The sequence below is a fragment of the Podarcis cretensis genome (assembly GCF_951804945.1).
Source record: "Podarcis cretensis genome assembly, chromosome: 10".
Classification (NCBI taxonomy): Eukaryota; Metazoa; Chordata; class Lepidosauria; order Squamata; family Lacertidae; genus Podarcis; species Podarcis cretensis.
Genome location: NC_137179.1, coordinates 4,997,868 through 5,106,364, shown reverse-complemented (window position 1 = coordinate 5,106,364; position 108,497 = coordinate 4,997,868). Strand labels below are relative to the sequence as shown.

At 45.9% G+C, this 108,497-nt stretch overlaps 1 protein-coding gene and 1 pseudogene across 4 annotated transcripts; one reads left to right on the top strand and one right to left on the bottom strand.

Annotated features, from left to right (window-relative positions):
• Positions 1-5,406: 5,406 nt before the first annotated feature.
• AHCYL2 (adenosylhomocysteinase like 2) lies at positions 5,407-106,754 on the bottom strand. Of its 2 annotated transcripts, XM_079992603.1 has the most exons (17): positions 106,293-106,754; positions 43,230-43,338; positions 39,358-39,501; positions 37,404-37,504; positions 34,158-34,260; positions 33,169-33,263; positions 27,265-27,371; positions 26,357-26,473; positions 23,485-23,548; positions 20,702-20,790; positions 18,350-18,420; positions 17,994-18,088; positions 14,405-14,503; positions 13,769-13,837; positions 11,848-11,926; positions 10,350-10,470; positions 5,407-9,317 (listed from the first exon to the last, which is right to left on the bottom strand). In XM_079992603.1, the coding sequence occupies exons 1-17, from the start codon at positions 106,689-106,691 to the stop codon at positions 9,311-9,313; spliced, it is 1,869 nt and encodes a 622-aa protein (XP_079848729.1). In that variant the 5' UTR covers positions 106,692-106,754; the 3' UTR covers positions 5,407-9,310. The 2 variants fall into 2 exon arrangements, with proteins under 2 accessions (XP_079848729.1, XP_079848730.1); XM_079992604.1 differs by lacking the exons at positions 43,230-43,338; positions 106,293-106,754 and adding an exon at positions 40,178-40,427.
• Positions 52,441-65,527, top strand: LOC307225069 (solute carrier family 2, facilitated glucose transporter member 5 pseudogene; annotated as a pseudogene). Of its 2 annotated transcripts, none has more exons than XR_013843875.1 (2): positions 52,441-54,270; positions 63,996-65,521. The product of XR_013843875.1 is annotated as a solute carrier family 2, facilitated glucose transporter member 5 pseudogene (transcript). The 2 variants fall into 2 exon arrangements; XR_013843874.1 differs by lacking the exon at positions 52,441-54,270 and adding an exon at positions 55,475-58,725 and having other exon boundaries at positions 63,996-65,527.
• Positions 106,755-108,497: the final 1,743 nt, after the last annotated feature.

Here is a 108,497-nt window from a genome sequence, read left to right as displayed (position 1 = left end):
CAAGGGGCATCTAGTCCAAACCCCTGAAGTGTAGGAATATCAGCTAAAGAATCACCTGAGCTCGGCTGATGGGAACTGCATGGAGCTTTCCACTAAAGCAGGCACCCTCAAACTACAGTTCCCATCATCCCTGACCACTGGTCCTGTTAGCTAGGGATGATGGGAGTTGTAGTCCCAAAACATGTGGAGAGAGGGCCGCGTTTGGGGGCTGCCTGCACTAAAGGTCCTGGCCCATCAGTCCCTGTGGGTTTTCCTTGGCGCTTGCAACAGATTCCTCCAGCCTCCAGCAATGGAGTCCTAGTCCTTGAGAGAATCAAGCCTGAGGACGTGATCCTTGGAAGTTTGCCCTTGAGATCTAGCGATAATAGCCCAACCTGGAGCCCTTGATAAGAGGCCACTGAAGCAGAGAAAGCAAAGGAAGCGTTCTCGCCCTTCTCTTGGGCAAGGAGCTGAAGGACATCTGTGGTTTGCTCAACTTCAGCAGTTAAAACCAAATCTGTAAGTGGGTCTTATCCACAAGCCTTGAGAGTCAAGGCGGTTTAGGCTCTGGATCCACATCTAGGCAGCACTTCTTTTCATCCCATGGGGGAGCCACCAAGGGGCAGCCCCAATACCTGTCTGTAGCACAACTCGCAGGCCAGTTCTCCTGCTATGCCCCGCGGAGGACCTTAATAGCAACACCCTCGAGGTCCCAGGCCCTAAGGAAGTTAGATTAGCCTTAGCCAGAGCCAGGGCCTTTTCAGTACTGGCCCTGGCCTGGTGGAACGCTCTGTCTCAGGAGACCAGGGCACTGCAGGATCTGATTTCTTTCCGCAGGGCCTGTAAGAATTGTTCTGCCTGGCTTTTGGCTTGGAATCAACTTGGTCCCCTCCCCCTCTTTCCTTTTTCCTTTCTCCTTCTGCGATGGAACTCCTATTTGGGGACTTCCCTGGCTTTTTTCTGGCCCACGTAGGACCAGTCTGGATAGTTAGCCTTGGTGAAGACTTGACGTTTTCATCTCCAAAAAAGATTTTGAGTTTCTGCTGAAATGAGGCTGCATTTTAATGTTGTATTTTAATCTTGTTTTTTAAGTTGTATTTCAATCAATTGTTTTATATCTGGTGTTAGCCGCCCTGAGCTGGGTCTTGGCTGGGGAGGGCGGGGTATAAATAAAATTTATTTTATTTTTATTTTTATTATTAATTCTCTCACACACCCTAGCCTACCTCTTAGGATTGTTGTTGGGAACAAGAGCAAGGATGCCCCTTTAAAAACTCCTTGGCGTTAGGCTAGATATATACTGCCCACAAAACAAACAAGATTTTATTTTTACAATTTATCTATCAAGTAGCTCCTAAAAACAGGAGTGAGAAACCTTCTTCAGTCTCAGGGTCTCATTCCCAAGGAAGTATAAACCTTCTGCAGCCCACATGCTTGTGGGACGTGGGGCAGCGGAAACGAGAGCTGATCTTTGTGTAGCTCAGCCTTGTTTCATAAAATCATAGAATTGTAGAGTCGGAAGGGACCACCAGGGGTCATCTAGTCCAACCCCCTGGAATGCAGGAATCTCAAGCACCCATGACAGATGCCACCCAACATCTGCTTAAAAATCTCCAAGGAAGCAGAGTCTGCCACCTCCCGAGGGAGACAGTTCCACCATCAAACACTTACTGTCAGAAAGTTCTTCATGTTTAGTCGGAATCTCCTTGATTGCAAATTGTATACATTGGTTTGAGTTCTATCCTACAGAGCAGAAGAAATCAAGCTTGCTCCATCCGCCATGTGACAGTCCTTGAGATGTCTGAAGATGAATATATTGAATATGAGGCTTGGGAGAAATTGTGGAATGAGGGTCTAAAATTTACGGCGTGTGCCACCTTGAAAGCAGTCACGAAATTAAAAGACAACTGCTCCTTGGGAGAAAAGCAATGGCAAACCTAGACAGCATCTTAAAAAGCAGAGACATCACCTTGCCAACAAAGGTCCATCTAGTTAAAGCTCTGGTTTTCCCAGTAGTGATGTATGGAAGTGAGAGCTGGACCATAAAGAAGGCTGATCACCGAAGAATGGATGCTTTTGAATTCTGGTGCTGGAGGAGACTCTTGAGAGTCCCATGGACTGCAAGAAGATCCAACCTCTCCATTCTGAAGGAAATCAGCCCTGAGCGCTCACTGGAAGGACAGATCCTGAAGCTGAGGCTCCAATACTTTGGCCACCTCATGAGAAGAGAAGACTCCCTGGAAAAGACCCTGATGTTGGGAAAGATGGAGGGCACAAGGAGAAGGGGACGACGGAGGACGAGATGGTGGGACAGTGTTCTCGAAGCTACCAGCATGAATTTGACCAAACTGCGGGAGGCAGTGGAAGACAGGAGTGCCTGGCGTGCTCTGGTCCAGGGGGTCACGAAGAGTCGGACACGACTAAACGACTAAACAACCACCACCTTGAAGGAGAATGTAATGCAAATGATGTACCTCTGGTACTTAACACCTGTCAAGCTAGCAAAGATGTATAGAATGAGCAGTAAAGTATATTGGAAATGTGAAATGAAAGATGGAGATTTTTTCCACATGTGGTGGACATGTGAGAAAATGAAACAATTTTGGGAAATGATTTATAACGAGCTGAAAAAGTTATTTAAATGTACCCTCCCCCCAAAAAACCAGCATTTTTGCTAGGCTTGATAGGTGAAGAAATAGGAAAAGTAGACCAGAGATTATTCATGTATGCCACAACGGCTGCTAGAATTTTGGCAGCACAAAAATGGAAGACACAGGAATTACCCACATTGGAGGAATGGCAGACAAAAATGGTAGAAGATGTGGAATTAGCAAAACTGACTTACAGGATCCGTAACTAAGAGGAAACAAAGTTCAGAAGAGAGTGGAGTAAATTTGTGGAATATATAAGTAATAATCACAGAAGTTTAAAGACTGTAGCAGGATTAAAATAAATCTAATGATGTTTATGGGATGTTATTAAGAAACTGCGGAAAGAAAAGTGGAAATTGAAAACCTGTTGAAGGGAGGGAGGGAAGTCTGCGCTCGGCAGAGCGATGAAAAAATAAGTGGGTATAAGATTATGGAATCTCATTGTATTTGGTTTGTTTGACTTACGTTAAAGAAACCTCAATAAAAATGCATTCATTTTTTTAAAAAAAGAGATATCTGAAGATGGCTCTCATATCTCCTGTTTTCCAGGCTAAACATACCCAGTTCCTTCAACCATTCCTCATCAGGCTAGCTTTCCAGGCCCTTGATCACCTATGCTGCCCCTCTACACACCTTCCACCTTCTTGATATCCTCTTTAAATTGTGGTGCCCAGAACTGGACACTGTATTCTAGGTGTGGTCTGACCAAGGAGCAGTAATATACCGTATTTTTCGCTCTATAAGACGCACCAGACCATAAGATGATCTAGTTCTTGGAGGAGGAAAACAAGAGGAAAAAAATTCTGAATCTCAGAAGCCAGAACAGCAAGAGGGATCGCTGCGCAGCGAAAGCAGCAATCCCTCTTGCTGTTCTGGCTTCTGGGATAGCTGCGCAGCCTGCATTCGCTCCATAAGACGCACACACATTTCCCCTTACTTTTTAGGAGGGAAAAAGTGAGTCTTGTAGAGCAAAAAATACAGTAGATCTCTTCCCTTGATCTGCACACCGGAGCTCTGTTTGTACAGCTTCTCCATCTTGGGGGAAGCAAGAGGGATGATTACAGTTCAAGGACAATTCCCCCTTGGGCAAAAGAACAGGAGGTGGTGGAGCAGGATCTGTGAGGGGCGTGGCCTGGAGAAAGGGGCGTGGCCAGCAGAGCACCCCGGCAGCTTGAAATAGGCTTACAGAACCCCCATTCTGTTTCTCACCCCCAACACAAAGCTTGACAGAAGCCTTAAGCGGAGCTGACGAGATGCTAAAGTTCCAAGATGGAAAAACGTTTCAAGTCGCCATCGACCTGCAGCCTCTCTTCACTAGGGAAGCCGCAAAGCGTTGAGCAAACCTCAGCCGGCCTCCCGTGCTGAATTATTCAAACCCCTTCCATTACTTACCCAGATAAGTAGCTGCAGCGAGAGATGAGCTGATGCCACAGCTTATTAAAACTTTGCTGACTCCGAGGACATGCGAAGACTGACCCTCTTTGTTGTTCTTGGTGGGCGCTGCCTCTTCCAGTGCTGCAAGTTGGGAGAAGGTCGCGCAGGTTTTTCAGAGATTCAGGTGATGCCGCTAAGCGGAGGTGGGGAACCGGCAGCCCTTCGGATGCCCTTGGACGGCCGCTGCTTCCCTATCCCACCCCAGACTTCAAAGCCTCTTATCTCCCCAAGTTCCCATTAGCTAAGCTGCAGAACCTGGGCAGCAGGTGTGATCAGCTTGCAGCAGACCTTTTCTAAGGGCAATTTGCACACACGGAGCAGCAATAAGCCTACAAGGCTTTGCTCACAGGCACAATTAAGATTGGTTCCAGCAATCAGGAGTTGGAAAGAGGGAGGAATCCCACGCAGTTTAAGAGCCAAAACATTCCCCACTCCCATAACACAGGGACATTCAATAATAATAATAATAATAATAATAATAATAATAATAATAATAATAATTTATTTATACCCCACCCATCTGGCTGGGCTTCCCCAGCTACTCTGGGTGGCTTCCAACAAAGTATTAAAATACAGTGGTCTGTTAAACATTAAAAGCTTCCCTAAACAGGGCTGTTTTAAGATGTCTTCTAAAAGTCTGGTAGTTGTTCTCTTTGACATCTGGTGGGAGAGAGCTCCACAGGGCGGGCGCCACCACCGAGAAGGCCCTGTGCCTGGTTCCCTGTAACTTGGCTTCTTGCAGGGAGGGAACTGCCAGAAGACCCTCGGAGCTGGACCTCAGTGTCTGGACAGAATGATGGGGGTGGAGACGCTCCTTCAGATATACTGGACCGAGGCCGTTTAGGGCTTTAAAGGTCAGCACCAATACTTTGAATGGTGCTCGGAAACGTACTGGGAGCCAATGTAGGTCTTTCAAGACCGGTGTTAAGTGGTCTCGGCGGCCAGTCTTGTCACTAGTCTGGCTGCCGCGTTCTGGATTAGTTGTAGTTTCCGGGTCACCTTCAAAGGTAGCCCCACATAGAGCGCATTGCAGTAGTCCAAGCGAGAGATAACCAGAGCATGCACCACTCTGGCCAGACAGTCTGCGAAACTGTGAAACCATTCCCGCCCCCCACTACCCCAGGGTGGGTTCAGGATCAAAGGTGACCCATAGGGTGTGATTCTGCAATTGTTTTGCAAAATTCAACACATGCACTTCGCTGCTTCCTTTTCCTTCATTCTCACCTAACTGCCTGGGGATCCTGAATGTCCTTTGCATCTGGGACTTGGGAGGCCCCCCCTTATTTCTGTCCCGATCCTCACGGGGAACCTGACACACTGCCAAAAACTTTTGAAAGACTCATTTGGATTTTACAATATTTTATTTATTTTTGAGATTACAGAGTCCTTATTGCTGATCTAATACAATCACTCAGACATTAATATTTAAAACATCCTTTTTCGAAAATATTATAATCTCATAAGTTTTTTTATTTTTTAAACTTCCTTATTGGAGAATTATGACATGATTTTTGGTTTCCTGGTTTCAGATATTCGGATCGCAATTCGCCGTTTTTCCTTATGACGCGTTTTGTTTTGCTGGTGTCTCCTACCTGTCTTTTTTAAATAGTCTTTGAAATGTTACATTAGAAAATAAGACATTTATTACACTTGCTTAAGATTTAGAGATGATCACAGAAGTATGGCGATTCCAGACTGATTGGGAAATGCTGAGCAAGCAAAATAGCTTTACAGACAAATAAAAAAAATAAAACGAAAATAAGCAGAACACAGAGGGAGGTTTATTTATTTTTAAGAAAAAAAATTCAGAGGAGATAAAACTCTTTCTGTGGGACATTTCTGTTTGTTCCCTCCCGCCATTCTCTACATCAAAGATAAAAATGATTTAGCGCAAACCAATTTACAAATGAGGACAGTACCATCACATGATCTAGCTAGTGACAGACCCTGAACAGGTGACCCCCTTCTCCCCACCCCTTTCAAGTCACACACTTTTGGAGTCAGAACGGTTGTCTCTTGCCTGGAGAAGTGGGAGGGTATATCATGCCTGGTAGGTGAGACACTGGATGGGTGAGAGGGACTTGGACCGACTCTACGAGCATCGGTCTGCCTGACGACTGGAGCCATATTTCTTGTAGCGGGTTCAACGCTGCTCCATCTAAGAGGACAAGACAGGCCTTGCCAGACTAAGTCAAGGATCTGGGCCTTTGGGGGGGCAGCAAACTAAGGCGGCCTTGCGCTTCGTGATACAGTGGTGCCTCGCAAGACGAAAAGAATCCGTTCCGCGAGTCTCTTCGTCTAGCGGTTTTTTCGTCTTGCGAAGCAAGCCCATTAGCGGATTAGCGGATTAGCGCTATTAGCGGCTTTTAGCGGCTTATCAGCTTAGCGGATCAACTGATAAGCGGCTTAGCGGCTTAGAAAAAGGGGGGGGAAGGGGGAAAAAGTCGGAAAAACTCGCAAGACATTTTGTCTTGCGAAGCAAGCCCATAGGGAAATTCGTTTTGCGAAGCGCCTCCAAAACGGAAAACCCTTTCGTCTAGCGGGTTTTCAGTCTTGCGAGGCACCACTGTATTCCGAAGTCCATGTGGAAGAGCATTCAACTCAAGAGTCAGGAGAAGCAGGGAGGTGAATTCACACAGCCATTTCCCCCACTGCAGGCCACAGAATCGGCCCTTCCACCATTCTCTATGCAGAAGTGAATGCAGCCCCCAGCGTGAGATGGTGGCCCGAATCCTGAATCTTTCCCAATTTCCTTGCCACTTGCCAATTGCTCCCCAAGTGTCCTGGGGGTCTGGGCAGGCAGCATGTCCCTGGCAGTTCCTCCTCAAGGACTCAGGCACCACACATACCGGACAGAGCAGGTGCAAACTATACTCAAGAGAAGCAAAAAAAAATGTGTTTTGTTTCTTGAAAAGTTAAGAACGAACCCAGTTTGTATTAAAAGCAAAAAAACTGCCCAACAGCCGCTTCCTATATAGCTCATCACTGGTATTACAAAACGCACGACCAGATTTTTAAGAGATGAAGACTCACAGTCAGACTCTTCACATAGCCATGCCCTCCAGAAACATCACAGCCAGACTAACCTTTGCTACTGAAAACATGAAGGATGTACAGAGACTGGGCAGATTTCCACAGAAAGCCAGACAGGCACCCACAACTATTTCTGCAACTCTCTGCACCCCATTTTCTCTTTTCTTTTCTTCTCCTCCACTCCCCCCCCACGGCAAAAGCTTAAGTCTTAAATTAACAAAAGCTTTGCTCCTTGCTCTGCCCCACCTTCTCCTGACTCCACCGGAAGACTTTTTCTTTTTCCATTTTCAAGCTAGGAAATTTGCTCTGCTGTTGCTCTGACACACTCAGGTAGCAGATCAGATGCACAAGCTAAGTTCTTTCAGCAAAAGGTAAGCAATCCCTAAATCCAGGTCTTTCGTGATCCCATCCGAAGGTGGGATTCAGCCCCCCTTTCCTGGTGAAATGAATAAAATGTATTCGAAGGGGTACGGGTCCCTGGCTGCAACTGTGCCAATTTGGAGTGTTAATAATCGTAGAAAAAGAAAAATTTATGGCTGCAGTGCCAGAATAATACTAGCATGGAGAGACACAAAAGGAAAAAACAACTGCAAGAGGAATATTGGTCTGGATGCAGTCTGAGGTTGTCTTGCCTGAATCTGAGGACACCAGAAGTGCCTGGCTCCTGGATTACTCCAAAGCCAGTATCCTGTTTCCACCAGATGCCCCCGGGAGAAGCGCCAGGCAGGACCTGAGCGCAACTGCGCTCTTTTCATAGGATACCGTGAAGCCTGGGGCAGTCCAATGGAAAGGCAAAATCAGTTTGGGTGGGGTTTCCCTTTAGAGCAGAATTGGGACACAACGGGAACGACCCAGCAGGAGAATCCCCGCACAAGGCGCTTTCAAAATGGATCGCGGGAGACATGCAAGACCAAGGCAGCTCAAAGCTCATCCATTTCAATGTGCCTCGCCCAGGAAATGTTCCCGCTGGCTCAGGCCCAGCATCAATGACAAATTCACCCCTGGTTCACTTCACGCTAACAGAACCTACTCTGGTCCTGCAAGGAACTGGAAAGCAGATTTGAGTTTGTGCAAACGAATGCCCAGGTCACATTTGCAGGATGTTGACGGCGCCTGTTTAAAAAGCAACAGCTGCCCAACTGGGGGTGGGAGAGACTTGGGACGTTTCCTAAAACCAAATACAGGTGGATCTCAAAGTCTATTCTCAGCAAGGACTACAATCCCTTGGCACAGAGAAAAGGATCGTGGGACGAGAAGGGTTCTCGCTAGCAGGCCTGCCAGCGTTCTGCTGCCCTGTTCCGCAGGGGCCGACACAAGTTGCTTGGCTGCTTTGCGTCAGGATGAGCACGTAATGCCCCAACACCACAAGTCCTGCAAGAATGAAGCTTTGGTAGGCATAGGGAGGGAGGGAGCTCGTCGCGACTTGCATATAAAACCTGCAAGGCTATTGCAGAAGCACAACAATGATCTTATGCAAAAAAAGGGTGCCTGCTCCACAGACCCCAGCAAGGTAGGTGGGGGAGGGGAGAGAGGAGGGGGCAACATTTGCCTGGCCTGCTCTCCAGAAGCTGCCCCTCCCCTTTGCACAAGCAGCTAAATTCAGAACAAGGTTTCCCCCGCAATGAGGTTGCAAGTGTCTTAGCAGCATGTGGAGCGGACTTGCGAGGCTTCCACGTTAAAGCAAATCTGCAGTCACTTTCCCAACTGCCATGGCAAAAACACAAGAGAAACAGAGAGAGAGAGAGAGAAGCGAAGGAAACCTGGAGTGATGGCCCCCCCCCCCCGCTCTCTCACGCCTATCCAACTTTGGCTGCTCTCTTCCAGCCCCCTTTGTTAATTTGTACACTGGATTAGACATAACAGTGATAACAAGATTGCTTGAAGCTGACATAATCTGCGGTAAAATTCATTTGGCCAGACAATCTCTCTTCTTCCCCCAGCCCCCAACTACAGCTTTCCACTCCCCACCCCCCAAAAAAACACCCCCCAAAGTCCATCATCTCACAGTCCCATGGCAGTTTAAAAAACACCATTGGCAGAGGCCGCATTTACAGTATTCTAGTTTAATAAATAAATAACCTAACACACTGTGTACTACGGCAGCAAGCCTGGTTCTATGTTCAGAAGCTTGTACTGGTTTGTCCTGCACGGTAGCCGAGAGAGGTCTTGAGGTTTTTGCTCCTCCTCTTCCTTCCAGCTACAGCCACAGGAAATTAATACCTGTTAAAAAAAAATAAATCACAAAACAACTGGATTATAACCCCAAAGCATTCACTTTCTCTTTCCTTCAAGAGATGGGGGTGGGGTGGGGGTTGAGGAGAATGGGCTCTTATAATTTGCTCTTGTAACATCTGAACTCTTTTCTCATCTCCTAATTCCCGCTGCACTCTAAATCAGAACAAACACTTTCGGATGAGTGTAGGAGGTTTCGCCCTGTAGGTAAGTGAATGCATTTCATTCAGTTGAACGGTGCTAGTAAAGCAGTTGCAAGTTCTTGGGAGCAGGAAGTTGCAGTGAAGCCCACCAAGCTCCAATTATGTTCCTCTTGGGACACAGGCTTCTATCCTCACCCCAAACAAGGAGACGGCTCTGGAAGCTACTGAATTCTTGGATCTAGCAGAATCAGGGGTGCAATAAATGAGGGACTCAGCTGTCCTTACAATGGTACCTCTGGTTACGAACTTAATTCATTCTGGGGGTCCGTTCTTAACCTAAACCATTCTTAACTTGAGGTTCCTCTTTAGCTAATGGAGCCTCCTGCTGCCGCCGCCACGCAATTTCTGTTCTCATCCTGGGGCAAAGTTCTTAACCCGAGGTACTACTTTTGGATTAGCAGGGTCTGTAACCCAAAGTGTTTGTAACCTGAGGTGTTTGTAACCCGAGGTACCACTGTACTGTTAAACTAGGCTTTTGTAGCTGGGAGGGGGGGGGCATTGATCACTGGACCTAGTTCTGTTTCCTTCATGCTGCTAAGAGACTGCAGACTGTAATCTTTAACTGTAGACTGAGTCTATAATCTTCAGCCAAAACGCCTGCCATAACTGAGGATCTGGTACGTGCTCACACTGACACGAGGTGGAGAAATATAAAGGCCTCATTGTGCCTTTATGGTCTCCTCACTACCGGCCCTACAGCCCAATGAGCACAGACTCTGAAACAACCCCAAGATCTCCAGCATATAGGACATTATAGGGGGGGGGGGCGCAGGGGCAGGGAGATTTCCTGATTTTTATTTTAACAAAAGGAAAGTACCTGTAGTAGTTTGGTTTGAAAGGCCCGTGTTTATTTAGACCCAAGTATTTCGCTTGATCATCCGAAAGCTCCGTCAGGTGTGCGTCAAATGTTGGGAGATGAAGACTTGCCACGTACTCATCTGAAAAGGGAAAAGCAGCCCTGGTTAAGTCCATGTGGCTGCAGGAAGGCCCCAAACGTCCCACAATGCAAGTGGGTGGGATGGAAACAGGAAGTTCAGCAGCAAAAAACAACAACCCAAAACACTCAGGACTGCCTCGGCAGTTACTAGCCATAATCAGAAGAGCAACCAAGAGAAAACGGACCCCTCATTCCTAGATGGCTGGGATGAGGGATATGGCTGGGACTTTTTAGATGCCAGAAATGATAGAGGAGCTGAAAGGCCACAGGCTCCCTATCCCTGACCCAATAGCAGTGGACTCGTAATCTGGGGAACCGGGTTTGCTTCCCCGCTCCTCCACATGCAGCTGCTGGGTGACCTTGGGCCAGTCACACTTCTCTGAAGTCTCTCAGCCCCACTCACCTCACAGAGTGTTTGTTGCGGCGGAGGAAGGGAAAGGAGAGTGTCAGCCGCTTTGAGACTCCTTCGGGTAGTGATAAAGCGGGATATCAAATCTAAACTCCTCTTCTTCTTCTTCTTCTTCTTCTTCTTCTTCTTCTTCTTCTTCTTCTTCTTCTTTTACCACTCATTTCTTCAGAGACTGCAGACTTCCTTCCCCAGCCTCATCTCAAAGGACTCGTGCCCTCCCCCAAGACCTGGCCAGTGGGGGTAGAGTCAGTCAGAGGGGCTGAGGTTTGCAGCCTTTGTTGCCAGGTTACAAACGGCAGGCAAGCTGCAATGAGACCCTGAAGCTGAGCTGTACATGACACTGACTGCCGCCGTCCGCTGAGCCCTTGGCGCTGGGCCTGGCTCCCTCCACATCGGACTGTATGGCCAGTTCATTCCTCCAAGGGCTACCAGCCTCCAGCTTCCTTTGGAGGACAGCGAGGTGATCTCTATTGCCACATAACACCGGTTCTGAGAGATCTGCATTGGCTCCCAGTCCGTTTCCAAGCACAATTCAAAGTGTTGGCGCTGACCTTTAAAGCCCTGAATGGCCTTGGTCCTGTATACCTGAAGGAGCGTCTCCACCCCCATCATTCTGCCCGGACACTGAGGTCCAGCACCGAGGGCCTTCTGGCGGTTCCCTCCCTGCGAGAAGCAAAGCTACAGGGAACCAGGCAGAGGGCCTTCTCGGTGGTGGCACCCGCCCTGTGGAACAGCCTCCCATCAGATGTCAAAGAGATAAACAACCACCTGACATTTAGAAGACATCTGAAGGCAGCCCTGTTCGGGGAAGTTTTTAATGTGTGACATTTTAATGTATTTTTAAGCTTTGTTGGAAGCCGCCCAGAGTGGCTGGGGAAACTCAGACAGAGTCCCAGTGCTAACCTTCCACCTGCAGGAAGCAGGTAAGCAGGAGGTACCTTAGGGTGGAGTGTGATGGCTGAAGCTTACCCATTTTTTTAGGCAGCAGGTAGACGTCCTGCTTGTAGCGTCCTTCTGGGGCGTTGTAGAGCTCTATCAAGGCCAGAGCCTGACAAACAAAATGAAAAGAGAGACCGGGTTAAGCTGGATCTCTGGCCACAGAACAGATCTACCCAACAATGGCTGCTCAAGTCGCCTGGAAAACCTGGTGGAGAGAACTAGAAGGGACCAGAAACACCACCAGCCCAGGATTCTGTTCCATGGCAGCTCAGCAGCACCAAACTGTTTCCATTCCTGATCCTTCCCTGCACAGGAACCAACTCTTCACCCCCCAATAAAATATATGAGGGGGCTGCCCCCCAAGTTGATGAACATTGCCATGCAAATGGTGTGTTCATGTGCTGTGCCTTGTGATCAAATAGGTGGGGTAGGGCTTACCTGCGCCCCCCCCCCCAATATTTTATTCAAATCGGCACCCCTGCTTCCCGTAAGATGGACACTGAAGGACAGGAGTCGGGGAAGAAGGCACTTCAACTGTTTCACACAAAGCCAGCCAGATCACAGGTTAAAATCAGGAAGGATGGCCCAGTGCTAAAACGAGCAGCTGTTCTGACTGTGGGTGAATGAGGCATCCCTTGTTCGCTCCAGACACAGCTATCAGCTAAACACACTGAATACGAAAGGAATCCAACCTCTGCTTTCTCACCCCGAGGAATTTTGCTGGGTCACAGATCTGCTCCACTCAGTATCATCTTGAACTGCAGGAGTCCTTGATAGCCCAGTGCAAGAGAACAGGGTGAGTGGGGGCAGAGCGTAGATATTTCAAAATGCGGGGGTGGGGGGTGGGGGTGGAACAGCAAGAACCCCTTGTCTAGAATGAGTCACAACTGAGGAATGGCAACAGAACTCCTGAAATACCCTTTGAAGGGAGTTCATCTATGACCTAGCACTGTATACTCACTTAAACATTCTTTAAGTACAGTGGTGCCTGGCAAGACGAAATTAATTCGTTCCGCGAGCTGCTTCGTCTTGCGATTTTTTCGTCTTGCGGAGCGCGGATTCCCCAGGTATTAACGGCTTTAAGAAAAAGGAAGCAAACTCGCAAGACGTTTTCGTCTTGCGAAGCAAGCCCATAGGGAAATTCGTCTTGCGAAGCACCTCGAAAAACGGAAAACCCTTTCATCTAGCAAGTTTTTCGTCTTGCGAGGCATTCGTCTTGCGGAGCACCACTGTATCAATGACTTCCCTTCTTCTCTTTCATTTTGCATACTATAAATCCCTGCATATTTTACATAAACCAAACCATTCGGTATTCCATTATGCGTGAATTCAGTTTCTTGCTGCTGAAGGTGCGAGGCAGGGATGGGGAATCTGGGGTCCTCCATATGTTGTGGGGCTCAAACTCCCATCACCCGTGATCTCTGGCCACACTTGCTATGAGACCATGGGTAGGCAAACTAAGGCCCGGGGGCCAGATCTGGCACAATCGCCTTCTAAATCCGGCCTGCGGACAGTCTGGGAATCAGTGTGTTTTTACATGAGTAGAATGTGTCCTTTTATTTAAAATGCATCTCTGGGTTATTTGCGGGGCATGGGAATTCGTTCATTCCTCCCCCCCCCAAAAAAAATATATAGTCCAGCCCCCCACAAGGTCTGAGGGACAGTGGAGCGGCCCCCTGCTGAAAAAGTTTGCTGACCCCTGTATGAGACCCTCATGCAAGGCACCCTCACTCAGTGCCCTTCCCCTTGAACTCCAGGAGTTGAGGGGTGCAAAACACAAAGCTGTTGCTTGGGCTGCCTTTCCGGGTGCCAAACACACACTGAGAAGGGCGTCTGACCTTTTTCGGGGGAAACCCCTGTGTCACCATTATGAAAAAGAACTGAAATAAACGGCCTCTTGGCTGATCCAGTATGTTAGTTTATTGAAAACTGCCCCACAAATCCCACTCACCTGGGTAGTCGCTGTTATTGACAGCACAAAGGTTGGAACTGTGGAGCAGCTCAGGTTCAGCAAGCGCCCCTGAAAGACAAAAATGCATCATTCCTGCATCCAACGCTGGGGTCTTGACAGGCAAGTTGCTCCTGACCTGCAGGGGCTGCCAGCAATTCAGCTCCACCGCCAAACAGCAACAGGGGGAAGCAGCAGGAGCCCCCTCAAAAGGAAGTGAACTTGGACGGCTCTGTCTTTGACTCAGCAAGGCTGTTAGCTCTTGGGGGAAGCTTCTAAAGCAGCGGTTCTCAACCTGTGGGTCCCCAGATGTTGTTGGACTACAACTCCCATCATCCCTGAGCACTGGGGACCAAAGGTTGAGAAAGGCTGTTCTAAACGGTCAGCACTGGGAGGTACCTCCAGATGTGCACTAGAGAACCCCAGGTCAAGATGAAGGAGGAGCTCATCTTCTGAACCACAACTGTACACACAGGGAGCTCCCAGCACCCACCCAGCTTCTGTATATGACACCCAGCCTTCTTCAACAGCACGGTGCCCTCCAGATGTTTAGGACTACAAGACAAGGGCACAAGTAAACAGCAAAGCTATTCCACCCTGTTTGGAAGGCCCTCCAGTGTTCCACAGTGGCTCCCTTACCTCTGCCAGCAGCACTATCCTCTTCCCGTCAGGCCAAATCACATGGTCTACCTGAGACCTCACCCGCTCCCACGTCAGCTCCGGGGTACGCAAGCTGGCCTGGAAGACAACATTCGAAAAGTCTGAAGCAGAAAGGGCCTTCGGAGTCAGCAGAAATGGTCACTGCACAAAGTCTCACTGCACGGAGTAACTTGTCATCGGCTGAGCGAGATCTAAGGTCTGCAGGGAGTGGGCATTGCAGGACAACGCACGCCTTACACTTCGGCGGCCCCAATTCACCAGTTCAGCACCGCCAGAGGCAGGAAGTAAGAACTGCTCTGCTGAATCAGACCACGGATTTGTCCAGTGCAGCCTCCCCCTTCTTCCATCTTTAAAGCAACTGCTCTTGTGGCAACAGATCCCGTAAAACAGTTAGTGAAAAACCACCTTCAGCCTGCCTGTCTTGAAACTCCTGGCACTGAGCTCCATGGGATGACCTGGGTCGTTCTAGCATTGTGAGGGGATAGAAAAAAGTCCTGGGCTTTCTCTATCCCGTACTTACGTCTACAAGTCTCTGATATTACCCCTCTCTTAATCACCTTTGCTCTAGAGAATCCAAATGATTTTGCATAAATGAATTGTGACTCACTTCACCCCCATAGTTCAGCCCGAACACTGAGGTCCAGCGCCAAGGGTCTTCTGGCAGTTCCCTCATTGCGAGAAGTGAGGTTACAGGGAACCAGACAGAGGGCCTTCTCGGTGGTGGCGCCCACCCTGTGGAACGCCCTCCCTTCAGATGTGAAGAAAATAAGCAGCTATCTTATCTTTAAAAGACATCTGAAGGCAGCCCTGTTTAGGGAAGTTTTTAATATTTAATGCTGTATTGTTTTTAACACTCAATTGGGAGCTGCCCAGAGTGGCTGGGGAAACTCAGCCAGATGGGCGGGGTCCAAATAATAATAAATTATTATTATTATTATTATTAGTGTCACGAATTGTTAGGAGCTGACTATTGTGCTGATTACTGAAATTACTCTGAAGTTGTTTTCATCATCACTATTGTTGTTGTTGTTGTTGTTGTTGTTGTTGTTGTTGTTGTTGTTGTTATTAAACCCAATTGTTATGTCTTTATAAAGCCCCAATTGTTATGCCACATTGCTATCCACCATGAATGCACTCTGGAGTGCAGAAATGGCAGAAAATGGGTATATAAATATACCTGACTTTCTTTTGGGAGGGCAGGCAGTGGGGAAAAACCAGCCCAGAAAAAGGGCACTCCACCCCACTTTTCTGCAACATTTCTGAATGCAAGCCAGCAGCACAGGCCAGTCCCCCGCTAGCAGTGAGATCATCTGATGGAATGAGCGCTTCAGTGGGTGTGTCTGGGGCAATAATATTTTGGGAAGCGCCCATTAGAAAACCAAACCAAACCGTGATTCCAGGCATTGCAGTGGATTGCAGTTGCTGCGGTGTGGTGGAATGCTGTAAGGGCAAGTGAGGAAGGAAAATGTCGCCTACAATCCTGTCCCCTAAATTAGAGAGGTGCATGGGCACATCCTGACTCTGAAAAGGACGATGACAAAACCAGGAGCCCTGTCAGAGGAAGCCTTGTCAGAGGGCTCCGATTACCCAGCTTCTCCACTGACACACAGAGAGGCCTGGGCTGAAGGAACGTCAGTGTTTAGCAGCTGTTTACTGCAGGGGTTGCTTAGCAGCTAAATACAAGCTGGCATGCCAGCAGATGTCCTGACAGATGAGTGAGCTCCACTGCTTATCTCCCTGCCCTCCCCCCACCAAAAAAAACTTGGACAAGGCTGGTGTTTGCCTGGTTCCAAAAGAACAAATGTCAGCCCTCCCTATTGTGCTGTTTTGGAAAGCCAGAAGGGGTAAAGCTGTTCAGCACTCCCATCTGCCCCTACCGGTGAGACGAAGGGTCGAAAAAGCACTCAATGAGAGCCTGGAAGAAGCATGGACAAGCGTCCTCTAAGGGGTGCTTCACAATGAGCATTATGAACGACCCACTTTGCTGGTTTAAAGGCTGACGTTTACTTTTTATTATAGCAGCCGAGCAGTGCAGCCACAGCAGCCCTCCACAAACCGTGGGCCCTCCAGAGGCTTCGGGGTCCAGCTCCTACCAGCCCCAGCCATCACGGCCAATTGTCAGGGGTGGTGAGGATTTTACAGAGGGCACCAGCTTGGGGAAGACTAACTAATAGCCGTGGCTTAGGGCCCTTGTATCTACAGGACCGCCTCTCCTGGTCTGCCCCACAGGGGACCTTAAGGTCCATGAACAACCATAGTTTAGAGGTCCCAGGCCCTAAAGAAGTCAGATTATCCTCCACCAGGGCCAGGGCCTTCTCAGTGATGGCTCCGACCTGGTGGAATGCTCTGTCCCATGAGACTAGGGCCCTGCAGGATTCAAATTCCTTCCATCGGGCCTGTAAGACAGAGCTATTCCGCCTGGCCTTTAATTTGAATTCAGCCTGATCTTCTATTTCCCTTCTCTTCCCTCCCCTTCCCCTTTTATGAAGATTACTCGCTCTGAGACCCCACAGCTAATTCTCCCCTGGCCTCCTCGCTGGCCCAAGTAGGACTAATTCAGCCAGCCAGTCCTGGTGATTATCTAATGCTTATTAGATGGATTTCCCCTAAATTGATTTCTGAACTTTGAATTTTATTGTTATTCATGTTTTTATACTGTATTTTATGCTGCTTTTACAATTAAGTGTTTTAAATTTGTTGTTAGCTGCCCTAAGCCCGGTTTTTGAACCGGGAAGGGCGGGGTATAAATAAATAAATAAATAAATTATTATTATTATTATTATTATTATTATTATTATTATTATTTCTGTCCAGGCCCAGGATACAAGTTCACACACAGCCATTAAACTCCCTAGGTGAAGGTTGTGTAGCCTCTCTCTCTCAGCCTAACCTAATTCACAGGGTTGCCAAGAAGAAGGGGGAAAACCTGGTACTCTGAGCTCCTTGGACAGAATGAATATGTAATAAAACCAGGCATAAAGTTCTGTTCATTATTAAGCCAACCCATGTGTTTTTCTAGTTCAGAAGATGACACGCCCTCAGGAGGATAACCCCCACACAAGTGTTTCTTTGGAGCAGAACACAGGTATCTAGAAATATCTACTGGCAGGCTGGCAATCTTTCAGGCTTCACAGAGCTCAGAGAGCCAGTGTGGTGTAGTGGTTAGGAGCGGTGGACTCGTAATCTGGGGAACCGGGTTTGCTTCCCCGCTCCTCCACATGCAGCTGCTGGGTGACCTTGGGCCAGTCACACTTCTCTGAAGTCTCTCAGCCCCACTCACCTCACAGAGTGTTTGTTGTGGGGGAGGAAGGGAAAGGAGACTGTTAGCCGCTTTGAGACTCCTTCGGGTAGTGATAAAGCGGGATATCAAATCCAAACTCCTCCTCTTCTTCTATTGCCTATAGAAAAGCTGCTCTAGCACTCCCCTGAATTTGGATCCAGCTCTGCTAGAAAAGACCCAGAACACTTCTTCGTTTCCCATAATGCACTGCATTGCAGGTAGAGCAGGGAAGACCATCCCTAAAGCCCTTTACTAGAGACTGGGGAAAAAAGAAAGCCCAGCTCTTACCACGTCAATTTCAGTGTTGGAATGCCCCATGTTACAAACAATGCAACTGTTCTTCATTCTGTCAAGATGTTCTCTGGTCACTACGTTTTTGTTACCTACAAACACACACAGAAAGAAACAAGATTTACAGTATGGAGTGCTTGCTCTAAACCCCACCCTGGCTTTCTAAGAATGACTAGCACACACTGGGAGCATCTTCTTGCACAAACCCTGGTTGAAATGGAAGGAGCTGGGCCCAGCCTACCCTTCTGGGACACGGCCGGCTATGGATTTCCTTCTACCGTTCCATTAGGAAGACTGCGAAGGGGATCGCGCTACCATTTCCACAACGAAACCCCACTGAAACGCAAGCGTACCTGTGCAAGTGATAACAATGTCGACTTGCCGAATCACTTCGTTGAGTTTCACAAGGCGGAAGCCGTCCATGCTGTGAGATATAAGCAGAGAGAGACACCCCTAAAACCGAAGCCCAGCAGAAAACACCCCCACCTGAAAACCGGCCTGTGGAACACCCTCCCATCAGATGTCAGAGAGCTAAAACAACTATCTGACGTTTAGAAGACATCTGAAGGCAGCCTTGTTGAGGGAAGTTTTTAATGACTGATGTTTTATTGTATTTTTTAATCTTTGTTGTGAAGCTCCTGATCTGCTGAAGAAAACCTATTCCAGAACAGCAGTTCCACTTTGGAAACCAAACTCCCATTGTGTGAGCTTTCGGAGGCAGCAGCCAATTTGGTTGGATGGGTGAAGTCGACTAACAAAATGGCAGTTCTACATGGGTACCAATGCAGGGCGTGAGTGGTGCCAGAATGAGGTCAGGGAGCCCCTTCCAGCCCAAATGCCTGCATCCCATCATGGACAGCCTTCTGAGAAGTCACGTTCCAGCGGTGGGTGGGGCTTTGCAAGAGGAAGTGGGGCACGAGGCCAAAGTGGGCGGAGCAACTGGTGTGCCCCTTGGTATACAGCTGGCTGCATGGAGTCAGGGGCTTCGATGCCAGCCCCACACCTCTCCATCTTCCATCCAGGCAAGGAAGAGGCACGGTTGCAGTTCAAGAGCACGTTCCAGCCAGGCAAAAGCGCTTAAGGAGGATGTGGAGCAGGGCCTGCGGGAGATGTGGCCTGTGTGGCCTGGTCAGTGCCACAGGGGCCACATAACTAGGGGCCTGGAAGCTCGCAGTCCAACCTGGGTGGGGTCTGAGATTCCCAATCCCAGTGGCTAGGAGGATAAACCAAGTTAACAAGGCGACCTTGCCCCAAAAACAAAACAAAAAACCATCGCACTCTGACAGCTGTCAAATGCAGCAGGTGATTTTCTTAACAAACTTAATGGTATTTCCCTCTGGATTTTAACGAGGACTCTGGCTGGTTCTTTATGTCAGTTGTAATTGCTGCCCTGTTTGCGCTCACTCCGGAAAATATTTAGAAGATGTCCTGCGCTGATGTTGAGCACTCCAGCACCACCCAGGATAAGGGTGGCAGGGAGAGAGTGGCAATTCCCTTTAGAGAAGGGGGTGGCAACCTAAGGCCCGGGGGCCGGATGTAGTCCAATTGCCTCCTCAATCCGGCCCGTGGACAGCCCAGGAATCAGCATGTTTTTACATGAGTAGAATGTGTCCTTTTATTCCAAATGCGGATGATGAAGTCAGTGCTGTGTGTTATTTCCAGCAAAGGTATTATTGGTCATTTATTTCTGTTCTCTCCCCTCCCCTTAAAAAGCTCAGCGGCTTTGGGGCATCCCCCCCCAAAAAAGCAAAGCAACTTTTGCTACCCCCAAAACTTTGGACAGCAGCTCCCCCCCCCCCCCACAAAAGAAGCTCCACTCTCGGCACTTTGCGATAAATACTGTATTTTTCGCTCTATAGGATGCACCGGACCATAGGAGAGGGAGAACAGGAAGAAAAAAATTCTCCCCCTCTCTGCTCAGCGCCCCTTCAGCAAAGCGGCAGGAGAAACGGAGCCCCTTCCATTTCTCCCCCCGCTTCGCTGAAGGGGCGCTGCGCAGAGAGGGAAAACTGTGCAGTGCCTCTCCAGCTAAGCGAAGCCTGGAGAGCAAGAGGGATCTGTGTGCACAGACCCCTCTCGCTCTCCCGGCTTCAGGCGGCTATCCGCAAGCCTTCAGAGCACAGTGGGAACTCCTGCTGTGCTCCGAAGGCTTGTGGATAGTGCCTGAAGCCTCCAGAGCACAGGGGGAGTTCCCGCTGCGCTCCGGGGGCTTCAGGCAGCTTCAGTGAAAGCAATGCAAAGCCTCCGGAGCGGTGGGGGGAGCTTTCCCTCTGCGCTTCGGAGGCTTCGCGTTGCTATCGCTGAAGCCAAGGAGCCTGCATTCACTCCATAAGACACGCACACATTTCCCCTTAATTTTTGAAGGGGGAAAAGTGCATCTTATAGAGTGAAAAATACGGTAAGTGGGTTTTGGTTTGCAGTTTGGGCACTCAGTCTCTAAAAGGTTTGCCACCACTGCTTTAGAGTTACAAACTCCTTCAAAAACTGGAAACTTTGGGTGCCTCCTAGCAGCTTCGCTCTGATCCATGTGGCTCTCTTAACTCCCCCCCCCGCCCCACCCTTCCAAAGTTGGCATGCTGTTGCATGGATGGCAATAGGAAGGGCCAGCGGGATTCCGTAAAGCAAGGGATTGAATCCTGTGCCAAGCCCACACCACAGGCTGACTGAAGACCCTGCCCACATTCCTCTGCAGCTTCAGCTCTTACCAGGCTTGCAGGGCACAAATGGGGTCGATCTCTGTCACGTACACAATGGAGCCCATGGCCTTCAGTGCGGCACAGCAGCCCTTGCCCACCTGCAGCGGGAGAGCAGAACGTCAGGAAAGAGGCACAGAGGACTCAACGCTGCAAGAGCTGGGGAAAAATAACAATGCAGCTCTACATTTCTGGGTCCTGTGGCGGGAGAAGCCCAAGGGAGGAGGGTCGGAAGATGTACTTTCAGCGCAATTAACCCAACAGCACCAAGCATTTGTGGGTGGGGAGCTTAAGCACACGGTAACTAGACACTACGCCCAAGTGGGCATCCGCATGCAACGATGGAAAAATGCTTCTGCCCAAAAGAGGGGAAAGCCCAGGAGTGTCTAGTTACAATAAAAGCATGTCCAGTTATATACAGTGGTACCTCTGGTTGCGAACGGGATCCGTTCCGGAGACCCGTTCGCAACCTGAAAAGAGCGCAACCCGAAGCACCATATCTGCGCATGTGCATGGCGCAATTTGGCATTTGTGCGCATGCATGAAGCACAATTTAGTACTTCTGCGCATGCGCAAGTGGTGAAACCTGGAAGTAACCCTTTCTGGTACTTCAGGGTTGCCGCGGGACAAAATCTGAAAAGACGTAACCTGGAGAGTCCGTAATGTGAGGTATGACTGTACAAGAACCCAAGCAAACAAGATGTTTTCCTGTAGGACAGGTAAGAACTATTCAAATTGGGGTATTTTATCTCACACAGAACCCTGGACTTCCCAAGATGAACAACGGTTCCACAACCCTGCAGAGCAGCAAGAGTGGCTTTCAAAGGGAATTTCTGCATGGGGGCTGTAGGAAAGGGTTGCCCCTTGGGAGCTGCTTATTCCATGAACCTGAAGTCAATGGACAAGCAGATGCTGCAAATTACATGTAAAAGGTAAAGGTAAAGGTACCCCTGCCCGTACGGGCCAGTCGTGACCAACTCTGGGGTTGCACGCCCATCTCGCTTAAGAGGCCGGGGGCCAGCGCTGTCCGGACACACTTCCGGGTCACGTGGCCAGCGTGATGAAGCTGCTCTGGCGAGCCTGCACCAGCGCAGCACACGGAAACGCCGTTTACCTTCCCGCTATAAAGCGGTACCTATTTATCTACTTGCACTTAAGGGTGCTTTCGAACTGCTAGGTGGGCAGGAGCTGGGACCGAACGATGGGAGCTCACCCCGCCGCGGGGATTCGAACCACCGACCATACGATCGGCAAGTCCTAGGCACTGAGGTTTTACCCACAGCGCCACTCGCGTCCCTGCAAATTACATGTAGGTTGTGCAAAAAACAAAAACATGGACATGTGAAATCTTCTTTTTCCTCCTGGGATTACAGAAGTTTCCTGTGCAGACGTGCCAGTTCAGTGAGTGTGCCATTGCTCCCCCGTAATCAGTTCTGTCCAGTAACAGCTGATCAGTGTTGGTGTTTCAGTCTCCTGTGTTATCTTCACTTCCCATCCACCCCGCAGAGAATGCAAAGGCGTTTGGCTGACCCGAGGACCCTTGTCTGTGCAATGCAAGATGGAGACATGCAGCCACCTTGTGCTCTCAGAGATCAGAGGCCACCACTAAGCCAGCCTGGTGCTTGCTCTGCAGGTGCCTCAAAATGCACACAGGCCAGTTCTGCGCCCTGACACCAACATCCCATACGTTAAGTCCTTAACAACTTGAATAAAGAAGAAAAGCAGGGGTGGCACGAATGCTATGGGATGCACTTCCCGAAATATGAAAGGCTTAATCTGTGTCCCCCATTACTATGTTGTTGTAATGGGGTTGTTTTATTGCATGCTTTAACTGTGGATGTTTATATTTTAATGCTCGTGTAATTGGTTTCTAGGGACGCGGGTGGCGCTGTGGGTTAAACCACAGAGACTAGGACTTGCCGATCAGAAGGTCAGCGGTTTGAATTCCCACGACGGGTGAGCTCCCGTTGCTCGGTCCCTGCTCCTGCCAACCTAGCAGTTTGAAAGCACGTCAAAGTGCAAGTAGATAAATAGGTACCACTCCGGGGGGAAGGTAAACGGCATTTCCGTGCGCTGCTCTGGTTCGCCAGAAGCGGCTTAGTCCTGCTGGCCACATGACCCGGAAGCTGTACGCCGGCTCCCTCGGCCAATAAAGCGAGATGAGCGCCGCAACCCCAGAGTCGTCCGCGACTGGACCTAATGGTCAGGGGTCCCCTTTACCTTTACCTTAATTGGTTCCTATTCTTGCAAACCGTTTAGAAGCCTATTTTGGCACCAAGTGGCATATAAAACAACACCACCATGGGGGTTTAAAAAATGCTTCTGGGAAGTACCAGGACTCTAGTGCATCTCCAGTGGAAGGGAGCCCCACAGTTCTGGGTTCAGCCACTCAGAATGCCTGTCAGCATGGGACTCTCCAGGAAGGCCCTTCATTCATCTTGAAAGAGATTAAAAAATGACTGAGGGAAGAAAGCAACTTCCATGACAGCTTTCTGTATCACACAGTCATGCAAAAAGCCACAGGAAGCCTGCAGGAAGAACCCACAAGATAACCTGACACCCGACCCAGCTGGAGTGTAAAAATAATGCAGAGTGCAAGGCTTGTCTTGACACTGGGCTAAAACTGTTGTTTGCTGCAAGTTTCCAGGGGTCCAACAGAAAATGCCCTTAGATATCCAGAGGGAAGTCTTAGAGAAATGATCCCTAGAACTTGAGAAGGAACTATGATGCCACCCACAACCTTGACCTAGAACACAAGCACAGCTTGTTCCAAGGGGGAAACATCCGAGTCTTACCTCTCCGTAGCCACAGACTACGACTTGCTTTCCTCCAAACATCATATCGGTTGTCCTTTTAAGGCTGAGGAAAAACGAGAGGGTTGCAAAGTTAATCTTGAGAAATTCTGTTATGTGCGGGATTTCAGGCTCAAGGGGACAGCGGTTTTGGATTTGTGAATAATGGCCCTTGTGTGTATTGCTCAACAGTGATGCAACATCAGTGAAATGAACTAGGAGCTATACAAATTACAGAGCAGTACCACTCTTGCCAAGGGGACTTGCAATGTAGGGACCACATGTGTAGGCTACTGCAATCATGTGCGAAGACACTTTGTACACATGCAAAGAGGCTGCACCACATCCTTTGGGAGCCCTGGAAGCATAACCACTGTACATTATCTGCACATGGGGATTCCTGCAAATTCTTACACACGCAGCCTATTTCACAGGTATCTGGGAATCTGCAAAGCGATCCTGTGGTTTGAGAAGGAAGCCAGCAACAGGTGAAAGATTAGAAATTATCAATGAATGACAGGGAGCGGGGTGGGAGAGAGTCTATCAGTGATAAAGGTAACAACAAGCAAAACAGTAAAAGCCAGGCTGTCTCTTGCGAAGCAGCTAAATGTGGGGGCTCAATGTAACGGCAGACCCTGCGTATCTAAGCATATCAACAGCAACCAACTGCCTTTAGGAAGATTTTAATTCCTTCCTATTCTTTTAAAGCTGCTTTTTCTTTAGTTTATAATTCTTTGCTTCTGCGTGTCCCTTTCAAGCCTCCAAACGGATACCCTTAGATGCTGAGAACCGTTGGCCCTTGCGATATCCCAGCTTTTGCCGGGGGCTCTGTTGGGAAGCACAAAGCGGTGGTTCCCAGGTGAAGGAAGCCATGCTGTTCTGCACATGGAAACTCTCCCTCTTAGCATATCTCCTTCCCTACTTGGCATCTCTGCAACTGTGCCCTACATTGTAGTCTATTTTTAGCAGGTAAGTAAAATAGGTTAGCAGTGTAGGGAGTGTGGAACTTCAATTTTCCACTGAATATAGACGGCAGTCTCGAGGGATTGGAGTGCAGTTCTGCTCCTGTTTCTCGTGGCCCATTTTATAAGGCCCAAGCTAGCTGCCTAGCTGATTTAAATATTTCAGCTGCTTCCATACGATTCTGCCAAGCAGCAGAAACAAGAGCGAGCCAATGATAATGTCCTCTGCTGGTATCAAATTTGCATGAAAGCATATTAGTAGAATCAGGAAGTAGCAATTTGCCTGCATTTCAATAAATGGAGAAGCCAATGCACAAATTGGGGGTCGGGGCTTTAAGGGCAACTTTCCGCAGCATGCCCACTACGGCCTTGTTCTCACTGAGGGAGGTCAAGCTGCGCCTGAGGTGTATCACATGACTGAATGCCAGAAAAACCCGATTCACCACACAGGGAAAGCCAGCGCAGGGAGAAAGCCAGATTAGAACCCTTCTCCCTCAGATGCTGATTTTCCATGTGCAGGGAGCTGTTATGTTCAGTCATGTGTTCCCCCACCTGGCACTCTGAAACGGTAAAATCTTTGGCAAAGGCGGCCATCCTCAGTGAGAGTCAGGCCCACCCATGTCTCGCAGTGAACATCAATGTTACCAGCAGGGAGAGATGTGTTCAAACAGACTGGGGTATGCACTGAGAAACGGCAGCTGGCTGCAAATCCACCTCAAACATTGAGACGGCCGTGCCTGTTGTGCACAATGCAAAGCAGCCCTGAAGCAGAGAGACAGGCCTAAAGAAGGCCGATAGAATTCACAGCCAGTCACAGGGCCTATGGGCATCGACTCCACGGGCCTCTAAGCCCATGTCAAGTAGGATTGTAGGAGAGCCCAAAAGATGCTCTAAATCCCACCTCCCTTTTGTATGCATCTGATCATGCAACAGCTTCCTTGCCACGGACACCTAATGCCTCTGGGAAATGAAAATATGGGTTTGGGGAAACATTGCTAAATGTAGCTCATGGGATGAATTGCCTATAGTGTTCCTTTAGCAAGAGGAAGAGAACAGGACAACAAGCTAGATGCCTTTGTTTCATGGTAGGGCAGTGGGCGGGGGGTGAGGGAGAAAGGGATAACACCCCCCCACACTTTTCTTCTTGTAGTTATCAACTTGGATGAACATAGCAACGTAAGAGATGGAAAAGAACATGCCAGGTCGAGTTGTCTTGTAATAAAAGCTTCAACCCACCAGGCTACGGAATGAGAACTGCAATTACCACGTCAGCAACACCCTGCTCTTAATTCCCTCTTAGTCTTCTGGGTTTAGGCGCTAGCGGCCAGCTTATTCCTGAAGCTACTGAGGAGTTTGGTGCCTCTGTGACATTTAGGGCGGGAAAGCTCCGCCACGTGGTGTCTGTTCCTTTGCCATTCTCCCACAGTGAAGCGTTCTTGTGACGGGATTTGTACCGAACATCGAGAGAGGCCTTTTTAAAAAAACAAAACAATGCACTATATCTGGAATAAACAAACCCAAACTGCACCCGTCTCCTGGCAAGGCTATGCGGTTTGGAAACATGGAAATCACATTCACTGGAAAGCTTCAGCATAGGAGAATGGGAGTTACCACCCCAGCTTTTTTCCTGCCATAAAAGTGAGGTGCTTTATCTATTTATAAAAATATTTGTGTACTGCTGTTCATAGACAGTATCACAGCAACCATACAGATCCACAATAAAAGCCATGTAAAAACTGAAAACCAGAGATTAACTATTGCAGAAATATATTTTCTTAATTGCCTGTGTGAGCTCTGTGGCAGCTATTTTGGACGGTTGGGCATAGTTACACCTTTGCAGCTGCTTCTCTGCAGACCCTTGTGAGAAGACCTCATTCTCCTCTCCGTGTTCATTTAAACAGAAAGATACGTACCCATCTAAAATGGATTCCCGGCAGCAATAGAGGTTGTCAAACTTCTGCTTGGTGACAGAGTCGTTGACATTCATAGCTGGGACGCACAGCTTGCCTGCCTTTGATAGCTGATATAATCTAGGGTGAGAGGGCAGGGGAAAGAATGAAAGGACAAAAGCCAAGGTTTCCTCCAATATCCCCGGATGCTCTCCTGCCTTCTGTTGACCTACACAATTGACTGACCAGGACCGGGTGAACCTAGTTAAGGGTTTATTGTGAAATCAGCGCTGCTCATGCCTGAAAGGGTTTTTTTGTTTTTTGCAAGGTCCACATGATGCTATCATTAAAATGCCAGCCCATCCGTTTTTTACACTTAATCCAGATTTCCCCTTGATGTGGAAAGTCTGATAAGTAAAAGTTACTTTTTAATGCATCTGCCCTCGCAACACTTTCTGAGTTTTGTTTGGGAGGCAGTGTATGTGTGATTCAAACTGTTGGGTTTTTGAAGATGGGGAAGTCGGGTCCAAATTCTCTTTCAGTTATGAAACGTACAAGGTGACCACAAGCTATTACAGTGGTACCTCAGGTTACATACGCTTCAGGTTACAGACTCCACTAGCCCGGAAGTAGTACCTCGGGTTAAGAACTTTACTTCAGGATGAGAAGAGAAATCGTGCTCCGGTGGCGCGGCAGCAGCAGGAGGCCCCATTAGCTAAAGTGGTGCTTCAGGTTAAGAAACGAATTAAGTACTTAACCCGAGGTACCACTGTATTGCCATGGGTTACTGGCATGTCAAGGTGCTGCTCTGAATTCCTTTGGAGGACAGACCAAAGAGTAATAAAATTAAGGAAGCTGTTTCTCTCCAAACAGGGGCACCAGTGGAATAGGATAAAGCTCCCACCTAACCCAAAACACACGAGAGTTGTTACCTGTGGACCCCTGTGACACTCTCCTCTACAATCCCCTTGATCTTCTTAAACATGTTGGGGTACTTCTTGTAGATCCAGTGTGTGAGATCCCCACCATCGTCTAAGATCTGAAACACCAAACGTGTTATTACTACCACATTCCATTGCTACAGACCCAGCAGTTGGCATTCTGCACATGTGGTGGGTAAAAGGTTTTCCCCACTGGCGGATGTAGATATTCTTTGGAGAGAGTAAGGAAAGGCATATTATCGAAGGTGACATTGCTCTGTACATCTCAGAGTCCGACAGTGATCTGCCAGCAGGATTCGGCTGGCATGCATGTCTTTGGTATGGGAAAGCTAAAATGTAGAAGAGCTTTTTTGAATCATGTGATCAGGAAGAATTTGTATAGCATCTGGGAGAAATATAAGAACCTGATGGAAAGGGAAATACTCCTAGGGCTGCTGCCAATGGAAGCTATTACAATCAAGATAATCAATATGGAGAGACAGTGGGTGACTTATAGAGACGTACTGGACTTCTCAAGGAAGAAATAAGGAGCCAAGTAACAGATCTGTTACAGTACCACCAATTGTATGGTATGTTTAAACCAGTGCTGTCCAAACTTTTTTCAAAGAGGGCCAGATTTGATGAAGTGAAGGGCCATGAGGGCCGACCAAAGGGCCAAACAAAGTTGGTGACCTTTTTTTAGGATTGAAGTTGTTAAGCTTTTTTATGATTTAAATTTTAAATTGTTGAGGTTTTTTTAGGATTTCCCCCAGGAAATAAACTGCCACAGGGCCAGATTAAACCGACCTGTGGGCAGGATTACGCCCCCGAAACAGACTTTGGACATGCCTGGTTTAAACTATAAAAGAGAAATTGACTTCTGGATCATAAAGTTCACAATTTGAAAGAGATTTATTAGTGAATAATGAAGAACTATTGTATAAGCTATTATTGGAGTGGGGAACAAAAGATGAACTGGTAAAAGCATCAATGACTCGCTGGGCAACAGACAAAGGGCATAAAATAGAATTTGACCTCTGGGAGAAACTGTGGAAGAAAAGATTTGAAATTTGCTGCATGCTACACTTTGAAAGAGAATTATATGAAAATGATTCATGGATGGTATTTAACACCGAGTAGAATAGCTAAAATGTATAAATTTGAATCTAATCTGTGCTGGAAATGTAAGGAAACAGAAGGAACTTTTTTCTTATGTGGCGGGCATGCAAAAAAAGTTAAAAGAATATTGGGAAATGAGATATAATGAGATGAAAAAATTGTTTAAAACACCCCCCCCCAAAAAAAAAAAAAACCAAGAGGCATTCCTGTTAGGATAGTTCAGAAGCAGGTACCCAGGTGTCAGAACAACTTATTTATGTATGCAATGACAGTGGCTCGGATTTTGTTAGCCAGAAAATGGAGGTTTAATGAGGTCCCCATTTAGGAGGATTGCAGCTTAAGATAGAAAATGCAGAGTTAGCAGGTCTAAGAAGTGGAATAATAGAGCAAGAAGAACAGGTATTTAAAGAGGAATGGAAAATAATTGTGGAAAATAATTGTACACATTGACAATGCTGGCAGTATTAAGGTAAATTCAACAGTAAAACATATTTAAAAGGGTGCAAAATGGGGGGGGGGAGACTGATTTAGATGGATTTACAAGAATATGCAGGAATTATGGGTAAATTAAAAGCACCTTGGAAGGGGAAGGAGGGAAGTCGTTGAATGGCTGGGTATAATGAAAGATGTTAATGTGGAAATGTAAAACCTGAAAAGTTCAATAAAAATTATTTTGACATGTTGACATCCAGATTATGTCAAAAGAGACAGAAATTCCGGTACCTCAAATGACAAGTACCTTGGAACTGCTGGTCATAGAATGAAGCCAGAGGCTATCAATGGTTACTAACCATGAAGGCTATGTTCTCTACTATCAAGGCACTGAGCTGGGAATTGCAGGTGGCTGGGTGATTTAGCAATATATCATCCAAAACCAATTTGAAGTCCTTATTGGGGGGGGGGGAGTAGAGACATCACCTTGCCGACAAAGGTCCATATAGTAAAAGCTCTGGTTTTCCCAGTAGTGATGTATGGAAGTGAAAGCTGGACCATCAAGAAGGCTGATCACTGAAGAATGGATGCTTTTGAATTCTGGTGCTGGAGGAGACTCTTGAGAGTCCCATGGACTGCAAGAAGATCCAACCTATCCATTCTTAAGGAAATCAGCCCTGAGGGCTCACTGGAAGGACAGATCCTGAAGCTGAGGCTTCAATACTTTGGCCACCGGATGAGAAGAGAAGACTCACTGGAAAAGACCCTGGTGTTGGGAAAGATGGAGGGCACAAGGAGAAGGGGAGGACAGAGGACGAGGTGGTTGGACAGTGTTCTCGAAGCGACCAACATGAGCTTGACCAAACTGCGGGAGGCAGTGGAAGACAGAAGTGCCTGGCGTGCTCTGGTCCAGGGGGTAACGAAGAGGCGGACACGACTAAACGACTAAACAACAACAACAACAACAACAACAACAACAACATTGTGATATCAGTTTCAGAATTTTTGACCCGGCAATATATCATGAAACATGGTGTGTGTGTTTGTGTGTGTGAGTGTGTGTGTGTGTGAAAAACCATGAAGCCAGCCAACGTTTCTCTTGATTCTACAGCCCCTGTTAACACTGCTGGCTCAGCTTTCTCCTGCCTCATGCATGGGGCAGCAAACCACAAGAACAGGCACCGGCAAAAATCACGATGTCCGGAAAACTGTGAAGCCAGCTAATGCCTCTACATAGCTCCATCCTTATTTCAGACATCGTGATATATCAGTGTGTTTAGTTGGTGATATATCACGATGTTGAAAACCAGGCAAGGGAGAGAGCAGCAGCCGCTGGTTCCCAGTCCTTTGCTCAAAGCACACCCCCTTCAAAATCATCCGATTAGTGGCCTGGGGAGACTTTTGCAATACAATGCTCATTCCTCTTTCCCAATCAGGGGTTGTGCTTGTTAATCTTCACTTAATTAAGAAGCTTGCATAATCTTTTTTTCTCTCCCTCCTCCTTTATGTGCACAAATAGGCCAGAACTGCAAAAACTGGCAAGCTTCCCTGGCACCCTTATGAAGAGAAAGAACAAAGACTGCAGCCAAAACATGCCTGGTTCCTGTGGAGAAGAACGGGGTGCCCTTTTGCCTACACAAAGCACCAACTGGGCCCCATTCTGGTTGCCTCTTTCATTGCAATTCCAACTGATCCTTCCAATATTTATTGGTTTGGTTCACTTACATACCCCTCTTAATTTGGAAAAACTCAGAGCAGTTCACAAACCAAATCGTCAGGTGCCTAACCAGATAAAATCATCAAATCGTCAGGTTTTTTTCCTTCTCATAAATTTTTATTATTTTCTTTACATATTCTTTCTTATCATACTTTAAACAACATATACACCTTTTTGCTCTGCCAAGCTTGTGACTTCCCTCTCTTCAGATGGCATCCTTTATTAAATCCACTCGCCTATTTTATCTTTTCGTCTCTTCTGTACATTGTAGGAGTTATTTCAGTCCTGCTAGTGTTTTTAAGTTTTTACAACTGTCCTTTAAATGTTCAATAAATTTACTCCAAACCATCAAATCATCTTGAACCTGAAAGCAGCTGCAAGTTAAAACAATGCCACAGGACTTTTACTGTCGCACCAGAACAGTCTAGAAATGCACACACATTCTGAAATAACCCAACAAAGGGGAAGGCATTAAGAACAAAATATTCAGCAACCCCAAAAGCAAGCAAGCAAGCAGGAGACAATAGTACAGTGGTGCCTCGCAAGACGAAAAGAATCCGTTCCGCGATTCTCTTCGTCTAGCGGTTTTTTCGTCTTGCGAAGCAAGCCCATTGATGGCTTAGCGGATTAGCGCTATTAGCGGCTTAGCGGCTTTTAGCGGCTTAGAAAAGGGGGGGGGGAGGAAAAAAAAGTCGAAAAAATTCGCAAGACAAATTCGTTTTGCGAAGCACCTCCAAAACGGAAAACCCTTTCGTCTAGCGGGTTTTTTGTCTTGCGAGGCATTCGTCTTGCGGGGCAGCACTGTATTATGACACTATTCCCCTATTCCCCCACCCGCCAGCCTAACTCTCCCCCAGAATCACAGTTACCCCAATAACAACTGGTTCTCACCCAGCAGCACTGGGACTGGCAGAACCCCAACTCTTCTACCCAGAGGAATCCCCTTGCCCAAGAACACTTATGTGTAGAGAGCAGTGGTGGTGAAGAGTAACTCTGAACTGGGGCTTTTCTCTTTTCTCTTTTTATTTTTTATTGATACAGCAAGAAAAGAAAAAAAGAGAAAACACAAATACCAAATTACACACAGGGATAACATAGACACCGAATTTTCTTAACAAACAGTAAGACATAAATTGGTCTTAACACTAAAGACCCAACCTCCCGTCTATTCCATATTTCGATTTTATATAACTTATTGCCAATACACACTTTTATCATAATTAAACTTTTTCCTTAATATATCTTAATTCTTATATCTGCCTTGCAACTATTACTGAAGTTCCTCGAATTGGGGCTTTTCTCCTTGAAGGCTGCCCCTTTGGGGAAAATAAACCCTTGGTTCCCTTTGCACCAATTATAGCTACACAACCTGGCACATTTTCCAGATCAACATCCTTTTCGTGTCATCCCTGCACTTTCCCTTCACAGGTAACGCCTGCTCTCTGGCTCAGCGGCCAGCCCAGTGCTCAGTACCCAGATGGAGATTCAAAGCTTCTTCAGGGGCAGCAAATGGTTTGCAGAATCACCCACCATGTTTTGGGCACTGGTCCGCCCAGACACACTTCATGCATCTGGCATCAAGTTGCAACCTCCCAGCACTGCAGCTATCTGCCATCCCTCACAAAGGCAGGCAAGGTAAGCTCTGCGGTGCTGCCACCTTCTGGTTCAAAACACACACATTCCTCCGTCACAGTTTGGAGTGAAACACAAGAACGGAAACTAGCCACAAACTGGGATGCTTTCACCAGTTCTGCAAACAGTGTGGGAACACAGGCAGGCAACCCAAAGCATATACAGTGGCACCTCGGGTTACATACGCTTCAAGTTACATATGCTTCAGGTTACAGACTCCGCTAACCCAGAAATATTACCTCGGGTTAAGAACTTTGCTTCAGGATGAGAACAGAAATTGTGCTCCGGCGGCGCGGCAGCAGCAGCAGGAGGCCCCATTAGCTAAAGTGGTGCTTCAGGTTAAGAACAGTTTCAGGTTAAGAACGGACCTCCAGAACGAATTAAGTACTTAACCCTAGGTACCACTGTACCCTTATTTATTGTTTGCCTATAGAATGAAGGCAAACTCAGAAGTTGAGAGAAGGACCATTATACCTTCCAGCACCAACAGAAACCAGAGAAATAAACTTTCACCGATCCTGAGGGAGTTGAAACATGCCTGGCTCATGCACCAGCATGAATGTGATACACCAACTATCTCTGCCCTGAGTTTTCAGCAGTGCATGAAAACTGTAAATAAATAATAATAATAATAATAATAATAATAATAATTTATTTATACCCCGCCCTCCCCAGCCAAGACCAGGCTCAGGGTGGCTAACACCAGGTATAAAAACAACTGATTAAAATACAACTTAAAAACAAGATTAAAAGACAACATTAAAATGCAGCCTCAGTAGAAACTCAAATCAAAAACTTTTTGGGGATGAAAACGTCAAATCTTCACCAAGGCCAACTATCCAGACTGGTCCTACCCAGAAAAAAGCCAGGGAAGTCCCCAGATAGATGGACCAAGAGTCAAAGGCTAATAATAAAAGATTGACACAATGGAGCTCCCTTTGTTGCTAACTGCCCAAATGCTGTTCTAGGGACCAGAACCGGATTTCATGAACTCTGCCGACGGTTCTAGGACTCACCATATTTGGCTGCCACCCTTCAACATTGACGCAGCGATCAATGCACCACCAGAAGTCGTCCTCAGATTCTCCCTTCCAGGCAAAAACGGAGAATCCTGCACGAGAGATAAAGAGGGCACGCACTTCAGATGGCAACAGGCAGCTCATAGCATGGGAAGCTACACATGAAGAAAGGTCACCTTAGAGCAGTAGTCCACTAAATGTTACTCAGAGTAGACCAAGTGAAATTAAGGGACCTACCCTAGTTGTGTCCATTTATTTCAATGGGTCTACTCTGAGTAAAACTTAGTGGAATGCCACCCTTAGCACCAATGGCTCTTGTTTTAATCTTTTGTATGTTTTTACCGGAAGTCGGAAGTGCTTCTTAAACTCCCCCACCCTCGAAATCACTTCCAGCCATACCTTTAATGCCGTATTTTTCACTCTATGGGACGCACTTTTTCCCCTCCAAAAATTAAGCGGAAATGTGTGTGCGTCCTATGGAGCGAATGCAGGCTCCTTGGCTTCAGTGAAAGCAACGTGAAGCCTCCGAAGCGCAGAGGGCGCACTCCCTCCGTGCTCCGGAGGCTTCGCGTTGCTTTCGCTGAAGCCAGGAGAGCGAGAGGGCTTGGTGCGTACCGACCCTTCTCCTTCTCCAGGCTTCAGGGATAGCCGCCTGAAGCCTTTGGAGTGCAGCAGGAACTTGTGCTGCGCTCCAAAGGCTTCGGGTTCCTTTTGCGGAAGCCGGGAGAGCAAGACTCTCCCGGCTTCAGCAGAGAGGGAGAGCTGCGCAGGGCCCCTTCAGCGAAGCGAGAGGAGAAATGGAAGGGGCTCCGTTTCTCCTGCTGCTTCACTGAAGGGGCGCTGAGCAGAGAGGGGGAGATTTTTTTTCCCCTGTTCTCCCCCTCCTATGGTCCGGTGCGTCCTATGGTCTGGTGCGTCCTATAGAGCGCCAAATACTGTGTTTTTTAGAGATCCCGGCTAGAATTCTGACGCAGCCAAATACCTACCACTCTCAGCCAGGGCAGCAGCTACTTCATTGAGGGTGGAGTAGATGTTGCAGGCAGCCCACCGGCACTGAGCACCCAAGGCACCAAGGGTTTCCATGAGAACCTGTAACGAGCAAAATCGGCGGTGGGTGGGTCTGGGATTTGCCATGCCTGCACAAATCTTCACGCAAAAAGTAAATGCCACATCCAGTAATATTCAGTAACACAGAGAATTTCTACCTATTATGTTCCCTTTTAAAAGCAGCAAACTACATGCACACCCCAGGATATATTTAAAGTATCATTAGTACGGTTTTTACTTCCTCAACCTGAAAGTACAAAAAACAACACATAGAAAGCCATACTTTGATAACTTCTAGCCAGTAATGCAATTCTCTCCAAAAGTTTAGAATCCCGACCCCGGTTTTGCTTCAGCTCCTTACTTTTCTGTCGAAAAAGTCTAACCACTCATATACTTCATGTGAATTATTTGAAGAGCAACTGTAATCAACAAATTACGCTAGTAGGATTACAAGACGTTTTGTAAGGAGAAATATACGAAGTGTTACAAAGTAGGAAAAGATAGAGATATTGGTTATGAGTTTGAAATGTAATAGGGAAAATAAGAAATGCATACTAAGAGATTAGGTTGGAAAATTTTCAGACAGGACTGATGGAAGTCAAAAAATTGAATAAAATGCAAAAGTATGTTTAATCACTGTGGGAAATGGTATGTTAAAAAACTACAGTGGTACCTCGGGTTACATATGCTTCAAGGTTACAGACTCTGCTAACCCAGAAATAGTGCTTCAGGTTCAGAACTTTGCTTCAGGATGAGAACAGAAATCGTGCTTGGGCGGCGCAGCAGCAGCAGGAGGCCCCATTAGCTAAAGTGGTGCTTCAGGTTAAGAACAGTTTTAGGTTAAGTACAGACCTCCGGAACGAATTAAGTACTTAACCCGAGGTATCACTGTAATAACAATTTATATAAAAGAAAAAAGAAAAAGAAAAAGTCTAACCCCCTCTTCTCATTACACATACTACAGCACTTTGCCAGGTACTGAAGCAACACCCCCATAAGCCCTCCATGCCCCATCACACGTCCAAAATTCTGGCTGGAAGAGCAGGCGATGAAATCAGCAGGGGAGAATGGCAGAGAGCAAGTCCAAGAAACAGCCTTAACAACCAGGGGTTGGATAACTTGGCTGAAGCAGCTAGAACAACGAGCCACGACTCAAGACAATTACCAGCCCCAGAGGATAATTGGGGCGGTGGGGAGGAAGATTTGAACTCTCAGCAGCATTCTTCATCCCAAATGCTCCCTAACAATCTGGAAGCAGTTGGAGGATGGATGGCAGCTAACAGATTGAGGTTGAATCCTGACAAAACAGAAGTAGTGTTTTTGGGGGACAGGAGGATGGCAGTGTGGGGGACTCCCTGGTCCTGAATGGGGTAACTGTGCCCCTGAAGGACCAGGTGCGCAGCCTCGGAGTCATTCTGGACTCACAGCTGTCCATGGAGGCACAGGTTAATTCTATGTCCAGGGCAGCTGTTTATCAGCTCCATCTGATACACAGGATGAGACCCCACCTGCCCGCAGCCTGTCTTGCCAGAGTGGTGCATGCTCTGGTTATCTCCCGCTTGGACTACTGCAATGCACTCTATGTGGGGCGACCTTTGAAGGTGACCCGGAAACTACAACCAATCCAGAATGTGGCAGCTAGACTGGTGACTGGGAGCGGCCGCCGAGACCACATAACAATGGTCTTGAAAGACCTACACTGGCTCCCAGTATATTTCCGAGCATAATTCAAAGTGTTGGTGCTGACCTTTAAAGCCCTAAACGGCCTCAGCCCAGTATACCTGAAGGAGCGTCTCCAACCCCATCGTTCAGCCCGGACACTGAGGTCCAGCACCGAGGGTCTTCTGGCAGTTCCCTCACTCCGAGAAGCCAAGATACAGAGAATCAGGCAGAGGGCCTTCTCGGTAGTGGCACCCGCCCTGTGGAACGCCCTCCCACCAGATGTCAAAGAGAAAAATAACTACCAAATTTTAGAAGACATCTGAAGGCAGCCCTGTTCAGTTTCTGTTAATTGATTCTCATGACAACTTACAGATTCTGGCTTCACACAATTAACTCAAGGCAGTGTCAATTTACTCTTGGCAGAAAGCCAAGGTCTGCTTGACCTAGAAACTACTCACTCCGATTGGTTAACGACCAGCACTCAACTCTGTTATCTAGGAATGCTAGTACGTTTGGGGTGTGGCGTGTTAGGAGTAGGAGTGCTGTGTAAGGTTAAGAGAGAGAGAGAGAAAGAAAGGATTTATTTTACTTTGTTTTGTATGCAGAAACTCTGCTGGTTTCTTTTCCTTTTAATAAATCCTGTAAATAGTTATTCTGAGTCTAGCTGACTAGTCATTTCCACCTCAACTAGCTTCTTCGCTGTGCAGGAAAACTCTGCTACGTTTGGGCTAAAGCCATTAGAGCTATGCCTGACACTTCAAAGTTCCAAGAGCTTTTAATGTTTAATAGGTTATTGTATTTTAGTGTTTTGTTGGAAGCTGCCCAGAGTGGCTGGGGAAATCCAGGCAGATGGGCGAGGTATTATTATTATTATTATTATTATTATTATTATTATTACAAGCTAACCTCCACATTCCCTCAAGCATGGACTTTTTAACGTGGGGGGGGGGAGCACATGTGAGTACGTGGCTTCAGGTTTCAGCAAACTCCACCTGTAGGCTTACCTGGAAGCAGCAGCAACAGGTGGCCATTTCAACTTCCCGCATGTACTGTCAGTCCCCTGGGGCACCATGGGAAATTAAAACAGCATTTCGCACAGGCTCATCTGCATGGCATGGGATGCACAGAGCAGGCACCAATGGGGCTGGGCACTGGGTATCCAAGTAGTTGCCAAAAGGTACCATGTGCCAGTGCTGGCCTGGGGTGAGGAAAAAGGTCTGAAAGCTCAGCTACCAGAGAAATGTAAGCCCCCCTTAGAAACTGAGAGGCAGGGGATAAAATCAACCAAGTAAGAGGTGCCAGTTTCCTGAATAGAACAGTGTGAATTTCCAAAAGTGAAACATAGCCTCTGAAGGCTGGGTTTCAGAAGGCATCCAAAAACTTCCTGGAGAAATCGTGGCATTTGAGCTGCCTATTCTTCCCTCAATGCCACCATGTGGGATATCAGATATTTGAGCCAAGGTGTCATACTAGGCTTGTCACATGTGCTGGATGCCAACCACGGCTTGGACGGAAGAGCTTACAGCAGTCTGGGCTGTGATGTGCGTGCAGCCCACAATCTTGGCTCCAGCCAGCGGCTTCTCTCCCTGAGCTCGTTTCCTCAAGGCCATGAGCGCAGGCATTTCTAGGAAGGAAGAGGAAAAGAAATGACACACACGAAAATGGGCACAGATGCTCAAAACCCAAAAGCCAAGTAAATGTCAAGCAGGTGACAGCAAACATTTCCCCATATCGCCTTCAGCATCAAAAAGATTATCGCTTTAAAACAAAGCACTGCAAAGTAACCCAGGGGTGGGGTGGGGAATAATCTGCAAGGACAAGTCCCAGAAATGGTGTGAACGTTCAAGGACTCGCCCGCTTCCCACGTTAATTAGACAAGAAACAGTGGAATTCCAGGTCTGGAAGAAGCCCAATAAATTTTCCTGGTTCAACACCCTGCCCTGAAGCAGGGCATGCGTGGCCTAAAAGCTTCCCCAAGAAATGGTTCTCCAACAAAGGAGATTTCACCCTCTCCCCAGGCAACTTCTTCCAAGGCTAAGCTCATTCTTAGAATGCAGCCATGCTAACTTCCACCTCAATGTGGGAAAAGAGACTGTCAGGCAACAATAGGGTTCACTTGGATCTGCAGAACCACAGCTTTGTTTTGCTTGCACTGTGGTGAGAACCTTGGAATTAAAACTTAAAAGGTGACTTGGTTTGGCTGTTTTGTAACCCTAAATGGGTCTTCCATCACCAAACAGCTCAGCTGTTTGAAGAGATGGAACTTAAAATGATGGCAAACCAATGAACGCTTTCTTGAGTTTTGTTTCATCTCAGAAAGAAACAATGGTACTGGTTATTAGGTTGGATGACAGAGTGTTCAGATAAGAGGCCTTCCACATCTACAGTGACCGGAAGTGATACTATGAGATTTGCTTAGTGGCCCATGCCAGCAAGAGCTATGAATTCCAAATGATCAAGAGCATTTGAAACAGCCTTACTTATCGAGTCAAGGTTTAAGGGCAAACAACACATTGCACTGCCAAATTTCATGACATTCATTTGCTAATACAGCACAACGCCCACTGTGTATGTATCCTCCCCATGCCCTTTCTCCCCTGCTAACGCCTCCTTCATTCCTCCTAACCCGGTGGATTATTTACAGTCTCTGGATCTGGCTGGAATAAAACAGGCTGAAGAAGGCAGGGGCATTTGCTGGGAATGGCTAAGCCTTCCAGTTCATTGGTCCTCCCCGATGTTAGGACTATATTTGCTTTGTAACACCTAATTCTAATTTACAAAGTTCCATTAAAATGATATTGAAGTCAAATGCCTGTGCTGTTTTTTGAGACAACAATAGCAATTTGTCATTCTTCTGATTTCATCTATATTCAATGATTTATATGGAACAGGAGCAATTTGCGGGCGGGTGGGGATTCTGGGGAGAGCTGAACTGAACTGTATGCCTTACATTTCATTAGTGGTGCACCATGTGAGGGACGCAGGTGGCGCTGTGGGTTAAAGCCTCAGCGCCTAGGGCTTGCCGATCGAAAGGTCGGCGGTTCGAATCCCCGCGGCGGGGTGCGCTCCCGTCGTTCGGTCCCAGCGCCTGCCAACCTAGCAGTTCGAAAGCACCTCCGGGTGCAAGTAGATAAATAGGGACCGCTTACCAGCGGGAAGGTAAACGGCGTTTCCGTGTGCGGCTCTGGCTCGCCAGAGCAGCGATGTCACGCTGGCCACGTGACCCGGAAGTGTCTCCGGACAGCGCTGGCCCCTGGCCTCTTAAGTGAGATGGGCGCACAACCCCAGAGTCTGTCAAGACTGGCCCGTACGGGCAGGGGTACCTTTACCTTTACCTTTATGTGCTCCCCAGGACAGATTCGAAGAGTCAGATCTTACTGCCACATACGTGTGCCAGAAAAGGTGTCTACCCAAATGGCAGCAAGACCAAGATCTCTTGATCTAATGAAGTTACCCAGAACGGCATATCTCTCTTACCTTGCTCGGCAATTTCTATTTCCCGGCGCCCAAATTCAGCCTGCTTGATATTTTTCACGCAGAAGTCACTGCTGCCTTTGGTGTTCTTCTGCTGCTTGTCCCGCGGGGAGGTCTCATCATCAGAGCTGTCTGTGTAGGAGGCAGCTGGAAGAAGATGCAGACATTTTATTATTATTATTCTTTTCTACCCCGCCCATCTGGCTGGGTTTCCCCAGCCACTCTGGGTGGCTTTCAACAGAACATTAAAAACAAAATAAAACTTCAAACATTAAAAACTTCCCTAAACAGGGCTCCCTTCAGATGTCTTCTCAAAGTTGGATAGCTGTTTATTTCCTTGACATCTGACGGGAGGACGTTCCACAGGGAGGGCACCACTACCGAGAAGGCCCTCTGCCTGCTTCCCTGTGACCTCACTTCTTGCAGTGAGGGAACCACCAGAAGGCCCTCGGAGCTGGACCTCAGTCTCCGGGCTGAACGATGGGGGTGGAGACTCTCAGAGAAGAGCAACATTCACAAGATCACAATCAAAGCTGAACATGCATTTGTCTCAGACCTCAAGTAAGTGACTACATGTGCGTCTTTTCCTTTGGTGACAATTTTGGATCCTACAGCACTGTATGAAAACATTTAAGCCAGATTGTAGAAAGGATTCAAGATGCATTGGGATCCTTCCATTACAAGGATTTGATCACCATTTCTGCAGGTCAATAATTAAGACCTGTGTATCCGAGGTTATCCATGCTTAAGAGCCTCACTGCAAAATCTCTGCATGGTTCCTTTCACAGCCCTCATGTGCTCTGATGCCCACTTTCTCACTCACAATGCTCCAACGGCTTCTGCTTGGACCGACACCGACTTGGCCTCCTTGGTATTGAAAATGTTGGCAACTTGGACACCTCAGGTATTTCATCATTGTAAGAGTCACATGAGAAGACCCTTGGGACATCCATGGTAGCAGCACGTAACCTCTCCTCTCAGCAGAAAAGGGTCATACATGGGCATGTATGTGAATGTACAGGGTCATATCTGAGACTCAGCCTCCTGGATCTCTTTGTAGCTAGGGCAAAGTCGTGCTCAGGGGCTGGAGATGAGTCATAAATGGTCATTGTGACCTCAGGTTCCAAAGGCAGGATGGAATCATATTGGCTCTCATGGCCAGACCCATTGGTTCCCTGCACTACTGCTGTATCACAGTTGCAAACCAATGGAATATAGGCCAAGTAGTCAAGGCGGCTTTGGAAAAAGCTCTCAAGGCAGACACCACCCTGTCAGCAGATATCTGCAATGTCTGGAGATATCACCCTGCCTCTCTCTCTCTAGTTCCCTAGTTTCAAGATTGTCCCACCCTAGTAGTTTTCTCATTTGAACCCTGCAAAGCAACTCCTGGCACACATATATTCTCAAATCTGCAATGAGACAAAATGGTGCAGATGCTAATGGGCATATGCATCCTTAAAAACTAATGAAAGTTATAGCAGACTTGCTGGATCAGACCAAAGGTGTGTCTAGATGAGCATCCTGTTTGCTGCAACAACTAGGGACACTCACAATCAGCTCATGACAGCAACTGGAGTTCCCTGGCAGAGTGCCTCTTAACAAGAAATAAGATTCCTACAAGATTCCTACAAGAAAGAAGATTCCACCTAAACATTAGGAAGAACTTCCTGGCAGTAAGAGCTGTTTGACAGTGGAATTTGCTGCCAAGGAGTGTGGTGGAGTCTCCTTCTTCGGAGGTCTTTAAGCAGAGGCTTGACAACCATATGTCAGGAGTGCTCTCATGGTGTTTCCTGCTTGGCAGGGGGTTGGACTCGATGGCCCTTGGGGTCTCTTCCAACTCTATGATTCTATGATTCTACATAGGTTACATCTCACCAACATGATTAATCTGCACGGGCAGACCTATCCTCATTCCATGCATTTGCTGAATCCTCTGCAAAGCTTTCTAAGATGGTGCCCTTACCACACTGACTGACAATTAGTTTCCAGGCCCAATTCAAAGTGCTATAAGCCTTAAGCGACTCAGAACCACAAGAAATTGATTGATTGCCTGCCATGGATGTGATTGCTCTCCACCTGAAGGAACCGGCACGAAGCCTGGAAGCCCAGTTAGCCTCAGTGGCTAGAAACACATTTTATTAGCTGTACTTGGTATTAGCACCATCATCTTCATCATCATCATTATTATTATTAATTGTATTTATATACTGCCCTATACGTGGAGGTCTCAGGGCAGTTCACATAAAAAGATTACAATATATAAAATAAAAATAAAAGCAATAACCCAATAATACCTCCCTTCCCCAAAAAGAGCCACATTTTTAAAAGGTATGGGATGTTGATCAGGTCAACCAAAGGCCTGGTTAAAAAGAAACATTTCTGGCTGGTGCTTAAAGGTATATAATGAAGGCGCCAGGCAAGCTTTGCTGGGCATTCCACAGACGGGGAGCCACTGCAGAGAAGACGCGTTCTCATGTTGCCACCATCCGGACCTCTCGAGAAGGAGGCACACAAAGGAGATATCAGGGTCTGGGTAGGTTCATGTGGAAAGAGGCAGTCCTTGAGGTATTCTGGTCCTGAGCCATTTAAGGCTTTATGGGTCAAAACTAACACTTTGAATTGGGCCCGGAAACTAATCGGTAGCCAGTGCAGTCGGACCAGTACAGGTCTTGATTATTACAATGCACTCAATGTGGGGTCCCTTGACCCCAGAAATTGCAGTTAGTGTCAGCACAATACACCCTCTGCTCAGAGAACTAAGAGGGTTGCCAATTTGTTACTGGGTCAAATTCAAGGCATTGCTACTGGAAGGCAAAGCCCTTAACTGCTTTGGATCAGTTGATCTGCAGGGTCACCTTACCCCACATGTGCCCACTTGATGGATGTGTGAAACTTACTTGTAATTTTCATTTTGAAGTTGTAAAAAACTGAACTTTTCTATGCTAGCACCTACACATTAGAATACCCTGCTGTTGACATTAGGCCGGCAGATGCATTCACTGTACGTTTTCTGGCATCCACTTAAAACATTTTTGTTTAGACAAGCTTATACAGCAGCGTTTCTCAAATTTGGGTCCCCAGCTGTTGTTGGACTACAACTCCCATCATCCCTGACCACTGGTCCCAAAATACACAAAGCTGTTGACATGTTTTTCTTTTCTACAGTTAATTTTATTTTTCCTTAAATGGTTGATTGCTTTTAACTGTTTTTCCTGATAGTTTGAATATTTCATGTAAACCATTTAGAGGTTTTATTACAATCAGGCGGTATGCACATTTTGTTAAATAAATAAATACTGTCTGAATCCTAGCAAGGTGGGAGTCTTGGTAGGAGGGTGGTTTGTGTATCCAGGAAACTGATGTATGACCTGCCCCATACGGGTCACAGTGTCTCTGAAATAGCAGGTGTATATGCGAAATGTGAACATGTTAGTGGGCTGGCTAATCTGGAATTTATTGGTTTGAGCTGCTTTGATTAGTTTGCTGGAGAATCAGCAAGTGCTGATTTGTTTTGGAATAGTTAATAAATGAGTTGTTTATACTTTTCTGAATATTACTCATTCTTAAGCACTAGTTGTGAATGTGGTGTCTTTCCTAGAAGAGCTAAACAATTCATAACAAATGAAAACCAAGTAAAAATGGAAGAGCAGGCTGCCGGTAATTCATTCCGAAAGCCCACGCTGACCAGAACAAAGTCAGGACGCTAGTGTCTTGTATTAATCCCTGTCTTCATCTTCTGTTTTTGAGGATGTTAGAACATTTGGCTTTGGCTACACAGGAGCTGTTGTGCTGAAGCAGAGGGAACACAGACATGCAGATGCCCACTCAAAATCTGAAACTGCCTCCAAGAAGAGCTTAGGAGAAACAGTACATACCAGAGCTGTAGCTATCCGTTGACGACTGAGAGATGGATCGGGACAATGAACGGCGGCCAATCTTTGTGGGGCGCTTGTTGAATTCTTGCTTTTGGTCCGCAAACTGGATCTGTCAAGAGAGAAGCCCAGATTGAGCAAAGGGAGGTAAATTTAAAAGGCCAACAAATGCAATCGTTCTGCTGAAGTTAAGGAATAGTTGCCTGTATCAGTAGTTAGACTGGGTTGCAATTTCTTCAGCATTAACCTTCTTTAGTGGACTTGTTGGTGTGGCTGCTTCAGCCCCAGGCAACACACAGCGTTTTAACCTATTACTTCCCTTCCAATCACAACTGCCTTCCATTTTCAATGCACAGGCACACAGGAGTCTCATTCTAATCCAAATGTTTCTCCTTCCATTAAAACCCTTGTTAAGAGTTTCTTGCCATCACAGACATTTGCTATGATCCCAGTCATGCCAGAAGTCTGATACTTGCACCAAACTGTGTTGACATTTCTCTCCATTCCTGCACAGGTCTACTATCTAAAAAAGGTGGCAATTAGCAGGGTTTCTTATGCTTAGAAATTCAAAATACTTTTCAAGCTTTGCCTGCAGGGAACTTGGGAAGGGATTTTTTTAAAAAGTTAACCACAGTTCCAGACAATCTGAGGAGTGGAGCAAAGACTGCCCAGGGGCGTCCTCTACAGATGGACAGGGTGTTAGGACCTGTGTGACATTGGTATGGCCCAAAAGTATGGTATTTAGTTGCAGGGTGGGAGTAAAAGAAAATGGCCAGGAGACAAGTGGCTGGAGATGAGGGGCCTTGCAGGTGTGGAGTCCACTCACAGCGGACAGAAACTACTGTTCTGCTCAAAGTGTTCCTGGCACTCTAAATCAAACCCCTCTCTCCGTGCCAGGTGGTACGAAGCTACATGGTAGGGACTCAAAACAGTTTTGTGCTACAGATATTCACTATGAAGACAGCAAAGACACCAAAATCAAGTATTTTCAGAAACCAAGGCTGTTTCGGTTAAACCTAAGCTTCCAAACCACAAATGATTTCCGAAGAGTCAGAAGCTCAAACACACACACTTTCCAGTAGACTGCTGCCACACCAACACCTGAAAATTATTTGGGGGAGAACCTCCAATATTATCACGGAACAAAACATGTCATGACCCAGTGGTGACAAGGGTGGACGTCAGTTTTAAAAACATGAACCATGGGTCCAATTTAGAAATAAAGTTGTTTAAAAGGAGGGAGAACTGAAAATGGCAGAAAGCATGCAATATAGCAAAATATACGCCCCAGATAAAAAGTCCTTTCTTTCACTGTCTATAAAGATGGTGCCAGACAAGACCTTCTTTGGCTTCAGAACCGAGGTGGTGGCACCCTAAATTTGGAACGTCCTTTCCAGGATTGTTTTGGTGGCACAAGCTTTTTTAATTATGTTTTTACCACTGTTTTAAATCTTGGTTGGCTTTGGTTTTAAAGCATATTCCTGCCTTTTTAATGTTGTTGTTTTGTTACATTTTTACTTGGTTTTAATTTGTTATGAATTGTTAGCTGTTCCGGGAACCTCTGGGGGGGTTCGAACAACAGGAGAGAACGGGGACAGTCACACATTACTTAGGCTCTGAGCAGGCGCAAGGAGGCATGTGCTACATTACCATTGGTGTCCGAAGAAAGTTGCCGACACGCCCAAGAACCAACAACTGAACTAAGGACCCATTAAGTGTCTTTTTAAACCCTTCTGTATATAATCCACAAAATGGTTGTGCCAATAACACACAAGGACTGAAAAAAACTAGTGTAATCACAGAAGGCAGGGCAAATCTCATGCAAATGTAGGAAAGTAAGGCCCTCATTCAACATAGGCAACGGAGAGCGCACATTTGACACCCACGTGAAACGGGATTCCTCGACAGGAAATTGAATGCCACCTGTTACAATCAAATAGGCTGCTTGAGACTGAAGGGGGGAATAGAGCAGGATGGGCTAAGTAAATTCTGTTTTTAGAAATCAAACAGATTTCTATCAAATGAGTAAAAGAGTGGCAAAACACACACAAAAGCAAGCATTTATACCACTCTGCTCACTCCTGCGCCCTTTTGACCAAAGGAAAACCTCCTCCCTGTCGAAGTCACAATAATGGTTCTATTCCGGCAGCTAAAGGCTTTTCTTGCAGTAACCTTGCAAAGTTCACATTGTCTACTTTTTCTGAAAATAAAAGTATGTCTCTTGAAATTCACGTATCAGTCAATGCAGGCTTCCTCAACCAGATGTTTTTTGGCCTACAACTCCCATGATCCCTAGCTAGCAGGACCAGTGGTCAGGGATGATGGGAATTGTAGTCTCAAAACATCTGGAGGGCCAAGGCTGAGGAAGCCTGAGTCAATGGAATCAACCCAGCAATAGTTCTAGAAGGAACAGTTTAAAATCAGACTTATTCCCTTGACCACAAGGGGTCAGGCCTCTAATAATCCTTAACAATCCTAACTACTGCTGAAAAAAATAAATGCCAACATTACCTTTCCTTTAGAGCCACTAATTCCTTTGATTAGGGCCACTAATAATGAATGACAGTTCAATATAAAGAAGTATTTTTATTTACAAAACAAGACATTTCAGGTGGGTGAAAAGTAGAATTTTATTCACACTATATAGCATCTAATTTCCCTTAAATCCCTCTTTCGCTAAAGACATTTACAGTATGTGCTCCTTGTGCAAAAGCCCCATTCATGAGAAATGACAGCATTAATCCACCATCAACAGAAAGCAAGTCTTCCAACAGTTGTTGAAAGCCACTGAAAACGATTCTGTGGCAGCATGTGCACAAAAGGGTCCAACACATTCCTGTGCCCTTTCTGGCTTTTCAACACAGCTGGTTGCCCATTTTAACACCACCTTTGCACTGGTGCCTCCCTTACATCCGGAGGTCAAACAAAATTCTGTCCCCCCAGATGCCACCTTCCCCATGCCCTTTGACTGGCAATTAGAAGAAGAAGCAGAGACTTGGGCACCTGCCATACCATATCTCTACAGGGATGCTGCTTCCGAGATCTCTGGACGCTCTTCTGCAGAATGTAGTGACGTACTGGGTATATAAGGGATGAGGCAGTCTCTCTAGCAGCCTGATCCCAAACTGTGTAAGACCTTATGCATTAGTATCAAAACTTTGGACTTGGACCGACAGCTGGTGGGCAGCCAGTGGAAATCCCACAAACATGTTGCATGTTGGAACTCGCTTGCTCCCAAAAGCAGCCCAGATCTACTGCACTGGCCGTAGCCTCTGAACTGCCCTCAAGGGTAGCGTCACATAGAGCGCATTGCAGTAATCCAGCCTCGAGGTTACCAATGTGTGGAAACTACGGTCAAGCTGTCCAGATGCGGGAACAGTTGTAGCTACGTCTGCACCTCCAGTGGCATTCAGTATTCTGAATGCAGAATCTCTGTGGGGAAGGGAAAATACGTGGCCCTAAAGTTTCAACCGTCATCTGAAGAACATCTTATGGCTGAGACTCCAAATGGCTTTGCCATCAAGATTAATGCCCAGGACTAACTTAGGTCCATTAATTTCAATAGATCTACTCTAAATAGGAATAGCAGTGGCTACAACCCAGTCATTTACCACTATAAGTGAGCAATCTGGCAGGTGGCTGTAAGCAGCACCAAATAAAACCACTTTCCAGTGCACACAGCCACACAAACCTCTCCACTCTGCATTGACCCACTCAAAAAGGAGTTTTTAGCAAGGCCAGCTGAGGAGAGGGTGGGTGTGAGGGGGGAAAACCAGTCAGGCAACCACAACAGCCTTTGAGATAGGCCAAATAAAAAAATTCCTTCCAGTAGCACCTTAAAGACCAACTAAGTTAGTTCTAGGTATGAGCTTTTGTGTGCATGCACACTTCTTCAGATACCAAATTCCTTCCAGTAGCACCTTAAAGACCAACTAAGTTAGTTCTAGGTATGAGTGTGCATGCACACGAAAGCTCATACCTAGAACTAACTTAGTTGGTCTTTAAGGTGCTACTGGAAGGAATTTTTTTATTTTGTCTTGACTATGGCAGACCAACACGGCTACCTATCTGTAACTGGAGCCTTTGAGATAATCATCATTTGATGATACTCCTGCTACTGGAGTTTTAATCTGATTGCATTTTTATTTTAAGGCTGCCATATAATTTACTTCATCATTTTAGGTTGCCTGTATTAATTATTTCCCTCCTTTTAAAAAGAGAAGCAGAATATGTGGGCAAAACAAGACGCATCATAATTTAAAGGTCCCATCATCCCTGACTACTGGTCCTGTTAGCTAGGGGTGATGGGAGTTGTAGTCCCAAAACATCTGGAGGGCCGAGTTTGCCTATGCCTGATTTATAACATAGAAAACAACTACTTCACAATATGATCGTCAGCAACCAAGAAGTATAAAACAATGCAACTACATAAGAACACAAATCATTCCCAAGATATTACTACAAACACACCTCTTACATATGTACCTTATGTGTGTATACAAACTCAGTATCACTTGGTGTGTCTCTTGCTCTCATGCTCTGCAAATAAAAAAAATATTATTTTGATACTATACTAAACTACACTGAAATGTTTAAATGTTTCTTTGATTGCCCTTGAATCTTTCCTCCACCTTTGCCATCATCTCCTGCCACACCCTTCGGGAACCACTAATCCTGTGGGAACAAGCAAAGCCTGCTAGATCCGGCCAAAGGGGTCCAATCCAGAACAGAATCCTGTCCAACTGCCTCTAGCTGTTGACCTCTGCAGTCAGTCAGTGTAAACCAGGCATGGCCAAACTTGGCCCTCCAGCTGTTTTGGAACTACAACTCCCATCATTCATAGCTAACAGGACCAGTGGTCAGGGATGATAGGAATTGTAGTCCTAAAACAGCTGGAGGGCCAAGTTTGGCCATGCCTGGTGTATACAATTCTAAGTTGGATAGAACAAGTTCTGTTCTAATTGGCATAAGACAGAACTAGACCTTTAAAATACGAAGCTTTCCTTTTTAATCTGGTTGACTTTATTTGTGCAGATTTTTAAAAATGCAGCAATTTTTAATTACGATGCAAGCTTCAGTTGCACTTTAGCAGCGTCATTCAGCTCATGGAAACATTAGGCCCCTCGACACACACACCCCGCCCCCGCCCCCCCGAAAGAGAACCTGACCTCAAGAAGAAACAGCACTCCCTCATGGTAATATAAATGAGTGGCCTCAGTTTCAATGACCAGATCTCCTCCAGCCATCCAACACCAGTTGGAGTAGAGACACCTGTTGGCCAAAGGGGACCAGTTTCATCCCTTGAAAGACGCAAACCTATTTTGCAGGCGAGTTAATTTTTTGCAGGGCACTCGTGAGCCTGACCCGTTGCGATCAGGTAAGCTCTGCTTATACAACTCTGCAAATCGGACAGCCATGAACGTTTGAAGCTAGATGCCAAATTTACCAGGGGGTGACAATGATTTCCATATTCCAGGGAAGACCCCCCCCTTCCTCCTCCGCAACCAGCAGGCCCCACACTATGCTATCAGCTCTCCGCCAATGCGCGGTGCTTAGGAATGCACCTTGTTCTGAGAGGATACTGTTCCAACCAAGGGGTCTGGTCCACCTTTCCCCTCGCGGCATGCTGTGGGGGTGCAGGAGGGTAGTTCTAACCACCCCCGCTATTCTCAGCTTTATGCTTCTGACCTTGAGGAAAAGAGAGCTGGAGACTAGGGCTGGAGCTCTAGCTGCCTCCCAAAGTAATGGGGAAGGCAGGCAGAGCTGCAGCCTCCGCTCCAGGAAGAAACGGAAAGGCTTCCCCTCACCTGGGCTTTCATCCCCGAGTCGCCGTTGACGTTGTACTTCTTGTGCTTTGGCATGGCGTTGCTACCTGGAGCTCTCTCGCCAGCCCTGCGCAGTCCTCCCAAAAGAGGCGGCTGGTCATCCCCTTTATACCTCCTTTCCCTGCACCAGTGACCCTGTCCGCTCTGGTTTCAACTCTCTTGCTCGGGGAGGGAAGATAGGCTAGAGGCGGGAGGGAGGTTGTGAGAGGTAAAGAGGGCTCCTTCCTCTTGCCTGGTGGCCTCAACTCTCTCTTCCAGGGCTCCATTTGGCAGGGAAAGAGCCCGCAGCTTTAATGAATTTCTGCTGCTTGCGCCTGGCGGAACAAAGCTTTGCTGGTCTTCTCTCTCTCTCTCTCTCTCTCTCTCTCCCTCACCCCATTTTCCCTTCTCCTTTAATTGTTGTTTTATCGTGTTGCCCTCACCTCAGAAGCATTAAGCTGCGGTTTCTAACATGGCCTGGCTTGTGCGCGCACAACAATGGCTCACTTATGTAACCAGAATATTCCCTTGCCTGGTATAATTAACTTGCTAATTAGGTACCTTTAAATTTGAGGCTCTCTCCACCCACCCCTGTTTCCACAATCTCCCTTTGCTCAGCCTCAGATTAAGTTTAAACAGAGACACATTAGAACCAAGTTAACTAATGAGCAACTAAAACAATGAAGGCATTTATCGGCCAAAGAGTTGGTTGAGGGTTGTTGGGGTTTTTTGCAACGGTCGAAAAGGTCGCTTGCCCTTATTGCAGTTGCAAGAAAATTGTGTCCTTCAGAGACGCACTAGCCACATGAGACTAACATAAGCACACGACTGTTTTTCTTCCCAGTTCTGGGACCTCCTTGAAAAGAGAAGGGAAAGAGGAAGACGAAGGCATTGTGGACAGTTTTTTTGAAAATGTACTTTCCAAGAAAAGACCGCATCACCTGTGATAGTGCCTGGAGATGGGCTTCAGTCCAGGGACTGAACCTGGTGCTGTCATAGAAACGTAAAAAGCTACCTTATAATTAGTCCATCCCCTGGTCCATCTAGCTCAGTGTGGTCCACACTGGCTGGCAGCAACTCCTCTGGAGTCTCTCCCAGTCATGTTGTGAGATGCTGGGGACTGAACCTGGAACATTCTGCTTGCAAAGCAGGTGCTCGATCACTATGCTACTGTCCTTCCTCACTACAGCCCCAGCCTGCACAACGAAACATATGAATGACACCAGGTTGGGGAAGTCTGCACAATGGTGTACCCAGAATACTTCTGGCGCAGGTGCAGAACTCTGCATGCGCCACAACCTACAGCCATACCACCATGAACACGCTCAATCTCATAACCTGTGCAAAGCAAAGAGCGCAAAAAACCCACAAAACTCTTATTCCAAAAAAAAGAAAAAAGAAAAAGTGGTGCAGACTTTTCTTCTTGAGGCTGCTAACTAGTGACTCTGCCAATTTTGCAGCCGAGGATGCTTGAGAAATTCTCCAGAGAAAGTCCCTCAAGTTGTGATCTGCAAATAAGACCCAACCATTTATTATTTTTTTAATCCTGCATGTGGGAAGCCTGATCTTCTACTCCCAGCTCTCATGCACAGGGAAGAATCTCTGGCACACAGCTGCTTAGGAAAAGAGTGCGATATGGAGGAGTCAGGTTCAAATCATCTTTCAGTCAGTTCTCTCCCTCAGCCTCCATTCTCCATCTCTAAAAATAGATCTGTTACCCACTGGACTAGATAGGTCCAAGGTTAAATACAGCAAGACCATGAACTAAGAATTTTGCACACAAAGTACCACTTAACAGAGATAGGTGATTGGTGGTCTGCAGGAGGCACCAAAAAAACCCCACAACTTATTCTGACACATGGGGCCCCAATGAAGACACAGAAGAAGAAGAAAGCTAACTAACAGTGGTGCCTCGCAAGACGAAATTAATCCGTTCCGTGAGGCTCTTCGTCTAGCGGTTTTTTCGTCTTGCGAAGCAAGCCCATTGACAGCTTAGCGGATTAGCGCTATTAGCGGTCTAGCGGCTTTTAGCGATCAGCTGTTAAGCGGCTTATCAGCGGATCAGCTGATAAGTGGCTTAGCGGCTTAGGAAAAGGGGGGAAAGGGGGGGGAAACCCGCAGGAACTCGCAAGACATTTTCGTCTTGCGAAGCGCCTCCAAAACGGAAAACCCTTTCGTCTAGCGGGTTTTCCGTCTTGCGAGGCGTTCGTCTTGCGGGGCACCACTGTATTTCAACTGTTCAGAAAAGCAACAATGAATCCATGTGTATACTAGATACACTTCATGGTATTATCTCAGGTGCATTCTGGTAAGGCAAAGAGCCACCTGTCTCCTGAGGTAGCAAACCTTGCAGGAACCATGTTCGGTTTCCCAGTTGCCTTCACCTCAAGTCAATCACTCTAAAGTCAATTAACTCTAAAAGGTAAAGGACCCCTGACAGCTAAGTCCAGTCGCAAACGACTCTGGGGTTGCAGAGCTTATCTCGCTAATCTCACAGGCTGAGGGAGCCGACGTTTGTCCGCAGGCAGTTTTTCCAGGTCATGTGGCCAGCATGACTAAGCCACTTCTGGCGAAACCAGAGCAGCGCAAGGAAACGCCGTTTACCTTCCCACCTATTTATCTACAGTGGTGCCTCGCAAGACGAAATTAATCCGTTCCGTGAGGCTCTTCGTATAGCACTTTTTTTGTCTTGCAAAGCAAGCCCATTGACAGCTTAGCGGATTAGCGCTATTAGCGGTTTAGCGGCTTTTAGCGATCAGCTGTTAAGCGGCTTATCAGCGGATCAGCTGATAAGTGGCTTAGCGGCTTAGGAAAAGGGGGGAAAGGGGGGGGAAACCCGCAGGAACTCGCAAGACATTTTGTCTTGCGAAGCAAGCCCATAGGGAAATTCGTTTTGCGAAGCGCCTCCAAAACGGAAAACCCTTTCGTCTAGCGGGTTTTCCGTCTTGCGAGGCGTTCGTCTTGTGGGGCACCACTGTACTTGCACTTTGACGTGCTTTCAGACTGCTAGGTTGGTAGGAGCAGGGACCGAGCAACGGGAGCTCACCCTGTCGCGGGGATTCAAACCGCCGACCTTCCGATCGGTAAGCCCTAGGCTCAGTGGTTTAGACCACAGCGCCACCCGCGTCTTAACTCTAGGGGATGCCAAATTGGTGTGCTAAATTAGATTCAAACAAACTGCAAACACGAAACAGTTTTGTAACATTTTAAATATGAACAAAAAATCATTTTAGTAATGGCATTTGTGGACTGCACTCTACCTCAACTGGTGGATGCCATCCTAGGTTACAAGTATATATACTTGCAAAGGCGAGAAAGGAAAATATAAACAGTAAGGTCGGAGGGGGGGGGGACATAGGAAATACAGACATAATTACGTTATTAAAAGTGGCCATTCTCTCCCCCCCCCTTTTTTTAAGCAGGTGGTTGTAACAAAGTGCCATACTATGGGAGTGCAGAAAAAGCATCTAGTGCTCTCATGGCCTGGAGTGGGATGTATAAGGGACCTATATCAGAATATAAAGGGATGGGCTGAGCTAAGCAGGAGATTTGGGGTGGCATATTTTGCTAGGGTGAACTTTACCCACTAAAGTCAGCAAAAGTTCATGTACAGCAAACAGTACAAAGTCATGTTTAATTTTGGCTGCCCGCAGCAAATTATTCTCTGTCCCTGAGCAACAAGGCTCAGTGAAAGGAAACTGGCCAGCTATCGCGAAGGGAAAGTTCCAACAGAATACTATTAACATCCGTAAGACAGAAAGATGGCCAGCCTTTGCTCAAACCTGGTTTTGTATCGAAAAATGTTTCTGATGGCCATTGTTCTGGGCTTGGGTGGAACCTTCCATTTCGGATTCCAAGTCTCTATGATCAATTTTACTTCACCATTCGTCAAGAAGTTCATCAACGATACCTGGCTGGAGAGATACAACGCTCACATTAATGACCAGACCCTCGTGCCCCTATGGTCATTCACTGTGTCTATCTTCAGCATTGGAGGACTGACGGGAGCCTGCCTCTCAGGGTATCTGTCTGCAAAATGTGGAAAAAAGAGCTGCATGATATTTAACAGCCTCTTCATGTTAGTAGCTGCAGTGATCATGGGAACCAGCAGAATAGCAAAGTCCTTCGAAGTGATTCTCCTTGGACGACTCCTGTATGGTTTTAATGCAGGTTTGGGCATCTGTATCCAAGGCCAGTACCTAGCAGAAATTTCTCCTAAGCACCTCCGCGGCTTGACCAATGTCACTATTGCAGTTCTAGCAAACCTGGGGAAATTTCTTGGGCAATTGATGGGACTCCACGAACTTTTAGGAACAGAGTCCCTGTGGCCTCTACTGTTGGCCAGCAGCGGAGTTCTAGCGCTGCTGTTGCTCATCACAGTCCCATTCTTCCCCGAATCTCCGTCATATCTTTTAATCCAGAAGGGAGATATGGAAGGCTGCTTGAAATCTCTGAAACAGCTCTGGGGTGAAGGGGACCACAGAGCAGAGGTGAATGATCTGTTGAAGGAGCAGGCAGCCACAAAAGAAGCAAAAATTATGAGTGTGCTGGAGCTCTTCAGAGATCGCTCCAAGCGATGCCAGGTATACCTGTTGATCATAGTGGCAGGTACACTACCAGTCAGTGGAGTCAGTGCCATCTACTTCTACTCTTTTGATGTGTTCCGTACAGCCGGGTTTAGTGAAGAACTCAGCCCCTACGTCACTCTAGGGATCGGGGCCTGTGAGCTCTGCTCAACCATTGTCTGCTGCTTCATCATTGAGCATGCGGGCAGACGGACACTGATGCTGTGGGGATACGGTCTCATGATAGTGGCCTTGGCACTCCTCACAACTGCTCTCTCCCTGCAAGACAGAACCTTCTGGATACCATATTGCAATGTTGCTCTCATCTTCCTCTACATAGTTCTCTATGGTGTGGGGCCTTCAGGAACCACGTTCCCCATCATAGCAGAACTCTTCACACAGTCATCCAGACCAGCTGCATTGGTCATTAGCACAACACTGCACTGGGTGGAATTGTACTTGATCGGGATGCTGTTCCCTTATTTAGTGAGTCATCTGGGCAACTTCTGCTTTCTTGTTTTCATGGGCATCATAACAATCTCATGGGTTCTCCTCTTCCGGTTCCTTCCAGAGACAGAAGGCAGGTCGCTCACGGACATCCAGATGGAATTCAATCATTTAAAAATGGGAAAGAATACGCCTGAAGATCTTGAAAACTGTACAAAACTCTAGAAGGTCAGAAGGATGGGGCTTGCTGCTCTAACAGAATGGAATGTAGCAACTGGGGTGGATAGCAGAATTCAACAGGTCCATTACAGTGGTGCCTCGCAAGACGAAATTAATCCGTTCCGTGAGGCTCTTCGTATAGCGTTTTTTTCGTCTTGCAAAGCAAGCCCATTGACAGCTTAGCGGATTAGCGCTATTAGCGGTTTAGCAGCTTTTAGCGGATCAGCTGATAAGCAACTTATCATCGGATCAGCTGATAAGTGGCTTAGCGGCTTAGGAAAAGGGGGGGAAGGGGGGGAACCCGCAGGAACTCTCAATACATTTCGTCTTGCGAAGCAAGCCCATAGGGAAATTCGTTTTGCGAAGCGCCTCCAAAACGGAAAACCCTTTCGTCTAGCGGGTTTTCCGTCTTGCGGGGCACCACTGTATTTCAAAAGACTCTGCTGAAATCAGGGTTTCATTGAAGAATAATGTGGTATAGCCCTCTTCAGAATGTAAATTCAAAAGCATGTAGGGCAATTTCAGTCTTGAATACACACACACACACACACACACACACACACACACACACTATTAAACCTCATACTTATTCCCTTTTAAAGGCTGATACAGGGAGAAAACCCTAGATTTAATCTGCGAGTAAAATGAAAGATGGCCATTGCTGGTTCTGCAAAGAAAATGGGGGGCACTGGCACCATATTTGAAAGAAATGTCTAAAAACAGAAAGCATTTGGAGCATTGTGACTGAAGTGAGCAATGAATCTTTTCAGCTTCAAGTAATAATGAACTCATTAACATACTTACTTATGTGACGTATATCAAATCAAATATAGATAGCGTATATATCTCAGGATTTTCTCTTAAACATGTTATGCTATGAAACAGTCTAGGAATTGGTTAATAAATAAATACCATGGATGCTATATGCTAATCACCAGGAAGACAACAGAGTTGATTAGGAAAATATGGAGCCGGTTGGGAGATAGTAAAACTGACAAATGAAACTGCAGGAAGAATATAAGGATTATTTCAGCTGGGAGCAACTGTTAACTTGGGGCCAGTTTACCTGCAAGATCATGCCCGTTTGACCACTTCAATCTGTGGAACTAGCCCTGTTACAGCTGCCACATAATGCTCATTCCGTATAGGTAGGACATTTCCGTATAGGTAGGAAATCTTTTAGTGTAACTTTGGAACTCTCTGCCTATTGACATCAGGCAGCCACCTTTACTGCATACTTTTCGGCACCTGCTTAAAACCTTTTCGTTTACACAAGCTTATCCAGACATGTAAAGATGCTGACATGTTTCAGTCTTTTTAACTGTTAATTTTAATTATCTTTAAATGTTTTTTAATTGTTTGCAACTGTTTTTTATTGATCATGTTAGGGTTCCAAGGGGTTGCTCGAGAGCAAGCTGGCAAATGCCTCCCTGCTTGGCTGTGAAGCCTTGCTTTTGATGCCAAAATAAACTTTATCTGTGCAGAGTGCCACTCTCCCGTGGCTGGCTCATTCACTGGCAGAATCCGTGAGTGGACGGTCCTTAAACCTTCCCCAGCAAAGCAGTTTCTTGATGCCCAGTCTGCGCCTCCCCTCCCGGCGCGAAAGCTTACTGCGCAAGGAGGGCGTGGGTAACGGAGGACCTCTCTCCTCCCCGCTGTGCCCAGGCAAGGTGTCCTGGCACCACCTCGCGTCCTCCGAGCCCTGAAGCTCCTCTCCGCTGGAGGTGTGGTTACTCTCCTCCGCTGAGGAGGAGCTGCTTCCCACAATCTTTGGGGGCTCTCTGTAATCCATCCGGCTTTTCCCCTCTCCCCCCGGAGCCGATGGCAGTTCCCTGCCAGATCATTTTAATATTTCTTGTAAAATGCCAAGAGGATCAAGCCATATATAAATTTTGTTAAATAAAATAAATTTCCAGATCCCTCAAAGAAACAACAAGGCGTCTCACAAAGAGGAGAAAAGAATGGCTCACACAAAATGGAAAGCTATCCTCCTTTTGGCCATTCTCTTCAACATCCTTGGTGAGGCAGAGAAGCTGCTCCCCAATAGTTTAAGCAGCTGTCTCAAGCCATACAATTGAAGAACGTTCAATTTCCATGTCAGAATTCTACGTTGTACAGGATTTGGAGGTTATTTTAGGCCTCTTGTCTCAGTTACTCATAACAAAGCGACTCCACTGAGGTTCAAGTTGTATTATGAAGGGAGGTTGGTATACCAAAAGAGAGAGAGAGAGAGAGAGAGAGACTAAGGAAGCAGCTTTTGGAATTAGTCAAGCAAACAGCAAATGGAAAGTTGCAGCGGCCGACCCCCAATTGTAATCCGGTTATTCAGCCTTGCTTGTAACTAGAAACCTTGAATATGGTTCATTTTTGCAAGATTACAGCTTGTCGAACAACCAAGAGATTGAGGATCTGTGTCCAAGGCAAAGTCCACACTGGCCATGACTCAAGCACTCCAATACACTAATATCAAAGCACCCACTGAGGGTTTGTACCATAGCTGTAATTCATCATTTAAGAAGTGGGGCCTGCATGAAAATATCAGTGTGTTCCCCATTCAGATGGGACGGCCTTCCCTCACCAGTGTTTCTTCCTGAATACTTTTTGAAGATTTTCTATTACAGGCATCCCCAACCTGGGGCCCTGCAGATGTTTTGGCCTACAACTCCCATGATTCCTAGCTAACAGGACCAGTGGTCAGGGATGATGGGAACTGTAGTCCAAAACATCTGGAGGGCCGAAGGTTGGGGATGCCTGTTCTATTACTTGAGGTTTCTCCAAACCAGTTGATATTTCCTGCTCTTGTGCATAGTTTTTGGCTATATGAGGCCCTAGAGGGTGACCTTAGTATCTTAATTTTATTTGTGATTAGTAATCAAAGCAAAAAAAAAAGTCCATCATGCTAATGCCCCCCCCCCCCCCGCCGGACAGCATTAGAATTTGACCTGAAATATTTGAGGAGAAAAAAATAAAGCACATTTAATGTGGTTTAAATATTAAATTATGTAGAATTTTGTATTAGAATACATGTAAAAATTTGAAGGGGATAGTATGTGCTTTCCTTACATTATTAAAATCAATTTGTCATCCATTCGTTTGTACTTATGAAACAGAACATTTTCTACAGGCAACAATGCTCTGGGTGGAAATCTGCCTCACATCACAGCCTCCCAATGCCACAATTTCTTTTTTAAAAAAACTTCAGGTTTTGATTCTTTCTAATTTGATCCTCATTCAGGGCTGGGCATTTGACCTTTCAAAAAAGGGCTGGTCAACTAACTGATCAAACATAGTCAAATATTAGTCAAGTATTTTAAAGCATTTTGGAACCAAAGACATATACTTTTATTCAACGCTATACGAGAGTAATTTTAATTGATTTTATCCACTATGATTTTTATCATGATTATGTAATATATATGATATGATATAAAAGGTCTACTGCATAATGCCAACTAGATAAAGTAATTGGTTGCCTGTAACCATGAAATAATGAAAGTGGCTTACAACTGTAACAAATTATAAAATCAATGTTAAGCAAAGTTCCTCTTTTTGCCTGGAGAAACCTGCTGATCTATGATTCTCCTCATATCAATGGCCTTCTGGAGGAGAGGTTCCTTAGAGATTCTGCACAAGGGTCTGTTTAAAGATCAAAATATACACACCTTTCCAATGGACCTCAAACGTGTTATAGCACCTCACACTAATGGCCAATTAGTAGCAACACCTCTAATAATTATAATTTTATTATTTATACCCCGCCCATCTGGCTGGGTTTCCCCAGCCACTCTGCGTGGCTCACAGCACATATAAAAACATAGTAAAACGTCAAACATTAAAAACTTCCCAAAACAGGGCTGCCTTCAGATATCTTCGAAAAGTTGTGTGGTTCTTTATCTCCTTGACATGTGATGGGAGGGCATTCCACGGGGGGGGGGGGACGCTAGTGAAAGCAATTCTGCTTAAGGAAATACAAGAGCACCATGTGTGACAACTCAGTCACACATGCAGATCTTTGCTGGATGCTGCAAGCCTTGAGCAAGGAAAGACTGCGCCTGAACCAGTTCACTCTGGCACGAATGTTCACAGGCAGCCAGCCACTTCAGAAGGATACAGGCTGAACAAAAGGCATCTAACAAGGCCAACTTTTCTTTAAAAAAAGCAAACCCGCATGTTGCAGCACAGTTAGCATCAGATATTAATTACATAATTGCAGAGTGAAACACACACACCTCTCAGCAGCGACAGGATGTTCCCCCAGAGTCCTCCATTGCCATCTATTATGCACCTTGTTCCAAGGTCCAGCCATTTATTTGTTCATTAACAGACCTCAATGGTGCTTTTAGTGATTCTGCAATGTGTACCGTTTCAAAGGAAAAAACCCCACTTCCTGGAACTCTCTCACCGCCAAAGTAAGTTCACAATCAAGAAGAAAACCTCAAGCGATTTGAGCACAGCCAAGGCCAGGTAATGCTAATCAGCAACTTTTCTTTCCAGACAACAAATGTCCTGGAAAATGAAGTCGTACAAGGGTAGAAGCTCTCAGAAACCTTAGCTATACAGACTGCACAGACAGAACCGTTTCCTCTTCGATAATATCTCCTCTATCTTGGGTGCCCTCGTTCTGTCCCCACCGAGGTATTGTTTGCAGTGCTGGAGGGCAAGGGCTAGTGGGCTTCAGTAGGAGACTGGCGCCCAGAACATCTGGCTCTCAGAACCGCGCTGTGCATTAAGGAGCGGGCTGGGGGGAAACCTGCCAACTGTCTAAGATCTCTTTGTTAGTCAGAAAAGAAAAGCCAGATGACGGGCAGCAACGAAAAAGGAATGCCTTGCTTACAGGCGAGATGCTTATCAGCTGTCCTACTTTCTCAAATGAAACCAGAAGTGTGTCTCTGGATGCTTATGGGTTAACACCTGAGAGGGAGACCAAGGCACACAGACGCAGTTTGCAGAGGCAGACTTGGCTCTGCTGCTGACACACATACCTTCTCTCTTGCAGAGAACAGCTGGCTTTCAGAAAACGGGGGTTAGGGAAATTTAGAGGAAACATCATGGGACGCAGATGGCGCTGTGGGTTAAACCACCGAGTCTAGGACTTGCCGATCAGAAGGTCGGCGGTTCGAATCCCCGCAACGGGGTGAGCTCCCATTGTTCGGTCCCTGCTTCTGCCAACCTAGCAGTTCAAAAGCACGTCAAAGTGCAAGTAGATAAATAGGTACCCCTCTGGCGGGAAGGTAAACGGCGTTTCCGTGCGCTGCTCTGGTTCGCGAGAAGCGGCTTAGTCATGCTGGCCACATGACCCGGAAGCTGTACGCCGGCTCCCTCGACCAATAAAGCGAGATGAGCGCCGCAACCCCAGAGTCGGCCACGACTGGACCTAATGGTCAGGGGTCCTTTTTATCACACTGCAAACCTGCAATGCTTAAAGTTTCAGCCAAAAGGTCTAAAGATCACTTCTACTTTCAAAGAGGTGGCTGCTTGTGCCAAACTCTCATACCTTAACTAGAGGTGCGGTGCCAAGGCCTTTGCTAAATCCTCAGAGTGGTTAAGATTCCAGCCTGCAGCTAGAATGTCACATGAGTTAAAACCTCAGGAGGATTAACACTTAACTCTTCACTGTTCTTGTTCAGCCTTGTTTCCTCTCACACAAGGCAGATTTGTGCATCTATTCCACTGCACAGACCATTGCTTATACTGACCTCTCACTGATCGGCCACATTGATTACCAAGCAGCTGGCAAGAATGCCACTTGAAGGCGATTGGATGGGCTGAACCAAGAAAGTGGTGGGGGTGGATGCGAGAGAAACAAGATGCAGAGTATGGTCTGAGGACACATGAGACAGCCACATTGCGGAACAGGTCAGAGTCCGCTCAGTACCTGGATGGCTGAATCCCATGATCAAAGGAAGATGGGATATAAATATACGAAACACACAAACCAAAATGTCAGGTAACTGAAATTGGTCCAAATTTGCACTGATCCATAGTAACAACTCCATTACTTAATTCCTTAATGTCTGACTATCGTTCAAAAGCATGCACATCTCTTAGGCTTGGAGCAGTAATTAACTGTTGACCTAATTTGATTGCAAATACTCCATGAAATCATTATGGTAATGATGCCTGAAGAATTAGGCTGATGCCTACCTTAGCACACTTGCATTTAAAAATGTGGCTTATTTTTGAACAACTGCTGTTACTTCACTTTATTCCTGTTTTAGTTTCACTTTAAAAAAAAACTGTAGACCAACCTTAGTGTTCCAGAAACATAAGCCAAGGAGAACAAAATTGTTCACATTAATAAAAACTTGCCTAACATCATTAATGCTGCAATATTTCATTACCATCTTTAAAATGCTAACCATTACAAAGCAACAACATTAATCAGTTTTCTTAATTAACATAAATATTAAGTAAAAAGCAAAAATGCTTGACCATTATTTGTTAGTACTTGACCAACTAACCAAATCTGTTTTGGTTAGAGCAGCTCTTCAGCTGTGCTATGGCAGAACAATGCAAAAGGAACCAAGTTTAAAACAAAAATAACCACAGCAGACTGTATTTGAATTGCTGGTATGACAGAATTTCTGGAAATTTAGAGGATGTTAAGTGTGTGACGTACCAGATTTGAGGCTTCAGTAGTTTTCAACCTACAACGGCTGTTGACCCATCTGAGTGCAATTCAGAGCCCTGGTTCTTTGACTATACCCTCAATACATCAAGGCCCATCTTCTCCAACACAAGCCTGCCTACAGACTGAGACAGTTGACAGCCATTCTCTGGATGGCCCAACCTCTGATGTTAGCTGGATGGCACAGGGGAGGACCTTACTCAGGTGGGGTGCCCCCATCTTTGGAAAGCTCTCGCCAGGTAGTCTTTTCATTTTCATAACTTTACATTTTTAAAAGTCTGAGAATGTAATCTGATTTTATTCTACCATTGTGATGCTCTTGTTTTATGGCCTCTGCTGTTTGAATATATTTGATTCATTATTTTGATAAGCTATATTGCTGCTTCATTTGTTCTAATAGTTATTCATAAAGATAATGCTACTGAAGGGAACGATATAACTTTCTAAAAGCTTTTTTTTATATATAGCTAGCTAACCATACCTTCCCTTCTGCACATAATACTGTAAATCTAATAGTACTCTTATTTTTCTTTCCTATAAATGGTCTTGCAGTTGACTTTGATTGGGATTAAAGTTTAACCTTTAAATCGTGATACACATTGTCACTGGCTCATATCAGATTAAAAGCAGAGTTCACAGCTCTATTCCTAGCATGAACCAAGACTTCAGCAAAACTGCAACCTTTGCCCTTCGTCTCTAACACTAAATTCAGACAGAATGGCTAGTACTCCAACAATGCTGAGTGGGGTGTTTCCCCCCCCCAGCCAAAATATCCGATGCCACAGTGAAATCGAGAAATCCTACAAACCTGACTACTGTAGAAACCTGTTAACTGCAAAGGCAGCCTTATGTCTACACTATTAATACACCTCATGTATTTTCTTAGAGATATACAAAAGCTAAAATGAGATGGATTAAGAGATACTCAATAAAGGCACTCCGTACAAAACTAAACAAGCTTTTAGCATGTGATAAATTGGGTTAAATTGGTATTGTTGATTTGATTTCAATTTCAATGTGTCTACTCTGAGAATAACAACATAGCTGGATACCAATAATCAATTTTTCCTGATTTCCTAATCTGCTTTCAAATATGCATCAGTGAAGACAGCCATATCGCATACAGGCAATAACTCAAAGGTAAACTTCCAGAGCCCAATAAATGCATTGTGTCTTAGATTTTAGGTCGCATTCCCTCTTCACCACTTCTTTGCAGCTAGCCATACTATAGGATCTGCGCTTATGATGCATGGGTTTGTACTTCTGCTAAGCAGTATTTAAATACTAAGCAGTATTTAAAGAAAGAATCAATGGTAGTAATTCTGAGCACCCCAGGACAGAGCTTAGCTGTGTAGATCACCCTTCCTCAAGCTGGTATGTTCCAGATGTTTTGGCCTACAATTCCCATCTGCCCCAACCAGTTCCATACTAGGTTACGGAAGGCTATGTATGGAATCCTTATCAAATAAAGCTCTATGTTTCTTACCCTTATCCCACACTCAAAAGGAGTACAGGATAACCATTTGGAGCTATCTTTGGAGAAAGAAGTGAGTGCATGTGGAATAATTGCAAGAAAGGCTTAACACGGAAGCAAAGTTTTATACAGAAATCAGATCAGATTCCAGTACCCCAGGAAAAAAATATCAGGCATGAGCAATCTTTTGCTTTCACAGAAATGGTTCTTTATGACAGCATTGAAGGAAGCCACTTGCCCGCTGAGAGACTAAGGCATTGTGTATCGTGCAAAGCAACTATGATACCCACACCAACCACGTAAAGCTGTCCTGTGGTTCAAACGGTAGACACAAGCAGGTAAATTGGTAGAAACATTTTCAAATCCCAAGGCCAACCTAAAAACCTGCAATTCTTCAAATGGAAAACCCAAATAGCACTCTGCTCCTAATTGCCACTGGACCCAATCCACCAGGATGCTCTCCTTTGCAAGCCTCATGGAAAGGAAGAGGAGGATCACACGGGAACAGAATAATACTCATGCAAAGTTGCTTATTTGTGGTGGATTGCACTGTTTGGGCCAGATGAGCCCATTTCCCAATTCCATCACCTTTAATGGTACCCAAAGATTTGTTGCCCGAGGTGACTGCCTCATTTTTCTACTTCCAGTATGTGAATCATTATGGTGTCCTTATCACACACAAGGTCTGATGAGCTTTAAACAACTCTGCTGTTAATTTCGATTTTCTGTTACAATTGTTTTCAAACTGCTTTTATTATTTTAATATTTACTGTAAACTGCTTAGAGGTTTTACTACAATTAAGTAAAAATTTTGTTAAACGGACTAAATAAAGAAATCAGAAATTCCACTTTTTATCCAAGTAAAACTGAGAAGGAACTCTTGGGGTAGAAATGCTCCATTCTACAGGCAGTCGTGACACTTGCTCATTTAGAACATACCGTATTTTTTGCTCTATAAGACTCACTTTTTCCCTCCTAAAAAGTAAGGGGAAATGTGTGTGTGTCTTATGGAGCGAATGCAGGCTGCGCAGCTATCCCAGAAGCCAGAACAGCAAGAGGGATTGCTCTTTTCACTGCACAGCGATCCCTCTTGCTGTTCTGGCATCTGAGATTCAGAATATTTTTTTTCTTGTTTTCCTCCTCCAAAAACTAGGTGCGTCTTGTGGTCTGGTGAGTCTTATAGAGCGAAAAATATGGTGGTTTGGGCTGTTAGACCCTGTCAAGAACAAGAGCACACCTCGGATCTGGCAGAACTCTAGCCAAAGACAAGCCCATCCAGCATGGTATGGCTCCAATCAAAACTCCAATCATGGTATGGCTTGGTACAGAGAGCTGAACAGCATTTCACTCACCATCCAGTCTGGCATATGGAATGCTGAGGCACCAGCCTGGTTTTCCCACTTCTCCATCACAGACACTTTGTGAGGCTTGGATTTGCGGCTGCCACAGGTAGGGGACTTTGATTTGGTTCTATGAGGCTCCCGGTTGTGCGAAGGGTTATGCAAAAATCCTTCCCAAGACAGTGCTGTCTCTTCTCAAGCAGTCAACAGAACATCTGGTTCCTCAAGAAATTGAATTTTGCCACAAGTCCTGGTCAGGCAAAGGACTCTAAATCCTGTCTCTCATGTTTAGGCTTTCTAGCAGACGCTTCCAAGATGCCACTCTCAGCGCCGACTCTTAGGTCAGACTGTGTGACAGGCAGCCTCAGTGTCGTGTGAATGCGGCCATCTACCACCTGCCTATGTATATCCAACAGATGACGTCACCAGACAGCCGATAGCAGGCATCAATAAAGCTCAAGGTCAAGGAGGCCCTCTTTTACATGCACTGCAAAATAAACGTCTTCTCACATGTAGCTTTGGTACTTGATAGCATTAAAAGTTCATGGAACTGAAGCAAAAGGGCCCAGTAGGATTTCCAGCTGCCAAGCAAGTGCACCTGGCAAAAGACCAGCAAGGCAGCATATAAAATTAACTTCTGAAAGCTTTGACTTTTGGGAGAACTGCAAGGCTATTGTTCTCAGCAATTATTTGCACAGCCATCCGCTTGCCTGCAACTCCCTCTGTTGGACAGTGGAAGGGCATGCAAAATCATGCACGCACACACACACACACACTTATCCAAAGAGGTCACAAAGTGAGTGTGCCCAGGAACAGACTGGGGGATCTGCATCTGTTAGCCTTCTGCTGTTCCCCAAGAATCACAAACACTGCAGAATACCTCTTTCCAGGCTTCCCAAGTCAACACTGTGTAAGATTAACAGCACAAGTCTTAGTCCCAGTCATGTAAGTGCTCCTCACCAAAAGAGAAGTCGTTCTGTAAGGCTTTCAGAGCACCCAAAAGCAGAGTGCAATGAAATGTACACATTGTCAGTATTAAGTGGACAGGAGTAAATTTCCTTAAGTGGCACTTGGGCTTAAACTTGAGTTTGCAACAAAGAGCTTTAACTCACATATTATTTCAGTTGCAGATTAATTTCCATTTCAGTTTTGACAGGCTTATTACTTTTACTAGCAACCATTTCCAAACCTAACGGCGCAAGTTTGACTTTTAAAAATCTAAGCACTCAGCTCGCAAGGCCATGCATTACACTTGTCCCTGGCATTAAAATATGGAAGATTTTATTAAAGAGGAAGGGTGCATGCATGATCCTGACATCACACAGACTGTGGAGGGGTGCTTTGGAGGTGTAGTGTTAAGCCCCCAGGACACACACACCCAACAGCAGTTTAGACAAACCAATATTTTTATAATTGCTTGTCAAAACTGTAGTCAAAGATTAGGTCCCGCACCTTTTAAAAACCACTTTGAGCTCTGGTGAAGGAAAGAAGAGACAGAAATGCTTCACATAAATAAAGCAGCAAATTTGCTTCCTCAACTCATTTTATTCTCATGATAGTACATGATAGCAAGTCCTGTCTAAAATGTACCATCTTATTTGTCAACTAAAACAAGTGACGAAGGCCAGAAATATTATCTGTGCTCAATTCGGGTAGGAAAATGTCACCATTAATTCTGCCTGTCTGACACGAGCCACATGACGCTTGGATGAAAATAACTATCCAGCCATCACTTCTTTAAAACTATCGGAATATTCTCTGCTTCCTATGGCCCATATTATAAGACTCCTGAAAAAGTAGATCCTGAAAGTCATTGGGTGGCAAAGTTTCACCATAAAACAAAACATTCTGGTGTGGGGGCTGGCAGGGGAATCAGAGCAGCTTCAAGAGTCTGTATCACATGCTGAAGGTCAAAGTTCATTTGAGTGTAATCTTGATCTAAGCCCTTGATGACTACAGTCCCACTTCCAACAGATGCACAGTGAGATTCTCAGCTGTCAGGTGTACAGGGATGCCTTTCTGGGGTCAGAGTGAGGTCAGAGTGGGAAAGAAGTGCAAAGAACGACTGACAGTGATAATTATGTAATGCAGACACTGCTAATTAGGTTTCAAATAGCCCATACTGGTCAAGAGGGGAGTTACAAAACAGGATTTGATTTATTGGGTCTTTAGGCACTGTAATGCTCAGTGTTGACACTAGAGGGAGATGTGAATCCAAAAACCACCTTGCAGGCTCAAGTCCAGATGACTGTGAAAAAAATTAAGAATGGAAGTGGAAGAGGGCAAAGCAATGGAACATAAATCAACACCTCTTGGTGAGGACTTAGAACAGCCAGCAATTGCTGAGATGGATCGCTACAAGCTTTATTAGTTTTAGTGTGCTTAATCAGTCTGAGTCAAGGCTTTTATGAGCATAGCTGTGGTCAGGAAGAGATTTATCGCAAGCAGGTATGCCTTAATGAGAGCTGAGAACAAATATTAAGAGAAGTTGAAAGCATGGGAGGCACATGGCAGGTGAGGCCCCACGTTAAGTAGCCAGTGCTGTCCAAGATTCAGAATACACCAGTTTAAAATCTCACAGGTGTCACTGGCCTCTTGGCGCAAGTTTCTGCACGTTTTTAATCATTCTCACGAGTGAACTGAAATTATTCCCACAAAGGAGCACAAACTGAGGTGGCAAGGCTGGAATAGGAAGTATCTGTAATTGGGATGCCACATTCCTGCAGGCTCCTGTTTAAAGTAGACCTGTCTTAAAGGTAAAGGTTAAGGTACCCCTGCCCGTACGGGCCAGTCTTGACAGACTCTGGGGTTGTGCGCCCATCTCACTCAAGAGGCCAGGGGCCAGCGCTGTCCGGAGACACTTCCGGGTCACGTGGCCAGCGTGACAAAGCTGCATCTGGCGAGCCAGAGCCGCACACGGAAACGCCGTTTACCTTCCCGCTGGTAAGCGGTCCCTATTTATCTACTTGCACCCGGAGGTGCTTTCGAACTGCTAGGTTGGCAGGCGCTGGGACCGAGCAGCGGGAGCGCACCCCGCCGCAGGGATTCGAACCGCCGACCTTTCGATCGGCAAGTCCTAGGCGCTGAGGCTTTTACCCACAGCGCCACCTGCGTCCCTAAGACCTGTCTTACAAAACAACAATAACACCCACATGAATTATCACTTCCATTTTCTCTGTGTTTTGCTCCTCAGGTATGAAGAACTTCCCATCCAACCCTCAGAGGTTCAGTTCCCATCTATAAAAAGTGACTAAGGATGCGGGTGGTGCTGTGGTCTAAACCACTGAGCCTCTTGGGCTTGTTTTCAGAAGGTTGGTGGTTCGAATCCCCACGACGGGGTGAGCTCCTGTTGCTCTGTCCCAGCTCCTACCAACCTAGCAGTTCAAAAGCATGCCAGTGCAAGTAGATAAATAGGTACCGCTGCGGCGGGAAGGTAAACAGCGTTTCTGTGAACTCTGGCAATCGTCACGGTCCTCCGGGAGCCAGTAGCGGTTTAGTCCTGCTGGCCACATGACCCGAAAAACTGTCTGTGGACAAACGCTGGATCCCTCGGCCTGAAAGCGAGATGAGGGCTGCAACCCCATAGTCGCCTTTGACTGGACTTAACCATCCAGGGGTCCTTTACCTTTTTTAATAATAAAAAGTGACCCATTTCAAAACACTGCAAGGACAAGTGAGACAATGGAACAGGGAAGGGTGAAAAACCCTCTTCCTCCAAGGACAGCATTCACTTCCAGGGGCCAAGGGCAAAAGTGAGCAGTGCAACAAATGCGAGTTTTACCTTTCTACGGTGTGCTAGTTTCTACCTACACTCACACACCCCTGTCTCTCTCTAGCCTCCATCCAGGGAAGCAAGAAACATTATTGCACAAGAGCGTTCCTTCAGCAGGGAAGCGGCAGGGAATATCAAACAATACTCTTTGAATTGTCACGCCAGATTGAAAGATGATCAGGAGGAGCAGTCAAGTACTTAGAGCTTGTAACTGGCATACACGAAGCCTTCTTCAGGCGTGACTCATTAAGGCTCTTACTCATGCCTTTTTCTCATATAAAAGCCCAAGCCACCCCCGTGCCATATGTTTGATCAAGCTGACAACCTTTTGCCATTTCTACTCCGTTTTTTCCCAACGGCTAGGAGTTCAACAATCAAGAGGGACTTCAGCATCCTGCACAGCTCACTGCGCCTCTCTCCACGGCATGACTAGCAATTTAATAATAATAATAATAATAATAATAATAATAATAATAATAATAATTTATTATTTGTACCCCGCCCATCTGGCTGGGTCTCCCCAGCCACTCTGGGCGGCTTCCATAAAAACCAAAATACACTAAAATATCACAGATTAAAAACTTCCCTGAACAGGGCTGCCTTAAGATGTCTTCTGAATGTCAGGTAGTTATTTATTGCTTTGACATCTGATGGGAGGGCGTTCCACAGGGCAGGCGCCACAACCGAGAAGGCCCTCTGCCTGGTTCCCTGTAGCTTTGCTTCTCGCAATGAGGGAACCGCCAGAAGGCCCTCGGCACTGGACCTCAGCGTCCGGGCAGAACGATGGAGGTGGAGACGCTCCTTCAGGTATACTGGGCCGAGGCCGTTTAGGGCTTTAAAGGTCAACACCAGCACTTTGAATTGTGCTCGGAAACGTACTGGGAGCCAATGTAGGTCTTTCAAGACCGGTGTTATGTGGTCTCGGCGGCCGCCCCCAGTCACCAGTCTAGCTGCCGCATTCTGGATTAGTTGTAGTTTCCGAGTCACCTTCAAAGGTAGCCCCAGTAGTCCAAGCGGGAGATAACTAGAGCATGCACCACTCTGGCGAGACAGTCCGCAGGCAGGTAGGGTCTCAGCCTGCGTACCAGGTGGAGTTGGTAGACAGCTGCCCTGGATCCAGAATTGACCTGCGCCTCCATGGACAGCTGTGAGTCCAAAATGACTCCCAGGCTGCGCACCTGGTCCTTCAGGGGCACAGTTACCCTATTCAGGACCAGGGAGTCCTCCACACCTGCCTGCCTCCTGTCCCCCAAAAACAGTACTTCTGTCTTGTCAGGATTCAACCTCAATCCATTAGCCGCCATCCATCCTCCAACCGCCTCCAGGCACTCACACAGGACCTTCACCGCCTTCACTGGTTAAGCAAGTTAGTTAAGCAAATGAAGGAAGCCGGCTATTTGAATGAAGGATGATGGTGATCAGCAGTCTGGCGCCTTGCAAACCAGATGGGATCCAAAGCGGCAAACTTACCATGTAGAAAATCCTACTCTTGCAAGGAGGATTCTTGCAGATAAGTGTCGCTCCCAAACACGTGACGCCACTTTTCAGCGAGGGGACTATTTCTGCCTAACTAAACCGGGGATGTTCCACGCATCCCTAAAGGGAAAGCGTTTGCCTGGATTATGCTGAAAGGAAAAGCAGCTTGCAGGATTAGGGCTGTCTGTAACCACATCTTGTTCCGAAAGACCTTGCCAGTGAGAAACTGGAGAAGGCCAGGTCAACGCGCTGGAGTTGCCCCACATTACAAAACTGGGCAGCTTAAGAGGGCAAAGTTCATCAGGACACTCGTCCAACTTACCTTTGATAATGAGTTTCTAATTTTATGAGGCGAGTGGTCAAGTTTGAAAGACTAACCAAGTGCAGCTGGAATGGAGTACAATCAGAGCAACCAGCCCACTATCTCCACTCCCCCCACCAAAGGGGGGGGGCGTGAATCAAATGCAAAGAAACAGTAGAGGAAAGCCTTAGTTGGCAACCTACCATCAGTTAACTATTTTCTTATCTTTAGTACTATGTGATGGTTTTGTGCTTGTTTTTCACTGGAGACAGCTGACAGGGACACATTACTTCTGGTTTCATTCCAATTAGTGCCCCCTTCCCTTCTGGGTGGAGGATCATCAGAAATATCAGCATTATTCAAATCATGAGTTTAGGAATATAGGAAGCTGCCTTATACAGAACCAGTCCATTAGTCCACTGAGTTCAGTATTGTCTACACTGACTGGAAGATCTCCAGAGATCTCTTTCACACCAGAGTCTCTCCCAGCCCTAGCTGGAGATGACATCAGAGACTGGACCTGAGAAGCAGGTGTTCTATCCACAGAGATCCCTCCCCCAATATCCATAGCTTAAAACAGCCTTTATTTTAGAATACAGAAAGGGAACCTTAAGGGGCATCTGCAAAGCAACTTTTAAAGGGAATCACATGATGTTGACATACGAGGGGAGTTTGCATCTGGTCTTTCCACACAATCCAGACAGATAGAACACCCATGCAAGCCATGCCATCTATTTGAGTAAAAGGTGTTCTAGAATTAAAGAGGAGCGTTCTGCACACTTCTAATTTATTGCCAACAGACTGAACTGAGAAAGCAGGTAACCCAGGGGAAGTCTCCTTATAGCTTCTTATGAACATGCTACATTAGACAATTGATCCCTACCCAGCCTAGATTAGTCTCCTCTTATTGTGATCTCAATTCCATTCCAGCCCTGCTGCTATGATCCTTTGATTATGGAAGCCTGTGTACCTCCAGATTGCTGTTCAATTCCAACTCCCATTAGCACCAGCCAGCATGGCCAATTTGTCTGGGATGGTGGGAATTATGAAATCAACACCATGTGAAGGATCACAAGCTCGCCATGCCTTCTGTCAGTAAAAATGCCAGGGGTTGAATGTGAAAACTTTTACATGCAAAGCACATGCTCTAACACTGTGCGTGCAAACCTTCCAGCAGCAACATTTTAAACACTGTATTCTATATGAAGGAAATATATACCGTATATTGAATCTATTCATCAACACCAGGCCTCTGCCATCAAAGGAAACCCACTAACTCTTGTGTTGCTGGTGAGTGATTTACTTTATTTTTCCATCTATAAGACACCCCATGTATAAGACTATTTGGGGGGACCAAGATTTAAGAAAATGGGGGAGATGTATCCGTGCATAAAGGTAAAGGTAAAGGTACCCCTGCCCGTACGGGCCAGTCTTGACAGACTCTGGGGTTGTGCGCCCATCTCACTCAAGAGGCCAGGGGCCAGCGCTGTCCGGAGACACTTCCGGGTCACGTGGCCAGCGTGACATCGCTGCTCTGGCGAGCCAGAGCCGCACACGGAAACGCCGTTTACCTTCCTGCCGGTAAGCGGTCCCTATTTATCTACTTGCACCCGGAGGTGCTTTCGAACTGCTAGGTTGGCAGGCGCTGGGACCGAGCAGCGGGAGCGCACCCCGCCGCAGGGATTCGAACCGCCGACCTTTCGATCGGCAAGTCCTAGGCGCTGAGGCTTTAACCCACAGCGCCACCTGCGTCCCTTTATCCGTGCATAAGACACCCCCTAATTGTTGACATTAATTTTTAGGGGGGAAACCTAGTCTTATACACAGAAAAATATGGTATTTATGTATAATGATATCTAGGCCAACCTTCATTGCAAAGATTCCAGGACAGTTTAAGAGAGATGTTGAGAGTGGAGGGCCTCTGTGGGTCCATGTGGGTCCTCTCTGATTAAGTACCCAACACTGTTTTTCTAGAATCATTAAGCATCCCTGAACAAACCACGTATCCTTCCCCATTGTATCAACTGTATCCTTTAGAAATGGCCCATCTAAAGAACGCTCTAGCCTTGTGCATGCAAAGTCCTCAGAGTTCATGGTAAACAAAATCTCTGAAAATATTACAAGGTGATGTCAAGAGGCCATAATCAAAATTGTCAGTCTTGACAAGGAGGAGGGAGGCTGAGGTTGGGGGGATAAAGAAAGAGTGAGCAAGCAGTAGGAAGGAAGCAAAAATACAACAGTTGTAACATGTCACAAAGCTCTTTTTGGTTCAAGAATACCAAGCTCAGACATGCAAAAACAGCTCCGCAAGCAAAATTTGTCGAAGTCTGACTCACAGAGGGGCAGGGGTGGAGGGGGGGTCATTCAAGAGCACACTGGGTAATAACCTCAAGGAGATGAATATAGCAGTGGGGATTTGCATGAGATACTGAGCAGGCACTGAGGGAATGTAAACGGAGGGAATGTGAACTGGTATGATTGCTCACACGTTGCTTTCATGCAAATAGTCAGATTAGCACCAATAAAGGAGAGTTTATCACCATGCTTATGTGTTAAGATGAGAAGAGGGCCCTCTTGGCTGTGCAATTGGGGTCTTTTTACTATTCTTAGCACTGTGAGCTTAACCGGGTTTATTTCGAGTAAGCTGTCTCCTCTGTGATAAACAGAGCTGCCGACAGTGGTCAGAAAGTCCAGATTACAAGATGCACATATTAGCCTAATGGGAAATGCCCCAAAATCAAGAGCAGCCACGGCCCTCATGTCGGAATGGAACAGGGGTACGAGAGCACGATCTGCTGGGGCTGGTATGCCTGAAGGGAAGAATTTACCCTAGAAGGGTGCACTGAAGTTAGTGAAAGCTTGATTTCTCATTATCCCACCCCAATAACACCCACTGACGTCTGCCCAGGCTGCTGCTGCTTCCAAGGGTCAGAGCTTGTGGAGCTCCTAGTTTTCCAGAGGGGCTATATCCTGCTTTAGATCTGAAGAGGCTGAATCCCTTTTCTCCTCAGAAGAGTTCCCTATCATGCGAAGGAGCTTTACTGCATTCAAGGTCAAAAAGCCAGTAAGGTTCATTATCAGAAACATGAATGCAACTAGCTCACCTGAATGCAGCCTATCTGGTGTTTTCCAGAATAAAACGGTAGCTCCTAACCCCAGTGCTCAGTCCTGTAAGCCAAAAGCCCTTCTTCAAAAGACTCGGGGCATTAGCATACCATACTAGGGGAGGGATTCATAGCAAGCTTATTTGATGATTACAGTGGTACCTCGCAAGACGAATGCCTCGTAAGACGAAAAACTCGCAAAACGAAATAGTTTTTCGTTTTTTGAGTTGCTTCGCAAGACGGATTTCCCTATGGGCTTGCTTCGCAAGACAAAAACGTCTTGCAAGTTTGTTTCCTTTGTCTTGCAAGTTTGCTTCCTTTTTCTTAAAGCCGTGCATTCACTTCGAGGAGCAACTCATAGCACGCGGTGCGGTAGCCTTTTTTGAGGTTTTTGAAGACTTTGGTGATTTTTGAAGCTTCCAAAGTCCGTGCTTCGCAAGACGAAAAATCGCAAGATGAAAAAACTCGCGGAACGAATTAATTTCGTCTTGCGAGGCACCACTGTATCCTCTTTTAATGTATATTGGATCAAAGGGAGTTTACAATTTAAATGCAAAAAAAAGCCACAATAAGCAATATCACCATTAAACAGTGTTTCCCAACTGGTGCTCCTTGGACCTCGTGGGGTCCACATAACCCACATCCTGTTCTTGGGGGCCGTGCTCTCATGCAAGATCGCAGCACCCTAAAACATGTGAGATTGCTTCCTGACATAACAATATTGCTTCTGGAACTTGCCTGGATTTGAAATTTGGTGAAGTGACTTAAAAATGGGGGGGCTGAGCGAGGAAAACCATTTCAGGTTTCCTTTCCTGCCCCTCACTCCAAACATCTCTCTCTACTCAGTGAGTTACATTAGGCAAGGAGAGAAAGGAAATTACCAAAGGCCAACCAACAAGATTCATTGATCAGTGAGGCTCTGAAACTCAGCTAGCTGTCCTGATTGCAGAACTCAGTAATGCAGGCATCAAGATCACTTCTCCTTCAGAACTATTGCATGGCTTCTTTTTATCGAAAGAACTGCTTCCAAGTCGGAGATCCTACTGGCTGAGCAGGCAGGCAAAGCAAGGCAACCAGCCCTGAAAGCCACAGAACTTTATGGGTTGTCTTCAATACTAATCATATTCAGAGCAGACTCACATAAATTAATGGATGTGCCTAACCTGTTGTTCCCCCCCCCTTAAAAACATACAAATAAATAAAAAAACCTAGCCTACTGGGCAGGTATCAGAAAATCAAACAAGCCAGGATTTAATGAAACATAGTTTAATAAATCAAGAGTCAGTGTTATGTGCAAACCAGGTCAGTAAGTGAATGCACTGGCAAGATTTGAGTGGCATGTACCTATTAATATCATTGAAAGAACTGTCCTGGCTTCCATTTTGGTATTAACCTTTTCAAATGGGCCCCGGTTCAAAAATAGGCTCCATCTGCAGGTGCCAAAAGTAGGGGAAGCATCTTGACAATTCTTCCAGGGGTGTGAAATTAGCCGGAGGCTACAAAACATACATCTGATAGCCATGGTAGGATGTTCATGGTGGCAGTCGCAATTTTTATTTCCCCCATCCAACTGATGTTTTGTCATAACGAAGCACTCGCTGCTCAGGAAGGATTCTGAGAAATAGAAAAATAACTGTCTGTGGGTGGGAGGAGTGCAGCAGCAAAACACATGGTGGAAAGAGGGCAAAAGCAAGGCATTCCTGCCCAAGTTTTCATCAGAGAAAAACTTGTGTCTCAGCACTACTTTTTGAAGCTGTAAATAGCCTGGTGCCCAAGTACCGTATTTTTCCTTCTATAACACGCAGATTTTTTCTCCTAAAAAGGAAGGGGAAATGTCTGTGCGTGTTATTGAGCGAATGTGTGGTCCCTGGAGCCAATTGGTGCGAGGGGAGGCAAAAAAAAGCCGGCAAAAATCAAATCGCGCGTCTCCTAGAAGGGAAACCTGAAAAGAGGAAGCGGCTGCTTTCCGGCATTGTGCCTCAGGGTCTTACTGCCCACCCATCTCTGTTTCCTTGCTGTGTTTGCTCAAATGGAACAAAGAGCAGGGAAAGCCCCTCCCCTCCAGGCAAGCAGAGGGGAAAGCTGAAAACATGCAGGAGGGAGAGAGAGAGAGAGAGTGCGAGCTGGCTGGCTTGGGTGGGTAGGTGTGGGAAAACTTTGGCCTTCCTTTCCTCCCTACCCCTCTCCTGCATTCTTAGCCAGCTGCTTCTCTGCACACCCCTCTCCTGCTCCTTGTCCCTTCTGTGTTTTTCCTTCCCTCCCCACTTAAAATGTGGTTAAAAAGCATGGATCCACATGGATCCTCAGGATCTTTGCATTGGGTCAGCCCAAATTCACCATCAGATCACATAGCATGTCCATGGCTACAGCCTGCCCCCCAAAAACCACACACCCACTGTTGCCTGGGGCTGCAATGGTGCAAAAACGTGGTTAAAAAGCATGGATCTACATGGATCCTCAGGATCTTTGCATTGGGTCAGCCCAAATTCACCATCAGATCACATAGCATGTCCATGGCTACAGCCTGCCCCCCAAAAACCACACACCCACTGTTGCCTGGGGCTGCAATGGTGCAAAAACGTGGTTACAAAACATGGATCCACATGGATCCTCAGGATCTTTGCATTGGGTCAGCCCAAATTCACCATCAGAGCACATAGCATGTCCATGGCTACAGCCTGCCCCCCAAAAATCACGCACCCACTGTTGCCTGGGGCTGCAATGGTGCAAAAACGTGGTTACAAAGCATGGATCCACAGGGATTCTCAGGATTTTTGCATTGGGTCACCCCAAATTCACCATCAGATCACATGTCTGTGGCCACAGCATGAAGCACAAAAATGATACATCCACTGTTTCATTCAGAATGTTTTTTCCCTTGTTTTCCTCCTCTAAAAACGATGTGCGTGTTATGGTCAGGTGCGTGTTATAGAGCGAAAAATACGGTATGTAAAATACTGCCTTTTTCCATATAAAGCTGCTCATCAAGATCTTCTGGTCCCTCTCTGGGTGCTTTTCGGCAGCTGATGGGCACAGAAGTGGCCTTTTTTGTCATAGCACCCTACATTATATAACTCTCCCCTTAGACAAGTTTGTCTAACATTATTTTTTAGGCATGTTTCCTCGGATTTTCAATTAACATCTTCAGTCCTCCAACAGTTTTAGCTGCTGGCTGTGTTGTTTTTAATAATGGTTCAGTGTTTTAATACTGTGTTTTTATTGAACTTTTAACACACTGGCTGGGTTGGGTTACAATGCTGGTCATAAAGTATGGTTAAGCAAACCAGTTTGCATGCTAGTTTACCATTCACTTCTCCTTATATGGAGCAGGGAAACAAACTATAGAGTTGCATCTAAAGCAACCATAATCACTGGTTTAAATGCAACACAAAGTCATCTGCTTCGTGGTTTGTTTCGCCAAGAACAGCGGAATGGATTGGGAGGGCTCACGGTTTGTGCATCCTATGATTCAAGGCCAGGATTACATCCAAACTCAGCCACTGTTATACAGACTGAATAAACTGTTTTATTTTGCAGTGAAGTGCCTTGCAATCTTTATGAAATGAAAGACAAAATATAAATCCAAGAAAACAGATGAAGAGCTTTAGTCTGAAACACCTGGGTTCAGGTAGCATGAGCTCACTAGATTACCTTCAGGCAAGCAATTCTATCAGTTAACACCCCACCTGTAAAATGGGAACAGTTAACTTGTTCACTGGGTTGTTTTGAAAAGAAATGAGTGACAGGATTAAAGTCCTTCAATATTAAAAGAGGAAAAACAAGGATATTTTGAAGGAATCGTGCCACACCCTAGCCTGAGGGCTACAGGTGGATTATAGCATCCACACAATGATAGGGCTTCCCTGGCCCAAAGGTACACCACCTGAATTAAACACAGCTCCACCTACACCCTTGGCTCAACCGCAAGGGCGTACTTTATAATACAACCTCCACAGTTAATGCCTCCCTCCAACCAGCTTAAACACATTTCCAGTCTCTCTCAAATTTCCACCTTCTACCACCCCCCCCCTCATTCCCACTCTAACCTCAAACTCACTATGCAGTTATTTCTATCCCCAGCTCCTACTGCCAGCACCTACACCAGCCTTCCCCAACCTGATACCCTCCAGATGTTTTGGACCACAATTCCCATCATCCCTGACTGGCTGGGGCTGATGGGCATTGCAGTACATATTTGTCTGGGACACATCAATTTCAGAGCAGCTGTCCTTTAAACCGCCTGTTTCCCAGAAGGAGAGGGGACGCAGGTGGCGCTGTGGGTTAAAGCCTCAGCGCCTAGGGCTTGCCGATCGAAAGGTTGGCGGTTCGAATCCCTGCGGCGGGGTGCGCTCCCGCTGCTCGGTCCCAGCGCCTGCCAACCTAGCAGTTCGAAAGCACCTCCGGGTGCAAGTAGATAAATAGGGACCGCTTACCAGCGGGAAGGTAAACGGCGTTTCCGTGTGCGGCTCTGGCTCTGGCTCTGGCTCTGGCCAGAGCAGCGATGTCACGCTGGCCACGTGACCCGGAAGTGTCTCCGGACAGCGCTGGCCCCTGGCCTCTTGAGTGAGATGGGCGCACAACCCCAGAGTCTGTCAAGACTGGCCCGTACGGGCAGGGGTACCTTTACCTTTTTTTACCTTCCCAGAAGGAGACGACCTAAGGACAGCCTTCAAGCTGCCTTCTTCCACCACATTTACTCTTGCATCTGTATTATACTGCACTTGTCTGCCTCAAGGCTTACCCACCTAAGCAATTACCTATGAATACCAAGGATTAAGCCTCACAAGAGATGAGCTCAAGGCAATCCAACACGTTCTTTGGCAGCAGATCAGAGTTTTCCATTAAAAATTCCCTCAGCAGGAAGCTGGCACCAATCGTGGTTCTGAGAAGGGTGTCTACATGATGGATATGCATTTCCAAAACATACCTGCTTCAAAGAATCACAGAGCTGGAAGGTACCCTAAGGGTCATCAAGTCCAACCCAGGAACCAATGCTTCACACACTGCTTTTCTAGGTGCATACTTTAAAAAGCACTGAGGGGGTAAACTGTTACTGCCACTGGCAGTCTAGGTAAAAATAAAGAAGTGTTCACATCCCAACAAGAATTGCCTTGCCAAGATCCCAAGCTCAGACCTCTCCAAAGGGAGATACGAGTTGCCAGATACAAGTTCCTTCAGTGCTCACAAAAGCCAGCCTTCCCTCCCCAACCGTTCCCATATGCATCATCAGCCTGTCACAAACTGTTGCTTCTCTCAGCAAACCACACAGAACATGCACACACACATCTTGCTTCCTGCAGAGAATTTGTTCCAATGAACCACATAAGCAACGCTGGCAAGGAATCGCATGTAATTGGATGACATCAATAGGCAGAGCGTGCCATTTGCGAGAAGCTCCAGCACTCTGGGGCCTAACCCTGGGCAGGTTGAAAGTGGCGCGAAACACTCGGCCAGAAATTAGTGCTGCTCTCCTTCCCATCGCGATAAATGACAGAGCTGTCAATGGGCTACGGAAAATGAAGTTAATGAGCACGGCATTAATCAAGAGACCTTGTTCCAGTCACAGAAACAGCTCTCTAAAGAGCGGAATCACGCCCAACCCATTTTTCTCATGGGAACTTAGCTGAGATTAAGTCAGCATTTCAAATTCCACGTTAAGTCTCTTAATGGCGGAAAAAGAGAGGGTCTTGTGGCACTATAAACAGTAAGCGGCACTGTGCCATATGCTTACATGAAAATATCTGACAACAAATAATACAATATAGAAGGCTTGTATTGTTGAGTTCTGGACATATATTTATAGAAAAATGTATATCTTGTCTTACAAATTTTGTAGCTGGCGTCATCCAAAAATGTCCAGGGGTCTTTGTACATAGCTGGTGGTTTTAACTACCTAGGTTGTTGGTTGAAATAAGCAATAAAGCAGTTTCCTGTTTTAACACATTTGACTGCTATGCAACTGGCTTGTGCTACTCTCGTCTTATACCCAGATACCCATTCTAGACACAAAACAGAGTATGGCTTCTGTGGCAACAGAAGCTGCTTGCATGTTACATTAGAGGTGGCGGTCCAGTGCTTCTCACCAGCATACCCTTCCATCTCAAGCTGGTCATCCATTAAAGCTAGCTGGTAAACAGGAGAAGAGGGTGTCCATGCGATATGCTTAAGACCACAATACCTCAAGGACCGCCCCTTCCCATATGAACTGTCCTGGACCCTGCACTCATCAGCTGAGGCCCTTCTTCATGTGCCTCCTCCAAGTGAGGTCCAGAAGGTGGTAACATGAGAACGGGCCATCTCTGTAGTGGCTCCCTGTTTGTGGAATACTCCCCCCAGGGAGGTTTACCTGGCGCCTTGATTACATATATTTAGGTGCCAAACAAAAACATTTCTCTTCTCCCAGGCCTTTGGCTAATTAAACAACCTATGACCTTTTAAACTGTGGGAGCAGTTATTGTTTTGCTTCTTGCTATGTGTTTTTGTGTTTCTCCATTGTTTGTGCCACATTTCCTCCCTACAATGGACAAGATACAAACAGAAACCTGGCAATCTCCAGGGCCCAAGGCAAGGTGGAGTTGATCATGGGTACAAAACGGGGGTCAGGCGTAAAAAAAAGATTTGAGGGACAGTGATCCGGCCCTCTACTTTAAAAGGTCTCTGACCCCTGATTTTACCTGTGGCTGGCTACCCCTTCTATTTTTTTTATTATTTTTTTTTACAAATAATATTTATTAAAATTTTGAAGGTTACAAAAAGAAAAAGTAAAAACACCATATCAAACAAAAACAAAACAACGCATCACAATAAGGAAGAAGAAGGGGGGAAAAACAAAAACACACACACAGCTAATCTTCCCATAACTTATCTTTCATTTGCTTGTTTCCTTGACCTCCTCACACCTCCCGTTTTTGTATTCTAGTTCGGTTAACTATTTCAGCAAATCCTTTCCATCTTTTCCAATTTTTGTTCTGTAATTTATCTTAATATAATGTAACTTTACTTTCCCTCCTTTCACCAATTAACAGTCTATTTTTTCCTAAACCCTTATAACATTTCTGCTAAAACCACATAAGTTCATTCCGACATCCTTCTAACATTCATTAATTTTACAATGTTTCTGTAGATAGTCTTTAAATTTCTTCCAATCTTCCTCCACCGACTCTTCTCCCTGGTCTCGGATTCTGCCAGTCATTTCCGCCAGTTCCATGTAGTCCATCACCTTCATCTGCCATTCTTCCCTCTGCCATTCTTCCCTACTACCCCTTCTAGCTAAATACCTGATGAAGGGGACAGTAAAGACAAAGAAAGCTCTACACTGGGGAAGGGGGAAAGAAACCTTAGCAAAGCTTACCTAGGGGTCTGTGGTGATGTATTCAGTTTTGGCCCTCACTTCCAGAAGAGACGTTATCCATTTCCTGTGTGTTGCATTTCTGTGCTGACCAAGAAACTGATGACCAAATAAGTTTGTCCAAATAATTTTTATTGGTGTTCATGTAAATACAAGAACATATCACTACAGTAGCTTGTCTAAAGTATTTTGTGAAATGGCAAGAGAGATGTGTGGTTCAAGAAATTCTTTAGATCCCTGCCAAAAAAAATCTGCAAATTTTGCTCACTGGTACCTCCAGACACATTCAACACCAAAGTAGGGACAGGAAACAAAGAAATGTGTATTTTCTAAACAATCTTGTATCTTTTTCTCTTCTGCAACATGGGAACATTAAGCTAAGTTAGTGGCAGTCAAGATAAGATGTACATTGAGATAACTCACAATGGTTGTTTTTATTACTATGAGTGTTTACACACACACACACACACACACACAGTTATAAATGTTTGGAATGTGTGTACTCTTTGGGAACACTTGATTTAAACATTTTCTGTTTCGTTACTAACATTTTTTGGGTTAGGTGCAGATTTGTTCTGACAGCTCCATTAGCTTCACTTGAGGTTAAGGGGCTTACGTGAAAACATTTGCCAAGGCTCCATGAATATTCTCACGGAAATTTCACACTGGCAGGAAAAGAAAGTAAAACTTTTAGATTACATGTGTGAAGATAAGAGAAATGTGAAATATTGACAAATCATGCATTACAAGTATTAGGAAAAACTAAGTCCATCAAGTACTTGACATTTTATAGGATTGAGAACACTGATTCAATTATGTGTGCACTTGAAAATAAAATGAAATGGAAAGTTACTTAACATTTCCATTCTCAGCAAAGGAGAACATTCTGACAGCTGAAGAGGCAACTGTTTTATTATGCCACTTGCACGATTGGTGAATATTTACTCCCACATTTGGGAAAGGAAACGGGGTGATTGGCATTCTGCACATGAAGAACATGCACAGGATACTGTGAGCTGTCTAGAATGAGAGTCCACAGCAGAGAAAAACTACTTCACAGAGATCCAGAAGGAAAGAACAAGAAAGCTTATACCAGAGGTCAGCAAACGTTTTCAGCCGTGGGCCTGTCCACTGTCCCTCAGACCTTGTGGGGGGGCCAGACTATATTTTGGAAAAAAAGAACAACAAATTCCTATGCCCCACAAATAACCCAGAGATGCATTTTAAATCAGAGCACACATTCTACTCATGTAAAAACACCAGGCAGGCCCCACAAATAACCCAGAGATGCATTTGAAATAAAAGGACACATTCTACTCATGTAACAACACACTGATTCCCGGACCATCCGCAGACTGGAATAAGAAGGCAATTGGGCCAGATCTGGCCCCCGGGGCTTAGTTTGCCTACCCATGGCTTATACAGTGATACCTTGGTTCTCGAACTTAATCCGTTCCGGGAGTCAATTCGACTCCCGAAACTGTTCGAAAACCAAGACGTGGCTTCCAATTGGCTGAAGGAGCTTCCTGCACTCAAGCAGAAGCCGTGTCAGATGTTTGGCTTCCGAAAAACGTTCGCAAACTGAAACACTTACTTCCGGGTTTGCGGCGTTCAGGAGCCGATTTGTTCGGGAGCCAAGCCGCTTGAGTACCAAGGTACCACTGTATCAGACTTTCAGCTAGTCAGCCACACATGGTAAGTGAACCTGCTAGGCTCGTAGCTCACTCCAATATGCTGAACAGGTATTTTAAAATCCAAGCTTATTACATGATTATCATCAAATAAAGGTAAAGGTAAAGGGACCCCTGACCATTAGGTCCAGTCGTGGCCGACTCTGGGGTTGCGGCGCTCATCTCGCTTTATTGGCTGAGGGAGCCGGCGTACAGCTTCCGGGTCATGTGGCCAGCAGGACTAAGCCGCTTCTGGCGAACCAGAGCAGTGCACGGAAACGCCGTTTACCTTCCCGCAGGAACGGTACCTATTTATCTACTTGCACTTTGACGTGCTTTCGAACTGCTAGGTTGGCAGGAGCAGGGACCGAGCAGCGGGAGCTCACCCCGTCGCGGGGATTCGAACCGCCAACCTTCTTATCGGCAAGTTCTGGGCTCTGTGGTTTAACCCACAGCGCCACCCGCATACCGTGGAGCAAAAATGTAATGCTGCTTAGGAAGCTCTGAAGACCAACAATACGGTACACAAACTTGATTCAAAATCAAGAACAGAATGCCTCCCCCCCATCAGCCCTCCACTGAATTGCCATCACACGCTCGCACATGCACACGGACGCACACACACAATTATTACTATGATTATGTGGGTTCTCATCATCATAATGGTTGGTATTAGCTAGCTTCCTCACACAAGGAAGGGAGAACTGCTAGGCTGTCTGAATGAAGCAGATCATAAATGGGAGTAAAGGAACTATGTAATTCTACTGATGCACAGTTTATTAGGGAAAATGTCCTTGGCAACTACTTTCACATAATGACAGCAGTTGACGGCAACTGGTTTCAAATGCACAAATGCTCATTTGAACTGAAAGTGAAAAGTTATGGGAAATTGAAACAACAAAATCTTATAGCCCCAGATGGGTTAAAAATTCAAGTGTTTTCATCACTGTGTAGCTTGTGTGAACACAATCTAAAGAGTCAATTGCATTAGTAACGCTGCTTCTTTGCATTATTACTAATAGTATACAAATCAGTAACAGCTATTGCTGAGGGTTACATACTATTAATTCCAGTTTGACTGCAGGATCTCTCAAAATCCCAGAAGTCTATTTTTGACCATCCGTAGACATGTTAACAAAAAGTACAAGAAAACTAAGATAGCAACATGGAAAACATCCTACAGAACTCTGGAACTTCAGGTGGCTAATTCAATATAGAACATGTTCCTAGATTTTTCTATCCTGTACATAATTCTGGAGCAGAAAAAGCTACTAAAAATACTGACACTCTCTTGAAGTTATGACGGGAACAGAGTACTTCCAGCTAACAATTTGTTTACTGCATAAATATTATCTGGTAGAACAGGCAAGCATCCATATCAGAGAATGTCCAGATTTATTCACCTCAACATTCTAGCTCAGTTCTACATGAAGAACTTCCAAAGTTCTAAGATCCTGGTGTAAACCAAGTTCCCAGGGTTGCAGCCAGACTTCAATTTCCTGAAAATCTGCTCCAGAAAGTTGGGGTGGAGGGAGCAGTGATGGGAGCTGAAGGAGGAAAAGGTAACTGGTTAAAACCACCTCTCTTCATGTACTCGCACCTCCATCGCTCTTAATAGCAACCAATAATAATAATAATAATAATAATAATAATAATAATTTATCTATATGCCACCTATCTGACTGGGTTGCCCCAATCACTCTGGGTGGCTTCCAACAAATTAAACACATTAAGCACAGTAAAACATCAAACATTAAAGTCAGACTTAACCACTGGGTTAGAGTCCATTCTACAGACAAGTGCCCTGTTGTTCATGGAACAGCAGGTCTAGATCCATTCTCAACACAGGCAGTGAGCTTCAAATTTCTAATTGCAATGAAGGACTTGTCCAATCCATCACAGACAGAAATGCCTTTAATGCCTATGTTCTGGTTATTCTGGGCTAGTTGTTTTGGGAAGCCCTCTACTAACAGTAAAAAGCTAAATGCTGGAGGTTCTACCAGGTATGCAGAAGAGTGCGCTCAAGATTCACACTTTCAAGCACAAGGCAGAAGGCGGCACTAAACTCTGGCCAGCATTACACAACCATCAGGGATTTAGAGCCGCTTATGAGACTCTGACACAGCTTGTGGGTTACTTCCTTACTGCAGCTGCTTTCCATGAATTGACAACTGCTATTTTAATGTGCAAAAAATGCCAATTTTACATGATGTGTTAATGCACTAAGAGCATTAAATCCTAGGTTAGTATCTTGCTATTCTAGGCATAAAAAATAAATCTTACATTTCTAAATAGTCTGCTGCCAAGGAGACCAGGTCATTTATCTTGCCTTCAATGTATATACCGTATTTTTTGCACCATAGGGCACACCGGACCACAGGGCGCACCCAGTTTTTAGGGGGGGGGGGAAATCAAGGGAAAAAATATTTTTCCCCCCAGCCCCAAAGAGCAGCGTACAGGCTGCACACAACCTCTCCCTGCCAGAGGGGTTGCGCGCAGCTATGGAAGAAGGCAAGGCAACGAGCGGGATGGATCCCGCTCGCTGTTTTGGCTTCCCCTTTAGCTCCGTGCAGCCTCTCCTTGCCGGGAGACGCTGCGCAGGGCTAAAGAAGCCATAGCCCCATGCAGCCTCTCCTTGCCAGAGGGGTTGCGCGCAGCTATGGAAGAAGGCAAGGCAGCGAGCGGGATGGATCCTGCTCGCTGCTTTGGCTTCCCCTTTAGCCCCGTGCAGCCTCTCCTTGCCGGAGGGGTTGCGCGCGGCTATGGCAGCAGCCTGCATTCACTCCATAGGACGCACACACATTTCCCCTCAATTTTTGGAGGGGAAAAACTGCGTCCAATAGAGCGAAAAATACGGTAATACAGGTGTCTTGAAATGTGGCAAGCAAATCCCATAAGGAGAGCAGAAGATAAACTGTACATATATACCTAAGGCCCATGAGGTTGTTAAGTGGCAAACCTTAAGCATTTTCTAAGGCTAGCAGTATTGCATTGCTCAGAGTAAAGCAAGACCACTAATTGGCTTAAGGGAGATTGATAAAATAAACCACTTAGCCTTTACTTTCTCAGTCTAAGATAGCCACTGATCCTTTCTGGTGTCCACTACCTTAAGGACAACCTGTGGAACTGTGTTACATAATTAGAGCACTGTGATTTCGAACTGGTGTAGCATTACAGGTGGCAAATATTCCCGTTTTGACTAGATTGCTCAGAAATTCATCACACAGCTTTTAAAAAGAACTTTCCTTCAGGACAAGGTAGACCCTATTCTTAAAGTGTGAATGAAAAACAGTGTGGTGGATGGGAACTTGTTGACACATTTCACTCTAGTGAAGCACTGGAATGTGCAGTCCATTCCCATATAGATGCACAACCATGTTACTAAATCGCTAGCCTGCAATAAATGAATAAACAAAATGATACGTCTGCTCTTTTACTCATAAGAGGGCACAAGGGGGCAGGGCTCAGCAGCAATAGAAGTTAAAAGCTTGCTGGAAAAGAAAAGGTTTCACACAACAACAAAAACACAAAGAGGGGGAGAAAACCACTCATGGCTGGGAGTTCTACATACTAGACACCACTATGGGAAAGGATGTCTTGTGCACCACCAGGTACACACCTCAGAAGGCGCAGGCAAAAAGGCCACAGCAGATGATCTCAAGAGCTGGCATATTCATATGGCATGACTTTGTCCCAATACAAGTTCTGAAACCCCAACATTACCCATAAAAGCAATTTGTGACACACCACAACATGTTCTCAAGTACTAAATATATATATATATTTAGCAGCAGCGTAATTGCTGGGCATGCCGATTATATTGCTATGTTTGGGCAATGGGAACACAAGCACTAGCTGCTCTAAAAGGCTGTGCATCCAGAAATGCTAGACCAAGATCTGGTTGCTAAGCAACGCGATGCTACACTTAACTTCCCACACATATTTCTGAATGCACATGGAGTCATCAGCATGCTGCAGCCGGGGAGACGCGACCTCAACAGCCAAGACTTCTGTAGGTGATTACATTTCAAACAGAAAGCATGCCTGCCTGTCATTGAATGCCCCTATATTTATTTTATATGCCTAGAATACCGGGATACTAGGCCAGGATTTAATGTTCTTAGTGCATTAACACATCGTATAAAATTGGCATTTTTTGCAGTGGCCGGAAAGCTGCAGTAAGGAAGTAACCCCCAAACTGCAACTATGTGACACTCTCATAAGCGGCTCTAAATCCCTGATGGTTGTGTAATGCTGGCCAGAGTTTAGTGCTGCCTTCTGTCCTGTACTTGAAAGTGTGAATCTTGAGCTCACTCTTCTGCATATCTGGCAGAACCTACAGCAGCTAGTTTTCAGTGATGATTTCAGTTACTGATTTCAATGTTCTGCTTGCTTGAATTGTATTATAATTTTTTCTCCCACGTGAGTCCCTTTGAGACTTTTAGTAATAATAATAAAAAAACCCAATAAGTGAAATAGATAATAAAATACCACTCTTCATTTGAGGCTCACAGGGCAATTTACAATATCAAAACACAAAAATATATGCCATAGTACATTTTATTAGCTATTTCACTTATGGGTTGCTTTTTCACAAAAATCTCAAAGGAACTCACGTGGGAGAAAATGTTATACTACAATTCAAGAAGAGAAGAAGAAGAGTTTGGATTTGATACCCCACCTTTCACTCCCCTTCAGAAGTCTCAAAGCAGCTAACATTCTCCTTTCCCTTCCTCCCCCACAACAAACACTCTGTGAGGTGAGTGGGGCTGAGAGACTTCAAAGAAGTGTGACTGGCCCAAAGTCACCCAGCAGCTGCATGTGGAGGAGCGGAGATGCGAACCCGGTTCCCCAGATTACGAGTCCACCACTCTTAACCACTACACCACACTGGCTCTCTAGTAATTCAAGTAAACAGAACATTGAAATCAGTCAGAGCAATCATCACTAATATGTAACAAAATATCTCCCTCTGCCCAAGCCACAATATTATTGTGGTTTTGAATAACTGTCTTCTGGAAGGAACTAACTGTCTTCATTTTCCAGCCCAACATCCTTTTTACAAGTACCCTCCTCTTTTTTGTGTTATTTTTAGATGTTTCCCCTTTGGAGTAAATTGTGACTGTGTTCAACTTCCTTGGTAATTTCCCACTTACATATAAATCACTGTAAATTTGACTGTACGCTTGTAACTGTTTCCCATTTGTTCAAACAACAGTCGTGCCTGAAACCAGGCTCTGGGTGCCATTTATGATGAAGAGTGACATCGCCTCCTTCTGGTCCCCATCTTGGCTCAGAGACTTCTAGAATTAATCATGAAACCCAGACATGGTGTTCCTCTCTGGCATGTGCAATTTGCCCTATGCTGCTTTGGCTTCTTTAACTATTGCATCCTACTGAGTGCACATTGCTTAGTTCTACCCTGTTCCCATTGGAAGATCCAACATATTTATACCTCATACCCTAGAAATGACAAACCAGCTGCTCTGCAGCTTCTGTCAGCTTTTCCACAGAGAGCCGTTCTGCCACTTTTTTGATATTAAGTACAGTGGTGCCTCGCAAGACGAAAATAATCCGTTCCGCGAGTCTCTTCATCTAGCGGTTTTTTCGTCTTGCGAAGCATCCCTATTAGCGGCTTAGCGGATTAGCGCTATTAGCGGCTTAGCAGCTATTAGCGGCTTAGAAAAAGGGGGGGGAGGGAAAAAACTGGCAAGACTCGCAAGACGTTTTCGTCTTGCAAAGCAAGCCCATAGGGAAATTCGTCTTGCAAAGCGCCTCGAAAAACGGAAAACCCTTTCGTCTAGCGGGTTTTTCGTCTTGCGAGGCATTCGTCTTGCGGGGCACCACTGTACTAGCAACCTAGTATTTTCAGTTCAAGTGACCTGCTGTATGGGTTGACTTGTACCAAAATCTTCCCTGCTCAACTCTCCTGCCTAACAGGCCCTGCATGCGAACAGGTGGCTATTCTGAAAAGCCTGCCCTGAAGGTCCTGAATTTCAGCTTCCTATTTAGCAAACCTAGGTTTTGTTTCCAGGAATACACCATTCTAGTTTTGTTTGCTTGTGAGCACTTTGACTGCCTACTCCTCCCCAGCACTTCCTACCAGCCAATCCAGACGAAGCATGACAGCTGCAGCTTCAGTGCCAGACAGGTCTCCGTGTGGCCTACATGCTCACAACTAAATGCAAAAGGAATGCATTTAGTCATTAAACACGACAGAGAAAAGTCTGCCAGCAGGGAGCCTGACTTCTTGAAAGGAGACAAGGGGGAAAAAAGTGGGTACAGGATGCTCACAAGCCATAAAAATCCCACATGTGGCTTTTTAGTGGGATATTTTAAACACAATAGATCAAATACAGTGTGATGGGATGATGAGCTGCTTGTGCGTAAAGCTTAGTCCCTCAGAGTTTGCTCAACTTAGCAAGGCTCTGTTTTTAGCGGAGCCCTTAAGCATGGCTCCCTCAGTCGCTGGCAGAATCCGACAGTGGGCGTTTACGGAATCTACTCCAGCATAAAAGCTCCTTGACGGAAACGCGTCGTCTAGATTCTCGGCGCGACAGTTTCCGGCGAGGAGTGGGTGTACCTATGGGAGGACCTGAGACTTCTCCGCTGTTATCGCTGGAAGACTCCCTGAGCCATTCCTTCGTCTCTCTCTCTCCCTGATCTCCCACTCTCCCCCTGCTGCTGCCTTCCACCGCTGCTGAGTCTCTCCTGACTTCTGAGAGCCCCTCCACCTCCTGTCTTTCCGATGGCAGTTCCCTGACATACAGCAAAATGTAAAAGCGCACAAATATCTGCAAAAAGGCCAATTTTAAGGTGGCCCAAGCAGCACTTGCAGAAGAAAAGTGTGTGAGAAACCATTTCTGTCTTTAAGATCTCCTAGTTTAGAGACAATGTTTATACACCAAGGTCTGAACTTGTGAAGAGCTCTTTATTACCCTGGAAATGCTGACAAATCCAATCAAAGATGCAGACACCATTAAGTCACATCATAATGCCTCTGAAATACACGCTGGAGAGGCCACACAATTGTTTTAATTCCCATCTAATCTCCAATCTGTGCTGTCACAAAAAACTGTCTATGCCACTAGCACTTTTTAATGTAGCTAGAGGCAGAATGGACTGATAAGAGTTGTCTCTTTCCCCTTTGACCAAGCACAGCAATTGTATACCAAAGGGAAGAGTGCCCAGCGGGAAGAGACTTCAAGGGCTATAAACCTAAAATATTTTTCCAAACACAAGGCATCAATTTATCTAGACTCATTTCGGTCTGGCTTCAGGCCTGGATATATGGGGGGAAAGCCTTGGTCACCATGGTTGATGACTTTTATCAGGACAGAAAAGACATGCCTGTTAAATTCTTCCCAACCTCTAAGCAGCTTTCGATACCATTGACCATGTTATCCTCCTGAAGTGTCTTTGAGGGTTTTCTACCAGAAAATAAAATTGGCAGAATGTTACTTTACCCCAGGTCCTGCAGGGTTACATCCTCTCTGTTTAAAACCCTTATGGAAAGTATCATCTTGAGTTTTGAGGGGTACCATCTATATGCTGATGACACCCTGAGCTCTCAAAACCATCTGAATGAGGAGGTCCAGGGCCAATGTCTGGAGGCAGTGATAGGCTGGAATCCTGACAAAACACAGATTCTGTGGGTCCCAGATCAATGAGTGGGGTTGAAGGGAGACAGCTTGCTTTGGGATTGGATAGCACACCACATAAAAGGTGCACGTAGCTTGGACATGCTAAATCTTTGGTCCCAAGTGTTATGGTGCTATAAATGTATGCTGCTCTTGAGTTAACTGACTGTGATGCAATTTTAAGACATGTTTTCATTGTATTGATTGTTTTATGTAATTTTGTATATAAAACCACCCCAGGCTCCTGTTCAGAGAAAGGGTGGGGTATAAAAACAATAGAAACTTTCACAATTCTCAAAAGCTATGTGGTGCAAATTCGGGGGGGGGGGGGCGGAGACTACGGTAATCTTATTAACTTGTGGTGGAATAAAAACAATGTTGCACCTTAAAAGCTGAAGCTTTTGTAGCCAAGTCCCTTTTTCAGAAGCATGAAATGGCCAATTACTTCTCTATTAGGGTAATTACCACCTACCAATCAAATTCAGGCCTGTTTTAAGTGGCAAGTATAAGGTAAAAATAAAAAAAATGATATACTAAAAAGGTAAAGGGACCCCTGACCATTAGGTCCAGTCATGACCGACTCTGGGGTTGCGGCGCTCATCTCGCTTTATTGGCCGAGGGAGCCGGCGTACACCTTCCGGGTCATGTGGCCAGCATGACTAAGCTGCTTCTGACAAACCAGAGCAGCGCACGGAAACGCTGTTTACCTTCCCGCCAGAGCGGTACCTATTTATCTACTTGTACTTTGACGTGCTTTCGAACTGCTAGTTTGGCAGGAGCAAGGACCAAACAACAGGAGTTCACTCCATCATGGGGATTCGAACTGCCAACCTTCTGATCAGCAAGTCCTAGGCTCTGTGGTTTAACCCACAGCGCCATCCGCGTCCCATTGATATACTAAAAGGCAGCAATCCAAGCATCATAATACGATAAACAAATTACAACACCTAAGCCTATCTTAAAAATCTGAAGAACAATCAGTCTTTGCCCGCCACCAAAAATACACCTGCCTGCGGAAGTGCCAAGCAGATTGGGGGGGGGGTCCCCCATAGTAGGGGCGCCACACTGTCTCTGGTAACATCCTGCCTCATTTCAATTGGGAGGGACATCTGGTGAAGGTCCTCTGCTGGCAAGATATGGGTAGGCATGTGCTGAGACAGGTTGTTCATGAAGCCTGGTCCCAAGCCATGAAGGGTTTTAAAGGTCAGAACCATGTGACTCATATCTCATAGTCACTGTCAGTATTCTGGCAGAGACACACTGCACTAACTGGAGTTTCTGAACCATCTTTAAGGGCAACACCACTTACAGGGGCAATTTAATCAGGAGGTTATCGGGTTGTGGTGTCCTCTTCCATTCTGCAGATCTGCTGCAAGCTTGGGTCACTGAGACAAGGCCAACTATCTCCAGATAAGGGCATGGTTGGCTTGTAGTGTGTGAACACTCAAGACGATGAGCCCCAAACCATCCCAAATATCTTCGTAGAAGCTTATGAAAAGCTTGGCCTATCACTCAATATCCAAAAAACCCCAAGTGCTGCACCATCAAGCACAAAACAACCCCTATGCAGCGCCACAAATCCAACTCAATGGTGTAACATTGGAAAGTGTCGATCACTTCTCCTACCTGAAACAGTAGTTTCAGAAATGCACATCATTCTACATTGTCTTCTGTTGGTAGCTTCAGAACATGAGTTGAATTTCATCACAAGGTTAGCAGAACCATCTTAAACCAGATGACCAAAATGGATTCAAAAAAATACTCTGAAGGGAGATGAGATGTACTATGTGAGGCTTATCAGGCTAGGCCACAGAAAGAGAAGAGAAAGGCTGCTAAGTTAAGACCCTTCCAGTGTCCTGATTCACCGGATAAATTATTCCTTTTGCTCATTCTAGTTTAATAAAAATTTCATGGCCATGACAGTAACTATGGCTGCACACACAGATCAGTGGTGAGCACAACTTAACACCCAGGCTTTCTGTCTAGCAGTTGTGTGTGCAGCAATGAAACTATCAAAGAAGACAATTAAGATCTGGCAGCCACAAAAACGATGCTTAAAAGGGAACATAAAACACTATTGTCAGAAGAGATTGTTACTAGCTTGGAATTCCAACTCCCAATTTGGATTTTGATAGGCGAACAAACTGGTTGAACAGGTTTCAAGAGAGTGGCCCAAGTGCTCCGGATTCATTAAACCTGAAAGGTTTGTTGAACATTTTTATATGGTCATTTGCTGTTGGGAGGAGAATTGAAGTTCTTAAGTTACAGGTCTTTTTCTCAAACATATGAAAAATACAAAAACATAAGGGCTCGGGAGATGTTCTGTATAACACAGACGTCTACTAACAAAGGTTGACAATGAAAATATTCATGGGTCTCAACCTTAGTGACCTAGTGATTTTTGCAGAAGTATGCCAGGGACCCTATTGTGAAAAGGAATCCTGTTACTTAGGAAATTAGCCTAGATACCACGTGCAAACAAAATGTTCTAAATAGTCTACAGTAGTGTGGATCAAGACGTTTTCCCCCTTAAAGCAATGACCACCAGAGTCTGATGTGGCATATTATACTATTATAAATCTTTCTGCACCACATGAATACTGGTAGCACAGGTTGCTGGAGGTTCTAATTTAAGACCTTACATTTCCTTTTTGTTTGTATTTAATATCATTTTTGTTAATCTTCAGCAACAAGAGCAATCCCAAGCTTTAACCATTGAAGAAATATAAAGCTAAATATGACCCTTAGGGTCTCTTCCAACTCTGCAATTCTATGATATATACTGATGTCATCCTACCCCAAATCTCAAGATTATCTCTTACAGAAGCTTCAAAATGCTACTGATTGCTAGCAATAGATGTGGTCTCCTGTGAAATTCCACCTATCAGCTCAAAAGGCTCAAAGCAACATTTCCAAACACCATCCTCCAAGTCTGCTCAGGTAGAATCAAGACAGAAAAGACAGGGGGGAAAGGGAAAGTCCAATTTTTTAAAAGCAAAGTATTGTGTTGGAGGCAAGAAATTATGGACCAGTGTTTATTACAATACAGTATCAACATTAAAACCTATTGCAAGTCACTTTTGTGAATAAAGCTACTAAATAATGATAATAAAAACAAGAATAGTCATCAAGAAGTTTAGCAAAATCACCAAAGGAGAATCCCAGTACCAACTTACAGAGAATATCTTCTGTGCCTTTTCAAAGGTAACCCAAGAACTAACTGCCTCACAAGGAGCCAGGGTGTCAGCTTGTTGACATGCAAGATTTGATGAGACATCCATCTCTAAACATGTAGCAGTGGCTTCCTAATGAATGTGTTTGGAAATTGTCAATTTCTTCCAGTAGCATGTCTTACTGCGAACAAAACAGCTGCACAATGTTTATTAGATGACGGCCAGAAATGCCACTTTCCTTTCTGTCAAGCAATGAGGTGAGATAGGCTGCGTTTTTGGCTCAGAACTAATTATTGTCAAAACTCTATTTGTGAGGAGGAGGAGTTGCAAATCGAGGAATCTGCATTTGGCTCTATCAAATGGCTGCTTTCTTAACCTGAGACTACTGGACAATAGACGCTGCCTTGATAACCTAGCTGACATTGATCAATAATTCACAACAGGTCTATTATTATGGGTGGAATAGGCAGAGAAAGGGGCATGTAGACCTTTGAGGAAGTCAACATTGACAAGACAAATAAAACGCACACACACAAAGGACCATCAGTCCTCTTCAGTATGACTCATCAGCACTGTGCTCTGACTGCACTGAGAGAACAAAAAGCCATTAGGGCTAGATTCCAGTAAGACAATAGGATAGTCCGGTGTATAAGTTTAGGGGGGTGTTCAGCAATTAGGATGCTCTAGTTTGTTACATCCATATCCTACCTTCCTTCCCGCAAGAAACTTAAGAGCAGCATTTCAGCAGTACAACCATCCTGAAAGATGGTGAGCTTCATGCCTAAGTGAGGATTTGAGCATGAGTTCCCAAAGTCAGGCTTTTGTTGAATGTACACAATTGTTCTAGAAACATAGTGAGCTACCTTATATCACATCAAGTCACTGGTCTCTCATGCTCAGTACTGTCTACCTTGATTGGCAGCAGCTATCTAGGGTTTCGAGGGACACGGGTGGCACTGTGGGTTAAACCACAGAGCCTAGGACGATCAGAAGGTCGACGGTTCGAATCCCCACGACGGGGTGCGCTCCCGTTGCTCGGTCCCAGCTCCTGCCCACCTAGCAGTTTGAAAGCACATCAAGTGCAAGGGGATAAATAGGTACCGCTCCGGCGGGAAGGTAAACAGCATTTCCATGCACTGCTCTGGTTCGCCAGAAGCGGCGTTTTCATGCTGGCCACATGACCCGGAAGCTGTACGCCGGCTCCCTTGGCCAGTGAGATGAGCTCCGCAACCCCAGAGTTGGCCACGGCTGGAGCTAATGGTCAGGGGTCCCTTTACCTTTCTCTAGGGTTTCAGACAGGAGTCTCTACCAGCCCTACCTGGTGAGGTCGAGGATTGAACTTGGCACCTCATGCATGCGAGGCAAATGCTCTACCCCAGAGCTACGGTCTTTCCCCAGCATGCTTTCAGAAGCTGTGGAACACTTCACCAGTAGAAATATTAACCACCAGTTAGAGCACACACACACACACACACACACACACACACACCACCACTGCTGGGGAAAAGGGAATGATTTAAGACAAGTTCATTTGCACAACAGTTATTCACATTTGTATTTTTTCTTGGTTGAACCAGGAGTCCCATGCACACCATCACAAATGAGACATACTGGCTTACAACTAAACAGAGGGTTTATGCAACCTAGCAGCATGATCCAAAGCCTGTGGGTCATGCAGCCCACACACCATTTGCACTGCAAAAGCGTAGCTGCTTAAGAGACAAAAGGAACATTTCGGCATGGTTGTTAAGCAAAATCACTTATCTGGAGGTTAAGCCACAGTCCTGCACACACTCGATTTGGAATTAAACCCCACTGAGCATCTGAGTGAAGCTGCAGGTGACTGAACTGCACATGCCCAGAACTTTCCAGAAGCAAAAGCTGGTGATTAGTGGACAAAATAGTTTGGGCTATACCATTTGACTGGCAGAATGAATATCTGATTGGCAAATATTCATAATTAGGTAGCCAAACACATTGCAAATGTCAGGCAATTGGACAGCATAAAACAAGAATACAAGATGAACCATCAATGCACAATATACTATGGAGTTTTCTTCATCCCCTGATTGCTACTAGTTCAACCCATTTATCATTAGCCAGAGTCACCAACTATCAAGGCACATTACTCTTTGGTGTGGTGTTGTTTTTTTAAAAAAGCACTTGGAGACCTAAAAAAAGTTCTCATGGGTTTGAAGCTTTAATAATCTACAGTATTTGCCAAATATAGCTATAAGAACTCTACAGAAGAAAAGCAAAGGTCCTATACCTTCCTTTTGTGTGCTTGCACTACAGCAGAAAAACACACTGCTTATAATATACAGTATTAGAACCTCATTCCCCATCCCCTTAAGAGTCCCTCTACCCTCTTCAGGATTCATCTCAAAGTTATCCATTTATTTCTCAGTCTTCAGTTCTTCTTCATACCAAAATCTGTACTCTAGTATCCCACAATGGCCTTCCTGAAGCTCAAACAGCTACCAAAGATACCCAAGTTTCACAATGTGACCCATTTGTCCAAATGAGCAGCTTATGCAAGTTATTCATTCCTCTCACCTTCCTAGTCCAGTTCTTGAGGGCTCCTATGGCTTAGAGTACAGACTGAATCTCCTGTAGCTTCCGAGTACCAAAGCTAAAACCTATATACTTCTCTTGAACACAGTTATCGTAAGGCAAACAAAGGGGTGTGTGAAGCTCAACAGTGGATCCAACATCATGCAGAATTGCAGCTCATTCACTGCAATACAATAGAACCACAAAGTGCACTGATGTTGCTTACACAATCATAGCTATGCATGGGTTGCCAAAAAATCCCCAAATAAATAGAAACACCCTTGCTTACCAGTCTCTGGAAGCTCTCACAAGATCTTGCAGGGATATTTGAGATCTCACGGGAGCCTCGTGTGACAGCCATGAGCTGTTCTTGTAGAACATGGCTAAAATAAAAATGGGTGGCAGAGTCCTCTAAGCACAGGTGGAGTGGGTAATACACTGTTCATATCACAATCAATTTGCACAAAAGTGAAAAGCTGCTTCTGATTTCCTGAGCATGGTTTACATTTTTTAAAAAAAACTGTTCAGAGCCACAGAAACTATAATTTGTTGGGGGGGGGGGAGGACTTGCCAGTGTAAGTCCTGGCAAGGTAAGAAAACACTTTCAAGTTATGCAGTGAATGGCATTGAGACCTAATTTATACTGCAGTCAGCAGAGATTAGCACCTGCTAGGGAAAGACCTCACAGTGCAGTTCCCAAGATATCTGCATACCACATGGATTACCCACCAGCATCATTTCTGATCTGCCACATGATGAGCTATGTGCATCTGCATACTTAACATCCTAGGAAATAAACGTTTTCTGCAGCGTACAAATTGTCAGTTTCAAACGGCATATTAAATCTTAATCGAATCAGATACCTGCTTTGGTCAGTCCTACATTTCTTATTTCCTCAAGGATTTTCCCACACTATCTGTTCCAACCAGATCACACTATCTGTTACAATGAGATCAAGTAATAGCTTATCTAACTAAGCTGTGACTAGTAAGTTATCTTGCTGGAAAAAGGTGCTCCCCAAAGGGGTAGAAACTTCTTTACATGACACAAATGTTACTATATAAGCTCCTGGACATCGTTTAAACTTATTTTAATTGTGCCTCGTGGCAATTCTTGGGGCAACTGTAATCATGTGAGGGGTTTTTGGTCCGACCCTATATAGGCACATTTTAGACTGCCATATGAAATCTCATGCTATGCATACGCGACCCTGGCTGCTTAGGGCAGAATTGCTAAACATTTGCCAAAAGTGGATTTGCAAGACCCTTGGATCATCTATTCACATGGCCAACGAATCAGAACAGGCAGACATTAAAAAAGAGTCAATCACAGAAATAGCCAACATGGGGTGATTTCTACAACAGTTAGCAGATTGCTATCACATCAGGAAAAGCTGTGGGTGTATAACCTACTTGAAAGTTTCCCCCCCCCTTTTTTTTTAATGCCCCAGCAATCTACCTTCGAGCTATATTAGGCACAATAAGTTTGCACAGCAGCCAACCAGCTGCTGTAGCACAGTAGCTAAGTGCATGTCCCCAGCTCAAATCTCAGTTCAGCCATGCATTGACTCTACAACCACAACCCAACCACTATCTTTTAGCCTCAGCTTTAACCTGCAATATGAGGGAAATTGTAAGGTTTGGGAGCCAGACTGGCAAATCATTTTTGGCTCATTGGCTAAATTCACTTTCAACAAACTCATCAGGGACTGTATGTCAACAGTTGGTGTCAACACCTGACATGCTTGCACACACACACAAAGGACAGCCACAGAGGCACACAGACTCACTGCAGCGCTGCAGAGAAGTTTAAACTACTCTGCCCAATCCAATGCAACATCTCCTTTTTTATTTTAAAAAAAATGTGCCAGCTGTAGGGTGTTAGGGTACCAAAATTAACTGCTGGGGGGATGCAGTTCAGATCAGACCAGGGATTCACCACCTCTGGTTTACAGGGTACAATGGTACCTTGGTTTAAGAACAGCTTAGTTTATGACTTAGTTTAAGAATGCTGCAAACCCGGAAGTAGGTGTTTTAGTTTGTGAACTTTGCCTTGGAATAAGAACATGTTTCGCTTCCTGTTGAGTGTGTTCCATTTGTAAATTGAGTCCCCCGTTGCTATGGGAAAGCACGTCTTGGTTTAAGAACGCTTTGGTTTAAGAACAGACTTCCGGAACGGATTAAGTTTGTAAACCAAGGTACCACTGTACTTGCTGTAAGTACGTTCAGCATTCCCTCCAAGGCAACACAAACAAACAGTTCTATTATTTTGGTTGAACTTTCTACTAGAAGGCCAAGAGCACAATTTCAACCCTATTAAATAAAAATGCAACTCCTGTGTCACTTAGGTAAGTGAAAAACTGAGTAAATCACTGCTCCTCCATCCTGGCAGCAGGTTTCTACCTCTGCTAGCCTAGGCTAGAAAACAGACTATCACAATTCCATAGAAGGAAGTGTTTTACTGTGAGTGTGCATGAAAATGGAAGCAGCAGCACTGTCAGCTCAATCTCTGGCGTTCAAGCATTAAGTATCCCTGTGCTTCCCCAACTGAAAGAGACTCATAATCTCAGTGTCATGGGTTCAAGACCCGTGTTGGACAAAAAGATTCCAGCATTGCAGGGGGTTGGGCTAGATTACCCTCATGTTCCCTTCCAATGCTACAATTTTGTGATTCTAAGTCAAGATATGGAAGTCCCGCAGGTGGCAGTGACAGCCACCAAGTTGGATGGATTTAAAAGTGGATTAGACCAGGGGTCGGCAACCTAAGCATGGGGCAACAAGTGTGGGGCAACCTAAGCGTGGGGCAACAAGCGGCCCACGGGGGTCGTTTAACCGGCCCATGAGCCGCCCGCTCGGTGAGTCCCTGCACGCTGCTCTAAAATGGCGCAGCGTGACGCGGGGACTTGCTTCTGTGGCGCTGAAAATTGCATCTATGCAGACGCTGAAAATTGCATCTGTGCAGACACAGACTGCGGAAATCGCGGGCACGCACTCTCACACACACACACGCAATCCGGCCTCAGAGGGATCTCCACTGGAGTGAACCGGCTCCAGTGAGGTAAACTTTGCCCACCCCTGGATTAGACAAATTCATGAAGGAGAAGGCTGTACTTTCTTGTGGTCCAATCCTGGTTGCTGGCATGTGGTTGGCCACTGTGAGAGCAAGATGCTGGCCACTGGCCTGATCCAGCAAGCTCTTCTTATAAGCTCCTGGTATAATCTTAATGGAAAGAGGCAGAAGGTGGTTCCTAAACTTAGGAACAAAGCTATTAATAATAGATTCACAACCTTTATCTCAAAAGGACAGTAAAATGAAATGCAGAACAGGAACTGGCAGCACGACTTTGCCAAAAGCAGAGTCATCCATCATTTGACTACACAGTATTTTGGGGTGGATTAATATCTAATGACTCCCCCATCTCCCCCATCTCCATTTTACAGATGGAATGCCCAAGCTTGCTTGGAACCAAAGCTATATAATGACATTATCTTCCTCATAATCTTTCAAAATACAGTGGTACTTCTGGTTACGAACTTAATTCATTCCAGAGGTCCGTTCTTAACCTGAAACCGTTCATAACCTCAGGTACCACTTTAGCTGATGGGGCCTGCCGCTGCTGCCAGCGCACAATTTCTGTTCTCATCCTGAGGTAAAGTTCTTAACCCGAGGTACTACTCCTGGGTTAGCGGAGTCTATAACCTGAAGTGTCTGTAACCTGAGGTGTTTGTAACCCAAGGTACCACTGCAAGTTGTCTTCCTGGCCACTTGGTATACAAGATTGGCATGGCTACTGTACAGGCTTGTGAAGAGGCAATTGCTCTGCCGCCTGTGGCAAGTAAAAGTTGTCTCTTGGCTACCAGGCAGGAAAACGTTACAAAATGAAACCAATGAGAGCCAAAAAGAACATACATATAGGCAACTATGAGGACATTTTTAGGCTTGCTTTAGTATTGGGAAGTCCCACTCAATCCAGGAATGTCTCATCTGAAGAGTGGGGGGAAGGCAATGCTCATTTCAGGTTTCACTGCACATATGGAGAAGTGAAGACATCACAAACAGCTCTGTCTTCTAAATGTTCAAGCATCAGTTGTTCCACTAAGCACTTTCAGATCCAATTCATCAAGGACTATCTAGCTAGGACAGTCCACTGCCACCCTCTGTTGTCAGCATGCCCACCTGCCTCTTTACCTCTCCCCAAATTCATACCTCTCTCTCTACCACTTATAGAAGGGATGGCTAACATGTGGTCCCCCAGATGTTGACAGACTATCGTTCTCATAATGAAGGTATTTTGTTCTGTGGGACCCACCATTTCATTGAACACATCTCTTCCACTGAATTTATACTGTTCTGCTCCATTTGGAATGGCTTTATTTTTCAATGGTTTCATCTCTTTTATAATTGTTTATTATATTGACGCAACCCACCCTGGGACATTATAGGGAAGGGTAGGTACAAAATCTTATAAACGAATCCCTGGCCTTGCTGGTTGGGGCTGATGGGAGTTGGAGCCTCACAACATCTGTGAGCCACCAGTTAGTCACCCATGACTTATAGCAACTTCGTTCCACATCAGCAATGATTCATTCTTCCTCATATCTTTTGGCACAACCAATGACACCCTTTCATTTCATTGGGTGTCTTCCGGACAAAAGGAAGCCTCCAGGCTTATGATCTTCCCTCTGTTACCTTTTCACATCAAATGGACCTTTTATCCTTCCTGCTATATGATCTTTCCATCTCTGTCCACAATAAACTTTGTTCCACTTCCTACATTGCAACCAATACATCACAAAATTTCACCACTTTTACTGTTCCCCTGCTAATGTCATTTTGCGAAAGCAAGGCCTCCACCTTACTTTGCCTGCTTGCAACATCCGTCACTCATCAAATTTTCGATACAGGGTGAAAGCCACATGTGTTAGTTCATTACCCTCATTATTTTTCTCCTGCTAGTCTATTACTTTATGACGGTGAAGGCATAGGGAACACAGCCTGGGGAGGAAGGAGGCAAGTGGTAATGGAAGCAGCAGGCTAGAGTGGGGTAGTTAGTGGCAAGTGAGCAACATCTAATCCAAAGCTTTTCAAACTGTGTGTCATGACACGTTAATGTGTCAGCTGCAGTGTGTAGGTGTGTCGCATGTATGCTCCCCACACTTCTCCTGGGGCTGGAAAGGGTTCGTTTAACCTCCAGTTTGCTAGTAAAACTGAACTACTGCGTCATGAAATGATCGAAAATTGAATTACCATGTCGCGAAATGATGCATGTCCAAAAAGTGTCTCACCAACTTGAAAAGTTTGGAAAGCTCTGATCTAATCTGTAGGTACCCGGGCTACCAGAATTTGCTCATTTGCAGACACGTCATCACTGGGAGGTGCATCAACAGGTTAACTGTAGCTGACTATCCACATCTTAGGCAGGCGATGATACACAAAAGTACTTTCGCCACTGAACAGCTTGACTCAAAACCAATACTAACCCAGATATCAGATTTGCTTGTTATATATGCAAGAAATATATTTTATTCATCTATATTTAGACTATATTTAGATTAGGTATGTCTAGATTGCTAATAAGTGAGATATACAACAAAATGTTGCACTATAGACTGCTCCTGCTCAGCGTTCCAGCCAGGCATGTCTTCCACTAGATAACTCCATTCCATTCTTCCACACACGTTGTCACTATTCCGTGGAAATATTCAATCATCCCTGTGCTCCCAGATATAGATATAGGTGATATAGATATAGATATGCGAACCTAGCTTCTGCCAACTTAGGAGTTTGAAAGCACACCAGTGCAAGGAGATAAATAGGTACCGCTGCAGCCGTTTAGTCATGCTGGCCGCATGACCCAGAAAACTGTCTATGGGCAAATGCCGGCTCTCTTGGCCTGAAGCAAGATGAGTGTCACACCCCATAGTCGCCTTTGACTGGACTTAACCATCTAGGGGACGTTTACCTTTTACCTTACATATATGTGTATGCGTGTACACACACACAAACCACTTAGGGTTTCTTCTCAAAATTGTATGTACTTCTGCAAAGCATGGAGTTCCCAAAGGTTGTCAACACCTCCAGCTTGTGGGTGGGTGGTGTCGTTTTGGCTGCAGAAGGATCATCACTTACCTCAGAACATTGCAATTAAAGGGAGCAACATTTCAAGCAAGAAGAAATGTTATCCAACACTGTTTGAATGGAATTACCAGATTTTTAACAGAATGATTTTCATTTAGCTAATCAAAATATATCTCCGGTGCTTTAAGCTTTAGGAAAAAAATACTTCTTTTACCGTTTTATATACTGTGTCATTAGTATTCCTTTAAAAATAGATATCAAAACACATTTGCCAACAAACAGCAGAAAGTATGAGTTACCAAACCTGAAGCATTTAATACTAAGAACTGTTTAGCAGGAACACGGATTTCATATGCTAAGATCCATATGCCCATCTATAGCCCAGCATTCTCTCTCACATACAGTGGCCAGACCGATCCCCATAGGAATCTCAGCAAAGCAGTTCTTCATGTTCACATTACCTTCTGTAGAAACAGCGTGTCTCAATTTTTCCTTCCAAAGGCCAGCTGGATTCTTCCTATCTTTAGGAAGGGGCCCGAAAAACTGGCTTAGATCTTAACAGACTTGCTTTCTAATAAACAGCATTTTGGTGCTTAAGATAGCTTTACCTGCAAATGATGTGTTAGACTGGCAGTTACACAAGCCCTTTGATTGTTCAAGATGAAGCTGGTAAAAGTGCATAAATGCTACTGTCACCTTCATAGTGCCTTGGAGAGTAGGGCCTGGATTTGAGAACTGTGCACCCACTTCCAATCACTAGAACAAGCCCCACAATGAAACTGTGGATAAGAAAGAATGTACTGCATTCACTCCTGGTTCAGTGCATCTCACCTCCTACTACAAAGGCACAAATCTCTACCTGCACACTGATCACTAAATTAACAGAATCTGTTATGTCTCGTTGCAGGAAGTTCAGGATGAAAGGGCACAGTTTCAGCACATTAAAGAACTAGGAACTGGAGAGAAGTACAGGTACAATATCCTCCTTGGATATTCACTTCGCTGCTACAGTAATGGCAAGGATTCAATTCATTTTTCCCCATCTCAAGGATCTGTACTTCTTGCACCTTTTGACCTGAAGCATGCATAATTGAAATCCCAACAGCAGCAGTTGCATAATACCTTTTATTTGGACTAAAAGTCAGTAAATGATGAACTGGAAGAATTCTGTGAAACTCAAAAGCTAGCTAGCTTTGTTGTTTTTTTACATTACTTTCTGTTGGTTCGAATAAAGGCATTATGCTGCTGCTGCTGCTGCTGCTGCTGGGAATTTTCTCTGATGAACTCATACCGCTTCCTATATTATTATTATTATTTTTGTCTGCTGTAGAGAGTAACTGAAATTGTAGACTAAAACACATCTAAGGAAATGTAAGGAGAGAAAAAATGTTAATGATCCCAGCAAATAGAGATCTAACACCACCTGCTTTGGAATCTCCCACTAAGAAAAAAAGAGGCAGGAGGGGAGAGGCTGTGCAACCATACTCAAATAAAGTCTGTTACTCCCTATCAGCAGTTACAGCCTGCAATAAACCCAGATGCCAACTTTGCTACCACATACACCCGGACAACATCATTACTGGCCCCAACAACATCACACATACCATCTCAGGACTATTTAATTGCTCATCGTCTAACATTGTGTATGCCATCAAATGCCAACAGTGTCCTTCAGCTCTCTATATTGGACAAACAGGCCAAACCTTACGCCAAAGGATAAACGGACATAAATCCGACATCAGGAATCACAAGACAGAGAAACCAGTAGGAGAACACTTCAATCTCCCAGGACATTCTATACAAGATCTCAAAGTAGCTGTTCTATTACAAAGGAATTTCAGAAATAGACTGGAAAGAGAAGCTGCTGAATTGCAACTTATCACCAAACTTAAAACCATGGAGAGACCTGGTCTGAACAAAGACATTGGATTCTTATCTCATTATACATGACAAAGCCATTTTTCACCTTCTCACCCCTTGCTTTTTCCTGTAAGACCTATTGCAGTCGTTAAGAGTCTCAACAGGCTCATCACAACTATCTGCCAATGACCCATTCCCACCACCCTTCTGAGTAATACCCCTCCCCACCTTCTCACTATATAGAAGGGTCTGGTGACTTCTGTTTCAGTGTATCTGAAGAAGTGTGCATGCACACGAAAGCTCATACCTAGAACTAACTTAGTTGGTCTTTAAGGTGCTACTGGAAGGAATTTTTTTTCTTTTCTTTTTTTTTCCCTATCAGCAAATAGACAAGGAAACCATCTCTGTACAAGAACCACCAGATATTTCAGAAACAGGCAGGTCCTGAAAAAGGAGGGTAAATAAAGTAGCCCTCAAATGCTCTGAGAGTATCTGGCAAGGAGGTTCCTGTTGAAAGAAGCAAGATTGGATCAAAAAATCCAAAGAATGTAAATGGGAAGGGAGGAGAAATAACCCTTTCTAATAGACTTTTGAAGACAGCAACAGTCTTACTCCTCCTAGAGAAGCAGGACCTTAGCTGGTACCTAAGGAAAAGGTACCAACATACGTGTGCATTTGTATAGCTGTAATACACACACACACACACACACACACACAGAGAGAGAGAGAGAGAGAGAGAGAGAGAGTGTCTTTCTAACATCACTCAGTTCCCAAGAAAAGGGAATGGTGATTATATTCTCTAGAACCGTTCTGTCAATTGTGGTTAAGAGCTTCATGAGTTGGGAGGGTGAGAAGGTGGATCAGGGGGCCCCATTCTTTACATTGCTCCAATTATTAAAGGGAGGAATGGGGACTCTTCACAGAACGCCTTTCTCCTGCACTTAGGCTAATTCCTCAGGAATTTCTGGGTTAGGAGGCCAGGGGGTGAAGAAACTACAAAGAATGTATTTAATTTAAAGGAACTATGAGTGGAAGAACTAGTGCAGCCTTTCCTGACCTGGTGCCCTCCATTCACGACTCTCTGTTTAGGGAGGTTTTTAAAGTTTGGTGTATTTATGTTTTTAATATTCTTTTGGGAGCTGCCCAGAATGGCTGGGGAAACCTAGCCAGATGGGCGGGGTATAAATAATTATTTAATTATTAACACACCCCAGCTAACATGGAGTCCAGCAGTCACAGGCTATCTTATATCAAACCCACCAACTCTGTATTGTTGACACCGACATTCAAAGCTGAACCTGGGAACCATAATAATAATAATAATAATAATAATAATAATAATTTTATTGTTTATACCCTGCCCATCTAGCTGGGTTTCCCCAGCCTGTCTGGGTGGCTTCCAGCAAAATATAAAAAATAAAAAAATGTCCCCTGAACAGGGCTTCAGATGTTTTTTGAAAGTTGTGTGATTCTTTATCTCCCTGACATCTGATGGGAGGGCGTTCCACAGGGAGGGCACCAAGGCCAAGAAGGTCCTCTGCCTAGACTTTCTGGACGCAAAGCAGGAGCTCTGCCATCTAGCTACAAACCTTCGCAAACAGGAACATGGGAAGCTGAAAGACATTGATCCATCTAGCTTAGTATTGTCCCCCGAGGTTTCCTTCCCAGAGTGACCTGGAGATGCCACGGGGGACAGAACCAAGGCCCTTCTGGATGCAAAGAAGATGCTCTGCCTGTGAGCCATAGCCCTTCCAAAGCAGAAACACAGGAAGGAGCCTTATACTGAGGCAGATACATTGCTCTGTCTACCTCAGTACGGCCTACACTGACCGGCAGCAGCTCTGGAAGGTTTTAGGACAGAACAGTGTTTCCTTGCCCTACCTGGAGATGCCACTGGGGACTGGGCCTGGGGCTTCTGCAGGTGCTTTGCCACTGATGGGGAGAGGGCTGGCTGGCAGAGCAGCCTGCACTTCATTTGTTGCAAGCCACCCAGAGCAGATGGGGCAACAGAGTCAGATGGGTGGTACATAAATAATAATAATTTTAAATTAATTTTATTATTATTGGGCTTGCAGGGACCCAGGGGGCTGGCCTTCCCTCCTACACCTCTTAACCCAGGAGAACAAAAGCCCTGCTGAAGGAAGGGTGAAGAACAGGAAGAATTGGAACTTTTGAGCACCAGAGCCTAACAGGACGGGGCTGTGCCCACCCACACGCAAAAGACGGAAGAGCGCGGGATTTTCGTCATAGAATCAGCTGCAGGGTGGGTAGGGGATTGCAAACGGCCATCTAGTCTAGCAATGCAGGAAATCTGTCTTGCCACGGTGAGGAGAGTGTGCTGGACTTAAGGTGAGGCCCATTGGGACTTGATCCCGCAGCCAGGCTCTTAGAATCATAGAATAATAATAATAATATTAATAATAATAATAATAATAAATTTTATTTATACCCTGCCCTCCCTGGCCAGAGCCAGACTCAGGGCGGCTAACACCAATAAAATCACAGTAAAAACATAATAGGGGGGAAAGGGGGGGAACCAATCTAAAATACAGTTTAAAATGCAGCCTCATTTTAAAGTAGCTGATAAATCAAGACCATAAGGGGAGGGAAACATAAGGGTCAGACCGAGTCCAAACCAAAGGCCAGGCGGAACAGCTCTGTCTTGCAGGCCCTGCGGAAAGATGTCAAGTCCCAAAGGGCCCTAGTCTCTTGTGGGAGAGCATTCCACCAAGTCGGGGCCAGTACTGAAAAGGCACTGAACTGTAGAGTTAGAAGGGATAGGAAGGATCATCCAGCTGAACCCCCTGCAATATTCCAGCATTATATATATATATATATATATATATATATATATATACACATATACACACACATATTCCAGCATATATATTTTTTCCAGCATATATATATATATATATATATATTCCAGCATTGCAGGGATTTCGGCTGGATGATCCTTTCGGTCCCTTCTGACTCTACAGTTCAGTGCCTTTTCAGCACTGGCCCCGACGTGGCAGAACCAGTGGTGTAGCGTGGGTTGTCATCACCCGGGGCAAGGCAAGTAATTTGCGGCCCCTAACCCGTGGATTTGCGGCCCCTAACCCGTGGATTTGCGGCCCCTAACCCGTGGATTTGCGGCCCCTAACCCGTGGATTTGCGGCCCCTAACCCGTGGATTTGCGGCCCCTAACCCGTGGATTTGCGCCCCCTAACCCTAACCCCCAGGTGTTGCGCCCGGCTCCCCCCTGCACCCCCCACGCTACGCCACTGGGCAGAACGCTCTGTCACCAGATATATATATATATATATATATATATGTATAAAGAGGACACATTTGCCAACTCAACTTCCACTTTTAACTACAGGTCTCTATGGCGACTCTACCCCTTAAAAAGAGGGAAAAGAGGATATATGACAACCCCACCTGCGGGGCAGGAACCTGCCACCTCGGCGTTCTCCGCACCACGCTCTCTGCCTCCGGGTTGCGTTCACACGCGCGCACCCAAACCCGGGGCTGCGGGGGGGTGGGGGGTAGGAGAGGGCGGGGTGCGGCCTCTCACTGGAAAGGGTCCCCCAGGGGTCATCTAGCCCAACCCGCGGCAAGGGGCGAGGTACCTTCTTGACGGTGCGAGGCGCCTCCGTGACGGTCCCGTCGGGGCTGACCAGGGCCTCGCCCAGCTGCCCGCCCCCCGCGCTGCTGTCGCCCCCGTCGCCGGCCAGCCGAGGCGGCGGCTGCTGCTGCTGCTGGTGGGCCCGAGAGGCAGCCGGCGCGGGCTCGCTGCGCTTCATGGCCGAAGCCTGAGGCGCCTTGGCGGGGGCCGGCGCGCCTCCCCCTCCGGAGCCGGGCGGGCCGGACTCGGCGGGCGGCTGAGGCGCCGGGTTGGGCGGCGCGGAGGCGGCCTGAGCGCAGGCCCCGGACGCCCCCCCTCCGCCGCCTCCGGCCTTGTCTAGCGGCCCGCCGCCCAGCTCCTTCAGCTCCACGGCCGGAGGGGCCGCCACGCGCACCGACATCATCGCCGCCTCAGTGGAGGACGAGGAGGAGGAAGACGACGACGACGACGCCGGCTCTCGCCTCACACACTGGCGGACGCGCGCGCCCTCGCTCCCTCCCTCCCTCCCTCAGGCGAAGCCCCGCCCACTCGCGGACGCCTCGCCGCGCGGGGGCTCACGGGATTTGCAGTCCTCGGAGGGGAGGGGGGGAGGCTGCGGAGAGGAGGACTACCGCTCCCGGCAGGCGCCGCGGGCCAAGCACGGGATCCAATCGCGGGGCGGGGAAGGGGGCGCGCAGGGAACGCTGGGGGTTGGAGTTCTTAACGTCTCTTTGTCTCCCGCCCCCGCTTTTCCTTCCTAGTGTTTCCCAACCTTGTGCCTCCAGCTGTTTTTTTGAACTACAACTCCCATCATCCCTGACTAGCAAGACCAGTGGCAAGGGATGATGGGAATTGTAGTCCAAAAAGAGCTGGAGGCACAAAAGGTTGGGAAACACTGGTTTAGAGTCCCAGATCTCAACCTGTAGGTCCACCAGATGTTGTTGGACTACAACTCCCATCATCCCTGAGCTCTGGCCTTGCTAGCTAGGGGAGATGGGAGTTGTAGTTCAACAACATCTGGGGACGCAAAGGTTGAGAAAGGCTGGAACTTAGACCAATTCATGAGCCAAGAACTTATACGTTGACCACTAATAATGGAACATGCTGTACAGGCACAGGCAAACTCGGCCCTCGAGATGTTTTGGGACTACAACTCCATTTTAAGAATATCAAACCTCTCCATTCTGAAGGAAATCAGCCCTGAGTGCTCCCTGGAAGGACAGATCCTGAAGCTGAGGCTCCAAGACTTTGGTCACCTCATGAGAAGAGAAGACTCCCTGGAAAAGACCCTGATGTTGGGAAAGATGGAGGGCCCAAGGAGAAGGGGACGGCAGAGGACGAGATGGTGGGACAGTGTTCTCCAAGAGACCAGCATGAGTCTGACCAAACTGCGGGAGGCAGTGGAAGACAGGAGGGCCTGGCGTGCTTTGGTCCAGGGTGTCACGAAGAGTCGGACACCACTAAACAACTAAACAACAACAACAGCAAAGTTTCAGACTCTAGGAACAAAGGCAAGCAACTCTCCTTACCTACTGGATTCAGGAAAGGCACACGATTCTTCATTTGGTGAGGGCTGGGTGGGGGAATGGCCTGTGGAACTCCTTGCCACGGTAGCTAGCGTAAGTGAGCCTTGGGAACAGATTTGTTTTGTGTGTGTTTTTTGAGACACTGATAACGCTGTATATCACCCTTTGCCAACCTAATGCCCTCCCGATGTTCTGGGCAACAGCTGCCATCGTACTCTAACCCTGACCCCAGTGGCATTAGACCTCTGAAAACCAGTTACTGGAAATTCATAGAATTGTAGAGTCATCTCTAAGAGTCATCTAGCGAAACGCCCTGCAGGACTCATAGCTAAAGAGTCCATGACCAGTGGCCATTCAACTTCTGTTTAGAATAAGATGGAGGGCAGAAGGAGAAGAAGGGGACGACAGAGGATGAGATGGTGGGACAGTGTTCTCGAAGCTACCAGCCTGAGTCTGACCAAACTGCGGGAGGCAGTGGAAGACAGGAGTGCCTGGCGTGCTCTGGTCCAGGGGGTCACGAAGAGTCGGACACGACTAAACAACAACACCCACCATCCCTGACCGTTGGTCCTGTTAGCTAGGGATGATGGGAGTTGTAATTCCAAAACATCTGGAGGGCCGAGTTTACCTATGCGTAATATTGTAGATATTTTTATCCACATTTATTATTCTGTTTTGTGACATGCAGATGACATTGGAAAACT

Bases quoted from the DNA above. Each gene is read 5' to 3' on its own strand.
- AHCYL2 (XM_079992603.1), bottom strand. From the start codon at position 106,691: ATGATGTCGGTGCGCGTGGCGGCCCCTCCGGCCGTGGAGCTGAAGGAG. The intron at 43,339-106,292 runs GTACCTCGCCCC...CTCTCTTGACAG, and splicing joins CGCCTCGCACCGTCAAGAAG to ATCCAGTTTGCGGACCAAAA. The intron at 34,261-37,403 runs GTAAGCTCTTCC...TGCTCGTTACAG, and splicing joins ACATCACAGCCCAGACTGCT to GTTCTCATGGAAACCCTTGG.